The following is a 128,913-nucleotide window of genomic DNA, read 5'->3' on the forward strand; positions in this document are numbered from 1 at the left end:
CCAAATTCTCAATGTCTCCAACAACTGTGCTTCTTACTTTGCTGCCGAGAATATGAAACACTTGGACAGCCAATGGCATGATGGTTTCTGTTAGGTTTTTTTTTTTTTCACACCCTTCTTTCCCAGCTTGTCTTTTCTTGTCTAGTCTTTTCTTTTCTAAACAAGTCTAATTCAGTCTTCACATTTCAGCTTCCCCATCCTCCAGTCTTTTTTATTCTTTCCTTCTAGGCAGCCTGCCTTTCAGCTAGGAGAAAGAGGGGTTAATAAAGCCATGATTAAGCTGTAAAAGGCTGACATTTCGATATCAACTATGAATCAACAGCTAAAGCATTAGTGGAAATTATTTTTCAATTTTCATCTCTAACATGGGCACCCTCTGCTGCAGCTCTTCTTTCTTATATTCCACTTTTTCAAGGAGCAAGGGAACAAATTGTAGGTTTTGTCACTACAGCCATGGTCTTCCCTATCAGATGCTCGCCTTCCAAGTCTCCATGATAAAAATCCAGAATCTTTTTGCCCTGAAAAACTAAAGGTGGGGTTATTAAACACAGTGGAGTGGCTTATCTCGGGAGCGTTTTAGCCTGGCTCACAGGCAGCCAACGGAGGCACAAGCCAAACTAGACAGAGAGAGACGGAGGAGAGAGGCGGCACAGAGACCCCATTAGTGATTCCCCTGCCGCGGTCTGAGTGGCAGCTGGGAACAAGGCACTAACTGTTTGCCCGTTGCCCATTCTTGTGTTATTGGGTAAAATAAAAGTTCTTTTCTCTGAGAATCTTTGTACAATAAAACAACTCTCAGTCATTCGCGAGTCAGGGGAGAGGAGAAAAGGGCCTCAGTGTAAAGTGCTGCAAACTGGCACATTGTTTCCAGTCATTTTCTCACTATTCACATATAAGGGGAAAGAAGGGGGGGGGGGGGGAGAAAGGGCAGAGGGATGAGAAAGGAGGGGGAGGGAGAAGGGGCGACTCAGGGTATCTTTTGACAGAAATGTCAGATGCGTGGGGCTGCTGGGGGAGGAGAGGGTGAAGTGTGTGTCTAAGGAGGGCAAGCTTCGCCTCAAAGTCTCCAGCTGAACTGGCCACACGCTTTCCCCAGCTCTGACTCTTTGCCCATCCCCGGTTTCTCTCCGTGGCTAAGATGGCATAGAAACCAGCTTCTCTGAGACCCAGAGGTCGAAGTGATCCAAATGCTGCTCTGCAGAGAAAGGAAAAGATGGGCACTTCTCTCCCTCCCCTTGCTGCATTTCTCATGGTTTTCCTAATAACAGACACACTTAGCAATTTAATTAGCCGAAACTCTACAGAGCTGAAGGTCTGACTCCTGCACATGACATCTTATATTTCCAGGGATCAACAGCATAATAAATAGCCAGACAAAGATTTTTAATGAAATCTTTTATTCAAGAGTCTCACATGAACTTGGCTCATATTACGCGTTTCCACAATAATAATAATTAAAAAACAAAAGAGCCACGTGACACTAGTTAAAGCACAAAGTAGGGCACAGCAGCTCCCTAAACCACAACAGAATAACTTCTCTACCACCTGGATGAATGAGCTTCTAGAAACCCTGACCACAGCTCCTCTGCTCAGAAGCTACCTGCTGAGCTTGGGAGAAAAGCATTTCCTCCAGCAAAAATTCAGGACCTTTAAAATCGTTGTGAACTGATAACACAAGTGAAGACAGGATTAGTGGCACTACAGCAAAGGTTTTGTTATATCCTTCAAGGTTCATCTAAAGTAGGAACGACAAAATCGTCCTAAAAAGGACAAGAAAAGTGTGAATCTGAAAGTAAGGGGAACTTAGAGGAGTTATGAAGAAGTGGTAGGTAAGAGTAAGGCATGCCACCAGGAGACATGGAAAATTATAGCACGCTGTTAGCTTGATGAGTAACTTAGTCTCATGCCATGGTCTGGGTGCAGACCCAGTCTGAACAGAAAGGCTGCTGGATTTCCTGAACATGCCTACACCAAGCCACCCCTAAGACATGGTCCATGGGTTGGTACCAATGGGAGGCTGCAACTCCCCCAAACCTCTCACTCAGAAATCCCATATATGATTATACACATCATGAAGTCCTCAGTGAATGTCCCTTGTTACGAGTCTCACTGTGTAACTTAAGTTACTGTAAGATTTTAATTCAGTAGAGGGAGCTGTGGGTGAGAGTGATGCAGTTCCAGCCCAGGGAAGATTGATTGTGTTCATTCAGCCCCCACAGCCTGAAAATGCTCCCTATTTATTTTATTCAAGTTCTTGTTACAACACATCCCTGAGTTGCTAAGTCATTTTTTTCCACTAGCAAAAGTCCTTTCCTTTTCCCTGCTCAGCTATGTGATACAATCAATCCCAAGAGCACTCTGGTATTTCACTCTATTTTTGCCCCCCAGTGCCTAATCTGTTTCATGATGGCTACGTGTATTACACCAGAGAGAGTTCAATATTTTACAGAGCTCATATAGGTTTGGCTGCCACTTGTTTTATATTTAAATAAGGAACTGAGCTGGATCAGATACGTACCCAGCTTTGGGATAGCCAGGACCCATGATGTGAGCAATTCAATCTGGGTTCCCTCTAATGCTATTGGCAAGCTTCTTTGCTTGGTAAAGTGGTCTTGAAAACAACATATACAGTGATATTGTGTCATGATTACAATGATTTCATAGCTTCATGGCCACCAGTTAAGCCATACTTAATGCTAGAGAAATAGGTTTATCAATTGAACTGTCATCCAGTAAAAATAAAAATTATTGGCCAGAGACTAAAGGATAAAGTAAGTTCAAGTATTGGAACAGAAGTTTGTGAGCCAAAACTGATCCAGCAGAAGCTATAACTACATTTGCACATAAGCTAGTAAATTATGTATTCGTCCACTCAGTAAGCATATAAAACCTCAGCCCACTCAGCAAGAGAAGAGTGTTTTGCAACAAGACGGGTGCCGTTTCCATCAAAGCAGTGGAGGAGCCCCTGTCTTTCCACCTTCCCATGGTATCTGAAAGGTTTCTTTGAGCACAACCTGCAAATTGTATTAGGCAAGGGCTGGCCTCTCCAGACTCTCTCAGCAAAATTGAAGTAGGTTTCTCCTCATGGGCTCTTATCTTTTGAACGTAACCAGTTTTCTGAATTCAAAATCGGGCTGACTAAATAATGCTGTCATTAATAAGCTTCACAAAACTTTTGCAACAACTGAACTAAACAAGAAAATAAAAAATGGCATGGGAGCAACAGTCTATATGCACTACTTTTCCACGAGCTTCCATTTGTCCCTTACTCTTGCTTTACATGTAGTCTATCAAGGCTGAAAGCTCTGCAAAGAATGAACCATGTCTTTATATTTGTAATTAACAAATGCAATCCATGCTGACGTCTATCCCCATTACTCAGCAACACTAATGCACTAACTTGCTCCATGAGTTCAGTTGTGTCCTTACACAAGACAGTGATAACAGTTTTCAACAGAAAATTGCAGATTAATGGTACATGAAGTAAGGACATCCTATCAGCTCACATCTGATACTACTTTTTGTCATGTTCAAATTTGGAAAAACCCATGAAGTCAGTTTTACACTGAAATTCCTTGGTAAGATTCCTGTGCTGTTCCTGATCTCTACTTGAATTCGAAATGAGGGCTGTAGCACTGGAAGCAGTGGTGGAGAGAGTTTCACATTCCAGCCCTGTGGCTGAAGGTGGATCTACTTTCCTATAGAAGAGTAGAAGAAAGCTCAGACACAGGTTTGGAAAGTTTCAAAGAGAGAGAGTTGCCTGTGGAGCAGAAACACTCACTTGAGAGTTCACCTCTGTTTAGTGTCAGATGAAAATGACCCATTTTGTGGTACTTCACAGCACATTTGAAACTGCTTTGTTGCATTAGCCCAGTCAGCAACCTCTTGCCTATACGAACTATGAGAAACCTTTATGTTCGTCAGCACTGGATTTAAATATAGTGAGCAAAGCAGGCAGGAGTCAAACATTCACAGGGACTTATTGAGTCTAATTTTGTGCCATTAAAATTATCACCACTGTCAATACTATTATTACTATTACTATTATTATTATTATTGTTACTGTTATTATTATGTGTTGCTCTACCATGACGTCAAAAGACTTTAAAACAAGATAAACATGAAATGTGAAAAACACTTCGACATCAGCATGCAGCTATTAGAAAAGTCTGTAAAAAGTTATGGCCCTGTTAATGCAATGTTGTGTGAAAATTTTCTTAAGACCATTTGCCTTGCAAGATATCACAATGAGCACACAGGAGTTTCAAAAAGATGAAGGGATGGAGAATGAAGAAAAAAAAAGTGCCCATTGAACTAAGAAAAAAAAAAATCAAAGATTTTCCAGTATTAAATTTGCATCTGGCTCATACATCTATTCAGCTGTGTACCAGCATGACCTGTAGTTATTCTTTTTTTATAATTATTACTCAAGGATTTGCTTTATTTAAACCTATACAAACCTCTCCTTTCCCCTGGGAGTTCTGGGTCTAGAGCCAATGAAAGCCAGGGGTGTCAAGTCTTTTGTTAGGAGCTCCTGAATGTTGAACCTGCCCCTGTTGCTGATTCACTAACTGATTTGGAAACCATTCTTCCACCTTCCTTATGAATAACCACCCTTACCCAGCAAAACTAGCGGCTGTATCCTTATTAATCCCTTTACTTAATGCAGCAAGTACATTTTATGGAGGTAGAGGTGACATACAATTTGTAGTGATTTTTTTCTCCTTGCTGTCCCATCTTCCATCTAGTTAAAAATCAAAGGCCACAGAAAAAATAGGAAGGAAATAACAAATTCACCTTTTAAGTGTGAATTGCAGCAGTTTTCCACAGGCCTTTGGATTCTAGCACAACTTCATGATTTCAGAGGCTTATAAATGGCAGTAGAAATTTAAACTTAAAATAGATCATAAAAATGAAACTGGAGAGCTTGCTATGCTATTCTGACTTTGGAAAATATGCTATATGGCAGAACCTTCCGGCTCAAACATCTTTTAGAAGTCACAGTCAGAGCCATGACTGAGGTACAAAAATGTGCTGGTGCTGTCTTGAGCAGAAAGTTGAGAAGTCTGCATCTGTACCAATGAAACTATACATCTATAAGCAATATAAGCTATATATATACACAATACTATAAAAGCTATAACAATATTTTATGCTATAAATAAATTTGTATTAGTTATTGTATTTATATAAAAATAATATTTGTGATTGTGATCATTGCATTTTCAAAGTGGTTCAAGTCTGGCTTTTTGTGGGTCTCCAGGAAGTTTTGCAAATGAGTTCCATATCATCTGAACTATTCTTTATACTCCAGCTTCAACTTTCAAATTACTTTCGTGAATATCACTACAAATGCAAGCATGCCCATGGTCTTTCCTCTAAATATGACCTCTGGGCCCCAAAGGACTGAACTTAGTTAAGAATCATTTATCTGAAAAGCAGTCTTTGTAGGATTATCCTATCTTTAAACAAAAGCAAGTATACACAAACACACATCCATACAGATCCCCAAATCTCTGAATAAACTCATAACTCTTTGTGTACAGTGTTACTTGGAAGAGCTATAGGGCTGCATAATTACCCCAACTCCAGCATCAGGCAGGGAAAGTTAGTGACATGTTGAGTGAAATGCTACACTGTGTTAATAACGGTTTTGAAAGAAATCAGAAAAGTTAATCATGTGTGGACACAGGGTTAAGAAGCAATGTAACAGACTATTAAGTTTAATATAGATATGTGATATAAGCATATGCAGACAGCCATTAGCATAAATTCATGTTACAGAAGAGCAGTGCAGCATACCGCGCAGTGGATTTATAGCATACGTGGTGTGCAGGGCGGGCACCAGAATGAGGGAGAAATGGGTCAACAAATTCATAGACAGGTCTTGAGTCAGATTGGCAGAACCAGGGCAAATACAACCAGGCTGCTTTTCAGTGGTGATGTCTCAGAGTGACTATCTATCATATAACAGTCAAATTGCTTGGCTGCTGTTTTCTGTGGGTTTGAGCATGAAGACGTCAAAGTCTGGAGTGCACACAAGGTCCTTTGCTTTGCATTCTTACTAGGTGATGAGGACAGCGCTGCAGATCAATTTCTGCTCCCTGTTTCTGTAATGGAAATGCTGACAAATTCTGCAAAAGCAAAAAGTTTGATGCTGCTCACCAAGAATAAGAATTGCAGAAGCTTCTTTACATTTGTCTCATTTACCTGATTTCAGGATCCCTCATTCATAGTGTTGATTTTGCCTATTAACTAACAGAGCTGAGTGAAGAATCTGTAACATGTTCTGTGAATTTGCCTCCTTTTTCTTTTCACAGAATGTCAAAATTATTCATTACACAAATTCACTGAAGAATTCCCCCAGTTTGCTAACTGCCTGCCTTGCTATTTGACATCATCTAAATATATGTGGTTAAAACTGGCTCCTGCTAACTATTCTTACTTGTAATAATTGATTGCAAGCACATTTCCAGAAGATGACTAAAAAATTAGTTCAAAATAATTTACAGTTAGATTGCCCACAATGAATTGTGTCATATCCTAAAAGAAAACAAGATGGAATAACGGGAACTCCTGAAGTTTGTTTATAACAACCAGCATTTTCCCTCCTCATCTCATGGTTAGTGCAACGAAGAGTAATTGGTAAGAGGCTACAACTGGACTTTTGACAACATTTATAGCATGTATAAATTGCACAGAACCACTTGTCCTTCATAATCCCAGAAAGAGCTTTTATACTTGAGATGCTTCCTGCATTGTGTGTTCCTCCTAGCAATAAAAGCCCACAGCAAAATAGTGGTAGGGCCTGATTCAATTTAATAGTGGTCTCCTCACAATACCTACAACTGTTTAATGTTATGAATCCTCAGAGCTATGCTACTTTTTCATCAACAAAAGAAAGGGTTACAACCTTCCCCATGTACAATGTTTTTATTGTATTTTGCCTTTGGGAATTTCCAGCCCAGCCTAATCTCTAATTGCGTGAGGGAGAAAGTCTCCCATCAGCTCAAAGGATCATTGATATTCAGGTGAGATTCAAGCTGTTTTCCAAAGTTTGATCATTCCTTCATCTTCAAGGACTGTTTGGCATCTTGTCACTCACATGTGAAAAAGGACACAGACTGTCCTTTGTGAACTTCAGGGTGGGTCCAAATTTTGCTCAATGTATTTGCAAAAATCACCAGATTTTACGTATGTTAGCTGACCTTTAACTTGGAGCAATCTGCAGCTTGCTAATTATTATTTCAATGAATTAATTAAGACAATTTTTGTCCCTCCCATAACCCTGGTGCCAAAGACCAAACCCATCGAAATTATTGGTAGCGTATCTTATTGGGAGTGCTCCAGAGACAAATCTACAATGAGAACAGGTGTAAATTTAGTGCTGAAGCACGACCCTCAGTTCTGAAACACAAGTCTTTGGCTGGAAGAAAGCGGATTTCATGGATGCAAAGTTGTCTAACGATTTTGTGACATCTGGCCTTTCCTGCATACGAGGTTATTCTGGATTCTAATGAACTCCTGGGTTCTGCATCACATATGCTTTCTGAATGCTGGTTTTACTACTGCAATTAAAAGGAAGAAGATGGAGAAAAGCTGTGTGACTGAAAGGACACCAATTGGTGGACTAACCAAGCAGACTTCTGCTGACTGTGTACTGATTGCCAAAGAGCAGTTTGGAGCCAGCCTTCTTTGGGGATGGAAAAGCATTGGCTGGGACGACTCTTGGAACCACTGCTGAGCCACTGGTTCTATATCATACGCTCAAGATGATAGCAGCAAAAAAACCTTACACTGGCATATTGACATACTAGTCTAACACAGAGAAGAAAAGGGTTTCTCATTTTTGGGGGGAAGGAGAGGAGAAAGAAGGGAATGATAGACATTCTCAGCCATTTGTGCCAGATATCTTGAAAAATAAGGAGAAAAGAATGGCTGAGAGAAAATGCAGCCTCTACACTGGAATCAAATGCAGGATATGCACAGATTGATTTATATTGTGCAGATACTTTATAGATATTTTATGGCAGAATTTTAGTTATGATATTCAGAATTTAGCATTTCCGTGCTATGACCCTACTATTCCATGCTGGACATCTCCATTCGCCTCTACCACACAAATCAATATATCAGTAAGAAAAGAAGGTAGATTACAGAACAAGGAAGATTTCCAAAGAAGCCCAAATGCAGGTTTCATAAGAAGAGAGCACCAGTATTGTATTTGCCTTTCAGTGGCTGAAGAGCTCAGCTAACTGCTCTGTATTCCCAGCCTAGCTCCTTCTTCCCCACCTTAAATAAAGCCCTCCCATCATGCTTATTAACATTCCAATTCATCAAAGCAATTGTTAAAAAAAAAAAAAAAAAAAAAAAAAAGGAAAGAGAAAGAAACAAGTTATTTCAGCGCTGGCGGAAATTATTCTAACATTACATTTCAATAAAATACCCCCTCCCCCGGTCCTCTGTGTATAAGCAATCAATGGGTTAAGTTTAGATCACTAACGTATGTTCCGTGACCCCAGAATGCTTCATCAAATGTACTCATTACCAACTGAGCAAGTGAATGAGTAGTTGTGAGCCGCAGTTTAAGCGCTGATGGGATTGTGTGTGAGCCCCAACGTGGCCGAGGTATTTAAATTTTGATTTTTGTAATGGGCTTTGACATGTTTCATTTCCTCCGAGGGAGCACTCAAGACCTCTGAAAGTAAATGTTGCTAAAAAGTCATCAAGGCAGAATATTAAAATGCCATCAAATGAAAATTTCACTAATGCAATCCGGCTAGGCCTTCAGGTACCCGAGCGAAAAGGGGAGTGTCAAAGGTCCCGCTTCTTTTAGTGAAACATTATTTGTTCCTCTTCACTGACTGTTTCTCCAAAATAAATTATTTAAAGTCTTATTTCTTTTTTCTCCTGGGCCCTTTAAAGTTCAACTACGCTGAGAGGAGATGTGGGGAGGGGTGCCGGGGGAAGGAGGTGTCATATGTAGAAATTTAACAAATGCTGTGCATGCATCACGCGCCTGTGAAGATTGGTTTACGCTTGCTGGATGTCTGCAGCCTTGATACGGGCAGGGGACAGGCACTGACACGCTCTGGTACAGGGCTTCAGACAAGTGTAGGGGCAGAGACCCACACGCGTCACTGTAGGATCACAGCTCAAGGACAGGGTTCAGCCTAGAAGATATTAAGCACATTCCCTAGGAAATGGGAGGGCTCGGGGGGCTGGCGAGCTTACCCAGCACCTTACAAGGTTCCTCTCCTCCCTTGGAGACAAGAGGACTGTTGTAAATTTTTCGGACCCATTCCCCATTGAAATGGTAAAGCAAGAAGCATTCAGGGAAGAGTAATGAGGTGGTAGGAAAGCAATGTGGTGGTGGGTGTAGGGATCTTTCTTTTCAGTGGAAGGCAGGGAAAAGGCAAAAGGGCATTGTGTTCGGGATAAAAGAACTGGAGACTCTGGTTTCACTTCCACTCATTTATGCCTGTGTAAATCTGCAACTCTCTTGCTGTTCCTCCCGACTTACAACACTGGGCAAAACTTAAGCCCCTTGTTCCCAGGACTCTGGAAGCAAATCAGGAAAAAAAAAAACAAAAAACAAAAACCAAACCCCACAGCCACTTTATTTAAGAAGCGTCATGCAACTGAGCTTCATTCAAACTTTACGAGAAGGATGGAACAGAGGCACCCTGACCTTGTGCAGAATCCCTTCCCGGGTGACTCCACCAAGGATATTCAAACAATGAACTCAACCAGTGGAACAGTGAAGAGGAGAACTGCACCATCAGGCCAAACACTGATTGACTGAGTATAGGCAGGAGGCTTGCTACGGTCAAACTTCATAAAGCTGATTAACACATCTCTGCCCTGATACACATACCACAAAGAAGGCGGCAAGCAGAAACTGTCGGGGGACAAGCAACTGTTAAAAGACGGTTGCAAAACAAGGGTTTCCAAATGATTCATAACTACCCTTTGTAACCCTCTTACTGATGTTTGCTTCCAGTGAAGGGAGCGAGCGGGGGGATTTTTCCCTCTCTCAGACATCTGTGTATCACTCTTGACTTGATGCAAATTCTGTGCAATGTAGTTAATAAAAGCAAGTGAAAAGAAATCTGAAGCAATCTCCCCAGAGGCTCCCCAAGTCCTGGAAAAAAAAAAATCCCCTCTGCACACCCACAAAGTAAGCAATCTCATTTCAAAACCCATTCTACCAGTTCCTGACATTGTCTGATTTCACATTAGCACAACGGATGGAAATGGCATTCAAGCTAATTATCTACAGGAGACTGAGCAAGAGGTTTAGGTGAGCTCCAAAAATTAAATAGGAAAAAGAAAAGAAAAAAAAAATACCACAAAGAAAACACTCCCCCAGAAGGCCCTGTAAAATCCTTTCAAAATAATTCAGGCTGGTTTAGACAGAAAGCAGCATGTATGTTTTTTGGGGAAATGCCCTGAAAACTAAGCTCTGCCTGGGTGCACAAGGAAAGGACCAGGCTCTTTGTCACCAGGGGAGTGCTGGAGTTTACAAAGCATACAGAAATGCTTCCGACTTTTGGGGGGGGATTTTGCAAACACCTGATTTGTGAGCCATCTGCCAAAGTTGTGGCTCAGATGCATTTCATCTCAATTGGGATTAGGGTGAGTGATCCAAAAATGTGCGTCTCAATCTAAATGTTGCGGGTCATGTCCCACGACATTGGTACCTTGTCTCTGCTGGTATTCAGTATGCAAATGGGATGCAGCACGAAGTGATCCAACAGCAAGATGTGATAGGGAGGCAAAAGATAGGACAGTGTGTCAGCAAAAGAGGGAAAAGTAGCAAGCTGCAAAAGAATGGAAACAAGAGACCGGGGCAAAGCTGTTACAAGAAATAGAAGGGTGCAGCACTGTATGCTTGAGAGATGGAAAAGCTGTTGGGAGAGTGCGGTCAGAAAATGATACAGAGGCTGGAGACGACAGCATCCCAACCTATGTAGGACGTGGGGGATAGGAACCTAAAGTCAACGGGAATATTTCGGTGTACTCTGAAAAGAAAACAGACCTCCGATTAGGAGAAAAGGGGTTATTTGCAATTAATGCTACTTCTTTTTCTACTTGCAAGGGGGTTTGTTTGCTTGTTAACAGAGTTTCAGTTAATCTTGAAAACCTAGGATTGTATTAAAACAAACAAAAATAGTTCCCCTTGGTGTACTTGAAGTTGCTTAGAACCCAATGTTTTCTTTCAGCTCACTTCTAATTTCAATATATCTTGACATTTAAATTAAGAGCTCAAGATCTGATAGACAAAACCAAAGACTTTAAGAATAACAGAAATTACAGAAAGGACAAAACTCAATTTCTTCACGCTCAGCAGTCATTTTGAGCAATAGTTACAGCTAGATGAACGTTTTGGTTGTAAAAGCTTCTTTCAAAATGCATTTTTGGTTTAAGAGCAAAGAAAAAGGAAAGTCAAACTAAACCAAATTGTTTCTTTTGAAGAAGTCTAAGAAAAGCTGAAATGTTTTGTTAATTTTCTTTTTCAACTTGAATTGCTCTGTTCTCAGAACACTTTAAGTTGATTAAAATTAAAAGTTCGTAAGAATAAAATATTTCAGTGTGGATTGTTTTTTTCTTCAACTCACTGAGGCATTGAAAACTAACAAAGGCTCTTTTTCAGCTGGACTCTAAACAGTCTATTTAAAAAAAAATCACAAACAAGCTGAAAAATCAATTATTCACACAAATCTGGTATTGACCCTCTCTATAAAGTACTCAGCCATCCAGTTCTGCCCACAAATTCATATATAAGTCACAGTGAAACCAAAGGAAACTGTGAATATGAAACTGGCTGTTACTAGACTGTTTAGCAAATCTTACAAGAAAACACATCCTCAAAAAATCTAGCAAAGAAAACATGGGGATTAGCAAAAGAAGCTACATTTTCATTGGTTTTGGAAACTGAATATTTGAAACTTCTGAAGATTTCCTCATCAGTGAACAAGAAACCACAAATTTACTTCTGCTTCACAGATAACTCTTCTTTATGGTTTGTATTTTAAGATTAGATTGAGGGACTGAGGGCCTCTGTTGCCTGGTGATTTCTGTTGTGATTTTAACATGCCCGGAAAAAGACAGGGAGTCATTTGGAACTGCTATAGGATGGGGAAGCATTGGAATGGCACAGGCAGCCTGCAGGTGAATTTTAACCTTGCTGATCTAAGCAGACATTTGACCTTTGCTAAAGCCTGGTAGTGTCTGTCTTCATAGTTTCAGTGTCACGCTGCATTCACAAGGCTGATGGCAGAAGAGCAACGAGGGATGCTTAAACTCCATCCATTTGTATACTGCCCTTTTGTTTCTGTGCTTTAAACTCCACATATACTTGGAAGTATTTTGAATCTGAAACAGTTGGAAACCATTTGGAATTTTACAGAGAATCTCTGTTTCAAAATCAATCAGGACTATTTTTGTTTGGTTTTGGTTCTTTGGGTTTTTTTTGGTTTTGGTTTTGGGTTTTTGGGGGGCTGGTGGTGTTGTTTTCTCATTGTGAGCTTGTTGCTGCACAGCAAGTGGTATGGAAAAGAAGCAAACCCCCTAGAAACACCATTTTGGGAAAGACTTTCAGTTGTCAAGGGGAGCATTTGACAAAATTCTATAGCACAAATCCTCTGGCCCTGTTTTATCTAACTTGGCACGATGAAGATATGATGCTTGCAGAAAGTACTGTGTTTACTTTAGTTTCTCTTCCAAAACCTCAATCAATATTGCAGCCTCACCGTCTCCTTTTATAATTGGCAATTACAACCTGAATGCCTTGACACCCAAGTATTTTCATGTGTGTTGTTCTCTATTCCCTGCACAGGCAGCTTAAAGCAGGCAGAAGCGTATCCGCATTAAGGAAGGGAGGCATCAGTCCGGTTTAGCCACTGCCTGCCTGCTTGAACTTCCCCCACATTTTTTGCCTTTCTTTGACCTTTGTGTATCTAACTGGGAAAGAGCTTTTGAAAGAAAGAAGTACTGTTTGTTAGGGAAGGTTCCTAGACAGCAACCACAACATAGGGGTTAATAAAGCCTTCAAAATTTTCCATCAGGACTTTTGACTCAAAGCTCGGGAAGGTGAAAGTGCAGTATTTTTCTCTGGTTCTCTGAATTTCATGGTGTAGACTTACTGCAGCATTATGTGCACCCATTCAGTTTGGGAAGCTACTTCTGACTGACAGTTCCTCCAAGGCCCACATGAAACAACATGATTGCCTCAAAAATTAACCTTTAGAGTTTCTTTTGAATAACCTGCCTCCTCCACTCAATATCTGAGATCTGCTTAGGTGGGTTCTGGAAAGGACATTAGCCAGGAAGCACTAACAATGCACTTTAATTTTCTTCTGGACCAACTTGCTGCTGATACACTCGCAATCTGTTTCTTAGAAAAGTGTTTTCTGATAAATGCTATTTTAAAAGTTAGTGTCCTTTTCAGGAGAAGGATGAAGACAATTAGTTCTGGCTAATAATGAGAAAAGGACTCAACAAACTATTTGTACAAATGAAATTTTATGGTGAACTCAGGTTTCCCTAGGTAAAGAGCTTCCTCACATTCATCCTGCAAAAGCATTCTCCTTTCAAAGGCAAAACAAGACTGCAGCTGTTGCAAACCTTCAGGTTTTGTAAAAGGGAAATCCCATATACATTACATGGACCCACAGTTTTTAGAAGCTCCCTGGCATATATAATCTTTCTTTGGGGGGGTGGGGGGGGAGGCGGGGAAGATACAGAAGTTTGAGACATTTGGGAAAGGTGAATAAACCCATGGTTAAATGTCTAGCAGCAGTGAAAACAGCAGAAGCCAAAATAAGACAAAATTTGGATCTAACCTGTTAAGTAAATGGTACTGCTTTGCTGTATGAATAAGCAGTTTATGAGCCCTTTACCTGCAAACAGTATATAAAATAGATACATGAGTTTATACAAACGTCACAAAAATAAAAAGGGACAGTGAAATCCTTTCTTAAAATCACAAATGAAAACCATCAGGGCCCTTTAGCATTGGGAGAAGATGAGTCAGAGAGAAGATGAGTAAAAGAGTTTTACAAAATAATGAACACCATAGAGAAGTTAAATCATGGATTGATTTCTCACTCTTCCTATAACACAAGAACAATGAAATTCATTTAAATCTGAGAAAATAAACATTTTCCTTGGTGTTGCTTTTGATAGTTTTTAACCCAGTGACTTACTAACTACGAGATTCAGTACCACAAAGTCTCTTTGGAGTCAAAAGTAAGATTGAAAAAGCCATTTGACATTTATTCTGATAATGATAAAAACTACTGTTCATTTTGAACAGCTCTAACGTACTTTTTCCAAGGGGCTGGGGTAAACCCTCGGGCCTCCTGGCAGAAGTCTAAACTAATTATTTAGGGTCAGGAAGAAAGTTCTTCTCCTGGCAGGTCATCCCAGAGTTGCCCACTAGAGGGTCTCCAGGGTGTTCCTTGAAGGCATCTGGTCTTGGTCATCATTAATAGCAGAGAGGCCTTATCCAGGATAATCATTCCCTTTTCCCCATGTATCGCTATATTCCCACATGTGAGCCCTTTGCAAATGTCTGTATTTCACAGAACAGTCTTTAGCTGGGGAGCTTTCCCACAGCAGAAGGGGAAGCCTGTCTGTCCTTCTGTCGGATTTTACCTACCCAGTCCTAGGGGCTCGGATCAGAACAAAGAGCTGGGGGGGAGTGAGGGGAAGGCAGAAGCCAGGAGTAACAATCCTGCATCCCTTTGCAGAAATTTTAATGGTATATGTGTGGAAAAGTAATAAACGGGACATAGCCCATTAGGCAAGAACAAATTTTCTTCCCATAATTTTATCTTTGTTTAATTGAATATTTAATTAGTATAAATATGAAACTAATTTTTTTATGTGTTCAGTACATTTAGCAAGAAGTGTTGATCCCAGTCTGCATCTTGAGAGGCATTTATGCAGACACGGACAGCAGCCATGCCCTTCTTGTCCCCTTCTGTGTGCTAATAGAAGTGAGCGGGTCATTTGGCATTAGCAAAGGAGTAACTTAGCATTTGCACTGAGCTGAATCTTGCCAGACTGTGTGCATATTGGAGCCAGTAGACAGCGGCTCCTTTCACGTTGATGAATGGCTTTTTTCAAGCGTTCTGCTCCCTAGTTATGAGAAGGGTGACCCGGTCAGGAGACGACTTTATGAAGCTATAAAAAATGTATGTCACTTCGGACTCTCTAATGTCACAGAAAAAAAAGGGAGAGAGAGGGAGAGAGAGAGAGGGAGGGGAAAAAAATCCTGTGCACAAAAAAATAGCAGGGTAATAAGCCTGTTTTCAATGCTCTAAATAGCTTTCTGTCTACAGCCCCTGTGTACCCCTGTGAGCTGGGGCTGCTGCTTGCTTCAACAAAGCAGCGAGGGTTTTGTGTGTGTTTAAAAAGGTTGATTCTCTTTGCCTCCCTATCACAGTAAATGCTTATCATGATGACAACAAGGCATTGGGAACGCAGGTCTGGTGGCTGTTACGTCGGCTGCTGCAAAAAAGCTATAATGCACTTTAAAAAAACCTGTAATCCACTCAAGGTGGCTCTGACTTTTAAGTATGCAGAACAGCTCAAGAGAAAGGCACCATAAAAGCAAAGTAGCTTTGAAAGGGCCCTTTCATCTAATATTTTATAAAATATTTTCTCTGTGTCACAAAGAATAAAAAGTAAAGGGTTGCCAGGTATGTTTGCCCCCATGCCTTTGGTTAATACTCTGGAGTTTAAAGATACTGCCGTGTAGATTTTAACAGACGGCCCTCTGTAGATCCATAATTTAGCATTCATTGAATTTTCCCATTTCTTTTTAGGCTTTGATATGCATATTTCATTGCATTAGATGCTTTCCCCCTCCCTCATGCCCCCCCTCCACCCACCTCCCAGAGATGTAGCACATTTTATAACTGATGTTAAAATGTTAATTTGCACAAGGTAAGTGGCCTGGAGGATTGAGGGCAGAGGCCTCTTCTTTATTAGGATTTCAATTAGTCACGGGCCAAGTCGGGAACGCCCAAGTTCTGGGTTTGAACACCGCCCTTGCCAAAGCTGAGATGCAAAAGCTCCTGAACTCCTAGACCCAACCACTGGTCTGCTTTCCTGTTTTTTCTGGTGGTATTTCCAGTTCTCACCCCACCCGGCACTGGAACAACTTGCATCACGATAGAAACAAGACGAGCTGCGAGTCGAGTGCCAGGCTCAGATAAATCACGGACATGTCTTTGTAGAAACTTGGAAACCTCTGTGGCTTTTTTGACAAGCAAAAATTGTTCTGGGAAGAACACAAATCAGCAGGATTCAATAACAGCAACGTGCAAGTCAGAGTAAAATGGGCGGAGACTGCACAGAGATGTAACTTGCACCTTTCTGGTATTCTATGGGGGCACAAAATGGATGTAGCTTTAATTCATTTAGAAGTCCCTGGAGACTGAACTGAGTCCTAATGAAAGTTCCCATTGAAGTTAATGGACCTGATTCTTTTCTCATTGCAGGGAGTAATTCCAATTAAGTCAATAGAGTTACACTAGCATAAAACTGGTGTATGTGAGAGGACTAGCAGGTCTTGGGAGAGTTGAGCCTCCTAATGCCAGGACTAAAATTGGACCCTGAAAATTCCAATCACTCTTGCATCAAAATAAATTCAGCGTAATTGCATCAAAACACATCCAGCAAGCAGTGGCCTAAATTCTGCAGGATTCTTCCTCGGTCATAATTGTGTAATTCCACCCTCTTCCTCATGGAAGCAAGACTGGGGTTTTGCTTTCAGTGGTTGAAGTACAGAAGGAAATACAAGTCTGGAGAAGGGAACATTTTTACTTTGGTTATTACTTATTATTTCATTGTTCTTCACTCTAACCAGCATATACTTAAATCAATAGCAAAGCTCTTGCTTCTTTCTCACTGAAGAAGACAGACCTTAAACGCTAAAGCAAATGGAAATCAAAAGGAAAGCGTAGTCCACAAGCTTTCTATCTATGGAAATGCATTATAAAGTACAGGACAGAGGAGGAGCTTACCCTGACATCCTTAAGACTGTGTAACAACCTGTGACAGTACTGGTTGTCACCACCGCAGCATCCTTCCTTAAATCCAGTGGCATACCTCATACCATGGAAGAAACAACCCCCATCACCTAGCATTAAAACAGTGGCCCCCTTCTCCTGGGTGGGCTCAAGAGCAGATGACCCTTACCCACCAGTGTATAAGGTGGAGACAGTGCAGCAAATCCCAAGATAGCTATTTAAAGCCACAGTCTTTTTTTTCTTCCATGCTTTTGTCCTCTGAAAGCGTTGAAGCTTGGTAATGCATAAAATATATATTTTTGCAAGAAAAAATTTCCCTCCATTTAAGAATTTATTAACAATTTACATAATTGCTTAAGTAATCTGCGTAATTGACAGAAAGTTTAATTTGACCCTAGTTCAAATGCAACACTTATGGTTTTAAATTGAAATGGGTATAATTCATTTATGAGAGTAATTAAGCCATAGTGTCTAACAAATACAATGTATGCTGCCTGAGGCCTTCAAGGCCAGAACATACTATTAGGATGTTTTATTTAAATATGTCAAATCTGTTCATCTCCAAAGCCGCCTGCGTTAAAATATATCAAATGTCTTACTTGACCTTTAAGGTGCCCTACTGAAAACAGGGCATTAAAAAAAAAATAAAAAATCACAGGCTTTTCTGCATGCCTAAGGAAACACAGGAGTGGTGGAAAGGAGACCAAGGGAGGAGTGCTCTGAATGAGATTATCACACCTACTAGCAGCTATGCAGCTTTAAGGGACCGGTTTTGCCTGCCTTAAGTGAAATCCACTGCTGCGCGCAATGCCAGCACAAGGCTATTTACAAGCACGAAGCCGCACAAACAGAACTTAGGTGGTGCATAAGTCTTTATGCTGGCTCTCTGCAGAGACAACTGAGCGATCCCTGGAAATCCCTTGATTGCTCTGAGACCATCTGGGTTCTTCTAACGTGAGCCAAGATCATAAAATCATGGAATCACAGAATGGTTTGGTTAAAAGAGACCCTAAAGCTCACCTTGTTCCAACCCCCCGCCCCAGGCAGGGACACCTCCCGCTGGCCCAGGCTGCTCCCAGCCCCATCCAGCCTGGCGCTGAGCACTGCCAGGGACGGGGCACCCACAGCTGCTCTGGGCAGCCTGTGCCAGCGCCTCGCCGCCCTCAGAAAAGAATTTCCTCCTGATATCTAACCTAAACCTGCCCTCTTTCAGCTCAGCACCATCCCCCTTGTCCTGTCACTACATGCTGTTCTAAAAAGCCCCTTCTGAGCTCTCTTGCAGGCCCCTTGAGTTTCTGGAAGGTCTCCCCAGAGTCTTCTCTTCTGCAGGCTGAACAACTCCAGATCTCTCGGCCTGTCTTCATAGGAGAAGTGCTCCAGCCCCCTGATAATCGTCATGGCCCTCCTCTGGACTTGCTCCAATAAGTCCACGTCCTCTATGCAAACACACATAGCATGGGGTCCCGGAGTTGAACACAGTACTCCAGGTGGTGTCTCATGAGAGTGGAGAAGAGGGGGAGAATGACCTCCCTTGCCCTGCTGGCCACGCTTTTTTTTGATACAGCCCAAGGTACAGTTGGCTTTCTGGGCTGCAAGTGCACATTGCCTTTCTCCTCAGGGCCGCTCTCAATCCATTCTCTGCCCAGCCTGTATTTGTGCTTGAGATTGCCCCCATCCACAGGCAGGACCTTGCACTTGGCCTTGTTGAACTTCATGAGGTTACCATGGTTCCAGCTCTCAAGCCTGTCAAGGTCCCTCTGGATGGCATTCCTTTCTTCCAGCATGTCGACCACACTTACTGAGGGTGCACTCAATCCCACTGTTACCAACAAAGATGTTAAAAGTGCTGGTCCCAATACCGACCCCAGAGGAACACCACTCATCACTGGTTTCCACTTGGATATCGAGCTGTTGACTGCAATGATCCAGCCAATTCCTTATTCACCAAGTGGTCTATCCATCAAATCCATGTCTCTCCAGTTTAGAGATGAGGATGTCATGCAGTACAGTGTCAAATGTTTTGTGCAAGTCCAGGGAGATGGTGTCAGTCACTCTTCCCTTCACCACCCATGCTGTAACCCTGTCATAGAAAGCCACCAGATTTGTCAGGCACAATTTGCCCTTAGTGAAGCCATGCTGGCTGTCACCAATTGCCTCTCCATTTTCCATTTGCCTTAACATCTCCATGTGCCTTAGCATCTCCAAGACAGAGGTGGCAACACCCAAATGCTATAGTTAGACAGTGATCTTTTCCCAGATTGCCCTCCTTGAGGATGGCTACTCAAAGTTACAGCTGTCCTTTAAGGACAGATTAATTAATCCTTACTCAGTTTGACCAATGTTTTCCTTCACTTTATTCGTGTTGAAATTCTAGATGCCACTCAAGGTCCTAGACTGACAGTGTTTGCCTTTCGCTGTACTTGGATATATGGAAGTATATGAGGTCTAATCAGCTGTAATAATTTTGTCTTTAAAGTTGGTAAATAAAAGTCTGACTAAAGATGCTTCTGAAAAGCAGGTCCTAGATCTGTGGATGTGTAGTGTAGTGTGTTTTTAACAAAGGCCATCCTTTTTCTTAGGGCTGTGGTCAGAAGAGTTAAGATTTATCTTGAGAAGGAAAAGTGCTGAAGATCTGTTCAGCAGGAAGAAGAGTTTTTATTTTTGTTTTTGAATTTTTTGGTTTTGCCATGTTACTACACTGAGATCCCCTTGAGGGCCTGTAATTTCCCAGGGTTTAGGTGTCAAGCTGAACCCACACCCGATTTCATCTGGTTGTCCACAGTGGACAACTTGGCTGACTCATCCTCCACATACAGTTCCAGACTTGCTGGAGTATAACAAAGCCTCAGCTCCTCAGACATTTCAATGAGTTAAGTTACTAGTCAGATATTAAAAGGCTGATCATTCTTTCTTGACTGAACATCCAGTATCATCAGGTAGAAAAATTCATGGCTATGTGGTACATGCTATAACTTCTGATCTTTCCTCTGCAGTCAAAAGAAATGGAGTATGAAAGAGGACTTTGCCTTTTTTTTTGTCCTCAAGAGGCATGTTCCTAGTGTATTTCAAGGCAGACCTACTCACTTTTCTAATTAAGATATGATGTGATATACATGGGAGAGAGAGATGAGATGCAGGATGAATGTATGCCAAGTAGCAATCTCAATTACCAGTCATATAGATTAAAACCATCTGATATTAAGGAATTTATTAAATGCCTTCCATAAGCTACAAGAGTGTGCAGAAGAGCCGTTTTGCCCACTCTTGTGGTTGTGTCGCTAGTTTTGTGATGGATGGCATTTTTATTCAAAGTAGCAGCCTCAGAGAATGAAGAGCATGAAAAAAATTCAGCTTACATTAAAAAAAAAACACAGCAGAGATGATCAAATCACAACAGTTCAACAAGTTACCATGAGTCAGCTAAGCTGCAGTAACCATCCCTGGGCATGTTTTTATCTGAAAGCAAATGCTACCTTATACAGCATTACTCAGCCTGCCATTAAAGAGGGCAAAGTGAAGTGTATTATTTTGCATATGCCGCAGGCAGAAGAGTGCACTTGCAGGAATTTGCTGCAGCCCAGCTGGTACATGGTAAGTCACTACAGCTCCCTGGTAGCAGGTAGGAAACACGCACTTTTAACTTGTTTGCAGGCATGATGTGTAATCAGAAAACACCACCCTAATCAATCTTAAATAAGTAAGACCCATGCATGGAAGCCCATGCTGATTGACTGAATGATTGATTTTTTAATTTAGATCAAGAACTAATCAGCTAGTTATCTTTTCCCACCCCTAAAATGCAATTCATGGTTTCAGAATGATTTTCTGGGAAATGAATATTAGGAAAAGAAAGAAGAAACGGCCCGTTAGCTGATGAGCCTGAATGACCATGCATTGTTCCAAAATGTTGGGAGTTTTACAGTCCTTGTTGACAGAGCCAAAGAAGTGCTTACAAGGACCTTAGAGAGCAGAAGTGAGATCCAGATTTCAGAGAAAAAAATAAAAATCAAAACCTCTTAAAACGCTTGTTACGTCATTGGATTCTCTTCAACTGCAATGGGTTAAGAATGTCAAAGCCAGTATCTTGTAAGAAAGAGAGTACATTGTGGGTTTAGGAAAATTTAAAGGTCAGAAAGGGGCTGTTTCTGGTACTATGTTTGTAAAAAGTGAGAGGGGCTATTAAATCTTTCTGTCAAAAACAGATCTACAGGCTTTTGCTAGTGTTGAGTCCCACCTGGGAGGAGAATTTCCCCCTGGCTGGGAACTCTACGTGACATTTCGATGGAGCACCCTGGGAGTGGGGAAGGGAAAGAAACGAGGCAGGAGGGTGAGGGTCCCAGGGCAGTTCCTAGGGGATTCCCATCACAACCACTTGGTCAGCTTGGTGAGACTGCTCGGAAAGTCTACAAGGCAAACGGAACTCAGCATAAAAATTAGGCCATTGCGCACATCTCTCTGAAAATCTTTGATTCCAGAACATCTGCCCAGAATCAAGCACCACCAGTGAATTACTGATCATCATTACTGATCTAATAATAATCTCATAAATAATACATCGCCCTCAGCTTCAGGCAGCCAAGTCGGCAGCATGAAGTACTACTAACCCCGAAGGCACAGATTTCTTCTGAAGGGCCTCAGCTGAGCTTGTACCATCAGTTAAAAGTGCATGGGTTTCACAGCACTTAATTGCCTGATTTGCAGTTTCCAGGTAGACATCTAGATAGTAGTTAGACATTAGGTAGCAGAAAACTCTTATATCTGTAGTAGATAGGCTATTTCTAGAATAAAAAAAAGAATTTGATATGTGACACAGAAAATATCGTATATAATTATTATATAGAAAACCAAATATTTTGGGGGGTTTAATCCAACAAAACCAGGAATAATTTCCTATAGTATAAAGGTTTAACAAAGTCTTTTCTTTTTTTTTTTTTTTTTTTTTTTTTTGGTAAACCTGTAGTTCTAGTTTGGTAAGAGAAGGTCTGTGATTAAATCAGTCAATCAATTGCTCATTGTTCAGTTCATTTCTTTCTGAACTTTGTTGACTAAATTCAGCAATCCATGTTTACCATTTTAGTCTATGTGGAATCACTGTGGGGAGCAAATCAGTGTGTGAACTTGTAGTCTGTTGCCATACATTATTAACTCTCCATCCTGCCATTCCTAGTCCATGCTTAGCATAGCTTTATCAGGATAAAGCTCCAGTATAAACTGAGTGGCTAAACAGACATCAGCAAGTTAGACCCAGCATGTTAGAGTCTTGTTCCTGATGTGGCTTTGCTTGTCCCCTGGAGCAGGACCCCATGTGAACACGGGCTGGACCCTCTCCACCAATTCACCAAGAAGTACTGCAGCTCTCTTCAGGAGTATCCTGGCAGAATCCACCTTGCTTTTCAGTCTTCCAGTTCAAACAAGGTGGAGATAAGTTTCAGATACTTACCCAGACCAGACTGACACATTCCTGAAATATCTTTAAGGTGTAAGTAATTCCTGCCGTGGTTAAAACCTGAATGAAGGACTTCAAACCAAAAGCTTAAAAACATTGTGAATGAAGCAAACTTTAACTATATTTAAAAAGCCAACTAAATTTAACGTCTGAGAAGTAGATTCTCCTGCCCCCCTTTCCATAGTCATCACTCCAGAAGAAATGCACTGAAGTCAGTGAGGGTACCAAGGGGCAGATGCTGTATGATAGGAAAGGCAGTGGACAAACTGAGGGGGAAGAGAGGAGGACTAGGTCCTAGAAAAACTAGGCTATCAGACTAAAGTAAAATGTCAGGAACAAATCCCACAAGCTGAAGTTTTGCTTAGTTTATTTTTTCTCTTCCATTCCATTTTTATATCGTATTCACCGCTCAAGCCCTGACACATTATTGTGTATTCCCACAAATAATTGTAAGGGCAGCTGACATCACTTAGACATCAAAATACCTGATAGGGCATTTAAATGTGCAAGTGACCTTAAATACACCCACTGAGAGTACAGAAATGGAAAGAGGGCTTTAAAGTCTGGCCTCTAGAGTTTAAGCACAGGTGATTCTGTATCATTTCATTTGAAGTGGCTCTAGCTGGGCTTGGAATTTGCATCCCTGCACCATCAGAATGGCCTGGAGTTTCTTAATTACCAAACAAATGGAGAGTAGCTGCTTGATTTTGACAGCTCCTTTGTGTATCATTCTTCACAGAACATGAATGATTAATGGAATTTTCCCAACACAGTCAAAGTTGTTTACTGATGGAATTAAAGCTGAAATTGGCAGTGCTCTTTAGGGAGGACTTTTTCTATAATGTCACCAGACCTGCCAAGCTCTCCTAAAAAATAGGAACAATTAGTGATGGGCCAGAAGGATTCTGGGTATTAAAAGGTTCGGTTCTCTCCAATGAAAGTGAAAAGGGGGGTGGATGGGTGAAAACCAACAAGAATAAATAAAAATAATAAAAAAAACCCTTAAAGCCTGTTATTATTTTCTTCAGGGAGTAATATCTGTGGACCCAAGTTCTGTGCTTGAATTAAAAGGGGAAAAAATTAAATTTCAGTGTTTGAAGATATGAAATACATAGAAACAGCCAGCTAAAGGAAGCCAATGTTCAATTCTTTCTGTTTCAGTACTTCTCACAGGACAAACAAACATGAAAACTACTTGGCCTCAGTGAGTGTAGGCTTCACATTGTCAACACACTTTATGTGTACGAGTCACACTTGTGACGCAGCTAACTAGCAAGGGGTTGAAGAAGAGCACAGAAACTGCACAACCAGAATGGCTGTGTTTAGAAGATGCCATTTGTGGCTTTGTTACCATTTTGAGCATCAGAAATGCCTGGAGAAACAGCAATCTGATACAGAAAACAACTGGAGGACGTGAGATATTTTGTGTGTCTTGTCTTGTAGGGAAGATTACAGGGCTTCTAGATGGCCCAAGGAGCTGTTGTCACTGGAAACGTACTAGTACAGACTCTGGGGACAGGAATGTGCAGGTGAAGGAGATGGAGAAGAGGTTGGTGGTCCTGGCATGTAATAAGAGCATGAAAGGAAGCCGACTGCAATGCGTCAGCAGACATACGATCTAAATCATCTGGAATTATTCTGAACATATTCATAAGTATTGTTTTTCCCCTGCATTTTCATCATTTGCCTTCTTGTTCCCTTACATTGCCAGATTCCACAGGCAGAAAAATTTGTGGGAGTAATATCCTCCCATCAGCAGTGGTTCATCTGGGACACACTTAGGAAGTTCATAATAAAGGCAAGCCCTACAGAGCGTGCTCAATGTTTAAAGTGTTTTATGAACAACTTCACACCAACCCCAGGAGATAGTTAGATAAGCATGTGATTTATTTTTATTCCCATTTTCCAGATGGAGAAAAAATGGTGAAGTGACCTTCTAAAGGCCGCAGAAGGAGTTGAAACTGAGATGAGATCAAGGAGCTCCTGACTACCCTGCCTATGGGGAAAACATCAGATTGTTCTGCATCTCTCTTCTGCACCTATTGCACTGACAAAGGCCTTTCACCACATTCACGTGACCATGTCTACAAGATGGATTTTTATGACTGTAGTGGAATCTGGTAGATGGCCAGGAGATTCTGGTTTTTAGTTATCCCCTATCATACTTGTCTGATGGGCTTCTTTCTCTCCTGCCTCTGAGCATTTTTCAATAAACAGGCAAAATTATCCATGAGCAAGGCTGCAAGGGACAGCACAGAGCCAGCAAAGTCATATGCCTCCCATGCTTGTATAGTTAGCAGCAAGTATATATAACACAGCCCTACCCTTCCTCTTCTAAGGAAAGTGGCTCACCACCAGGTAGGTGATCAGCTGCCAAAGGAGATTAATCTCCCCTTTTAGCATGTGTTTTGGGGTTGGAAGGGATATCAGTTGCTTTAGAATGTTTTTAACATCATCTAAAGCATAGCCAAGGGATATAATCGCACCCTTGGGAGAACAAAGTTACAATACATAGATAAGTACCTCTAATCCACAGCAGCAGAATTATCTATTGATAACTGCACCTCCCCTTTACCTGTCCTACCGATCCAGAGCTTGGTTAATAAACCCAAATGAATTCAGCATGCCATGACACAGTAAAGAACATGTGTTGGGGGTGTCAGGGTGGGGGAAGGTTAACCATTCTCTTTTGGTTTGTTTGTTTGTTTGTTTTTTCTTTTAATGCAAAACCCAACTGTCTTGGTGATCTCCAGATATGCACAAATACTGATGCCAGATATTCACTTGCACAGACAAAAGTAATACAAGTACAAAAGGAAAGGCTGGGGTGGAGGAAGGGGAAATGGCTGGGGCCAAGAACTGGGAGCCAATTCTTGCTGTGATGTACTCAGTGCCTTTGTGATCCTGGACAAGCCTCTTAGATTAAATTTAATTTAATAGCTAGGGCTGGATCCAATGACTGATGCTAATTAGAAAGTAAAAGGCCCTTTCACCTTCCGCTACTAAATTTGCACCTGAAGTTAGTTATCCATAGTTAATTCTGTACTATTGCATCCTAAAGTCAGGCTGCAGGACTGATGAAACTCTGTAGTTTCTATTGTCCTCGGTAGCAACTTTGCTCTACACCACCCTCACAAATTTATAAGGAAGTATATAATTTTGCACTTTTTTTTAAGAAATGGCAAAGTGCAGTGTAAGTCAGTGTTGGAAGCATATACTGAAAAATCTGGGCTGACTTTCCATAAGCGCAGATGGTAGATGGTGAGTGGTGTGCCTGTCTGGTCACACTTGCAATGGAGCTACTCAGAGTTACGGAAATGTGAAAAGTTCACATGGCACAGCAAGCTGGTACAGATCCAAACCATGTATGTACCATACACCCGTTTGGGTTTTGCCATTCCCTCACTGGGAATTAAAATCTGAGAATGAATGCTTGTTCCATGTTTGAAAAACATCTGTAGAAGACACAAACTTTTAAAACAAAACAAAACAAAACACCAAGCAAACAAAAAAACCCACCCCAGCTTATATGTTAATCTATCATATTTTCCAAGCAACTGGTCTCTTGAGAAACCTCCAAACAAATAGTCAGAAGTGAGTGGTGGGGAAAGGAAAGATATATATGAATTCTTTCGAGAAAGGTACGTCTTGGAGCTACCTTGTCCTTCTACCAGAATGTAGCCTTCATGTTCTTTCTTGATGCTGGAAAGGGTGGGGTAGCAGTTTAAGAATAAATCAGTTGACCTGCAAAGGTGTGGACCCTACTTGAAGAAATCAAAATTCCTTTAAAGAATGGTCTGTTCAGCTATTGCAAATGGCCTTGGAGTTCAAGCACTTCTACAATATTCATCTGATCATGAGGCTGCCTGGTCCTGCACTATTTTAAACTGTCCAGAGGCAGTTAACCATTCACTACAGTAAAAAAAAAAAAAATAAAAAAAATAAAAATCGATTGATCACGTGCCCAGGCAATACTTACAATGGACTGTACTTATTTTGGCTAAATATGTATGGGGATTTTTTTTTTTTAAATGACCTGGAGGGAATGAACAATTAGCAAGAGAGTTAAAAAAACAACCACAACACTCAGGTTTAATGGAGCCACTGCAAAAAAAAATCCAAATAATTTGATCCCTAACAAAGGAGAGCCTGTCAGGTTGGTAACCCAGAACTGAGGTAAGGTTTCATATAACAATACTGCTCGACTTGGTGTTCATTTCCAACGCATAGTGGTAAAAGTAAAGTTCAACCTAACAGCAGCTGTCAAATACCTTTGGCTAATCCCCCCATAGCCGCTTTGGTACAATTTTGGTGGTGTAATACACGGTATCGCTCGACCCCAACAAGGCCACTGCACTGTTAGCACTTTGCTCTTGGGAGGCACATGAGTGGGCTGGAGCAGTTACAAACTTCCCCTTAGGTATTTAGGAGAAAGACCTGCTCACGCTCCTGACTACGTCTCTGCTGTACTTTGTGCCACGGTAGTGCTGAAATGTGTTTCTTTCCAAATCATTAAAGCCTGGCATTTCAGAGCAGGGCTCCAGGGAAAATGTCCCTGGCTTTCTGTGCCTTCCCTCCCGTATTTCAAAAAATAGATGCTAAGCTTCAGTGCACCTTCCTGCTGGATTTTGAAAGAACTCAGCATTTTACAGGCTTCAGGATATTATAAATATTGGCGCTTTTTTCCCCCCTGATTGTTTTTTTTGTTTGTTTGGTTGGTTTTTTTTCTAACTGCATGCTGTTCAGGCTTTTTTGTTGCTTGGATTGTGCAATGTTCTGTGTGTAGCGGGATGGAAAGATCTGGATTAGCAAATCTCACATCCTAGCAAACCCCAAGCACAGACCCCTCCATGGGAAAAGTGTTGCCTAATGATTACAGCAGCCTATTGGGGCATTTCTCACCACCCACCTTGGACTTCTATTTTGTTTTATTCTTACCTAAATACCGCATGTGGTAATGCCTTCCCTGTGAAGCAAACATACTTGGTGCCCAATAAAACTTTTGATATTTTGGTGTCCCTTTGCCTGTAGGCAAAAGGTGGCTTGGTATGTTGCCCAAGCTGACCAGAAGCAACAGGGCAACATTAGCCTGATATGAAATAATTAATGAGTAAAGAAAAAAATTCAATAATAATTCTGAACCCAGTGTTGTGCCTGGCAGGTACACAGTGTCTGGTCATCCTAGAGGTAGGCAGGCAAATTTCAGGAAGACCATGTTGTTACAGGAGCATAAACTGTGTTGCCATTCTGGGCTTTTTTTACTATAAATTCTACTGAGCTCCACCTTCTCTTCCTTCATCATTTGTACCTGCACAGTCTTCCTCTTAACCCATCTCTGAATAATTCCTCTTGAATCCCCTTTAATGAGACCATCCACATATTCTGAATTCTGGATGGGAAATGAACAGTAGGCAGGGATAAGAAATGTCCTCTTCCATTACAGCACAAACAATGTCCTGAGTCTATGCCACCTTTCAGAGGGAAATGCAGATAAAGCTGATGGATATGGCCAACAGTCTCTGCATGTCTAGACAATCTGCATAGTTCTTCTTATCAAAACAGGCAAATCGGAGACACTTGAAGCAAAAGGCTTTGAGGGAAGCTGCTAGTCCCTTTCAGTAGCTCTTCAAGTCTCACCTTAACCTTAGCCACCATCTCTTTGGATACTTCTTTGGATTTGAAACCTTAATTAACGGAAACTTTCAAGATTACACTTGTCATGGAGGACACCCTGTACGGGCAAAGCACCAGAGGGTGAAGTGTTTCCTAACTCTGTTTCAGAGCAATTTATCTGGAAATCACTGGCAGCCACTTTTTCAGCTATGAGCAGGTTTATTTTACACCCCAGAACAACTAATATTATTTAGTTTTGGAGTTGTGTTTGCTATTTAACTCTACGTACTTCTCCATTTCTTTAGTGTTCTTACACCAAAGGAATAACAATAATAATAATTAATAATAACAAAACAACAAAAATGGTTGTAATAACAATAATGAAAATCCAATGTCTTTTTTCTTTAAGGTCCAACACAGTTCCACTTGACTGGCTATAACAGACTCAACTCCTTTGAAAGTAATGGAATTACACTGCCAGCACAGTTCACTGGTCTGCTTCATTTTGGAAAATTCATCTCTTTTAATGTCTCAGCCATACTGAAGCTCAGCATCAGTTGCTAACCTGCAGGAGCTCAACATTGCAACCCAGCAGTCCCAAATCTCAGCTACACCCTAAAAGGACACAATACTCAAACTGGCATAATGTGACCAGGGATCTGGTCTGGACTGTGTGATCTGATGCTTTCATTGGAAGTACAGTGGGAGGTGATAAAAGTAAAAGCAATTTTTTATAATAAAATAAATTATTTTTAATAATAAGAATAATAATAAATTACCAATTTTTGCTTTGAAGTGATTCACAAGCATAGTCAACATGATGATATTTAAAAGACTGTCTTACTCTTGGGGAGATGTTCTGACATAGCAAGAGTCTCAGGACTTCACAGTAATTTTGCAAAGTTCACCCGTGAAGCAGTGATTTCTTTGACTGAAATTCAACCAAGATTCAGAAACCCTCCTGCTTAAGTTTGGCTCTTGTCCTTGTTTCAGCTGGGATACAGTTAATTTTCTTCCTAGTAGCTGGTACAGTGCTGTCTTTCAGATTCAGTATAAGAATAATGCTGACAATACACTGATGTTGTAGTTGTTGCTAAGTAGTGCTTACTTTAAGTCAAGGACCCCAGTTTTCCATGCTGTGCCAGTGAGGGGGGGCGCAAGGAGCTGGGAGGGAGCAGAGCCAGGACAGCTGACCTGAACTAGTCAAAGGGATATTCCATACCATTGAACATCGTGCTGAGTATGTAAACTGGGGGAAGTTGGCTGGGAGGTGCTGATCACTGCTGGGGGACTGGGGGGCATCAGTCAGCAGGTGGTGAGCAATTGTAGCAATTGTATTGTGTGTCATTTGTCTTTCTTGGGTTTTATTTCTCTCCTTGTCATCTCCTTTTTCATTACAAGTATTATAATATTATTATGCCTATATTATATTTTATTTAAATGATCACTCTGTTCTTATCTCAACCCATGGATTTTTCCTTTTTTCCAGTTCTCCTCTCCATCCCACTTAAGGGGTGTGTGTGGTGTGTGGGGGTGGGGTGGAGGGGGTGGGTAAGTGAGCAGCTGTGTGGTTTAACCCAGTTGGGGTTAAACCAAAAGAGCTCTTTTCACCATGGCACAGCCTGCTTGGTAATACCTGGGAACCACCGACTTATGTTATAAAAATTCCTCCACGTGAATGGCACTTAAGAGCCACTCTTAAGCTGAATGGGATGGGTGCATGTTCAGAGCAAACTACTCCCAAAAAATCCTGGGCCACTGACTTCTTATGGGAGGTGCTGCTGTTACCAAAGCCCTTGGACTGTTTCATATAGTTTTGGTGGGCAACGTCCACCTTTATCCTCATCTCAGAGTTGTAGCAGCTCACAAGTCCTCAGATCTGGGATGATTTATTGATGGATTGAATGGACAGGATTGTTCCTGCTTGCATTGATCTTACGCACTTGCAGAAAACAGAAGGACCCTGTGAAGCCAAGTATTCCGCCTTCCTGTATCAGAGTCTGGCTATTTATGTGACAAAGTGCACAACTAGATACCAGCAAATGTTGATAACATTATCATACTCACTGGAAATAGCCCATCATCTGTACCTGCTGATAAACACCAATATTTTCACCTGCAAAATGCACTAAAAATTGACAGCCAGACTTTACAAGTACAAACTCTAGCGCCTCTCCACACACACAAGCAGCAGATGATTTCAAAAGCATTTGAATTTTTAACAGGGACACAGCACTAACACCAATTCCCCAGGCACAGAGGACCGAGAAATTCATCAGGCAGGCAGCTAGCTGGGGACTTTCCCCTGTCACGTCTAACACAATGTGCATGCGCTGGGAAAGGAGTCATATTTAGCACACTACAATTTACCTGCATGATTAACCATCGACGCTGTTTTTGGATGTCTAATCAGATTATATTGGGTTTATGTACAATTTCCTATGTACAATTTATGTACAATTTCCTAAGCAGGCCGACTGATAGATTGATCAAGGGTAGATGGGATCTGACAGCAGAATATTATGGCAGAATTCTTCCGGTGATGGATGAGCCCACCTTGACACAAACTCCAAAGCTTCGCCTCTTAGTAATAAATCTCAGCATGAAGTCATCTGTCTCTGACCTGAAGCTCGAAATCAACGACTCAGGATACTGAAGTTTCATCGTCTTTATGAACATTTAAGTTGGCTCAATAGCATAAATACACACCTCCCGCATTCAATCTCTTTAATAGTGGCAGGCCTTATAATGTTGTTTTTATTTTTTTGTGTGTTTTGTTTTATAAAATGTAGCGACTCATAACTGATTTTCTCACCAGCCAAGGAGATTGCTGTTAATAGATTACATTCTGCATGATGCTTAATGAGCCATGATTGGGAAAGGAGATGGGAAATGGCACTTTGGATTGATTTAGCAAGGATTCAGTGGAGGCAATGCCACGACTCCACAAATAGCAGTAGGTTTTACATGGTGTCATAGAATTATACAACAGGCACCTCAGGTAAAATCTTCAAAATGCCTTGCTGGTTTGGAAACTTAACCTGCACTATCAAAAGCTAGTTAAAGTCAGATTCTGAAAAATACGGCTAGTTATCCAGAGGGCTTTTCCAAAACAACAGTGTGAGTAACTTTCAGTAGGAGATGACTGTATAGGTTTAAAACCCAAAATTAAACTTTCCCCCGAGCCCACCTGAAAAATCCCCTGCATACACTGGAACTCTAAAATTGAAATATCTGACTCCTTGCTTGTAAACTACATTGTGCACAGAATATATAATGGCACAATATGGAGTTCACACCAGCCAGAATTAATAATCTCATTTGCCTGCGACTTAATCCAAGGCCATTGATGACACTGTAGCCCTATTTCTTCATGGGATTTAACCACCTAATTTTTATCAATTTCAGCAAGAGGTCAAGGTTTAGTTCTTTCTGAGAATCCAGGTGCCCGGTCCTCAGATCATGTTTACATGTACTCATAATGTGAAAACGTGAGGTTGTGTAATAAAGTCCTCTATGCTCTCTGTGCTTGGTAGACATCCTGGGTACCCACAACAGCTCACAGAATTAATTGAGTAATGCTTTCAGGTGACCTGCTGCAGACATCTTCATCTGACAGAGCCAGGAAATGGGGTAGCTAATGGACCGTTCTGGAGTATTGTAAGATCACAGCAATCCCATATTTAAGGAGGTTAATACAATACTAATTGGGGCTTGGGTGAAGGGTTCATAAGACAGATGAACCCACCTGAATTTTGAGAGTTTGAACAGCTAGATTCTTAACCCATATTCACTGCTGCTTTGAGTGGTTTTGCTCTTTAACTAAGAAGGAAAAGGAATATCAGGAGGTTGCTGTAATTGCCAGCTTTTTCTGACTAACCTTCTTGACTGCATCTTCTGGGTTCATGATGGCTGATAACATACCAATGTCACGGCCAATGAGAAAAATCAACTTGTAGGACCAAATTCACCTCCTGACTGACTCTGGTAGACCTAACTGCGCTCTGAGATTTTATTTCTGCTAATATCAAAGTCCAGAAACTGACAGAGCTGTATTATTGTCAACCCCCGTAGTGATGCTGGGAATGTAGGAATAACAGTTAAGTTAGGCCTGCGTGAATAATTCATAGGGAATAATTTATTTGACAAATTGACCTCCCTTTTTTTTTTTCCTCCTCTGTTCATGGCCCTGTCCACAATCAGCCTCTGATTTTCTCTCCTCCGTTGTTACTCAAATTGAAAATATCTGCTGAATAATTTCTGAGGATAATTCTTGTTCTGCAAATTTGTCCCTGAGCTGTTCGCTGTGAACATTTGGTATCTGAAATCCCAGTGCTATCTAGACACACAGATCTCATGGTGTTATTCCTGTTCTTTGCATAAAGAGGACATACATTAAAACCAGTGGTTTTTCCGCTCTGGTTGTTGGTAGTTACAAATCTTTTAATGTAGTGCTAAGCTCTGCAAGGTGTGTATTTGATCATAACATTCAGTTTTGATTCATGCGAGATAAATAATAGGTATAATGAAAGGAAACAATACTTTTCTTCAAGGGTTTCCTTATAAACCTGCAGGAGCCTCCCAGTCAAATCCACCAGCTGCCCAACAAGAGCTCAAGAAAGTGAAGAGGAACTAATTCAAGTTTTAAAAGCAAATACTTAGGTGCTGCCATATCACTGTCCACCAGGGTCCCATAAGTGGGAACCCTCCTGACCCAGAGCCTGCCCCCTAAATACAGAGGGACAACAGGCGGAGGGGATATAGCACAATCTGCAGGACACATACAAGGCAAGACAAGCAGCCCTGGCCACCTTCCCCAGCTCCCACCACCCCAGTCAGGAGGGCCACAGAAGCACTTTCCCCCCACCTTTACAGCTGCCATCCTGGTTTCTGCAGGCTTTGGTGCTGAGCAGCTCCCCAATTCCCTTTGCAGCACAATCATTTGTTTACTCTCTCCGCTCATTATGTTCTGCACTCACGTAAGGCGACTACGAGACTGCACATTGACTTTCAGAGTCAGGGGGAAAAAAAAGGGAGCAAGACAGAGTTAAAAGTTTCAGCCATAAAAGCTTTTGACACATCTTTCTGTCTCTTTCCGTCCATGTAATCAATCTTCTAAGTTTCCAGGAGCAGCTGAGATTTTTAAAAACAGCTGTAATCTGTGGTCATTGATGGTGGAGGAGATTGTTTGCCAAACTATTACCATAACTGTCAACTGAAATCAGAAAAATAATCTCATTGTGCTGGACAGATGCCTTTCCTGCATTATTGATATAGTCACTCCAGAGTAATAGAGAAATATAAAGCATTGTTCTATTTACAAAAGGAGATTGGCCAAGTCCTTGAGAGTGAGCAGGAGGGACAGGCACTTAAAGGAAGTGAGATATAGTCAACTCAGTAAAAGTTATGTGTCAGGGTCATGTGGCCTCCATAGTCAGCAGTAGAATCTCAGTTTTCAATAGCTTTTCTTCTCCTTTCTCACTTTCAGATTTAGCTCCAGAGCTTAATCTCTGACTAAATGAGCTTTCCAGGGTTTAAATGCAGCACCATGGAATTTACCCAGCTTTTTCCCCTTTCCAGTTCCCCTCTGGCTGCCAGCACAACCACCCCAAATGCATCTCTGGGACCACCACATTTCCAGAATATGCAAAAACATTGCACCTTCACAGTGCTGCTCTTTGTAGTGAGGATGAATCAGCTCAGCATTGCCCATTATAATACAATACAAGAGAAATTTGTTTCCTTGCCATCAAGATATCCCAGAAAGCACTTTGTAAAGCAATGTACTAAATATGAGCATTGCAGCAAATCTTTAGGCAGATGGAGCAGCCAGCCTGCATTTAGCCATAGCGCCCACAGAGTCTTTTGCTGTTACAAATGTTTGTATATAGAGAGGGGCCCAATTTTGCATTGGAATCTGCTACAGTGAACCGATAACCCCAAGCTCCCCATTTATAGCACAAACGAATAAATATCTGTATAGTCAGAGGACTGGAGGTGGGATTGGAGCTTCTATTTTCATTTGAACACCATGCAGGGGTCAGGCACAGTGAAAGTCCCGTGATCAGCTGAGGACAGGCTCTGGGAGATACGTGCTCTCCTGTCCTTTTTTTTTTTTTTTTTTTTAAGTTTTTTTACTTTTAAAATTACCTCACATTTCATTGCAGGGAAAAGTTTCTCTTCTCAGCAGCGTTTTGAAAAAACAAAATTGGAATTTTTTTTTTTTTTGAAGTAGGAATTATCTATAGAAGTAGCCCTCCATTTAACATGAAAAGAGAAATTAGCTTTTAGAAAATTACAGCAGTTTTTAGCTTATTCTTGTTCAAAAGCAGATATATGAGCTGCTAGCCTCATTTTGGTAGCAACAAAAGTACTGTTAGGCAGCTTAATGTTTTGAGGCAACACATGGCTTTTTTCTTTCTTTCTTGCAACAAAAACATACAGATGCAATCTTTGTCTCAGTAGAAAAAAGATGGAAATAAAATCACTTCATCAAATTTGGTGTAATAAGAATCATTGTCATGCCATAAAAATAATTTAAATAACAAGAAGATTGCTTTTACCCCAGTTTTAGTGAAATGCCTGTGAAAGAACATCTCTAGTGAAGCAAATGGATCCTCTGGTCTGAAGTGTGAAATTCAGCAGTACATGAAAAAAGCAGGGCTAACAGAAGGGCAAATTCTTCCTGGGTGACCACCAGGCAATCAATAGCTTGGACCCATCACGCTGACTGTAAAACACTTGTAGCTCTCAAATAAGGACAAATTATTGTGAGGAAAATGCCTGACTGCCTTCATGCAGAAGGACAAACAATCTGTGGTCAGGAAATTAATGCATAAAGTGTCCTTGACGTCGCATGCGTCTTGACACGCACTCTTCTGCTCTAAAGTTATTATACCCTGGTTACCAAGATGTTCTGAATCCATTAGCGCATGTTGTGGACAAGAGGTTTGACCCAACCCCTTGCCACATTACACCACTAACTCACACCTACCCCAGCACGCGTAAGTGCACACACGCGTCCACGTGAACACAAGCAGATACCAAGCCCAGTAGCGTTTTTAATTGAAAAGCATAAATTTGGCCTGCTAACTCTATTAACGATTTGTTTTAATTAGGAACCCAGCTGCTTCCTGAGATTTTGCAGTCTGGGGTTTAGAACTTTAGCTGTACTGAAAATGAGTCTCAAGTGAGTTGCTTCAAGTGTTTCAGCTCAGCATTTTTTCAGACTTGTTGGAAGGAGATGTTTTGAAAAGTTTCCACAGTGTGCTTGTCACCCCTCCTCTCAGTCCTTGGATGATACCAACTAAGAGAAGGTAAAACTAGACCTCTTTATACCCAAGTGCTTCTTAAATCCAGGTGAAGGTTAACTACACTCTATAAGGAGAAGCAAAGTTCACTACCCATCTTAAATGTAGTTTTCAGAAAGGCTCAAATGGGACCAAATTAAAAGATGTTTCTGCTGCCCCAAACCACCTCTTTCCTAGTGCAGGGTACAGCTTGTTAATCAAACTTCCCAGTAAATAACGGCACCACTATTTTCTTTAATTGAGTACCAGGATGAAACCTGTCAGATTTGAGAACCCTGTACAGCGTCTTAAGGAAGCCAGGCAAGAAGTGTTGCCTTTTCTTGGAACATTTATTTTATCACGTCACACACTAATGAACTTCTGGGCACTTGGGCACTCACTCCTGCTCGGTTTGAATTGCCACTACCAGCTGGAGGAGAAGCACAAGTTTTTGGCTGATCCTTTAGTGGTCCTGTGACAATTTGCAAAGACTTTTCAAGCCAGCGGTCACAACACTTTGCCAGCTTCTCCTTTTCTTCCCGGGGGTGGGAGCCTGTGCCAAGCAGGGACTTGTTTTTGCGCTTGTAGATGAAGCTCAGTAGGAAAGTGGAGAGGACTTGTCACTTGTGCATTTGCAACTTTAGAAGGCATCAGTCTTTCCCTAAAATTAACTTAAGTTAATTTTGTCAGTTAACTGACAAAAACACGCGCTACGTCAATGACAGTGCACGGTCACTAAAAGCAAGGCATTCTTTCAAGGAGCCAGGCAGAACCCACACAGCTAAAGCTTCTTCGAATACTATTTCATTTCTTATTAATGTTTTACTGATCATGTGTCTGCTCTTCCTCCATGATCCAGCCAATATCTTAACATTCACTGTCCAGGTGGAAATGGCAATCATGAGCTTGAACAAGCTACATATATGTCATCTTCCACCGTCACTGTTTTCTCTTGGCTTTTCTGCCTTCTCTCTGGTTTTGCCCTCCTTCATATGAAGCTATCTTTTATAGTGCTGTCGTGGTTTAACCCCGGCTGGCAACCAAGCACCACGGAACCAGGACAAATGCTCTTTGATTGTTTCCCCCAACACCCCTCAACCAACACCAGTTCCAGAGGCAGGTACCCACATAGTTATGTAAGACTCCAGCCCATGGAAAAGTTCTTAGAGAAGGAAGGAAAACAAAGCAAAATGAGATAGCAATGCATGTCATCAGGACACAGGAGCACTGGTTTCAACCATGTTCATCGTTCCTCATAGATCGATGCTGGTTTTGCTCCTATTTCGATAGTCAGGATGAATTCTCAGTATCCTCTGAGTGGAGAGGAATTAGCTGTCTGATGGCCTTTTTCCATCCAAGATGTGAAAGCTGGCATAGGTTATCTTTTCCTTCAGCTTTGCTTCAGCTCCTCAGGAAAACTTTTTAAACAGCTCAACTCTTGACCGCATCAGTTTATTTTCTCAATCAAACTTTGATGCGCTGATAATAAACATATCAGCAAAAGTCTTGGACATGTTCACTAATAATAAACAGAAAACTAAGTTCTCACCAGAGTTGGTCAGAAAGTGGGAATTGTTTTCTACCAAAAAAAATATTGTTGATAAATTATGAAAACCAGACTTGAAATATTTGCATATGTACTCTCTACATTTTGTCAAACAAAGGAGAATTCCAGCCCCCTCCGACAGAGAGGAGACCTCTCAAAGAAGATCCCTTGTATAACAAGTTCATGCAGACCAAAAGCAGGCGACCCTTGGACTTTGCGGACTTTGACCAGATCTATAGACACAGATTTAAGGTCTCTCAGTCCCATTTTTTTCAGGATTGTTTGATGCTTTGTTTTTTCCTCTGCATCTGAGGTCAAGGTAATGCATGAAATTCAGACTGCGTTAGAGGTCTGTAGTCTGTATACAGAAAAATGAAAGCTTGAAAACTAAACATTAAATGAGAAAACCAGAAGTAATGCCTCTCCTCTAGCTAGCTTTATTATTATACAACCTTATTATATTCAAACAAATTTTATGCTTTTGGGTGGAAGGGTATGCTTTATGAGTTTTATATACTTCAGTATATACTTTTGTATAAATCTGAATTGTGTATTTCTTTTTAAGGTACAACTTCATTTTCCCAAGTCCATCCTAAAGTTTTCAAAAAATATAGATCTTTTCAATTTTTATTTGGCATTTCAAATTCTTCATCAAGTAACAGGAAAACAATCCAGCAAAGATGTTATTATCTCCTCTTATTTTTTAACTGTTAAATCTTTAAACCATAGCTTATTTTGAAGATGGTAAGACAGCAAAACAAGGAATGACTTGACCAGCTCTAAGTAATCTGGAGCAACCCCAGTGAAGCTTTGAGTGACATGTTGTCTCTTTAGACTCCAAATTCTAGCCTTTTCTTCCCAGGCCAGTCCTAATTACCTGGGTGATGCAAGCTCTCCCTTATTGGGGCACTGAATAGTTTTCTTAGCTCTGCTGTGCAACATCCCAGTTGCTCAGTTCTGCAGTTGTGGCTGGGGAAACCGTACACCTGAGAAGTCTGCTCTACAGCAATTTTGTAACCGGACTGGGGAATACTGGGGGGTTGGAAGAGGCACCGAGTTAGGTCTTGGATTCCAACAGAAACAAAGCTCTCCGACTTACAATACTGAGAAGTGAATTTAAAGCCTGCACATCTCTTCTTGTGCAGGGAGGGAAAGGGCTTGTACAGAGCAAGTTTTCACATGCACCACTAGCGAGGAGTTTCCTAGTGATTTGGGGCTGGCTGAGAGCTCCTTTGCATAGCCATAAACCCATACCCATGAGTGGCTAACTTATAAAAACTGCTGATCTGAGAGTGCTTGGAGGGAGTGCCCTCCTCACATTATTTATTCCTGTGCAACTGAATGATTCCCTCCTGCTACACTCCTCTTTCCCCTGCTTCCCCAAAGGGCTGCTCAGCCACCTTAAGTCTTTTCTGGCTTGTTTACTAAGTCTTCGGTTTGCTCACTCAGGATTAAGGACCCTCAACTTAGGTATGATCCTCCACCGCACGCTTTGGTTCCAGGGTTGACTCATAAGTAGAAGAGTCCTTAAGCCTCAACAAGCAGATTGAAAACTCAGTAAACAAGCTGAAGAAGAAAAACTCAAGAAGTCCAAGGCTCCAGTCACACAGGCATGAAAAGTACTTTATATAATATATATTTAAAAAGAGGTTTTTGGTGATTTTGTGAAGATTGATAGGATGTTCTTTGTATTTTTTTTTTTTTAATTTTATTTTATTCTTACCCTGCCACAACCCTTGCCAGTCAAAGCTCAGGTTGTTGTTTACCCATTTGTCCAAACTTAGCTAAATAATCCTCCCAGTTAAATACTGAGCAATTACTATGCAAAATTGCTTGTTTTTCTCAAAAAGAATAAATGCCAAGGAAATTAAAGTAAATTCTTTTTAAAAATGTTTTTCTGCAACCTAGCAATATAAATGTTCTGGAGGTATACTGGATATAAACTTACATAATCTGGGTATATTTAAAAGTTTCCATGGAAACCACGTCTTTGTCAAAAGAACAACATTGCTCTGGGCTATTTGTAACCCACACCTAGCAGTGTCCAGCTCACGTATGGGACCACGAGGTGACTCTGATGCCAGCAGAGGAATGTTTTTGTCTGTTTTCAGTTTCTTAGCCAGAGCAGAAGGTGCAAAGTAACATCCCTTCATTATCCATACATAGAGACAATAACAGTGAAACAATTCAGGTAATCTGACCCTTGGAAACATCCAAATACCAGCCCACCTGCCTTCCTTCTCAGTGACCCTTCTGGTGACACTAAGCGTTTCTGTAAGAGGGAATGAGCACACAAGGTCTCAGCTCTCCTTAAGCAAGGGTATCTGTTCTGCATGACACAGGTTTTCCCTCCAGAATAAGCTGCTCTTCTAATAAATGCTGTTTTGACAGCAGCGTTGCAGCTTGCCAGGAGCTGCTCCCAATGCAATGTGCCTGTCTGTGCATCTGCAAAGGCGTCTGCAAAGTTGCAGCCCTAATTCACACACCATTCCTCGTCCCCTCCTTTACCCATTTTTTCAAGACAAAACAGGAGCGGGAAAGGAGAGAAAAAAGCCCAGTCTGACCTTTCTCCCACCTCCGGAAACACTACAGTTTACAGCTCCTCTAAACTGTAGCTGGGTTTCTAGCTGACAGCAGCTGGGAGTCAACAGCAGCCCATCTTATCCACTTCAGAAATGAGCCCTGGCTGATTGGACAAATATTTCCTATTTACCAGCTTCTCCCCCCTTCTGGATAATTCTAGGGTTAATCCACCGCACCACCTCCTCAGCCCAGCCCCATGATATTGACACTTAAGAAACACAGAGCTGTTTATATTTCATTGGAGAGCTCATACTATCAATTTTCACATTAGTGAGTCCAGCTATTGCTCTCTTCTATCGGGATCTATTGAGTGGTGGCAGTAGAGATATCCGCTGTAGTGAAGGAAAAAAAATACTTAGCTGTCTGATGAAATGTTTTAAATGCATAGGGTTCACCTTGGGGTTGGCTGCTGCTCAGATTTTATCCATTAATAACACACAGGGCTGCCACACTACTCTCCAGGGCTGATAGGAAAAATAGTACCACTTACAGATCCCCTGGTTTGCCTCAGGGAGAGTGCACCAAATGCAGCACATATCATACATTTCGGGGCTGAAATTTACTCCACAAAAAGAAAAAAAGCCCAAACATTTTTTATATTAAAAAGCAAAACCCAACCCTATTCCTGAAGCACAGACAAAGGGAAGTTGCCATGTAGGCCAGTAGTTGCAGACCTCGAGTGCTTTGCTTATGCTATGAAACGCCTCTGGGCAAAACAGGGGTAAGATTTCAGTGTAAAGGGCCTTTTTTAGCTCCCTGCCCTGCAGCTTGACATTTCACCCAGCAGGGAGAAGAATCTGAATCGCTACAAGGAGCCAAGTGCAAAAGAGGAGACTCTTGGTCAGCCATCGTCTTCCCAGAAGAAAAAAAAAAAAGAAAAAAAAAAAAAAAGAAAAAAAAAGGGGGTCTTATTTATATTTTCTTTTTTTCCTACCCTTGAAACAATTCACAGGAAAATGATCATCAGAATGAGAATTGTTAACTGATTAGATTATTGTCGGCATTTGGTACAAGAACACAGCCAAGAGCTCAAGGGTAAGTATTATTTTCATCTAGCGATGAGGCTAAGAAAGGATTCTGCACCCAATTCCCTGTACATTAATGATCTGAAGATATTTGGGTTGGGTTGCATTGTTTTTCCCTCTCTTTCAAAGTGAGCCACAGAGCTCTTTGCTGCCAGGAAGTGTTATTTAAGAATATGAGTTTCTTTTGTAAAGGGATGGGCATAATTAGATGTTAAGAGCTGATTATTGTATTGTTCTCCACAGAGATTTGCAAAAGGAACTGCATTTGAAGAAGGAAGGGAAAGTATGTATTGTGCTTGAAAAGTGAGAGGTATCTGGCTTAAATGTTCTTTGTCTCCATATCTGAAAACTTTTCACAAGAGATGAGAAGTAACCCAACCTTCCATTGCACAATTGCTGCAAGCAGCCCGTTGACCTCAGTACCTGCTGTGGGAAGCTGGCACTAGACTTCCCAGCCCAAAGACCAGAAAAATCTTCTCAAGTAGAAATCACTTGAATCAGAAAACCATGACTTTTTTTTTTTCCCCCAAACAAGCTGAACTTGTGCCTGCACACTGCTGTTTTCTGCTACTCCAGCCCCAGGGAGCTATCGTACATCATGCTTCCTCCCTTAAGAACTCAAAGCAGCAAGATGTTTCTGTCATGCAACTCTCAGAGAAACCTTTGTAAGCAATAAACCCTTCTGAGTGGGCAAGGACCCATCTAGCACATCCAAACTCTGCAAGACACTTCACATAGGACATACTACAGGCATTTACCCATGTTGTACCCAGAAGAGACCTGAGCTGCAGGTAGATATCTACTAAGAAGATATATGCTCATCCAGTTGCCATCCCCCCAAAAATGTTAAAAATCAAGCTGACAAACCTCTTGTTGTTCATCTGGAGGCTCCTGACACCATCTCTGGAGGCTGCTAGCACCGTCTCTAGCAGATTGGCCAGGGAAACAGACAACACAAACCTTCAGCTGCTGCTGACCTCCACTTGATTTTCATCAGTTGCAGCTGTAAGGGGATGCTCAGCTGGTTTGAGCATTCACTTTATTTACAAAGTGAGAAGGGCTGCAGCCTTGCTTAACACCTCCTGGAGCCACAGAGGCATTACCTCTTCCAAGCTGCCTCTTCTTCCTTCTTAAATCTTTGTTATGTATCATGTAGGAGATGGAGTTCATCTAAAATATAACTTAAAGCTCAAGTTCCTACCAAAAAAACCCATTATGCTTTAAAGGCAGCCTGATGATCTGGCCACCCACCAGAACCTCAGCCCTGTGCTGGCCTGTTTTACCTTTACTTATGGAGTCTCTATAAATTGCGATAAGCTGGGAAATGCTGTGGTTTATAAACAACTGGACTCCTTTCTAGCAGTTCCCAAGAAATTTGTCCTTTCTTTCTAGGAAAGAAAATTGAGAACCTAGCACCAGGCATTATAGCCTGCTCACTGTATCCTCCAAGGTTCCTCAAGGTATCACATTATTAAAGTCTTTAAGGGCAATTTTAGAGCTCATATAGCTCATTTTTTTCTACTATTCCTATCAGAAGTTTGCCCTAAAACCTCATAGATACCAAGCTAAAAAAAATTAATCCTCAGAATATAGGATTGTATAAAAGAGAAACAATGCCTCAGTCTTCTCACTTTATTTTCTGTTTCTACATATAAACCATATTCCATAGCACCTAAATATCTGCATCTAAACTAAATATATAAGCACAAAGAGGAAAGGTATAAGAGGACCTCAGCCAAAACGATTCTCACAGCCCAGAGTCACCCTTTTCAGCCCTTTCCCCTGCCCCTTTTTTAAACATCTGACCCCAGCTTCACCTGGAGAAAAGAAAAAAAAATCATTAAAATAATGAACTCCTTACACACAAGAAACAAATCAGTTTCATATTTTATCATACTTTGTCAAAATTGGACTTCTTCATGACCAGGTAAGTTCTTAGAGCCACAGACTGAGCCGAAGCCACCCCTGATTTGGAGACAGGTGTCACAGTCCTTTCCTTAATCTGCAGTAACAGCCTTTAGCTGTATCACAATTAACACACTCCATGTGACAAACTGTAACGAACGTGCCTGTTCTCCCTGGACCTGCTTCCAGTCTGAGGTGAGAACTAATGAATTGTCGGGGCCACAGGAGGAAGGCAAGGACGTGGAAGCAGAGGGGAAAGAATACGAGTACAAAGATCTGCATGTAGAGGACAAATCTCCTCTCGCTCTCCCAGGTTATGCAGACGCTTTGTAAGGAATTGGCAACCGAGCCGCCTCTTTCCTTGCCATCACTCTGTTTAGTTAGGACCGAACCCAAATGCAGTTTGTACGGGAGTTTGTTTGAACACATCCCTTCGATTTATTGTTGTGGTTTTGGTTCTTCTTCTTTTTTTTTTTTTCTTTTTTTTTTTTTCCCTTTCCTTCTATGCATCTTCATCCTTCATGGTTGATTTAGATTATGATGTAAACTAACCGAACATGACACAGCTGCTCTCTTCAATAACTAAGGAGATGCCGGCTGCCACTCACCCCTGTGCTTTGGTGATTCACAGCAGGGCCTGTTTGGCTTATGGGGGCCCCCTTTTTTGGCATCTGTCTATACCATCCTCATGCAGTTTGCTGAAACAAAACCAATGATGTTAGCAGCATATGGGCAGCCAGAATAGGGGTCATTTACCTTATTTGCCAACAAAGTAAAGGACAAGGCCCAGTGGAACAGCAATACGTTGAGAAGAGCTGGCAGCACAGCAGCAGAAGAGGAAACCGCAGGCAGGAAGGATCTCAGGAGTCACCTCTGCCCATACGGCCCTTTCCCGTGAAACGTGTGGCTTCTGAGGCTCATACGGACTGCTCGATTCCAAGTTCCGCGGGTTTTGATCAGCTGAGCCGCCTCTGCCAAACCGAACCTCTCTGGTGGAGGTGGACACGCCGCCTCGGATCCAAAGGCTGGCTCCAAACCTTGCTGAAAGCTGAGAAAGATTTTGTTGACAATCAAATTCATGTAACAGCTAACAGAAAATAAATCATTTCCATCTGCATGCGCTTGGACTAGTAAAGGCTTGGTCTGAAACTGGAGAAGCCAAAAAGCTGTCAGGGATCTGATCTAATTGTATATCTAACCTGACCAGAAGTAAAAATAATTGGAAACCTCTCAAGTAGATTGTTCTTCTTAACTTACCAGGACAAGCCACACACCAGCAGCTTGCACAATCTGACTTCTGCAAACAAAAGCAGTCTTGATAATTTTGGAGAGGACACCAAGCATTCAAACTTCCAGATTAGCTTTCTCTGTTCACTGCCAGAACAAAAAAAACAACCACTAGGCACTTTTTTCTTCTGAGTCGTACCTCTAGGCATAAGGCTACAGCACAGGGCATGTTTTAACGTATAGGCTGTGCTGAAACAGAGAGCTTGATGAGGGTGGTTAATGGAGAAAAATAGCTCTAAATAGAATGATGTCTGCGGAAACCAGGGATGACAAATCTACTGTGATATGAAAACATATGTTTATGGCATTGTGAATTTAAAAGGTGCCCCACATAGTAGACATAGTTCAAGCATTTATTATGACTCAGATTCCTGAAAAATGTCCCCCTATTTGTTGGCAATTTTTGCTGCAAAATTAAACCCACTTGTATGTGTACTCATAATATGCAAATATTCTCCAAAATTACTACCTCTCCTTCTATATCCATATCAGTGCTTATCTAAGTTTCCACCCTCTTTTCAAAGTATCGTGTCTAGCATCTGAGAAATGATATATTTTTATAAAACCCTTAATTTAGGGAGTTCACTATTTGCTAAAATTGTCTGGGAATTATAGACTCAGCGAGTGTTATTTCTACTTGATAATTTTACCAAAATATTTTGATTTTAAAAATTATTTTACTTTCTTGTGTGATTCTTACAATGTTAAAAATGTAACTTTATATCTTGTTCAACTTTATCTAAATATAAGATCCTAAGAAATTATAATCAGACTTTTGAGTGTGCTTTCAGTTGTATCAGGAATACACATTAAAATGCATTGTCTTCCCGGAAAATGTGTGTTTTAATCTATGACTATGTGGCTGTACTTCTTGATTGAGTAAAATGTTTAACAAATACCTTGAGTGTTTAAAAAAAAGCAAGCAGAATTGTATCTATAGGAAAAGTAAAAATGCTGTAAATAAGTAAATAAGGGAGTTGGCTTTTTTTTTTTTTACTTACAGTTCAAAGCTCCACTTTCTAACTTAGATGCATAAAGATTTTCTTTTTTTTTCTTTTCTTTTTTTTTTTTTTTTGTCAGCTTCAGTGCAGAGAAACATTAAAATTCATCTCACCCCAAACCTTTGTCGGGAAAAAAAGATGTTAAATATCAGCAAATGGATCTGATAAGCTGCAGACTATTTCTGCTGTCAGAGAATGACTGTAGGACAAAAACACATGTTCAGGATTTGACATCCCTTGGCATCTTGTAAATAGCCTGCATGAATCCACACCTAAAAACTGCCAACACAAGCAAAATTGTGCCCAAGTTTCTTGTAAGTTAAGCAAGCAAAGCAGAGACATGAAACGTGGTTGGATTGAATATAGAAACCTAAAGACCCCCAAAACTGACCTTGAGATCATTTTAGTGAAAGATCTTCTCTGCACTTTTGCAGCGCCAGCCTGATTTTCTCTTTATAAAGAGCTCTGCATTCGTGTGTGTGTGTGTGTATGTGTGAGTGTGCAGGACTGTATAATAAACACTTTATTAGGGAAAAACCCCAACAACTTTCCATAGAAGGAGGATAAGAAAAAAGAACTGCTGAGTAATACAAAATAGACCCTTCCGTTTTTTTAAAGGTTTCATTCCTTAGAAGAAATGTGAAGTAATCCCTTGGCCTGGATTTCTAACACTTCAACGCCACCCCCTCATTGAAAGAAAAAACTTTTTGAGTGATTTGTGATTCAAAGGCGATCTCTTCACTGCCTGGATGGCAGATTTTTTTTCTCCTGTTTCTGTTAAAAAAAAAAAAAAAAAAAAAAAAAAAAGGTACAAAGAAGGGATATATAGAAAGAGGAGGAGGCAGCATCACTGTTTGTGCCACAGACACAGGAAGAGATTACTTCCTTTTTTTTCCCCAGTCCCTCTTTTTTTGTCAATTTCTAGATGCTTTACAGACATCATGGTCTTCCTTCCTTGGATTCAGGTTTGCCCACTGCCAGCAGTAGTATATCAAAGCCTCTGGAGCCAGCTGAGCAAACTGCTTTTTTCTGGAAGCCTGGGGATTGTCTCAGTATTTGAGGGATGGACATTTTGGGGTCTATCACAGCATTAGAGATGGCATCTACAGGAAACGAAATCCACACTGTGGTGTGAAACGTCACAGCCACGCTTATCCGAGTCACCTAACTAGGAGCACTTTCTAAACTTTCCCTAGATTAATTGAATTTTCAGGTCTCCTTTACAGAGGATCTCTGTTGCCCATGCTGGCTTTAGTCCAGAGTTCAGGACCAAAAAGGACCAGGAGGCTGGTCCCACCATCAGTGGTGCGAACATACATGGACGCCAGGCTTCTTCCAACCTGAGAAGTAAAAAGGGGAAAAGAGATGGGGTTTGTGCAGCTGAGGAAGGTTACTGAGCAGTCAGTGCTATGTGCCAGGACGCGGTCAGGCTGGGATCAGGATGGTGATTCTCTCCAAAGGACGTGGAACAGTTGGCAGCATGCCTCTTCCCCTCCTCTTCCTCTGAAGCACCCCTGGAGTCAGGATGCTGGCTTCAATGACTCAGTAGACTGCTTGGCTGTGGCAGAACTTGTATTTCTGGAGAGAATCAATATAAACACTTTCTTTTGCCTTTCCTACATATTTTTTTTTCCCTTTACCCATTGTAGTGCCTCTTATTTTGCTGTCTGCCGTCTGTCCCCAGCGCCAAAGGAAATTGTGATCCATAATTCCCGGTGCTGCCCAGCCTGCTATAAAACTGCTCAGTGTGAAACGTAATATGCAAAAAAATTTTTTTTTTTTTTTTTTTTTTTTTTTTTCTCTTTGGTAGGCTCTGGAAAAGGCCTGTTTCCTGGCAGGAGAAAAAGCCAGCCTTGGCTTCAAGCAGCCACTGACAATTCCCAGCATATGGTAAGAGAGGGAGCTTCCGCCTACCCCATCAGGTAAGTGCCATCTTCCTTACTACAGCAATGATCGATGTCACGCTTGGAGAGCGCTGGCTACTGGGAGAGGAGCCAAGCGGCCAACTGGCCGTTACAAGGGAACAGGTCAGGGTGGACAAGGCCTCTGGGTGAGGAAGGCATGCTAGCACAAGCATGCAACCAGGAAATGCGGTGTCTTAATGCACCGTCATGTGCTTTGGGTTTTTGGCTGCACAAATGAGTTTGAAAGGCTTATTTTGCTTACACTAACACTTGGGTTTAAAGTGCTTCTGAAAGGTGAATCGGAGCTTTTCCACATATGCCTCTCACCATATAGAGCGTTGCTTGTGTGCCATTGCCTCTCTGCTTTCCTTTTTAATCTCTTTTTATTTTCTCTTCCAGTGTCTCTTCATGCTGTTTTTAAAATGAACTTTTTCTCTTTGGCTAAAAGAAGACTTGATCCCACATCCTTTCCGTCTCTGCTCATTGACTCCCTGTTATTTTGGAGCAGTCCACCACAGAGGCAAGCACCCAGGCAGTTTCCTTACAGTAGCCCCAGCTTTGCTCTGCTTAGTCCTGGGGAATTATTTGGCCCCAGTCTGACCTCAGGACCTCCTTCCCCAAGGCCATCTTGCACGGTGCTCTGCGGTATCACATGGGGGTTTGGAAACTTCAGAGCTGCTGGTCAAGGACTGCATGTGTCTGCAGTGTGGCTGGGAGGGGGACAAGGTCCTGTGCCATCATCCCACCCTCCCCAGAGGGTCCATGGGACAGGGGACATGGCAAAGAGCAGGCCCTGGTCCCCTTGGAATTTCCATGAGATGGGCTCTGTCTCTGCCTCTGTGAGGCAGGTCTGCTCCCCAAGCTCCCAGTGCAGATAAGCACCTTCAAAGCCCCATCGAGCCATTAAGACCAGGTCCTCAGCTGTAAATCAAAGCAGCTCCATAACACTTTTTTTCCTCTCACCTAGGCCCTGACCTAGAGGGACCACATCTAGTGGAAGGAGGGTAATTCATTCTCCATGCTCACTCAATCCATAGACCCTCGGCCAAGGATGCTGGTTATTGCTAACCGGGGTGCTGTTTTTTATCATACTGGCAGGGCTAAGAGAGCCTTAACTCATTTCACATAGAGCTCTGAACAGCCATTGCCTGGTGGAAAGTTTTGGTGAGGACCAAACTGAGCTGTTCTCCATTTATTCTAATGAGGACTGTGCACTTTGCAGCTCATTCTCCAACACAGAAATAAACTGTCAGTGGCTTCTCTTCTGGCACAGATTGATCTAATACAACTGCCTCAACGCACTCTGCTTGTGCAGACGGTTCCAGTGCACATTACTGTCATTTCTGATGCCCTAAAAGCTGCTGCCTTCTTCCTCCCATGCTCTTAAATGCCTTAAATGCTCTTAAAAAGTGTGGTGACACTTTTACGGGTGATGGGGCAAGGGTCACAAGCTGAATCTTTGCATGCCAAGAAATGCAAACAACAGATTCCCATCTCTAAAAGGGAAGTAGGATCTTATTTGCTTTGTCAGTAGGTTCCTTCTGTGTGCCTCAATTATAGATAAACAAAAAGAGAGGCACAACTTGTCTTAAATGAAATTCAAATTTTTCTGATTGCCATAGTAATAGCATAAAGGATAGCCCAAGCAACCACATCTCTGTCTGCCATATGAATTCAAGCTGCAGTAGGAAGTGTAATATAGGGGGTTACTGTCTAGAATCCATTGCAAAACGCTGAGCCGAGCCATAGGTTTGCCAGTCAATGCCTGTGTACCAGCAGTGACAAAAACTACTACAGGGTGGTAAGTGAGGAGTAAAGCCATGCCCATAAACTTTATTCACCTAAACTACAGGGTAGCAATGGGTGTTGGGTATGACTGTATATAGCTGACCAGCAAAAAACTTCAAATGCACCTTATTTACAAGTGCCTGCATTTGTGATGAACTGATTTTGTGCCCCTGTGTTTGAGATACATGGATGTTCATCCTACACAAGTATTTTAACATGTTGATCAAAACCCAGAATATTAATCTCAAAGGAAATGCTTTGGTTTGGCCACTGCTTTAATCCCAAAATTCTGTGTAAAATGTATGTTTTAGAAAGGCTAACGTATGATATTAACTTTTTCTTTTCAGAATTTTTTAAACTGAGTTTCAATTTTTAAGTATAAGGTCTTTAATTTTTATATTATTTGATTGATTTATCCTATTCTATAATACACAAGTCAAAATGTTCTACAGCATGACAAGCGGCATATACTTTGATGCAGAAAAATAGAAAAGCTACTACAAAGATGCTAAATAACCCTTTTGGTTGTGAAGTAAACTGAATAAATATTTCCAGATTTACATTTTTAATGTACTGCTAATACTATTGGCATAACATGAAACATTTACTATTAAACTGAAAAAAACAGGGTCAGTATTTAAAACAAACAAATTCCATCCCATCATGTTTCTACAGAAAATGTCCACTTAGCCTAATTAACTACAGCTCCTGAGCATCGGCGAATGGATTTTCACATTTAACAGGTTCTGTGGAGTTCAGCGAGAATGATTGTTTCTTTTGAATACTCGTACTTAAAGAATATTGCTGCCCATCATACGGTATTCATTACTTCTTGGTTTTGAAGGTCTGTCATCCACACAGGGAACAGGAATGATTCCATATGACTTAGGTGACAAAATATAAAACATAAAAAATTAATAGCTAACAGCTGTCGGGACTTTTCCTGCTGAAAACAGTTTCCTTCAAGTTAATATTTCCTCATGCTCCTAATTTTCCAAAAATGGCAATCCAGATGTTCCAGCTGCACAGTGCAGGTATCTCCAATGCATCAGCATCTATGGAGAGATTACCAAAAAGCTTCTCTGCTTTTCTCTTCTTCTTCCCCTATTCTTTTATTTTCTTTCTCTCTCTCTTTTTTTTTCTTTTTTTTTTTTTTTTTCTTTTCTTCAGCAAGAGTAAAACTTGAGCACGACCAGGTGTTTTCACTTCAGAGGCTCCAATGGCAACAACAACTCCAGTGCTTGGAAGCTAACAAATTTGTTGTGTCACAATTGATAATCAACTCTAGTAAAAGAATGTCCAAATCAATTGAGCTTTAGCAAGGGCAAACTGACTGGACACAGCCAGGCTCCCAGCAAAAGTAGGCCAAGCTTGATAAATTTGCCCTTATTATAGCTATTGATGTTTAAATTTCTTCAGGGATGTTGTTACATGGGTGCCTAGTGGTGACAGAGGTACGATGACCTCCTTCGATCCTTAATCTACACCTGTTAGTTGGCTCCCTAGTTGCTTGTGAGTATACTCAAGCTTAAAGGTTAACAAAAGAAAAACAGGCCAAGTTTACGCGACTGCAGCAACGGATCAATGCAGAGTAAATAACCTTCTCTGTCTTATTTCCCCAAGCATTATTGATCCGAGTTCTTTGTTCTTTGTCATGTTTCTGTCTTCTAATCCCAAGGGACACTAAACGATCGGCTCATATTGGACATGTTAACTGGCACATTATGACAGCTACCATTTTGTCACTCAATGTGGTGCTATATATAAAGAACCCTCAGTTCAGAGGTTTCGGAGCTACTCTTTCTGAAACGAGCCTCAGATACCTGCTTTTTTCTTTTGCTTTCCTTTGTTCACTCACCCCTTCCCCTTAAGTATTTTATCTAGAGGTCTGCAATAACACTAAACTTTTATTATTATTATTATTATTATTATTATTATTATTATTATTATTATTAATAATAATAATAATAATTGTCACTCCTAAAATTCTCCCATCCTTAAAGATGGACAATAACCCAGCAGTTAAAAACAATAGACACTTTTGCAGCATTCAGTGCATGGCAGGAGTTTCAGGCAGCAGCAAATACTGGTATCAATTCCGACCTGTCGGGGCTTGTTGTTTTTTATTTAGGAACAGGAGCCCTTTCCTTTCATTATCAAGGTTACATTTAAAGGATATTGTGCTTCCCTAAGTGTTCTCAGCGGATTTCTATGGGATATTACAGATATCACTCTATCCATACTGAGCCCCAGCTCCATCCTTCAGCTGTGTGGATGCTCCAAGTGCCTTAACGGCTCTATAAACTTGCAGATTTGTGGTGGAAGTCTGTGTTCACTGGGAGACTATTGGATTTCTAACAAAATTAATTGGATTTGCTTCCTTATGAATGCTCCCTCTACATGCCTATCTCCGAATAAAGACTTGCCAATAATAACTCCCAGAATTATAAAAAAAAAAAAAGGGGGGGGGGGGGGGGGGGGAGGGGGAGTGAACTTGGAAGGCATGGCAACCTACTATTGCTTATTTAGCCTTCCTCACACTTTATCTAGGACACAGAAAAAGCCTATTCTGAAAGAAAAAGCTTTTCCCTCCTGTGCCAAAAAACTCCCAGCAAGGGATCCAATCACTGGAGTAAGTGTTGCATGCCTTTCTGTCACAGCGATGGAGAGTCCGTCGTCTGAATAGTATCATATAGATTTAAGACTCCAAAATTCATAAGGCATTTCTGGGTCTGTCTGGCGCTTAATCGACAGCATGATATAGATAGAGGGAGTAGGACTACATTTTAAAACCAAAGAGAATTGACAGTCAGAAGGTAAATTCCTGCCTGTTTCTCCATGTATAGCATTTCACTGTATTAGCCATCACTAATCACCGTGCAAATATACTCTGTCCAGTGGACAATAATAACATTATTACTTTCCTGCCACAGAATCTTATCTTCCTTTAAGTCACAGCTGAGTCAATCTGTTCTTTGAACAAGTATTTTTGTTAATGCAAAGGAATTCAGGGAAAAAAGTCGCTGTATATTTCAATTGAATTTCAAGTTCCTTCACATCTCCATAGCTGATAATTAAACCAACTGACCTGCTTCTGCATTGAAGCCTGCAGGAAATTAAGCAGATAATACTCTTTAGGTAGCTAGGCTTTTGGGGATAGTTTATTAAAAGAAAAGGAATGATCCCCCAACCAAACAAATAACATTGAACTATGAATCTCAGAGCAGCCTCATCACTTGGCTGTGGGGTTCTCCCCATTTTTTTCCACTAATAGAGTCTGGAGAAGCGTTAGCAGGAACTTTCAAAAAGAGAACCAAAAAGAGACATTTTAAGAATTTGTCCCACTTAGGCTTAGTCACTCAAGTCTAAAAACCAACTCAAATATTTATTTTTAAAGTAGAACTAGATTATTCCAATATCAGTCTTTCAAAGACGGCATGTTCCCACTTTTCCTTCTTTTTTTTTTTTCCCTTCTTCTTTCTTCTTTTTTTCACCACTAAAATATGCCAAAACCACAACGGGCACATAGCGTAGTGTGTAACTACAGAAACCTCTCACTCGATTTGAAATGGTTTTGTTTTCCTTTTTGATATGCAGAAAATGTATCTTTAGAAGACATTCTAATCTCCATAAAACATTTCTATTTTTTGGACTTGCTGAAAAACTGAAACATCCAGGGGTCGACCAAATTTAGCAGTTAGTTCATTCACTATTTTTCTTTCCAGCTGCAATTACGTTGGGGCAAAGATTGTGTATTTTAATGTGTTTACAGTATGCCTAAAATGTCATAATAAAACCTAATTATTAATAAAACTGACATGTAAATGTGGGAGATATTTTGTATGTGGGCGATATGTGTTATGTCAGTAGAATCTTTTGCTCCATGTTTCCAATCATCATGAGGGTCTTTTCTGTTATGGTCAGATATGAGAAGAGTTATGTCATTGTTATCCTGAAAGGGTTGGCTGTCTGCAGGATGGACACATACATACAGTCTACATATCCACAAGAAATTTAAGATTTGCTAGAATAAAGAATGTCGTCCCCTAAGTGAACTACACAACTATTTTCTTTCACAAGACTGGATTGCCCCTGTCCTGCAGGTGCCAAACAGCATCTCTGTTTTGCATTCATATAATACCATGAGGAGGATTTGAACTTCTATTTATTATGAAGCCAGTTCACCTCTACAGCTCAGTAGGACATTCTGCAAAGTGATCTCACTGATGTGGTGACATCACTTGTTTAAAAATAAGCCACGGTGGCATATATGTGATGGAAAATAACATTATTCAAAAAAAAAGTATATTTCAACTGTGCAAAGCTCTCAATGTGTTTGAAGTGTATATTTAAAGGAGACAGCTCAAACACTGTTGAGAGAGAAAAGTTATATTTCACTGTAATATTTTTATGTGGTTATAAAATACTATGCGCAAAACCCTCCCAAATGATGTCTTGTTTATTTATTAATTTCACTTTTTCAGCTGTCAGCAAAGAGATGCAGTTGAATTCCCTCAGATATGGAAGATGTTCAGCTCTCTTGATCCTGAGTTCAGTCTCCTTTCAGAGGACAGATCTCAGGTGAGGGACCACGTCTGCATCTCAATATTTAGAATTTCAGCTCTTTGCTCATTTCAGGTGCCAGACCTACCAAACTGATAGATGTAGGGGCAGGCTATTTAAAGCCTAACCTGATGAGCAGTTGAAGGCTGGCTTTTCTAAAGGTGTTTCAGTGGGAAGTTTTGTTTTGCTTTCTTTTGTTGTTTTGTCAGCCTGGCCTTTGTCCCTGGATAGTGCACTCTTATGCTCCCAATAGGGCACAGCAGCCAATTCTACAGCTTCATACCACTTGTGCTTTGATAGGAAAGTGGTAATATTCTCAGAATTCTTCAGGGAATAAGACTTTGCAGTCTGGATTCTCTCTGACAAAGGGACAAGTCTCACAAACTGCGAAAAGTCTCACAAAACAGGTTAGCCGTCTCGAGGCTAAATGGTCAATTAAGTAAAGACTGGGGGGGGAGGAGAGATGCTGGTTCTGGAATCATACAAGCAGGTTCAAAATGTATCCATTGTTGTGGTGGTTTGTTCTTGGTTTGTTTTGTTTTTTGTTTTTTGTTTTTTTTTTTTTAATTTCTTAAGAACAGGTGAGAGGATTCTTGCTTTCCTTCAGGAAGTGCTGGGGAGTTCAGCTGACCTGGAAAAGGCTGATTTCAGAGCTTCCAACTGGCAAGTGGGTCATTAGGTAAATGGCTGGAGAGACAGAGGTGTCAGAAACTTAAAACTTGTCAGGAAGGATACCTTGCTTCTTCCCTTTGGAGGCAACTGCCTTCAGTACTGTATAACATACTCCTGATTTTCCTGGTGGAAATGATGAGACATTGTCACACTCCTCAGCTGGGGTAAACTGGTGTTATTCCATCAAATTTCATAGACTTAGGGTAATTTACCCTAGCTGGAAAATTGATCGAGGGCCTGAGCTTCATATACTAAGAAATATACTTCTTTCTGCAGTGTGTATGCATGTGCATGCTCACGTACAGGTTGGCTGATTTGGGATCTTGGAGATTATTGTGACATTATTAGTAATATTCCTTCTTTTCCCTGTTTTTAGAAAAGACATTTCCATAAATAAAGCTTTTAGCCTGTTCAGCAGATTTACCTCCTGCCCTCCCGGGCACACCCTAACCTCTTCTAATAATACAAATGTTATCTTAGTCTAAAAAGTTATTCTTGTCCTTGATGTGTATTTTGTACTCCTGTCAAGGGCCAGAATGGAAAGAAATCAGGGGCAGTGTGAGGAAGGGTCAAACTGAGCATGAAAAGATTTCTTTGCCTTCATGTAATGTACAAGTCGGGATTGTCAGAACAAACAGCCCCCAACGAACCACATTATTCATAACACTTCACAGTTTTCCCATGGAAGCCGACAAATGTGCATTGCCTGAACATATTTTGTTAATTCATTGGGTTTTTGCTATGAATACAGCTGAATAATTTCAGAGCATTTTGTGACAGTAATGAGTAGTGCTTTGAAGCTTCCCAGGGATGCACATTACTACTGTTTTGCCTATATTATGGATGGGTAAACCGAGGCACAAAAGTGAAAGAACAGGTTAAGTGCAGCACAATAGAATTAAAAGAAGTCTTGACAATTTGAATTACTACCCCATATTCTAGCAAAACTCTGAAATCTCATATTGATCTGGTTCCTCATTTATCGAAAGATTGATATTTTGGGGAAGAATTATTAGGTTTAATTAAAATATGGCAAAGTATTTTTATATTGCTTAATGAAACTTTAGATGCTAGAAACCTTTGGACCATTTGTTTGATCTTCATATTTAAACATGATTTTAACAGCAACAGTTCACCCATGGCACTAAGAGACATCAGTTGCAGAAAAACACACTAATACGGACCAGAGCTGAATTAAACTGTGTTGATGGAGATAACCAGTTGCATATGTTTTTAGTTAGCAGTAGCCAAATCAGATAACCACCATACAGAAACACTGGGCCTGATGGATTTTTTTTTTTTATTTTTTTTTCCTGAGAAAAGACTGGATTGCAGCCTGAGTCTTGGTTACTACGTTCGTGCGTTCATATCCAGGAATCAGGAAAATGAAATTCTGGATAAAGTGAAAAGGTGACTGGAGAGGAAGGAAGAGCAAAGTATGTGAAGGGCAAAGACATAAACATCGGTGCTGTTCCCTTCGTGTTACTAGACAAGGACCTTCTATTGATTTCTCCAGGCGTGCTTGCACTTCCTTCCTTCAGTGACTAATGATACGCCCTTTGGGTTATGATGACACTGCATTTCATAGGCCTGCAGGTCGAATACCTGATGTATTCTCTGCCTGGCTCCTACTTTAAGTCATTGTCCTGCTTCAAGCCAGGCCCTTCTCAAACGTGAGGCAAATAAGAAAGGGAGATAATTTATGTCATGCATTCCAAGATGGGGAATAAAATGCAACTCTTCAAGTAGGTTCAAACATCCCTGGATATTGTCCGAAGCCTCATTTCCAGTCTGCAGCATAGCATCGAGCCTGGTGTCTTTAATGTTTTTCTCACAACAGTTTCCAGAACTCTGTTTCCTTCTGCAGGAGCCCCAAAGTGCATATGTGTTAGGCACACATTTCCTCGCCCACCTCTGCGTTGGAACACAGATTTGTTTTAACTTTGATTAACAATCCTCCACAAAAATTTAAAGAAAGAAGTGACTGATTCTTCTCTCACTTTCAGTAAATTAGGAATAATTCCCCTCTCCCTCCCACCCCTAGGCCACGGAGTTAACATAAATAATGTAAAACTGGTGAAGGTGACAGAAGAGTTAGGCTAAAAATGAAGAAACCTACTGCCTTCAACATGGAGAATATGGGGCGCAAATTATATCTTGGCCTATATAATTGCCAGGCAAAATGTGGGACAAGAACTCTTGGGGGCTCCCAGTCACTGGCAATATGAAGCATTCGTTATAAGTAGCCCATAATAGCTGCTCTGGCCAACCTCCTTCTCATGTTCAAGAAGTAAAAACAGCAGGAGATTTTCAAAAGCGTGAAGAAGAAGTAAGCATCCGACTTTCACTTACTTTTAACAAAAGTTGGTCCTATCTCAACCCTGTGTGCCTTTGAACATATCAACCTATATTTCACCAGCAAATTCACTTTTGCATAATGAACAAAGTTTCCCCAGTAATCACCTGCAAGACCAGTAACACCACCAGTGAGATTCAAAACAGTGTAATGTAACCTTGAAATTATTGATTTGACAAAAAGTGTTTTTCCTTCATATCCAACATCGTTTCTACCATCTGGGAAGAGTGATATTTTTATGAAGTCAGAGATCCCATCATTTAACATGCAATATTTAGGAGGCTGAACCGGGTGGCTAAATAGCTCATATTTGTAAAAAAATGTAGCTGTGAGGCTTTTTTCTTGAGTGTCTGATGATGTAAATGGGAACTACTGGTTCAGACTGAATTTACAGCACCGAGTTTGAATTTCCAGCCCCTCAAGAGACTACTGTGACTTAAGAAAACCTTAGAGGGCATAGAAATGCATTCCTAAAAGTCTAAAAAAACCACTGATATTAAGAAGCCCCCAGACTTCTTTCCCCAATTTCCTATTCTTACAGAACACTTAGTACTGAAAACAGTTTAAATGAGAGCAGACACTCTGTCCCTGTCTTACTTTCATTTGGTGCTGAATCCCCCCCCCCCCCCCCCCCCCCCCCCCCCGAGGAGATAACTATTTTTAGCTGTAGTCTGGGGAGCTGCCTTTGGTTCAATGGCAGGCTACAAACATTTCTTTCTTGGGCTGCATAGTAGTTATGCTGCAATTTTGCCAGGTGTTGATGGGAGAAGCTGATATTTAAAGATTTATCATGTTTAATTGTTGTTCTAGTCACTACTTAAGGTGGTGCATGTTCCTTCTCCTTTTCCCCATCTGCCGAAAACACATTGACCAAAGGACTGTTGGGTAAAAAAGACTGCAAACTAGGCATCAGGGTCCCACTTGTCAGCCTTGGCAGTGTTAAGAAGTATCTGTTTGGCTGGGCACCACAAATTTTGGTCTCAGGGCAGGTGGACTAACATGGATGGGGACAGAAAGGGAGCAGGGGAACTTTCCAGACACTATTCTGGATGCTGAACAGGAGATTACAGAGGCTGTTAAAGCAGAGCACCTGCCCATGTCAAACTCCGGTTGCATCCCAGGCACCGCTGGAATGAGCAAAGTTATTCCAAGTGGTGAGGAGTCATGGCCAGGCACTGTAGGCAATTGCCCAGGCTGTGTCCCCTCCTGCCAGGAAAGCCACATATTGCACTCTGGCTGGCAACAGCCAGATCAGGAGCTAGTGCTGCCGCTTCCAGGAAGGGGAAGGTGCCTGATGCCGAAAGTCTCAGGAGACAAGAAAATTTATAAACAGAAAAGGGCTTGTGTGTGTGTGTGTGTGTGTGTGCCTCCATGCAGCCAAATCTGATGAGAAAGCTATATTTCTTGAAATCTAATGAAAAAAGATGGGTAGGCAAAGACAGTATTCACACCAGTAATATGTGATCCTACCAAAACACTCTGACAGAGGCCAATAAAATGAAGACACACAAATCTGAAGGCAATTTCTTAATCCTGTTCCTGCAATTGTTTTTTTGGGGTTTTTTGTTGTTTTTTGGTTTTTTTTTTTTTCTGTTTTGTTCATTCTCCTTTTGCTGCCACCATTAGGAGGTGCTGGATGGATGCTTTAGAAGTGGTATTCCAGTGCAGAAATACATTGCGCCAGCTGATAGAGAAATACACTCACGCACAGGGAATTCCTGAGCCTACTGTTAGTTATAGAAATATTATTCAAGAGCCAAAATTATGTGATCCTTCTTGGAACAAAAAGACCATGAAAATCAGCAAGAATTTTCCTCCATTGAGTATCTGGAAATCTATGCCATCTCTTAATATCCAACAGACTTCTCGAGTATCTGGTGTGATTTTTTAAGTGAAACATATGATAGAAATGGAAAGCTTAATCAAGTTTTCTCAGCTTACTAATTATTCATTCTTTGTGTTTTAATTTCCGTGCTCTGCCTGACAATTGAATGTGGCAGAGACGTAAATCTGGGAGGTTTGTGTTGTTTTCCACTAGCTCTTAAAACACCTTTTTCTATATACACACGCAGATTAAAATAAGAAAGAAAAAGGATGTCAGCCATACGATAGCAATGAGGAATGGCTGGACAGAGGATAGGACTCTTCAAATTGAGTGTGTTTACTATCCCACGATTGATGAATTACCAGGGATTTTAATTGTAAAGCTCTGGCCGCTATTGCCACATTTCACAGGCTAGGATCAGCAGCTATTTCATCTATCTGTAATTTTATTTCTTTACCAAGTGCCGGATCATGAGAAACAATAACTGTCAGCAGTGTAAATTCCCACAGGACTTTGAAGATTTACTCTGACTAACTACAGATCCATCCAATATCTCTCAGGATCAGTCTCTACCTGTCCCAGCCTGAGATGTAATGTTGCTGTAGACTGTAACTGTTTACAGAAGTGGGAGCCTTCAATAGATCAGTGTATGAAATCATTCCTATTCCTCCACAGTAGTTTGTAAAGTTTCCAAAGAGCTTTCCAGGCTTTCTGGATGAAAACCACCACATAAATGCAAGATGCCATTATTATTTATTGTTTCAGTTTGACAGAAAGATGGAGGGTTTCATTTCAACTTTATATTTCCATCTCCTCTCCACTTTGCCTTTGTTTCATAACTTTCTGACATGCAGAATTTTCCTTTGTATTCCTTCCAAGCTGTTGAGGCAGAGAGGTTGGAAATGCTGCAGCTACAAATAAATGTTAAATTAGAGCAATTTTTAATTATTATTTGTGTTTTCATCACATAGGAGATTGTACTAAAGATCCCAAGCTTCAGTGTCCTGTATGTGAGACTAGCTGGTTCGGCATTTCCCCAAAAGTAGCAAGAAATCCATTTGTGTCCAATTCGGAAAGGCCTTTGCAAACAGCGAAGCTTCTTTCACAGCCCTGCATTCCTGCTTACCTTGGCCCTTAGAAATGCTATTTTATATTGCTTTGAAACATGTTTCTTTGCTATATTTTGTAGCAGTTAATTTTCTTTTCACACAGCTGTAATGAGAGGGAAATAATGGGAAACAACTTGCAGGAAGCTACCTGCTGTTAATTTGAGTGCCACGGATTTTAGCTACAGTTTGTATATATCTGAAAGGTGAGATATCCACCTCATTAATTCCTGTTACCCCTCTCCCAAATAAGTTTTTTTTCCTTTAATCCATCACATTGTATTGTGTGGTGGGAAACCCGTCTGGATAATTATGTTATGCAATATTATTTCTTTTTTAATATTTAATTTCGTAAGTTCTAGTGAGGGAGATGTTAGTTGCTTCTACCCTGAGCAACTTTGTTTACCATAAGAAAAAACTGCTGTTCATGTATGGCTATTCTGCTTGAGCCAGTCGGAGTTTTAATTCACAGTCATTTTAAAGAACCATTAGAAGAATGGTGGAGAGACTCAGTTTTCATCTCATTACCAGCTTTATTCAATCTAAAATCCCTCTGAGAGAGAGAGAGAGACTCCCTTATCTCTGAGTTGTGCAAACACAATGCTGCACACTGATACAAGATCTGTTGTGAACCGTGTGGAAAAAGTGGTAGTGAGCGGAATGCTAAGTACGCGAACCCAGCAGGTACAACAGGGCTGAAGATGATGGTTGAAGTCTATGTCTGTGTCCCAGATACTGAAGGAGAAGACAACTGCTTCTGCATAGAATTGAGAAGAGCATACCAGTAGTTTGATGGATAACTGCATTAATATAACTAATATCTTTAACACAGAAAAAAAAATGAAAAAAGGGGTGTGCTGTCTAACATGTTATAGAGCCATGTAATCTCCCAAATGCTGAACTACTGATGTAGATTTTTCTCGTTGTTTTAGTCATAATTGCTCCAGTGTCAAATGAGATTGTAATGAGAAGTAAAGTTGTTAGAGCAAGTTCACTGTTTTGGAACTTCCGTGAGATGGTGTCAAATAACAAGTTTTTCTCCCCATGTTTTTCCCACTTTTGCATCTGCCTCTTCATTTCCTGGTTTGGAGACTGACTCAGAAAAGAAGACATTAAGCATTAAAATTAGCTGAAAAATAAAGGGTGGAGATGTGAAAAATGTCAAGGACTTTGCATTCTATTTTTCATGAGCTTTCAAACTTTTCCAACATTTCTTAATAGTCTTGTTTAATACTAGTTGTTACAACTACTTTTAGAAGACATTTTGGAAGACGAGGCCTCGATATTACAAGCAAGAAGCCTAACGACTGAGGGCACAGACCAACTGAAAAATGATTCCAGATGTTCCAGATCCCTCTGATAAGGCAGGACCTGGTGTTTCATCAGGTTTTTTCTACCAACTGACAACAATATAGAGGCCAAGATTATGTAAGTGGTGGGCTAAACTTTTATGTGCATAATTGCAGGGATGAGAGTATTTTAGACCCATTTTGCAGCACATTGGTGTGCCAGTGTTTACACAGCATGTGCCTGGTTTGGGCTGTAAGGCCACTTTCCCTTCAAGCTTACACCGAGGTTGTTTCAACTGATGACCATTCATAGTTATTATACTTGTAAATCACAGCCCATACTCATCCTTGCAGATCAAAAAGGACTGGTCCACAGGAGATTACTCGTACCACCTGTCTTCTGTTCTTCTATGATCTACTCTATGGTCTGCAAAGTGCATTTAATGTTAGAATTGGCCTTTTCTGCCAAGGTATTACAGTTTCGCTTGACTACACCATGAGCCAGATAAGAGCTTCTGAGCTCTTGCACGGAGCAATGAGAAGTCTAACTCTTGCTTAGTTTTGAATACTTAAATGAAACACCTGAGTTCGGAGACCTGGCTGTAAGACAGAGGGACAGTGACAGGGAGGAAACCAGCTCTGAAGATCATTGTGGGAATTTCATTCATTTTCTGGATGTGTTTATCTCCCTCCATTAGCCCAGAGGACCCAGGGCTAGCAGATCCCCATGCACTCCAGCTCCCTGCTGCAGGTTACATTAAATGAATCCAGACCTCAGAACAGAAGTTTCAAGAAAGGACAAAAATAATTTAAAATAAAAAACATATACTAAGGCAGCAAAGAAATAAAGGGGGGTCGGGGGTGGGGGGAAAGAGTTATTTATCTCAGTATCTCTAGGATAAGAAGTGCAGCTGGCCGAGTGTTTCCATCCTCCAACTGCTCCCTCTGCTGCCTGCAAGACAGTTAGAGGGGAGCCAGGAAAGATGCGTGGTCCCTGTATGGCTGCCCAGGTGGGCTCTGCATCCCTCTTCCTCGCTCTGCTCTCAACATTAGAGATTCCGACAGTTACTAGATAAAGTTAAAGACTCATGTAGTGATCTTCACACTAATTGGACTGTAATGTATAGCCTCGGTCAAGCAAATCTCTCCCAGCACTCCTCTCCACAGACGGCAATCAAGCCATTTACAGAAGATGCATCGGCTGCTGGGACCCTGGAGTAACCTTAAACTGCGCTGGCCTTTTAGCAGAAAACACAATTAATTTTGATACTGAAGGGCAATTAGAACTGGGGTTAAAATAAAAAATCTTCTGAACAGAGAATGTCAAAGACTGGGAAGGAAACTATTTCCCTTGTACACAGTGTGTTGAAGGTCTGTAAGCACAGCAACTGTCAGCTCACGTTAATTCAGATCGCTTTGTAAATCCCCTGTTTCAACAGAAGAAATGTAAATTCAGATTAATGTGCAAACCCCTTTAATTCTGATTGCCTTTTTCTTTAGGTCTTTGCTGCCAGAATGAGCGCAGCTTCTTGTTCTTTCTGAGGAAACCTGCTTTACATCCCAGAATGTAGTGAAATGACCAAGTGCAATTTTTTTTGTTCTGTTTCATTTCCAAAAGAAAATGGTCTCTCAGCTGACACTCTGCAGATCACAACTCAGAGCAAATCATGTCAGCAACTCTGTAACTTCTAACAGCTTCTTTATAGCAGCGCAGAAGATGTTCACAGTAATACATGTCTACATGCACCTACATTCTCTGACATATAAGCAAAGCAGCCAAAATTTTGGCCTCACCTGTGCAAACTGCTTAGGTCTATGTCACTCTTCATAACTCAAGCACATGCATCAGATTTGTTGCTTGTGGGGTTTTTCATATTTTTCCCTGCAGAGCAATCAAGTGAGCACTCAGCTCAAGTCCTGGAGTGTCATTGGCACAACTCAAGCACCAGAAAAGTCCTGCGAGCACAGAAAGGTTGGCTATATTCACAGTGAAAATTTTTATTGCTCATTTTCTTTAAGGATTAAAGATAAAAAAATGAATACTCAGGAATCATATATGAAATCTTGATCAAGCAACATTTAATGGGCAAATATTTCAGTGGGATCAGCCGATAATTGTTAGTGAAGATATTTTGGGGGACAAACATTGAGTGAAAATGGTTGTTTTCTCAAACTGTACATGAATATTTGTCAGTGACACCTTAAGAAAATCTAGACAGCTTCAACTCAAGTAATCAGGAAAAAAAAACAAACAAAACACCAAACTTACCACCAATGTGTGAGAAAGCAATGAGAGGAGTTTTAAGGGGAGTTTTACCCCAAGATGGTACCCAGGAGGAAAGGTCAGCACAACTCTTGTATCTAACTCTCCAGAGTCTATTCCACCATGGCCAGTGACTCCCAGATTCTGACCTTTCCTGATGTAGGGCCCTTTTGTGAAAGCAAACCTAACCCTGCCAGTCTTGGAAAATGGGATTTAGCTGGCTCTCCAGGAGAGAAATGTATAAAGGAATGTCCAGGATAGCAGAGAGGGAGCTGTAAAGATGTTGCAGGCTTGTCCACAGATGAATTCACAGAAAATTGGGGCTGGGTGAGTGCTGTCCTCCTCCCTACGCTGCCAGTGACATCGCTACAGGCCCTGTCAGCAGATGAGACAATTTCAGTTGAAACAAGAGAAGAAGAGACGTTAGCTAGGGGCTTGCCTTCACAAATGTCTTCCTGTTTTGGTCCAGGACTGCTCATACCCCTGAGCCCTTTCCTGGGCTTGGTAGAGGACCTTCTTTTCTCCCTGACCTGCAGAGAGCTAACAGATGTCTGAGGCAAGGGGGTTCACCGTGACAGTCTTGGTGGGGTTTATTGCATTTTGGTTCAATTCATGCTGCTGTCAGTGGGTAACAGCCAGAGTCTGTTTATATGTGAATTAGCTTTTTAAGAGTTTGTCAGAGAGCCCAAAGCTCATGTCAGGTGTTTTCATGCAGCTTGAACAAATCTCAGTCTTTAATACCAAGGGAATGTTTTCAGGTATGCAGGCACATAGTGGCTGGGAAAGAGATGGGGGAGGGTGAGAAGGAGTCTTTATGTAGCTAGAAAAAATCAAGATGCTATTTCCCTCGATGCTATTGAAATGACTCATTTTTCTTTGTCTTTCCAGGTTCTCTTTTTCCATTTACAGGGCTCTCCAATCTGCAGTGAACTGTTTTTGCATCTGAGACTCAGGCAGCCATCCCACAAGCTGTACTTGGGAAACCACTAGCTGATGTTAGATTTACACAGTGGGCAGTTTTTATATATGTTTTTCTTAAAAGCAGCATCCTAGGGGAATCTTTCCATAGCAAAAATGGCACAAGAACCACTAGTGGCCAATAGAGCATCTGAGGAGTTCACAGGGTTAAATCTATTATTTTCAGGGATTGATTAAATCTCTGTTTTGTCAACCTGTTTAAGTTTCAGGGCTCCATTCCCACCAGGTACGACAAAGGGTAAGGAGCCCAGAGTAAACTCATTTGGGCCTTTTAAGTACAGCATGATTCATACTTGTGTGCAGCCTCTGTCATGGCTCGTGCACAGCCCACTGCCAGAATCCATGTCACCCTCTTAATCTTGTGCCAGAAGGGGCAGGTGGACAAGATAACTTAATAGCTCTTATTCGTTTGGAATTTCTCTGGTTATGGGGTAGGTCACCTTGTTCAGTGAGAGAGGGAAAGCATTTAAATCTTCAGCCCAAACTCAAGCTCCAATGTAAGCAAGTTTCACAGGGTCTAAACTTATATTTCTTCTCTTGTTATCTTGCAATTTCTTGAGGCATCCTTTTACATAAGAGTGATGCAAGGGCTCCAACAATAATGAAAACGGTAATAATTCACCATGTTCATACAACTGACATGAAAGTGAAAACTTTTACCAAGTGACCTGAGCGAGGGACAGGACCAGGTTCAGTCTCTGCAAAGCACGTGGCTGTATTTTGGAACCAGTCTTAACAGAGTTTCCCATGTCCACACAGATGAGGGGTAGGATTGCAAAGCACATCCCATCCAGCCCTGCAGTGTACTGATGTGCCAACCTGCATCAAACTGTGCAGTCAAGTTGCTCCTTTGTTGAGTTCATCCAGGTTGCAGTGATGTCTGACAATTGGCAAGGATAAGATCTTCCTGGGTACAGTATTTCATTTTCTAGAAGAACATGGAATTAGAAATGTGAGACTGGATGAGACAGAAAACAAGCATCTGCATTTGAACATAGCTAACATCAAACCCTATAAAAAGGTATCAACAAATTCTCTAACCAGCTGAATCTGAGGCCCTGCCATACTTCTGCCCTGCAGTTTTATACCCTGGAGCACGTGAGCATCCAAAAGACTATTTAGATGTTGTGTTGTTTTTTTTTTCCACAAACCTTCCTGTGGTGATACCTAGCTGTTCTAGTTGCTTGTACAGACATCATCCTGTAGTTACATGCCAAAATAGACAAAAAAAATGCAAAACACTCCCAGATTTTTGAAGCTCTAACTGAATCAATTTAGCTTGAAAAAAATTATAATCGTAAAAATATTGCCCCATAGGCATTTTTCACACACACAAAAATCACCATGTAGTTCTTTGCTGCAAAAAATTCAGAATTGTCACTTTTGCACAAACTTCATTAATAAACAATATTTCTGTCACAACTTTCATCCAAAGAAGGAAAATCACCTAAAAACTCTATTTAATTAACCTTTACAGCCCCCTTGTGAGCTTGGCATTATTATCTCCATTTCACAAATGGGCATATTGAAACACAATGAATTTAAGTGACTTCCTTACAAGTAAGACTACATAGCAGGTCAATGGCAGAGCTTGGAATAGATCCTAAATCTCTTGGGCCCCGGTCCCATGTTTTGAGTGCTACAAACCTTCTCTTCTTAAAATGGGTGAAGATTCAGATCATTATTTTTTATTTTATTGAACCTAAGCTGCTCACAACTGGGATAAAACTCTGAAAAGCATCTAAAAAAATGCTGTGCAATTTGAGCATCTAAAAGAGCGTCTAAGAAGGAGAAACAAGCTCTTTCATTTTGTTTAAGGGCTGTACACAAATGTCTCTGGTGGAAAATAAGGAGTCTTTAAGAATGATGTGTGACTTCTAGTGATGGAGCCTGGGTTAGCGAGGGTATTTATTTTTCCCTTCATTAAGAAACAACTTATCATTCCAGTAAAGGAGCTGTTAATGAGTTTGTTCACACTCGCTGAGAAATGACTGCAGGATACTCCTCAGAGAACTTACTCTGAATGCATACATAAACCAGCCGCAGCTCTAGGTACAACCAACAACCTGCAGAGAGGAAGGGCTTTTGGGGTTTTGCCTTTCCGTCTCTTTGCTTCTTTGCTTTTCCACCCCCTCTGGTTCAGTTCAACAGATCTGGGAGGAAACCGGCAGATTTGGATCACGCAGGTTGGGGTGTACATTCCTGAAATGCCAGTGGACTTGCGCAAGGGGCACAGTGTCAGCACGAAACTGCCGGTCGGGCGGCTGATGAGGAGCAGGGAAAGAGGATGTTCTCTGTTTCCAACCCACCCACGAAGCTAAGTTCTGCTGCCCAAATCATCAGAAGACGGAGATGCAGACTTCTCCATTGCACCCTGTGTTGTGGCCCCTCATCCGTGGCACGGGGTGGCTGCCCTCAGCAGCTGAAGCGCACCCGTCTCCACCCATGAGAAGGCCACTCAGGTCATGTCCTAACAGCACGTGTGGGGAAACATCCACCCTCTGACAGAGCAGGAGGGTGGCAGAGATGTTTTCTTCTGCATGTGCTTTCAGCGCAGACTCAGGCTGCTGGCTTGTGGCCAGTGCAGTCCTGTACTGGGCAAAGTTTGGGATTCCCCAGTGCTAGAAAACATTCTCCTGGCACCGTTTCAGACACTTACCCTTTTGACGTTACGGTTTTTGAATGTGGGTTAGCACATAATTAGACTGCGCAACGCTAAAGAGAATCACTGAGCAAACAAGGCAGCTTGCCCACCCTTTGGGAAGTTCAGAGATGATCCTCAGATTACTCCTCATGGCTTCAGACTGTTTCCAACAACACTGGATGTCTGTGTCTGGGCTATATATATGAGTGTATATATATAATATCTCCTCACCATCCACCTATTGTCCTCCCGTTCTTTTTGTCAGCTGTTTTGAGAAGTATTTCCGATTCAACGGCATGAATAATTGTTGGTGTTTCTTGTTTGTTTGAAAAAATATGGATAACAAATGGCAGCATTTGCTCTTCAGACTCCAATCCTACCCCGAGAAGACCCACCCTGACCTCCAAACTGAAATCAGTAACTTCACTCCTCTTCATTTCCTCATCCTGTGCCTAAAGCCAGGGGAAGCGGGTTGCAACCTTTTGCACATAATCTGACACACGGCACGCAGGGCCGGAAGGCAGAAAATCATTTCAACAAAAGGCCGGAGCTCTGGGTTAGGTAAATTCAGGAAGGAGAGGGATAGGAAACGGCAGTAATGTCGCCAATAGACTAAGAGGATCCTGGCACCAGACGGGGTGTGAAATATGAGGTTGTCCCTAATAAGGACTGAGTAAAAAAGTTCAGCTCACTTTGAAAAGTATGACACCAAAGGCATTTACAGAAACAGCTTTGGGGAGAAGGTAGGGAGACATTTTTTCTTCAGGGAAAGTAACCTCAAAAAACCCCCATCTTGTTTAATATCCAAAGGTAGGACAGCCAAGCAGGATGACCAGAGGACTCACCTTGTCACATACTTGATCCTAGGATGAGTTGCCCTACCTGCACCTCACCCTCTCAGCCTCTCAGGCCCTATGGCCACCTTGCTTAGCCCCAGATATATATTTAGCACACAGCTGTATGTACACGTGATGAGGTCTCACTAGAGTGTCTCATACTGACCAGATATATATCCATGTAACCACTGTTGCCTGCCACTGGAAGATCTCAAAGTTAACACACTTCTCCTTCAAACACCTTGTGAGGTACCGAAATGCTGCTCTCCCCCACATTACGAGAGCCACAAGAAGCCCATGGTCAGGAGGGAAGCCTCTGAGGAGCCAGAGCGCTGCTGGCCAGGTCCTGCAGTCCCTGTGCCATGCAACCCACAGGCACTGAGCAGAAGGAAGAAAGAAAAACTCTGGAGACATGGGAAAGGGCAGTCATCAGAAATGTCTCCCAGCTGCCTGTGAACAAACCCCTCGATCTGACCAGCCACTCACACCAGTAAGGTCTGCAGAAGGGGCCAGTGGCTTGCAGCTGAGCCAGCCTCTCCTGTCGTTCCTCCTGACGCTTCTTTCAGTTCGAGCTGGAAATAGCACAACAATATCCTTTACTAATGACTTTGGCAGCTCCTTGACTGAATCAGGAAGTTCAGAGGTAGACTGAAAGGAAGAAAAAAAAACCCCAAAACAACAACAAAACCGGGATCCAGACATCTTGCTGGGTTTTTTTCCAAGGCTTTAAAAATTACTTGATATGAGGTTGGTTTCTTTTCCCAGTAAAGGGTTAAAGTTCTCGCTTGCACAGAAGTAGGTGGATGTACTATTAAAGGCAATGACAGTTTTGTTATTAGCACCAATGAAAACAGGATCCAGCTTTTCATCACCCATCAAACTCCCAATAATCCCACAGATCCTGAGAGAATATAGGTTACTTCTGACTGTTACATGTTTTCCTACGTTGTCCTTGGACCCCATCTGCATCTTTTACCTGAATTAAAATGAACACTCCTTTCTTTATCCTCCCCCTGACTTCATTCCCACTGACCCTCTATTCAGCTGATCTCATTTAAGACTGAGCGTATTTTATTTCCCTTACGACTTTGTCTTCTGCAAGAAACTCCCAGTCTTTCCACCTCATGCCACATGTGACATTCTGTCCCCATCAAAAATCAGATCATTCCTTCAAAATAAGAACTGGCACCAGGTCAAAGTCCTGAAGATGAAAGGAAGGGTTAAGTTTACTTTCAATATTGGAGGAGGGTTCGGAAATAAATGTCGAGGTTAAAAAGTCCAGATGGTAATTCAACTGTATCCCTGCTATAAACATGATTTGATTTATGGGAACCACTAATGGTATCTCAGTTTAGATCTGGATGGCTTTGCTTTCTCTCATCTGTAGCTTGAAATTCATCAGATTTTTTTTTCACTCCCACCATGAATCTTTCACTACAAAGAGATACTCCTATCAAGAATTTGGGAGTTCTTTAAAACCCTGCAATTGATAAACGTTAACAATCCTAATCCATGCAAATTACTGCCTGATGCCTTTATTTATAATACCAGGCGGATGTGCTTATTCAAAGCAGTCTAAAAGAGCTTTGACAAGTTCAGTCTTACAGAACTGTATCTCCTATTGCTGTTTTCCCTCTCCTGTCCTTTGAGGATCAAATTGAATCAGTTTTCACTTTTTTTCTGACGTTGCGATTATTAGGTTTCTCAGTTTTGTCAGAAAAATCCATCAGAAATGTTTATCTCATGGGGCAAATAGCAATGGAACAGCATGTTTATCACTTCGAGGGCCATAATCTACAGGCAGCAATGGCCCCAATCCGGTTTGTTTTAAAACACAGAGACTGAAAAAGAAAAATGCCCATGTCTGAAATGTGTGATGGAGATGTGCAGAACTGCATTAGCCCTGACACCCATTTCTTTATGTCTCTATATTTCGGCTGTCAGTCATTACACATATGTTGCCTGAAGTTCTTACAGTTTACTACTTCTAGCCTCAAGAAAACAAAACAGTTGGCCTCAACTGTTAACGCCTGAAGAAAGGTAGCATTTCATGGTGGATTTCACACAAATCTGTGCCCCCAAAGTAGTTACGCTGAACTGCAGGCTCCTTTGGGAAGTCAAAGTCAGATTTAGGAAGTGGTGAGAGGAGTGCTTTTGAAACACTCATCATAGATGTTCTCTGTATGACCACATTTAGGCTTATGTCTGGGTATGCAGTCTATATTTAAGACACCTAAGTTGTAGATAAATGTCCATTTTTAGAGCTATCCAAACAAACAGAATAATAAGTAGATTAATGTTTACAAGACAGATTTTTCCCCCTTTATGCTCACCACGGAGAAATAACAGAGTACAGCAAAACAGTGAAAAATGAAGTGCTTTAGGAATACCCCAGCCTCATTTGTTGGGTCAATGCATAACAAAAGAGTAACCAGGTATTCAGGATCTGAGTTTTACAAGGATTTATAGATGCATTGATTGGCTTTTAATTGCTTGTGTCTCCAAAGACCTTCAATACACTTCCACCAAACCATCAACATTTCCTATAAACTCCTCAGGCTCTGAGAATATGGGAGTAAAAGAGAGAAAATAAACCATACAGGACAGACAGCAACAAATTCCCCTATTGTGTCCCATACAGGTACTAAATTCATGTGGTGTCTACAAGGGATAGTAGAAGAAAAAAGAATAGTGTAGGAAAAGGTAGGCAAGGCAAGGAAAGGAAAAGAATAGGAATAGATCAAGGACACACATTTCAGCCAAGTTATTCTTACAGAAACCTCTCCTTTACAGGTTGGAGAGAAACCAATACATAAACGGGAGTTTTCAGGCAATCCAAGCATGCTGCTTTTCAAGACCTGTAGTCAAATTCATATGGTGGTTCCCTGTAGAAGTCTGCTCTTGTCTCCAGCTGTGGCACTGATTTGCTGTGTGGTATTGAGTAAATCATCCAGTTTCATTATAGAGTTGGTCTGCACACAACCTCCCGCCAAAATAATAAAAGGTGAGAAGTCAAAATCAATTTCATTAAGCCGGTACAAGTCAATATTTGGATGCACTATGCTGGGAATGGAAGTGCCTTAAAGCTAGCACCTGAAGTGTAGTTTTAAATGGACAAAATAAAAGTCATCAAAATAAGAAAATTGATTTTGGGAAGTTAAATCAATGTGTGCGCCTGGTACAATTTACACACCTGGTTAAAATTTTGTAAGATATATGCTTACAATCACTAAGTATTGCTATTATTACATGAACGTTGCAAAAAACACTGGCTTTTGACTGAAGGTAAGTGCTAAGGTGTCTCGTCTAAGATTAACACAAGGGCCCTGTCTGCACTCAAAACTGTTCTGGTTTCATTTATTTGGTGCACAGCTCCATGTAGCTCTGTGTAGCACTCTTGTTTTAGTGTAGCTGGAAACTATTCTTCATTGACTTATACTGAACTGGAATAAGCCTGCTTGAACATGCCTTAGGACATTCATTGTGCTTTTGTACTGGTAGATCTAAACTGGTATCAAATTAACACTTTCATTTAAATCAGTGCAACTCTGTGTGTGATCACCAACGGAACCAATTCAGTGTGTGGTTTTTTTAAATGAGCATTTCAAATCTCTCCGGCTGCGATCAGAAGCATCTAAAGAAGCCATTATGATCAGTTCTGTCCATATCACCTATATTTTCCATGATACGTGCAGAGTATTTGCAGAAATAAATGGGAAGATGTTTTTCCCATATGTGCATGAACTCTGAACTCCAAGAGTTCAAGTGGGTTCAGTTGTTCTCCTCAAACTGTCATTCTAGTCCTAATTAGTACATGGTGCCGTGAGCAATTTAAATGGAATATATTAATAGAGGAGAATTCAGAGGAGGAAAAAAGACGCCCTCCCCCATACCCCTGCCTGCAAAAACTCTTAAATAAACAGGGGATTTCTTAAGGGTGCCTCACACCCTTCCCACCTCCCTCTTTCCCTTAACAATAAAGATTGAGGGTGGGAGACGGAGAAGGTCCGGATGCTGTCTGCCAGGGAGGGTTTCCCACAGGAGGAGATAGCTGTAGACTCCCACTGCTTCCAAGGAGCTGTGGGGGATGGGGGGATGCTGAAACTGAGCCATGATGGTTCAGGGAAGTGCTGTTTTATTTAAACCCTCAAATGGCTTGACATGCCCCTGGTACTTTCACTGCCTAATTATAAATGAAAGGAAAACGGCAAGAGAATCCCCTCCTGTTGACCATCTCCCACTTAACAAGGCAGCACATGTCGCAGTCTCTACCTTTTTAGCTCTGTCCTTGCTTTTATCCTTCTGCAATTTAATCCTAACTCAATTATATTATTACAGCGTGTCACTTTGAGTCACTTTCTCCCTTATTGGCATATGGCTCTTTTCAGTTTCACTGCTAATTCTTTTCCAGTGGACTTGTTTAAAACGTACTCATTTTCTGCTTAGACTCTGTGTTATTCACACATCACATTTCTGCAATGCGTGGCTAACTTCCTGGGGAGGAGAAGGGGAGCCGAGGATCTTCGCTCTCTGCATACATTTGCTCGAGTTTCCATACCGAATTGTCAAAACACAAACTAGATGGCAGGAAAGGTGAGCATCATGCCCCGTCTGTCAGAAATGTGGATAGGAGGCTGCCCTCCGCTGGGTCTATTCCAAAGCCCTGGGCTGGAGTGATGAGAAGAACTGGTGAATACTGAAAACTGTTTTCTATCAATATCTCTTGGTTTTTTCCCCTTCTCTTTTTTTTTTTTTTTTTTTTTTTTTTTTCTTTTTAACTTTCAAATGCATTCACTGAGGCATCTTGTGCCTTCTTTGACTTTCTTCCCTGTGTCAGCCAGTGCAGAGTCTCTTCCTAGCAAAATGGTCCTGCAGGTTCTGGTTTCCTGGGGAATATTCCGATTGCCCATCCATTTAAGTTGTCTTCAGTTTTGGATATGAGCTACTTGACTGATGACTAATCAAATGGATCACAGAAGTCAATACTAGGGGCATTTGTGTGTAAAGAAAGAAAAAAAAAAAGATAATTCTGTGACATTTCACAGGCAGGAAAGGAGGACTTTTTTGAAAATATATACAATTTTCTCTACTCTCAAGTAGTAAGAGAAGATGGTAGCAGCTGAGGCAACCACAATGCTGCCAAGTCCCAAACTTTGCTTTTCTAAAAAAAAAAAATAAATCTCTTTTTGGTTTTCCTAAAAGCTTGTTTCTTGTTTACACTTGGGAATGTGCTGTAATAGCTTCCTTTGGTATAAAATACTCCCATTTCCCTTCCACTCGTATGCACACTCTTATTCTGGATTGCCTTTTACCGACTGAGTTTGTAGATGGAATAAGCTAACTAAGGGGAAAGCTTGCTGGTAAACATCCAAATAGATAAGCCCAGAGAGGAATTTCCTGGTTTTGGAAAAAAAAAAAAAAAGGGGGGGGGGGAGAGAAAAAAATATTACAGCTTGGCCTCCCATCTTCCAAAACCTTGCTTACATATAGGCAAAGAAACACAAGTAACTAGCCAGGACAAAAGTCTGCAAAATCTCCTCACTGCAGAGGCAAAGACAAAATTAAGTCAGTTTGTCCAGAGACAGATACTCTCAAATAAGAAGAGCAAAACCTTCTGTTTCAAGGTGACCTACAGTTTGCCCAACATCTTTCTTGACTTCAGTAACTTCACTGAGGGAAGAGGCTACATCCCTTATTTTTCCACTTGTCTACACGTAGCTCTGGAAATGAGTGACTTGAATTCAAAGGTCAAGATCTGTTTTCACAGCCAAAATACATATCTCTACACTGACTTCTGCAGTTAGATATCTTGCACTCTTCAATGTTAAGATAAGGACCAGGTAGTCTGTTTACAAATTCACGTTGTTGTAGTGGAGTGGCTAGTACACATGATATGAAAAGACACAGAAAATTACAAATGGAGCTATGGTACTAATATCCATACAAGCAAAGCAAGTGTATCAGTTGGGGTTGATTTTATTTCTCTTTCCTGAGTCAAATCAAATGTAATCATTACAGCAACTCTGTGAATGACTACTTTTCATTTCAAGGTGCACTATAAAGATCACATGAAAAGATGCTCATGACTTCTGATAACAAGTTCTTCAGGCTCAGACAGTCAAATACAAAGCGTATGAGGACACAATTGTTCTCTTTATCCTTTAAGTGTTCCTTTCCTTCTCTTAATGCAGTTTTAACTTGGTGGCTACATTGCTTAGCACTGTAATGACTGCAGTTATAGCTAGCAGTTAAGATAACATGGTGTTATTATATCAAGAAATCATGTCCACTTCATAGCTGTCCTGAGTGTCCTCTGTTTTCAGACTTCATCTGGGATAAGAGACAGTAGTTCTCCATCCTCTTTAAGGCCACTGGGTCAGGTTGGACCTAACCATCATATCAATTTCCCTAAATCCCTCAGTCAACTTGCACGTCAGAGATAAAATCTAAAGTCTATTTATTCTACCTTCTCCAGCTGAGCTTCATGTAGAATAACTTTCTCTCCACAGTAGATTATACTCCATACATCATAAAACTTCCTTAGAAGTTATACTTACTGCTAGAAGCACAAGAGGGAAAAAAAAAACCCACAAAACTTGCTAGATTTGGGAAGCAAGGTAGAAGTGTAAATATAGGACAACTCTTTTGGGTTTTGTTTTGTTGTGTTTGTTTTTTGTTTTTGTTTTTCATTTTGTTTTTGTTTTTTAATAGAGGTGAAAATAATTAATTGATTTTTTTACACCAGACTACCTGTTGTATTATTCAACACATTTTGTGAAAAGCCTTCTTTGAATCAAATAGTTCTTAATGATTGCTGAGAAATAAATAGGAAAAACAACAGCCCTCGAAAGCCGTTTACGGAAAGAAAGCACAAAGAGGAGGTGAAACCTAAAAAAAGTTACATCTGAAATGAGTTTTGAAGGAACATATGTTCTCATGCAGCAGATTTTTCAACCTCATAGGAAATATGGTGCTGAAATGAGAATAGGTTGATGAAAGGATGGATTTGTTTTCTATGCAATTTCCTGTACATTTGCATGTGAGTATTTCCCTCCTTCCGTCTGTGAAAGTCTTTGACTTAATGCTTGTAGAGGTATGGGAGCCAGGACACCTACATTCCCTTTCCCAGTTTGGAAGGGATTCACATTCATACTGACAACTGTGTTTATCTTCCCGTGCCTCTGATGTTTGTGATAGGTACAATAATGACCAACCTTGCCTTAACCAGCCTGCAGTATGGCTCATCAGATGAGGATATTGTGATAAAATCCTTGAATTAATGCTAAGGGTGGTTATTATTTTGCAAGATGGGTAGCCCACAAAATGCCACTTTGCTATTTCTAGTGACTGGCATTTGTTTAGCAACACACAGCACAATTTAGAGGAGGCTTTCCAATTCCTACTGGATGGGATCAATTTGACAGAAGCATCAGTATCAGGAGATCCTCTGCTAGGAAAAGAACTATCGCTCTCCACTGTCTTTGCCATTTACAGGAAGGATTGGTGCCAGCAATTTGACTTTCATCAGCAATAAAACAGAGAAGGGAAAAAAAAAAAAAGTGTCGCAAATGATTCTATAATGTCCTTGAAATTAAATTAAAAATAGCCATCACTGCCAAAACTCAGAAAAGGACTTACAGCTTTTTTACATGCCTACTACAATGTGGATTTATGATTGCCGGAATACTGCTTACTGTATAACAAGTGTAGTATTAAGTGCCATATTGGACTACCATATGGCTACTAACCTCAGAGGTTGGTAGCAACTATCAGTGTAGAAATTAGTGTGCAGAATGAGCCTGAGGATAAAACCAGTTATCACTCAAGCATGCTATATAATTGGCTGTAGCAAGAAACTAAAAAATGTCTCGGAAACCAGATGGATTTGAAATGTTCCATTATTCATAAACACTTTTTTTTTTTTTTTTCTGCAGCAATACTTGCTCCTTTCCCAAATATTCTGTTGATAAAAAGAATAATTACTATGCAGAAGCAAAAAGTGAGGAGGATAAAAGTCCTTGCTGCTGGGGTGTGTGTGTGTGTGTGTGTGTGTGGCCTTTGTCTGCAATTTGGCTGGGGCAGCCCCCCCGTGCCCGCAGCCCCCACGTCAGGGGCAGCTGGGCTGTGCCACTTTTTGCGGGGACTGTAGCTGCTCTCTTCCTGCAGAGAGTGACAACGGTGCGGGAAGGAGGGTGGTGGTGTGGGTGCGCGTGGTGATGTTATTAGCAGCCCTTCACAGCTGTGGAAATTCATCCTCTACGCAGTGTTTCCCTCCTTTTGGATCACTCAGATGACAACCATTGTAATCTCCCTGACAGGAACTGCCTCCCTGGAGGACACAGCGTACCCCCACGCGCACATGCTCCCTTCCTCTCCCTCCTTTCCATCCCACTCCTCCCACCCCATGCATCTTCCCACTCCTTCCCCAGATGGACCCACAGGTGAAGCAGGGAAAGAAAAGAAAGACAATAACTATTAAAAAAGGGCACTTTTTTGTGGATGAAAAAGGGCGACGATCTTTGTATGTAATCTCAAGTGGGAGCAGAAAGTGGAACTAGGATATGCAGCAGAGGGACACTGTAAAATCCACCTAAGCTCAGCTCAGAGCTGGAGAGTCTTCATGGGGGATGAAGAGCAATCACTCCCCTTCCTGCCCCACAACCAGCCTCTTGCAAATGGCTTTTCCCCTCCAGAAGAAAGAAGGAGACAATCCAGCTCTTATTTGTATGAAATACAGGACACATAGGGGACCTCCTGTTCCCATTATGCAGTTATTTTTCAGTGGGTTTTTGACTGAATTCTAATAATCCAGCTATGCTTGGAAGGCCAATTCCAGCTGAAGTAAGCCAACAGATAGTTTCATCTAACAAAGCAGGCTCAGTGTAGTAGAAAAAAATATCTTGGTTTGGCCTTTCTCTGAGCTATACGCTAAGATCAAAGACTGAAAATAGGGATACTTTTAGGATTTGATTTATGGCACACATAGGTTTGTGGTAAGGAGGAAAATAAAGATTGTTGAAGGAATTCAAATTTATTTCCATTGGATCCTCAATAAAACTAAAAGTCTGAATGTTTTCCATGTTTGGGCTTTGGTTGGGTTTTTTTGTTATTGTTGTATGGAAAAATACACTCTGGTTCAAGTGAAAACTATTGAGAAAATGAAAATATTTTTTTTTATATATTTGAAAACTGTACAATCAAAGACATGATATAAAATGTAAAAGAAAAGTTTCAGAATCAACTACACTTTCAAATAAACTCCTAACTTCCAAATATTTTATTCTACAACAATGTTAAAAAAGAATATTACAACACTGTTAGACTTCTTACCCAAATCAGAACATCAGCAAAAACATTTCCTCTTCCAAAAGCATTCAATTGTAATAAAACTGCAAATAGCAATATATCTTTTTCCATGTGTTCAGGAAAGAAAGATGAAAACCCTCCCTATTCAGTGGTTTGTGCTTACTGGTCCATGGACCAAAGGACCACTGGTGTAACTGCTGCAGTAAAATGCAGTTACAAAGAGTTGACTCACTTTACACAATTGACCCTCTGTAGGCTGTTATCACATCAATGCTGAAATATATTTTGGGCTGAAAATAGCCATACCATATAGAATGCTTCACATGAAAATGATTGTACTGATAAATTTGTGGCTATGTAAAATGGAGTATCTGCAAGGGCTGACCAGACTTGGGAAGGGAGGAAACCCGCTCCAGGACGGTGATGATTGTAAGCGTTATAAGTTTTTAATGCTGCTGGTGCATACATCCTACCTTCAGATGGGTACACAAACCAAGAACAGTGAATGGCTGAAGGTTTTTCATAAAACTAATTTCTGGAGGTGTAATACCTCCATCAGGCAAAATTATGCTCAGAATCAAAACATGGATGTTCCCTTTGGCTCTATACTGGTTTTATACCCTAGCAAATAATTTGTTTTCTTTACTTCCATAAACAACAGTTTGGTATAACTCACCTGAAATGAACAGAGTTGTCTTGCACATCCCACTCACCCACTGCCGATATCTCATTGCCTTTTACTCCTAAAACTTGCTTATGATTTAGACTCATTGTTCATTAGAAGATCCAGGGAAAAATGTTGAAAGATTAACATCAAAATAATGAGGAAAGATATAATTCATGAGAGATTTGGACGATGAATGAATGGATGATAAATAGTAAGTTTATCTCAGTCCAGAGATGAAAGGGTGACTGGGCTGTACAATTCTGCTGTTACAAACTATGGGATGTCATGTGGCTGCGGAAGTTTATTGCTTGTTTATCCATGTAAATGCCTTGTCTGTTCACTGTCACTAAGTGTGTTTGGCCCAATAATACATAAAAAATGACTAAGAAACAGCTTACAGTGTTAGGCACTGTACAACCAAAGCAATATCTATCCATCTATTAAATCTGTAGATAGTATTTTAGACTGAAGTTATGGTGTTGCGCATACAGGACATTTATTTTATGCATTGCCAGCAATACCGCTGTAGCGTAAAACACTTATTTTATGGTGTACTGAGTTTGGTGGAAAGTTGCATGAATCTACTAATTCCAGGTCAGCAAGAGAGTTTAAAAGCTTCCATGATCAGACTGTATCTGACCTGAAATATGTTTTTATCAAGACAAGCTATCTAGAAAATTTAAAAGAGAAAGAAATGCGGTAAGGAAGCATCAGAAATTGTTGGGCAAAAGAGTGGGTTGGAATGAAACACCTATAACAGGCACAGTCCTCCTAGTTTCAAACATCTCACACGATGGTTTTCAAGCATAAAGGTGTCTCTAGCCCTGGCATGGAAGGGACCATCTTACTTTCAAAGGTACCACTAAGAAAATTAATTTCCTAGTATACTATTTCATTTTGCATTTCTCTCACCATTCACCTCTTTAAATAATTTTGTTCCCTGCAACCACTGTGGAAGACTATTAGCAGAAGTTTCCAAGAGAAGCAGCAGAGCTAAGGAATAGTATTGAGGGCAGCAAATTCTGGGCAATCTGTTGATTATCAAATATTAACTACCTGATCCATGAAATAAGCTGACATGATAATTGATTATCAAAACCAGAAGAGTAATTTTCTTGTTTACTCCTGAATGCTGAGAGATTTAATCTGGTGAAACCTGATGATGTTTAAAGAATGAGAATAAAGACAGAGGAAAATATCAGTAGGCAGGGATCTTCATCTCTGGATGTGATGTAGAGTGCCAATAACCGTAACAAATGTCTGAATCTGGCATCCCAAAATATGAACGTGTTCAAGAGAGAACAAGCCAAGCCAACCTCTGCGGTGCGTGAAGGTGAAGGCGATGCCTAGGAGGTGAGGGTGAACAGATGGGAGCGAGAGTGCTTAGAGTTTAAGCAATAACTCCGTTGTTTGGATCTACTCTTTTCCTCTTTTCTGGCTCTCCTGGAGCCCTTGCTCATGTGCTAGCACCGGCTGGCCTGTCACCTGAAATGTCACGGCTGCTGGCAAAGCCTACCCACTCTACCGTGGGTGTGCAACGTCAGGCAAACGCACACAGCAGTCTCTGCTGAAAAGTGAATAGCTCCCCAGGGCCACACAGCGTGTGCACGGGGCATGACCTGGCCATCCCTTCCACCCCTAGGAGGAGCGAGGAGAGGAGCTGTGGTCTGTGAGCTTTACTGCATGCTTCAGGTCCACTCTTCTGAAATACAGAGCCAAAGACATCAAGATTCCCTGTTTATGCCTTCATGGAGTGAGCAGATTAGAAGGGTCAACCTGAGATTTTGGCACTGGAAAAATGTGTTGATGTTAATGTCTTTTCAGGATAAGGCTTGGTGGTGGTATTTTTTTCCTCTCAGCAGACATCATAGAGCTGTGGGATAAAATACCTCATCATTCTGAAAATAATGCATCAAAACAGGGATATTAAAATGTTTGGTGCAAAACCCCACAGATACGTCTCAAAAATAGTCTCGCATTCTTGATCTCAAGGAAGGGACAAGTTAAGCCTGGTTGCCCTAAGATCAAAGAATCATAGGGATCAAATAGAGATCCCAAGGGCCCATCTCAAACAACGCATGCCTCGTGGCATGATGATTTTCAGGTGTATGTGCGTCCCGATGGATATTTGTGCAATCTGCATTAAAAACCTGATGTCCGATCAAATCCCTTATACTGGTCCATATGCACAAACGTTATTCCTTTCTCCCCTCAGCCCGGAGTTCACAATCTGTCATGATAGAAGGTTTCTTAAGCCTTTGGAAGTATGGCCAAACCGTCCCTTTAATATAATATTCATAACCTTATAGATTGCTGTGGAAAAAAAAAAAAAAAGGAAAAAAAAACACTGGATTTATGGCATAAAGAGGAGAAAAAAAGAAGGGAAAAAGAAAAAAAGCAAAAAAAAAAAAAAAAAAAAGAATGGCATTCGGAAAAAAAGGACAACCCTGTCAAAACATGACAGCTGATCCACTGCCTGTTTTATGCTATTCATAGAAAATGCCAAATTCTGCAAATAGTAACCACATGTACATCGGCTTCGCAGACTCAATGTTCTGCTGCAAAATGAGACGTTCTGTATTTTAGTGTGTCATCAAAGGCAGTGAAAATATCACTCCAGCCTCCTAGGCTTAACCCTCTGGTCTCTCAACTGTTAAAAGTTTAATTCGATGGCGGTGGGAGAGAACAGCAACACATCCAGCTTTGTGAGCGGTGTTAACGGAGCTGCCTAATGTATGCCAGTTGCACATAAAGTCAATTAACAAATCTGTTACCGCGCCATTTTTATTCATAGCCATGAGACCATTAAAGCGACAAGACTGCATCTGACGTTTATGATCTTGTTCGCATTGCCAGAGGAAGGGGGGGTGGGGGTGGAAACAACTTTGTGGCTCTGTAGCATGAGAGAAATAGCACCATTCAGAGACATAAGGGCTCTTGAGCAAATGCTGGAGCTTCTGAAGTCTTTTTCTCATCTCAGTCCCGTCCCCCATCCCCCCCTCCGCCTTTTTCCCCAGTCCCTCCTCCCCTTACCCCCTTGCTTATGCCTTTCAGGTTTCATTTCAATGCAGAAAGATTGGCTTTTTAGTTCAAAACTATAACGTAATTGTCCTTTTTTGTGGCTGGCTGATATTCCCTTTCACTAACATTTAAAAGAGTACTTATGCTGAATTGAATATGGGATGGGAACAACTCCTGGTGCTTTTGTGTGCAATGGGTATGGCTTTGCAAGGCAAGGCTTGAGCTTTGGTTGGCTGTGTCCTTCTCCAGGAATGCTTCCAAGATCTTCTAGTGACCACTAGCACTGAATAGGGTCTCCTGTTTAATCTTCTCCTCCTCAACAAACAGCCTTTGCAACAGCTACAGTAAATCTCTTTCGGTCTGGAAGAGCCAAACCTTGGGAGTTATACCATTTCTGCCTGGATTTTCCAATATTTCTCACCCTCTGCTGGCCTGTGTGCTCTTGTTCCACTATTTCTGAATGCCAGGAGTGTGACCGTGAGTAAGAGAAATTGTCAGTGGAGCACTGACACATGCTAGTGTCCCCACTTAGCTAAACTGTTTCCCAGAACACCTCTGATATAATCTATATTCCCTGCTAACAAAAGTAACCTCTGCATATGTCTTCTGAGTTTCACTTTGATCCCTTTTCAATGGTAGTAAAGAAAAGAAGATTTAGAAACTCTTGGGGCAAATTATTTGGCGGAAAATACTTAATTCATGAAGTGTCCTTCCTTAATACTCAGCCTCATTTTGGTAAGAATACAACTGATTGAAATAAGAACATTAATGGCCATATTACTGGTAGGTAAATGGTTAAGTAATGAGGCCAACAGGTTTTATGGCTGGATGAACTGATTATGATACAGAACTGATAAACTCTGAAATTATTTCTAGTGTGCAGACAGGAAGGTTGGAGGCCAGCTGTCTTGAGAATCTCAGATCACAATATTTGTCTGCTGCAGAGTGCCAAAATTCAGTGGCTGACATCCTGGCTCCATTAAAGTTGCTGGGTAAAACTCCAGCAGATGTTTTACCATTGACTTTACTTGGATCTGTTTCACCAAATAACTGCAGGGGCTGTGTGAGATGGCAGGATTCTCTCCAAGATTGTAACGGTGGGAGACATCCTTGTGAATGTTTCACAGCGCTGGACCTCAGGAGGAATTTGTCTCTTGGGGATGCTTGCTTGGGGAGAGACAGGAAAGAGTGTTATCAGGGAGAACTATTGCATTATGGTTTCTGAAAAATGACAAAGAATAAAGAAAGCATAAGGGAAAATCAGTTTCATGCTCAGCTAAGGCAAGGGAACTAGGATGGCCTAGGTGGCAAAGACTTATATGTTACATGAAATAATTTTCATGTGCAACAGCAAAGCCTTCCAGTCAGATCAGAACTGTGTTTGGTTTGAACCGCACTTTTTTTTGTTTGTTTGTTGGTTTGGTTTTTTTTGTTCAGAGAGCAATACAATCTGAAATCGTTGATAAAATTCCTTGAAGTCCACAGACAAAGCAGTAGCAACAGCAGCAGAATTTATAGCAGCTTATTATTAATTACTTTAGGCATCTATATTACAATAGATGGGAAGACACTTTTGCAAAAGACAGAGGGTGTGCAACTCCTCTCATCCACAGAGCTTTCACTTGACCCTTTTGAATCATTGCATCAAATGTGCTCCCATTTAACAACAGTTCAGCAAAGAAATGGATAAAATACTCACACCTATGGTCATGCATTGTTTTTTATTCTCTGAAGAAAATAATAGTGAAAAAAAAAATGCTGAAATATCAACAGTCTCACTTCTCCAATGCTTATTCTGGAGTGATATCCTCCAGTGGATCCCATTGAAGCCATTGGCCACTGATAGGGCTAAAGCTGCTTGTATGAAGTATTATTTTAGGGTGGTAAAGTGGATCCTAAGTGTCAGATTGAATGCTTCTTTTGTTGACGGAAATCCTTCTACTCATGCTGTGTGTCATAAAGGATAAACACATTATCCCACAGTGCCAAAGGGAGAACCCAGCCTTCAGCTGTCCACTCCTACCAGCTAGCTACTGGGATGATTTTCTCTCCCAGAGAGACTTAAGGTTGACTTTACTCATAAGACTTTAGAAACTTAAACCAAGTTCTTATGTTGTGAGTAACTAAATCCCTCTGAAAAGTACTTCTGAGGACCTAGACCTTAACATTTGTCAAGCTTTCCATGAATGCCCTATGGAAGATAATAACAAAATACCAGTGAAAGCTGAGAGAAGCAAGAAGGGAGCTGCAATTAATCTTGTTTTGCCACTGTCGCCATTAGAAGTGGAAATAGCTGCAAAGAACAGACTAAGAGTATTCTCCCCATCTTGTAAGAGCCTCACATCCCTCTGCCCGACTCACTGCTGCACTGTCCCACCGTGGGGGGAATGGGTGCTCTCAAAATCAGCCTCCAGCATCTGAGAGAGAATAAATCAGAGCCCAGAGAGAGTGGGGAGCCTATGCCAACATTCCTGCACAGAGAAATGGGCAGCAGGCGAGATCCTGCAGCTGGTGTACGCTGAGTACAGAACACCAAGGCCTTGAACTTTTTCCCACTCCTGGGTCTCTTCCTGCGCTCCCCCTCCCTTCTTGCCATCTTTCCCTTGAGCGCCTGGGAGAGGAAGCAAAATTTATACTGCTGTGCCCTTAAAATGCTGACTTTCCATGTTTACAGGGATTGTTTACACAGAAAATTAATCAGTTACGGTTTTAAATTTTAATTAAAGAATGCTTTCCACTGTTATTGCAAAACAGACAAAAGCCCATAAAATGTATATTTGACTGCCGTGCTGTGTTGTCTTTGGATCGGCAAGCAGACTTGAGATCAATCATGCATGGTATTTTTTGAACTTTTTTTTTTTCCCTAAACACAACACTCTTCACACAAGTTACACTATTTTTTCAAAAAATGCCCTTCAAAATAAAAGCCAGACGGCACAACAATATGGAATTCTCCTTCATGCCTTTCTTTTTAAGACCAAAAATGAAATCCTTACTCTCAAGCTGACCGTGGGATATTTTAGCCATTAAGAAACCACAAACAGAATCACAGCTTCCATAGTAAAGGCCTCAGACTTGCTTACTTCAAAGTCAATAGCAAAACTCCCACAAACTTTGATTCAAGTGTTTATTACATTCTGTTTGTTCCCACAGCTGCAGTTCCTGGTTTGAAAATAGTGTGGCTGTTTCTTCCCCCAGATCTCATGGCCATTAGCAGAGATTCAAGATCACATCAGGGTTAGCCATTCAACCCCTCTTCCCTAAAGTATTTATCCATGGTGTGTAGATGTCTCCCAAAGGCATATGGAAAAGCATGACTCTAAGAAACTGAATTTAGCCCAAAAATTTTACAGTCATGACAAAACACTAAAAGATTAGGTCTGCTGTGCTTGTGCCCTTGTAGCAGTATGGTCAAGTACTTTCTTTTCTCTTGAACAAAAGTAAATTCAGATGAATAGGTCAGCAATGCAAGTACAACTGACTTAGCTAAAAGTCTCTTGTTTCTCTAGCAATAGTTTATTGGTATAACTCAAAGAAAAAAAAATTCCTATCCCTTCTTCCCATTTATCCAAAGATCCATGAAAAGCTGAGAAAACCCTAGCAAAATGAAGTTTGACTACATAAACACAAATGTTTGTTAGTCCAAATTTCGACAGAGTCAAGTAGCCAGATGGAAATCACCAAGCTTTGAAAGCCACCATGCTACCCACTAGTCATGCTGGGGACCTGATTGTGTCACACAAGAGACTCCCTGTGACACAGACCTTTCCCGCACACTATGACACAATGAGAAGAGACTTTGCTAACTCCATGTGGAAGATGACGTACGTATTAGCATGGTATCTAATTTATTTCCAAAGATAAGAACACCCACAGGTCAGGCAGCGACATGAGCATCTGGACCACCAAATGTCAGGCAAAAGCTTCAGGTTGACTGTTGCGCACGACAGCAGTAGGAGAAAAGGAGAGAAAAAGCTCTTGATAGACAGTCCCAGGCAATCTAGGAAAAGCCAGCATGTTAAAAATAATCAGTTAAGGTAAATGGTCAGTAAGAAGCCTCTCTTTATACTGTGCCTGTGTCTGTGGCAGACATTACTTTGGGTTTCTTGAGTCTGTTCTGAGCAGTTCTGATGAAATGGAGGAAATAAAAGATTTTGCCCAGATGTTGTATCTGTTGCAACACAGGGGTGACAAACCATCAAGAAGTTTGACAATGTTCTAATACTGACAAGTAGGCAAACATCTATGAATATTTTATCTGACCTGTATCCAAATTATTTTAGCAGCTTTGGTCCATGAAACTACTCTGGAAACATTGCCAGAAAGATAACAAGTCATGGTATGAAGGTCACAGTGAGAACAGAACTTTGAAGGAAGGTGTTTGGACAAGAATAGAAACATCTGTTAGTAGAGATGTCCTAGAACGGTCACTGCAATGTATGGGGTATCAGCTTTCAGCTTGCAGCCTCTGAATGACAGATTCATAGAAGTTAACAGCAAAAAGACCATTGCAGCTCTGTCTTCTGCTAGCCTGCATACCACAGGTCATAAAATTTCTTTGAATTCTTTTCCTGCCTCAGGTCCAACAGCTGAGGTTAACCTTGGGTTATCATGGAAGGGAATGGGAGAGAGATTATTTTAATCTGAAAACTTCATTTAGTTATAAGCAATGAAAGCTATAATTGGAGTAAAAGTCATTATTCTACTTTAAAATTTAACTTCATTGCAAAAGCATATGTACATATACACTGTTATACCGTATCTCCACATATATATTTATCATGTTTCTGGTCTAAATTTGTCTAGCTTCACTCTCCAGCCCAAGTAGCAGTATTTGGTACTTGACAAAGTACTTACACCCACTCACTTTTGACTGAGATCAAGTCAATTCTTTATCTTGTCTTCAACAGCTCCTTGAGAGTATCTGTCTCAAAAATATTTTTCAATCCTTTCTTCATTCATGGGCTATTCTCTAAACCACCCCCATGCCCAATTTTTCAGCACCTTCTGGGTGCATCCATGATACTGTTCTTGTTCAGATGAGGAGAGTATTTTTGAAGGAATTCTCACAATCATCTTTACTTATGCTGCTTTAGTTCACACTATCAGCTACCTCAGATGGCCCAAACTGGACTCCTTTTCTGGATAAAACTAGGTGAGAAATGTGCTCCAACCCCAATGATCCCCAGCTGCTACGGGGACACCAGGTGCTCTGCGTTGTTTCACCGTACAGATCCTCTCTGATTGCTGTGAACTAGTTTTTAATGCAGACACAATCTCAGCTGTGGACGCCAAAATCTGGATGCGATATTTCAAGAGTGGCAGCACAAGTGCCAAAGCGAGAGCTATTATAAACATGCTTCTACTCTATACTCTTTAATCTAGATGTACATGAGTCTTTACAATCTTAACCAATGAAGGAGGCAATGCCACATGGGAAGAAAATATGTATATAAACAGCTCCCTGCTACCGAAAATTATATGGAGTACTGAGTTTGTATGAACAGAGACCTTCTGTTAGGCAATTTCAAGTGGGAAGTTCCTAAAATGGGAAATTACTATATCGTCTCCAAAGATCTTTTTTTCTTTTATTCTTTTCAAAATCTTCCGCTATTAAGCAGGCCCTGGTTTGTTGGAAAGGGAAAATATTTGCTCTTCAGTTGTGTTTTTATGAGCTCCTGTTACTGAAAAGTTGCCAATGAATTATTTGACTTCATGTGTAACGAAGTCACCTTTGGGATTCCAGGAGACCTAGGTTAACTTTCCTTGGAAATGTTTATTACTGGGCACTTACAGATATGTCTGATCCTCAATTAACACATGAAATATTGTCTGTTTCTTTTCTTAAATGTCTTCTAAGGCATTTCATGGACACATAAAATCTTCAGCTATTATTTTGAGGAGTACCCGTGATAGCAATTGAACTCACTCACTAAGTGCATTTTTGTGCTAATTAAATATTCCAAACTTCTATCAAGATTATTGTCACCTATTTAATGGTTCATTGAGTTTATGGGCCATGCAAGTCTCTCCTTTATATTTTCACCAGGATAGTTATAGCAACTATTCTAGTAATGACAAATTAGGGAACATGCAGAGGAGATGAAAGAACCTCGGTGCGGTGGGCCCAGGTTTTTTTCCTAACTTATGCCACTTTTATGATGTTGTAATGGCATTGACATTGATGGAATTATTCTTCATTTTCTCTGGTGTCAAGGAGTGATAACTAGACCTGCTTAGCTGATATTGAAATATGGTAAACATAGCACTCCATATATTTGACCATCTTGACCCTCTGACCGCTCTCCAAAAAAAACCCGCAAGAAGCTGTACTAAAGGTCCCATCTGTGAACAGATATTTGAATCAGGGAAGGTAAGATCAGAATAATATTGTCCTTCATCCTTTGGACTATTTACCCATCAGTCAATGGGAGAGGGCATTCTGCCAATTTGCAGTCAGAGAAGAGAGTAAGTGTAGTTCTGCAGGCAAAACTACGTTAAAAATGGAGTAGAACATTTAAGACGAGGTGTAAAAGTATCATTACTGAAGAAAGGCAGGGAATGGTTGTTTGGAAAGACTTCTAGAGAATTCGTGCATTCACTAGACATCTTTGAACCAAATTGAAAATAAACTGCAACTCAAGAGCTTTCTATAAATGAATTATTATTGGTTCAGTACCAACAGGGCTCTGTTCAGGTATCAGGAAAGTCTATTGGTGAAATGTTCTATAATAAACCCCTTATTTCTGATGTCTCTAGTTTTAAGTTAGTGAGAGCAAATGCAGTAATTCTGCTAATAGCAATGCAGTTTGATAAAATGAATAAGTAAAACGTTGTACTAATATTGTACCTCTCACCTCCAGGTGCAGGATTGAGAATTTTCAGAAGAGCCTACATGATTTAGGGTCAGAAATCTAATTGACTGACAAGCCCCTGCCTCACTTAAGGGCTAATGAATGTTGTATTGTGACTGTTTTTCTTAAAAAGTAACATCAAACTACTTTTTATTCATAATAAATTAACACATTTTAGAGACTTCTTAATATTTGCCTCCATAAAGCCATGATTTTTATCTGAACAGACCTGCAAGCACCTGTTGTAGCCTGTTTTGAAAATGAGGTCTTACAGCTTTCAGTTAATACCTCATAGAAATAGCAATGTGATTTCAGTGGCACTGATCTGATTTCTTCTAATGCAAGACACTCACGTTTTCTCTAAGTATCCCATGCATAATTCATATGGGGGCTCATATTTGATTATTTATAGACCTTTCTATGACACCCCCCCAGTGAATATTTGTACATCTCCAAGACAGCAGGGTGAAACTTTCTCCTGAAGAATATTTCCAGCTAAAGACTAAATGCAACATAAGTGGCATATAGGTTTCATGCTAGTACTCTGCACAGGAGAATATTTCTACCCTTAGCTCCCTCCTTCTTAAAGCAGAAGAACCAGTCCCCACAGTACATGCATGGAGCAGGTGAGACAGTATCCAAAAAGCCATGGGAAGAGCCAAGAAGGGAAACCAGCTCTTCCAGTTCTCCAGCTCGTCATGGCAGGACCTTGCTTTCCTCCATGATCAGATATACAATATCCTTCTGCCTCGTTAGCCAGTTCTCTGCAGCAGGAGCATAGAAAGGAGGACTGCAAAGACACTCATAGGATGTGTAACCCTCTCCCAGCCAGTACTAACTATGCCTCTGTCCTTCAGAAAGGGGTTTGTTCAGATGTTTCTGAAAAGCTTAGAAACTGCACAGCAATTTGTTCTAGTGTTTAAAATATCTTGATGATAATAAACTTCTTCCAACTTAATTCTTCTATACAGCAATTTGAGCCTGTTATTTCTTTTTCTAACCATAGTGAAAACAGAACGTTTTTATTCTTTATCTCCCTACAACTATTCTTATATATTGGAAGACCACATCTGGGCCATACTTAAGTCTCTTCTTTAGACTGAGTCATCCCAGTACCTTCAATCGATCTTTACTCCAAGATCCACCCAAAGACGATCATCTACTCAAAAGCGAAGAGCCATTCTCCATCAGATGGCAGAAAGAACACAGGCTTCATTGGATAGTTGAGTGCTCCTTGGAGCCATCTTTCCTAGACACTGCTTTTGCATTTCCCTCATCTTATGATCACAGAAGGGAGCAGCAGAAGTCTGTCTGTCTTGCAGCTTCATACAGGATCCATATGTCTGGTGTTCAGCATGCAGTCCTCTGTCTCTCCATCGAATGTCAGCTCTTCCCTGATCTCCCTGCCCTAAATGTCTTTCTTTCCTATCTTCCTGTGAGCCTTTTCCCTCCTGTGAGATTTTGTTGAAAGGTTTTAGAAGACAATACATATGATAAATGTATATGTGTGTGCATTTTTTTAAAGAGAAAGTCATAGCTACTGATAGAAATACTCTCAAAAGCCACAATATAGAGTGGTGGTGTGAGCCTGAGTTTTGTTCTCGTTCACAGGGATTTTATTCGCATATTTTACTGTCAGTTTCTTGACATTTTTGTCAGCTTGGATCCGGAGGCCATAGTTGCCGCCAGCAGGTCCTACCACATTTTTATTCTCTATTGTATTTTCAGGGAATAAATAAAAACAGAACAAGAGTGAAAGCAAGAGAGAGACATGGTGAGAAAGAGTCAGAGGTTACTGGAAGAACTGCTTCATGCATTTTTTTTCTATGCTAAAGGACATCCACCCGACAAAGACACCCAAACGACCACAGAGCATTTTGCACTGAGAAATTTCTTTCCTCTATTATGCAACGCAGAGTTCAGGCAAAGCAGTTAATATGTTTGCATGAGAAATCTCTCATTCCTTCTCACTCCTTGTCTGTCTTTTCCCTTCTTCTTCGTATTTATTTTTTTTCTATTTTCTTTTTCTTTCTTTCTTTTTTTTTTTTCTCTCTTATTTTCTTTTCTTTCCTGTGTGTTTCCGGGCTGCTGTGAGATTTTCCTCACAAAACATCTATTGTTTCCTAGTCACATCACCGCTGGCTGTAATCAACTCTGATTTCTTTCTTTCTTTTTATTTCTTGCTATAACCATGAGATTTACACATGTAACGAATAAACAAAATCTACTGTAAGGTTATAAACAAGTTGACTGTAGAAGTGTTTATTCCTCAAGGCTTTAGATGTTGTGAACAAAAAGGAAAAACAAAGATCTTCTCACTTATGAACTTATAAATTAAAGTATGATTCCCTATACTCAGTTTCTGTTCTATCAAATCTCCTAACCATAGTGTCTAGAATTGACACTGTTTGTATCTTTCCTGCATACAAGTCGTAGGAAGACACATTAGCAACAACTCAGGTGTGTCCAGGGTTTAATGTAGTCTCAGATAAGTGAAAATTTCTGTCTCTTTGGATGCCCACCATCCATACTGGTTTGACACTCCATACTGATCTTTGATGAGTCTCGTATAGCTTTAAGTCAGTGTTTTCACCACCAGCTTTTGCAAGGCTGATACAAACTTGCCTCCAGCCAGGTCAGCCTTCTTCTATGCCATCTTTACCCTTGTGCACTACCTCCGACAAGGAGGGGAAAACTAAAAAAAAACAACCAACAGCAACAACAAAAAAAACCAAACCAAAAAACATAAGGATAAGATATTCTATCTTTGTCTTCTTCCAGGATGCAATAGTGACAAGAATGTATGTCCCACCTTCAGTTGCCTTTGGATAAGGCTCCATGGTCTCAGCCTTATGTTTCAGACTTTCCAATAGTTGTGTCATCCACTCATCCACTAACAATTGCATTGACACCATCAATTTCTTGTCGCGTATGCAACTTGCAGCAGCCACAGTGGTGTTCAGTCTCTTATGGAGCAGACCAGATCTAAAAATGGTGGCAGAGAGGTTGAAAGGCTCTTTACTCATCAAGCTACTCAAGCAGGTGCTTTCTGAAGTAGGAAGAAAAAGTCAAGTATTAAAAGACAGTTGTGGAGTAAGTGCTGCATCTCTTACTTCAGACAAAGGGAGTTTTGTAGAGTCCCATCATCTACACAAGTGAATTGGGAATCGGATACTGAAGATGAAAAACAAAGAGATATCTGTCCTGTAGCTTGAGGCACTGATCAAAACACAGCGTAGGAGGGCAGCCGAGAGGTTAACCCTTCCTGTAGCCTTGAAACTGCTCTGAAAATGGCCTTTGTATGGCAGAGAATAAGCTTTACAAACCCCAAACTCGTAGGTCATTGTGGTAGTGAAAAGATGTCCACTGAAATGGGAAATGGATCATGTTTTTGTTTCTTGCACATGAAATTGTTTTCTGAGACTTTCAAATGACCTTCCCATAGATACTGAACTTTCCACCATTTACTAACATTCAAATATACAAACAGTTTCCCAAAGGGACTACAACACATGGCAAAATAGATTTCATCCATTAAACCCCTTCTCATTGAAACATTGAAAATGGAGCCAGAAACTGTGGGTGAATATCAGATACGTTTGAAACATGGTGAAGGTCTGAAAAACTTGTTATGAATTTTGGCTGAAATGTCACTCCCTCTTGTCATTTTCACTGCCTGAATAAAACAAACCCCTGTTCCTACTGATGTCAAAGCGAATGCTTCCTGATTGCATCAGAGATTTAGCCCTTCAATATATTGACATCAAAATGAAAACCAAGTCCTTCATCTGATGGGATTTAGACATCTCATTTAGTCAAATAACCAGTTACAGCTTCATATTAGAACAGTAATTAGATCAGACCCTACAAAACAGCTTCAGGATAGACTCAGAAGATTATCCAGTACATTAGCTTGGCTAAATCTAACTCCAATTCATAGGTCCAGATTCCATTCGGGTTTCAGCTGAGTGCCACACATTGCACAGTATCAGGCCTTGGAACTGGATGGCTGAGGTGGAGGAAAATTGACATGTCAGTGGGCTCAGAAGAGCTAAAAAGTCAAATTAAATTTTGAGAACCAGGGCAGGTCAACTTTCTTTTTTTATTGTTCAGTTGTAATTCTTTCTATAGATATTTTTCCTTCCGTTCTTTATTGCTTTTTCCTACATCAACAGAAAACTGTCTTCAAGGTAACTCCTAGGTCTTGCTTTGTAGCAACGCCCTTGTCTTGAAATCTGATCTTCTATGAAGGCATCGCCAGGCTTGCAAGTGCTAGAAAATAAGAAAATGAGCTCTGTATTTCCTTTTCCTGTTATTAAATACAGGTGCAAATCTCCATACGATACACAGAAAGACCCGTTAGATCATGGTGGTAGTCCCAGTGCCTGCACTTTGCCTCAAGGTCCTTGAAAATGTAAGTGTAGAGGAAAGTCCAGGTATGCATGTCTATGACAGCCTACTGGATGCACCTGTCCATTGTCACTGCCTTACCGAGGCACCACCTGTGCACCTTGGCACGCCTGCGTTTTTGGAGTCACAAAATGCTTAGGGCTCTCCGTCAGTGTATGATCAGCTGGCAGCTTTGGTGCAGATGGGGACAAGAGGGTACATTGTGCAGCCGGGTAATCTCTCCAGTATTTCACGTCAGTGCTGAACAATGTAATAAAAGTTTGCAGATGAAAATACTAAGCTGGCTGGAAGGCAATAATTCATGTTGGGTTTTATGACACTGGCCGTTTAAGAGCTGTTGGAGTGTTTGAAGCAGGAACACAGCCCTTATTCTAGCTAGGGTCCAGCTCCAGCACTACAACAGCAACGTTTTCCACACACAAGATGATTTTTGCCCAAGTCTGATAAATTGCCATCTCTGTCTGGGAGGGCTGTGTCTATCTTTGGAAGATAATGATGTGCAAAGGAAGATGCCTGGAGGAGTGATGTCACTCCTTTATATTGCGTGTGATTTCTGCCTACTACAAAAACTACTAGGAGAAAAAGTACACACATACATCAGTTTATGAAAGAGGGAATTCATAAGGAGCTGCATCTGGGATAGAGTAAAATCTATTCCCCGCTCAGTTAATAATAACAAGACCCAGAAGTCACAAGTGGGGAGGTCATAAAGGGGTTTATAAAAACACTTCATATGCAAGTAAAATGTGGTGCAACCCATTATGTAATATTATTTATATACATTTGTTTTAATTTCTTTACCATGTCTTTTGATTTGAATGATTTCCCTTTAAGTCAAGAGTTGTTTAAATGTGTAGTTCTCTGGCAAACACAGTGATAGGCAACCGTTTACCTGGCTTTGCTGGCCTGCGATGGCACAGGCATTTTATGCTTAGCACGTGTTCCAATTCTGCAAGCAAAAGCCCGTGGGATAGAACCTGTCTTGTATGTTTTTCTCCAGCTGGGTTTGGTGAACCAGTGTGGAACTCATCCTGGAGCCATCAGATCTCTTTCCTGTATATACCAGTATGGCCATAGAGTATCGAGGAGTGCTGAGTAATGCTGCTCATACGTTTCTGCCTTCTCCAGCACTGTGGACCATGTCAGTGAAAAGAAAGCCCAGGTCTGTTACAGGGTACAAATTTAACCCAAACATGCCCCATCTCTGTCGGTGAAACACAAGTAAACTGACCCCAAAAGAAGCTGACAGTATAGGGAAAGGGTTTGGTATCTGCTTGGACAGGGGTGTAGCAAACTTGACTGGCATATTGGGGGCTGCCGCCCCAAAAAATTACTTCGGATTTAGAAATAAAGTCATTACCTATGAATACAAGCTCAGAAGCAATCTCTTTATGACTGCTTCCTTTCTAAGAGCTCCAAACACGAAGACATTTATATAGTTGCAACATACAAAGCAAGCAATGTATTCAGAAAGACGGGAACCACATGGTGATGAGCATGTGATATGTAGGCACACACGTGGCACATATAGGAGCACAATTTGTTGTTGCTGTTGGGATTGCAACTATCTGTAGTGGAATACAAGCAAAACCGATAATTGAAATAATAAAGGGAAAAAAAGGCACTTTCCCACAAAAATCAGACACATGCCAGTGTACTTCCCTAACCTAACTGAGAGGAAAAGCCCTCTTGGCTAATTCATTGCAAAGCTAATGAAAACCAGAGAAGCGATTGAAACCAAAAAAGCTTTATGTTACAGGGAAAACAAAGCTTTCCAATGGAAATTATTCATTAAAAAGAACTGGTTCACTGAAATTAACAAAAAATATGTGAGAGAAACACCATACTGAATGTGTTTTTGGTGATAACAATCTTACATTTATATATAGCACATTTCAGCCAGATGGACTCCAAAGTGCTTCACAAGCTTTGGTGCTTGTACAAACGAAATGTAAAGAATCACTTTTATTCCCCGCCATTGAAATATATCTTTGCTGGATGAATCACTGCAACTGCATAAAAATACATTGTATCATGCAATAGTTTATTATATATGTAGGCAGACAAGTTGACAGAACTTAACTATCCAGATTTTTCCTTAACCTGGGCCAGCTACAAGGGTTAACACCCTCACCCTTGGGGAAAAAAATTACAACACATTATTAATGTCTAGAGTAGCCAGAGCTCATTTTCTCAAGACGGTGTTTTCCTAAGCAAAAGCAGAGAGGTTGTCTCATTAACTGCCCAGTGGGAAGAACACCTATTTCAGTCATCAATTACAGAGCAGCACTTTAGGCTTTCTGTAGGAATCTCCAAAATCACATCACATTTAACTTACAAGCCTGGATGCGGGTACCCATCAAAGCCATCCTGGCTGTAGCTGCAGTATGTTTTAGGGAAAACCACTCTTTGCTCTTGTCAAACTTCTTTGACAGCCCCGACACCTGAAGCACGGGGCGGTGTGGGGAGAAGCTTTCACACGGTGACCGGGAGCTCCATCTTGCAGATTTGCTTCCCCTCCCGTTACTTTATGAAAATGGATTGTCAGAGCAGCTGGTGAGACAGAAGTGTCTGCCTGTATCTCAGTGTGGCTGGTACTGTGATCCACCACCAGTACATGCTGAACCAGGCTCCAAGCAGGGAGGGGGAAGGGGGCAGTTTCATTTGCTGCCAAATCCCTTAAGCAGTTGCTTGTTTTGTCTCTCTGTCTGAGCAGATTTTTCTTTGCTTTTCTTCTTACTCCACCTGCAACATTTTCCCCCACTCTGTTTTCTCATAAAAGGGAGGGGTAGAGGGAGACATGCACACACTTATAGAGCGGTTTTATTTTTACTTAATTTTTTTTGTTGTTTTTTGGGTGCGGAAGATGCCTGCCAAGAGGGAGCCTGCAGTTACTGAGCTGAGCAGGAGGGCGGAGGGGTTGGCTGCTCTCAGAGGTTCTCGGCGCTCAGAGGCTGATTGGAAACACCATGCGTGACAATGCACAAAAAATACACTCGTCAGTTCGCCAAATTTCACAGTCCAACTTCAGTACCTCCAGAAGAGCTAGGAGTACATCCCTGCCAAGGAGCTTCTCACTCTTTAGCCTGCTATATTATTAGCAGTCATCTCCCATCCTCGGTATACACATAAGTGCTGCTCTGTATGTATCATCTGCCCAAGAGAAGGTCAAGCAGAGCTTGACCAAGGACCACTGGAGCCACTGAACCTTCTCCCACTGATCGAGCACCCCTAGATGGGCAGCACCATGCATGCCTTCTGCTCCCCAACCCAAAGCCACACAGGTGAACCTTAGCCTAAGACAGAAGTTCTCCTCTCTCTCTCTGCAAGCTCAATATTAACAAGAGCTGTGAGGATAATTTTCCTTCATTTGCATTGACAAAACAGGACTGGGGCATCACCGTGTTGATACAAACACAGCCATCGGAGCACATGTTGCCAGGAGCAAGTACTCAATGACTTCTGCTGACAAGGTTTATGGCAGAGAAACCGCCTGTGTTGGTATGCTGTTACAGGCTAACTGCCTGGTGCTATGTCAAATGGTAAAGTTAATAACCATGGTAATAAATGAGTAATGCAGGTGAACAGTGAAAACAAATAAAGAACTTTTCCCTCATTGACATGTAAACAAATTCATTGTTGTCAGTGTTTTCAGTGAAAAGAATTGCTTTCTATTGGGAAACAAACCCAGAAAGATTGAAAACTGCCAAAGCAGAGGAATTTTCGGCCAGAGCTATTACTTTTATATACTCACACACCTGTAGGCATGCACAGAACATGATACATTTTAAAGGAGAATTCCACATGGAGAAGTTATTATGAAATCATTTCCCAGTCAATCATCTTCCCTCCAAACTTGGAGACTCAGTTTATCTGATGTTCTGACTAGCAGATGAAAGCTTTTGGTCTTCCAGTGTTTCCAATGTATAATCCTTAACACTCCTAAAAGAAATCAATAGTGGTAAAAAAAGGCATGTGAAAAATAGAGAATTTTCCTGGTATAGAGAGAATTAATAAATTCACTTTACAAGATAAATGTGATGAAAAGAATAACACAGTGTTTCCAATCCATGAGGGTCTTGTACCAAATGAAATCATACAATGTAGGATGCACTGGCATGAAGAGTGCTGATTTTAACACTTCCATGAATTTTTGCAGATTTCTTCATCCATTTGCTAAGATCTACAGCTGGAAGGTGCAACCTGTTGGTCTGGTCTGAGCAGAAGGGTACATGTCATGAAGGTACATTTAGCTTTTTATACTCTAAACGTGTTGTATGGATGATAATTTTAATTTGAGGGAAGATCTCGCAAGGCAGCTGGAACATAAAGCTGGCTTTATGTCTTGTGTCTCCATGACTCATGAGCATCTTTCTGGTTAAGTTTATTTTGTTGGTTGTGCTGGTGAGAGAATGTGCTATAAATTTACAGCACCAAATTCAATCTGTTCAAAATGAATTTTTGGAATGGGCTTTACCTGAGCCACCAGGTATCTGCTTTCTTTTGATATGTCTGCACTGGAGGGTAAGTGCTCAATTACGTATTAGCTGTCTCCAAGGAACCCCTGTCTAAGCTCCCAAATACGTTTTCTGGTATCCGTTGTCTGCATGAATTTTATACATCTCCTTCTCTGGGACTTTATAAATCAGCCATAAAAGTTTGTGATGGGGTGGAACATAGTGATGTCCATAATCTCAGTCTGGAAAAATGGTTTATATAAAGTGTCATTAAAATGGATTTGGCTATTTTTTATTTTTATTTTTCAGCAGCAAGCAAAAACAGAAAGGGGGAAGGAAGAGAGAAAACATTCAGTGCTGGCTACATTTTTTTTTACTTCTATGATCAGTAAATGGAAAGGGAAAGCTTTGATTTCTTTAACTGTGCATGACTCTAGAAGAGAAAGGGGGGAGCTTAGCCCCTTTGGAAAGAGCTGAAGTGCTCATGTATTCATATTATTAATGGCTTTTGGTAATGATTTTACTGCACAAATTGTTATGAGACTGTTACAATGCAAATGGGATACCGGTGAGATTTTCTATCTGAAGACCCCAACCACAGACCACTGATATCACTGGAAATTCTCCTATTTAATAGATTTTGAATCACTGTGCTCACAACAATGCGGACTACTTATTACTTAGTGGTATTCATTTTGTACCAGGACTACAGAGTAGGTACTGATGTTGAAAAAGCCCTTTTTTCCCCCTGTAACAGTCTCCTCAAGAATTGCTGCCGAATGTCCTTGAAGACATAATAGCTTCATAAACCCAGGTATGATTTTTCACAGGTAGTTCACAGGGCTGTCAGTTCCTGTGCTTTTTAATTCATAGTTTGAGGAGTCTGCCTAAAAGCCCATGCACCGGGATGCATGTGATGACAGGAACCCCCCATAAAAGTCTCCAGACATTTCAGCGGAGGACAAAGGCTTGCAGGTATGACCTGGGGACATGCTGAAGGCTGGGGAAAAAAGAGAAAGAAAAAGCAGCAGGCAAATAAAAAGAATATATTGCATATATTGTGCTTTTTTTTTGGCTGGAAAAAGGAGTACCTGAGTAAACCGTACTCCAAATCATGGGGAATTTAGGGCAGCCACATGCTTAGACTATAGCTTAACTGTGTGCACACATGCGTTTTAGCCCAGGCTCGCAACCACCTTGCCTTTTTGCAAGGGACATCTGGGAATTTCCTTAGGGCCACTTGCACTATGTGTCTAATAGTCCAGCACTTGCAGTCCACTGGGCTGGGTGAAGGCATTAGCGCTGAGTTTCCTCTTGAGGCACATCTGAGGCAGTGCTTAAAATTCTCCAGAGCCTGACCTGCTGCAAAAAGCTGGAGCAGCTCACCCACCCCGCAGTCAGTCTCTGTAAAATCCCTGATTTAGCAACAGCTTTGTGAAAGCAGAGGAAGGAAGAAGACAGCTCTGTGGGTCACAAACTCTCTCAGCCCCATTTTTAACCAGATACAACAAACTTGCTTGCCCAAATGGAAGGTCTCGTTTGTATATGCTCACACCTAAGATCATGCATGGGTATTCCTGCACGCTGGCTGCGTGTGCATGCGCACAAGCATGTCTCATAGCACAGGGCAGGTGTGCATGGAGGTAGTCACTCCAGTGCTTGTGTCTGAATAGGGCTTGAAAGGGTTAAAGGCAATAACGTGCTTAGGAATGGCTTGTTTGCACTGCAAGGGCAGATATTTTTTTGTCAGCCCTGTGACCTGCAGGCACACACCTGGTCCCAGGGTCAAGTTACCACCAGGATCCCTGGCCCTGGGGTCAGGACCCGGCTGATGATAAGAGAGGGAGGCCCTCCATTGGCAAAAGCCATCGCTTAAAGAAACAGGAGAATATTAAGGAATATTAGATGTCACTCCTTCTTCCTTTAGGCTTCAGTTCCCTTCCTTTAATTATCACAAAAGGTAAATACTAAATATTCCAGGGAGTCACAGTCAGGGGAAACACCATGAGCTCACATTCATTATGGCCTTGCTGTGAATGTGCCAGGAAAAAGAAAGGAAAGTTGGTGGGCTGCCCTTATTAAACTTCACTTCGCTACTGTTAATTATGAACCTAGATTGAGACTGAACAGCTCTAGATTGAACATTTCAGTTCTCCCCTACTGCAGCATCATTTAAAAACTGTAAGAAAATGTCAGTGAGGAGAGACCATCTGTTTTCTGGGTGGAAGCCCACAGAAGAAAGAAAGAAAGAAAGAAAAAAGAAGAAACAATGCATGTATAAACCATCAGCTGACACTTATCTTTTGGGTAGCTGGCTTGTAGGGAGTTGGAGTGAATTTAGGCACAATTTATGCAAATAATAAATGATAGCTATGGACTATATGTATTTTTAACAATATTGTTTTACTTATTTCACATGCAGGTAAACCAGAGCACAGAAAAAAAATTAAATAGCTTGCTTGTAATCATCAAATAACCAGATATTGAATCCTGTTGCTCTTTCTTATGTTCTAACCACTAAACAAAACTGCCAGAGATGTCCCAGAGTGCTTAATAAATTGTGCCCAGGGGGTTATTTTCCTATGACTGAAATGCAGCTGGACTGAAAGGCTGCTGTCAGTCTGCACAGACTTAGCTCTGTAAAATGGGGTGTTGCCAAAGGAACTCATAGGGGAAATTTTCGGTACAGTTGGCAAGGTGTGATTACAGGCTCTGGATTAGTGCCAGGATCTAATGCAGACCTAACATCCTCCTTCCTGGAAAAAGAGTGGGCTCTTTAATCGCTCTTAGTTTTATGTTTCACCTGCAAGTAAATGTGTGGCACCAATGGGAGATGGAGGCAGCTACAGTGCAGTGAGCACCCTTAAATCTTCCTCAGCGCTGAAGCATTTCATACTGATCAGTATTAGCCGTTGACCTGATTTGTCAGCCTATCAAACAGGAGCCACGTTCCTGGAATTACCCTTCTCTCTTCATTCCCCGAAAATGGTTCACGGCAAGGATTAGTCCGTAACACATTGGTGCTCGAGTACCCTGGTGCAAATGGAGAACTCAACGCTAGGCATTGGACTTTGTCTCTAGGTATAACCTGGAGTGGATGGGTGGGTATTTTTTTCCTCTGTTTTTGGTCATTGGGTTTGTCTTGAGTAGCTGGGTTCAGAAAGTTCACCTTCTTAGAAGGCGTGAGATGTGATATCATCTAGTTAAAGCTGTCCACTTTGGAAAGACAGCGTGACTTTAAATCTCTCTTGGCCCCATGTAATAAATGCTATAGTTTAAGCAAGCAATGTCTTTCCATTAAAACTATAAACTTCACTAGAATAATTAAGACTGATTTAAAGTAAAATTAAGTTTGACATGTGGCAGGTGAAGCAGTGCTATTAATTCCAACTGCATATTTAGCAACAATAGACGAGAGAAAATGGGGGACATGGGTAAAAAGGGCAGAGCTGTAGGTCCTTTCAGGCTCTTGGTCAAGTTGAGGGTGGAGAATGAAGAATATTTCAACTCTTTGTGGGCTATATACTGTCATTTGCCTGGTAAGTACGAGAGAAGGGCTGGTGTCTATTCTCCTTAACAGCAATACAAAGCGGCTATTATCTGTAATGTACTGGATCCAAAGTAAAAGGGGGGGAAAGGGGAAATGAAGATTTAAAAAGATGTCCCTTCTCACACCTTCAGTCTTTTCATTTTTACCCTTTATTTATTGCCACTGTATTTTTTTCTAACTAATTCTATAACTTCTAAGCTGCCCATCTTTGGAGCTCTTGTGGAAGGGGCTTATCTAGTCCTTGCCATTCTTTGAGGGGACTCATTTTTCTGACTGTGGTTTTGGATGCAGGCGAAGATGACAGAATCTCTTCAAAACTGTCTGTAGTAATGAAACTGCATCCTAAGGACTACTCTAGGATCCACTTTCAGGCTGATTTCTGATTTCATATCACATTCCAGCTGAAGCCTAAACCTGAGTAAGACCAGCCTGATTGAGTGCCCGTATCTAGTAGAGACTAGTTTGGGTGTGAGCCTACATTGCATCCTCCATTGAGATTATCAAAAAGGTCTCGTTATTATAGTCATCAACCATCTCATTTCCTGCCAAGGAATATTGGCGTGAACTCTCTCCAGAGTCCATCAGTGCCCTTGATCCTAAGAAATTACTGTTGAGAAATAGAAATAATTATGTACTCCTCCTCCAACCCAGATGTGGTATCCACATCTTGACAGCTTTTCCTGTCCAGCATCAGCCAAGGGAGTGAAACACTAGTACCCAGGGAAGGATTTCCTTTTTTGAAATCAATAAATTCTAATTGCCAATCATGCAAATAAATATGCCTTGCTGGAGCAATGTTATAGTCCACCAGGACTAAACTGCATTAACTCATTGAGGAAACTTCATCCTCTGATTGCAGATTGAAGTGAATGAAAATGTCTTTTAGGGGACCCTGCCACCCTGGTTCTGATGATTGAACTCTGATTACATACATATTACTTTTACCATGCTTATTAATGACAAACATATCAACCTTTCTACCGGAAAGTGAACTAAAAATCCAATTTGAATAAAGAATTGCAAATGCCCTGTGTAAAAGACTGCACACAAAACAAACCAGATGTTTCAAGCTGCATAGAGAGAGCTTTACAGAGCAGCTGGGAGATTTTTTTTTTTTCCATCAGCCATTGGTAAAAGATATACATTGCCAGCACACAAACTGCTTCCATTTTTAATACTCATATAATTGGTTTGCTCCTGTAACCAATGCAATATTAAGTCAAAAGGGGGGGCAGTGAAGGAAAACAATGATATTGGTCAAAGTTTATAAAGGTCAGGGGGTTTGTGGATGGGGAGGAGAGTGGAGGAGGAGAGAGGTTATTTTTCCCCATAAAGCTTTCTTATTTACTGCAAGGTTGTGAAATTTGGAAAAAAATACTAATAAAATTTATTGCCAGGGGTTGTAAGAAGATCATACCTTGGTTCTATTTTCAGCTCCAAACAGATTATAGGACAATGGAGCATAAATGGAAATTAAAACAGATTTAGAACAGACGTTAGGAAGCACTTTTTCACATCGAGGATAATAAATGTGTGGAATGGCCTATCAGGCAAGGTTGTAAAGGCAAAGACACTGGGATCATTCACGCAACAACTTGGGAAATAGCGCACTAAAATGGAATGAGTCTGGATGGTGAGGCGGCCTCTGTTTAGATTCCTGCGATGCTTCAAGTCTGCACTTTCGTTTCTTTTCCGTCCCTTTTCAAATTATAATCTCATTTGTGATTTGTTATTGTTTCAGGCAGGTTTCTCAATTGCTCTTCCTGTGGAAAGGTGGAAGATTGCTTGTTATCCTTGAGCAGAAAGAGGATGCCTTGCCCGCTCTGAGAGTAGGTAGATCTATACCAGCTCACATGGCTGAAGGAGGACACACAAGCCTTTTCCCACCAGATCTGTCCTTCTTCATGAGGTTGACTTATGGCCATCCCAGTAGGAGAACTCATCCCTGCTCATGCTGTGTATTCTTGATTAATTTCAGGATACTCCAGGAACGCCTTCATCTAATGGAGAATTTCTGGTAAAGACATATGACCTCCAAGCACTTACATTGTTTCCAGCACTGCCTTTCTATGGCTTGTACAAGTGCCTCATTTCAAAGTGAATCCCCACATTGCCTCGCTATTCATGATCTCCACAAGAGTCACAGAGTAAAAGTGTGGATGTAGTGGGAAGGAGAAGAGAGGTATTATAATCCAGAGGCCAAACACTTAGTGAGCACCTTCCTGTTCCTCACTCATTGGGCCATCTATATCTGTACGTGGCATGCTTTCCAACCACACAAAACACAGTATCCAACACCAAACTTCACAGGGTTCACCTACCTAACTGTCCACCAAGCAAACCCTACCGCACCCAAAGACACTAGGAGTTTTATGCCACCAGGATGTCCTTGAACATCCCCAAAGGCTGAGACTGTCTCTCTGCCTTTCTTAAAAAGACCCAGGATTTGATCGAGTGACAACAGAGTTCAAAAGCTCTAAAGGACTCATCTAAGGCCATGATGGTGAAGTTCTTTTGAAGATTGTCTGTGTGCAGAGGTGAATTCTGGAGCTTAAAATTTGACCTGTACCTCCCCAAATTTACTTAACCTCATATCTTGTCATTTTACAGAAATCAGAGGACACATCTGGCATATTCTGCAATGCTCTGAATCTGGGCAATAAATAGGACTCCTAACATAAAAATATTTCTTAAATTAAAAATAATATTTTTATTATAATAAACAGTAATAAAATTATTAACCAGCATTCAGAGATTTCTGCAGAGATGCACCCAGGTAGCGTGGCCTCACAAGGCAGCACGAGGAACTTACCAAGTACGAAATGACAAACCAGTGAGTCTGTCCTTTATTGTGTGTATGTGCTGTAGCAGTACATTCTAGCCAAGGATTTCAGCATGTTTTAAAACATAAATTACCTTGACAAAGCTTCTCTGAAGGAGATAAAATTTACAGAAGAAGAAGGCCATAGCAAGAAAGACTGAGGGATTTGCCCAGGGTCACAGCACTGGTCAGTCAGTCAGTTGTGGAGCAATTATAGGAATCCTACTCTCCAGCCTATGCATTGAACATCCTCATCACAAACAATGTACAAAAAAAAAAAAATGCATTACTTCTCCACTGCATGCACGGCAATATAATCATATGTGTGATATTATTTTATTTATTTATGATAGGGTATAGCATGAATCTGACTGAAGAAATCACACCTCTACAGAAGAAATTAAAAAAAAATACATATTGGCAGCTTCTCATACTCAAGTAAGCAAGGATGCCACTAGAAATATATAAAGGTATGAGCTTCCAGTAATGAAGGCAATCAAAGGCATCTCAGCTGCCCTGGGAAGTACGACACCAACAAAGTTTATTCAAAGGCACAGAGTGTGTTCATAGGGGATTTATGACAACATTGGAATCAGAAACAATTGTATTGATCACACCAGAACCAGAGAAATTGTATTGTCACATTGATGACAGTTTTAAGAGAAATAAGCTGACTTACCTAATACCTGTATCTTGCTGGGAAAAGCTCTATCTAATAAATCAAATCTTAGTATACACATCTGTTGCCAGCTTGATCAATATAGCATTTACATGCATCAGTAAAAAATGCAAGGGTTTTAGTGTCAAAATAATAACTTTTTTTACATCCAGGACTACGATACCAGAAAGCAGCAAATCACAGTATGCCGTGTCACTACTATGTTGCAAGAGGTTACCTCAAGGGTGATCCCAGCAAACACTTTCCTCATAAGTTTCTCATCTTAGGTAACTTGGCAGAACCGTAACCGCTTCTATTCCAGTAGCCACCCTACAACATCCACAGAATTCATGGGGCTCACTAGCACGTGAGAGGTGCTCATGCCCAAACCTTTTTGATCTGAGGTGGCAGGAGGGGCATTCAAACCACCCAGCTACTGAACAGGGACCGCGCCTGATCGAAATGCACAGTCAGTTGTCAGCTTGTGTTGAAGGACCCGAGTGGCCAAAGCAAAGCGGGATGCTCAGGGCTGGTTACAAACCTGACTCCCTCATGCCATGGTGGCAACAGCACAGAATGTCCTTTTTTAAGAAAGCAGGCCTAAAAAATCCCACATGTGTTTCTTGTTTTCAACCCCCACCCCTTAAAGCCAGATCTATTTATTTTTTCAATAAAACCATCCCCTGGGTTTAATAGTAGCTATTCTAGAGTCTGAAGTTAGATTAATCACATCCCACTAGCAGCATTTTAGCCGAATGCAAGGGAGGCCTTTTTGCAGAGCATCTCTTGCACCGAGTGTAACTCCCCCTGTATCATTAGAGCTGGGGCCGGTGCCCCGTGTTTACGGCAGAGGAATGCCGATGAGGGGCTGGAAGTCCTCATTGTCAGCCTGCCACTGACTCTCCGCGTGACTTTGGAATTAAACACAATTTCCCCATGGCTCGCTGTGTCCCTTTTTGTCAAAGCTGAGCCACACTGACAGAGGGTGATGTGTGGGGGAGGTTTACACTACCACTGCAATTTCATGTGCTATCCGTATCCTGTGGACAAATAAATACATTCACTTCTAAGGACAGTCAGTCCGTGCCATCCATCATCACTATAGACACATAGAGGGGGAAAAATGGTTGTGAAATATGCCCAGAATTTGAGCTGGTTTTGATACCGGTGGATGAGATGCCATTTCTTGGTGCAAAAGAGCTGAATGAAAGGCTTGAAACTGTGTGTAATAATTATAAGACTAGCAAACAGGGTTTCTCTTTCAAGATCATCTACACATTTACTATGTTACCATTTCTAATTCATATTAATCAGAGGGTTCATGAACTCGTAACTGAGAGCCATTTGCAGCATAAATAACTTTATCTGGCTTCTAAAAATACACATATTAAATGTGAAACAATAGGGTTAAATATAAGCAATATGGGTAAGTAATTAACGTGCTGTTTCCACAGATTAATTTAATCTATACAGGTGGTAAGACAGTGCCCATCACTGCAGCAAGAAAGCACCGTTCACAATTTAGGAGACCAAAGAACAAAATGAAGCTTTGTAAACTGCATTTCTTTCTCTGCCTGGTAAGTAGTTATTAAAAAGAAATAACCTCCATATAATTACACTGCAATAGCATGGTAACTACAGCATATTTACAGTCACTCTCGAATAAGAGATAACGCACATACTTTTTCTCCCAGTGATTTGCCAAGTGGAAGCAAACTCCATTTGAATCCTGCTTTTGCAGCTCGGTGCAGTCTCTTTGCCCCGTTATTACACTGCTGCTAACAGTGGCCTCGGACTGTCAATATCTTCCCTGCCACGGTTTACACTGGTAGTTGTTATTATATCAGACCATGAAAATTGATGGTGATAACACACTCTCTAGGAAGGCTCTATACATGTCAGTTATTCAAAATATGTCTCGTTAAATAAATATTTACAAGACTTTTGTTATTTAGCTTATAAACTGTTTGGACTGAGGCAGCTTTTGAGCGGTTGAAGAGCGTTCCAAAGAGTTACTGCAGATTAATCCATGTAAACCACACCAGTGCGCTAAAAATTGCTATGGTGGTTCCTAACTGCCAAGTCTATATCCTTCCAGCCTAAGAAATTCAGGACATATTTTCCTTTGTAATAAAATCTCTCGATAAAAGCAATAAAAAAATACTAGTCCAGAACATGTGATTATCCTGGGGGGTGGGGGTGGGTGGAGGGGAATCATACCCATGGGATGACAGGGAAGTTGGCTTATTCTTGCAGCTGGGAGAATGGATAAGGGTTTGGATTATCTGAGCTACAGAAACAGGGGGAAGCTTTATACAGAAAAAGGGAAGGAGAAAGCTGTTTGGTTAGTAGTCTAGCTATCCAGTTAATAGCACAGTAATAATTCAACAATAATCCCTAAAGCAGGTTATATTTTGTACTGGAAAAAGCCAAAGGATACAGTCAACAAAACAAAAGTGTGTGTGAGGGGGAAAGGAGCTGGTCCTGCTTCTTAGCTTCAGACGTCTCTGCCTTTTCAAGACCCCCGGATCAGTGCTGTACAAGGATTTCGAAATAACCAAACTAATGAGGCTACATAAGGCAATAATGATGAGGCTCTGGGAGGGCAGACTCTTTTCACTGCTAAAGATTTCTTCTCAGCAAGCCAAGTTTCCTGGCGTAAAACCCAGAGAGCAGGGATGTTTTCCATGCACACAGGGTCAGGCTTGTGAGTATGTGTGTGCATGGCTCTAGGTTTCACACTGTGCCTCAAGCAAAGTCATCCAAGAAGCGGCAGCGCTGTACAGTGCCGGACGGCTCCGGCATGCATTTCCACGAGAGGGAGCAACTCACCAGCACAAAAACCCCCTTTTCCCAGACCAACCACCAAATTCACTTGGAGCTCTCAATTTACACAGCTGACAGCAACCTTGATTTTTATCAGTTCTACTAGATTTGAGAATCATATACCCATTACTGATTTTTCATGCCTAAAGTCACACTGGCTGCGTGTGTATTTATGCATATCAGGGGAGAGTTAAAATGGACATCACTCATTTAGAGAAGTGATCCCTTCAATAAGAAGGAAACATTCATGTTTCCAGCTTTGCAACAGCTGCTGGGCTAATTATTAGGATGCAAAAATGATGGATTTACCAAAGCAATCAACTGAAGGCTTATTCTGTTGGTGCCGAGTGGAGGGGGCCTCAGCGCTGTTGGGGAATTGAAGTGGGGAGGGAGGTAATTCCAGATTTGCCTGAAGTGTGCTACCCGTGGAAGGTACTGGCTGCTATTCAAGCTTCCTTTCCCTGCAGCCACCCCTTTTCCTCCCTAACAGGAGAGTCGGGAAGCAAAAACAGCTGTCAAAAAGGGTTCAATGTTATTGATAAGCCCTTTGTGTCAACTGAAGCCCCTCCACTGGCAAGTCCAAACAAAACAGCTCAAAATCTGCGTATCAGTGGAAAAACATGTCGGGCAGCATGTGGAATAAAGCAACAAGAAGTAAGTGCGAGTGTAACAGTCACAGTCGATTTTTACAAATGACTGTGCAATCCACAGAGGAAATCCCTGGAGGAACTCAAAGTTGTAGTCCTGATCCCTTCCCCTCCCCACGCCCCCTCCTCTCCCTGCCAGCAGCCACTGCAACTCCTCTCCCATTTACAGCTCAGCTCTGCCAGAGCTGGCTTTTCCCAGCTTTTCCTCTGTTTTTTCCGTCCTTACATTAGGAAAGATTTTTTGCTTTCTTCTTTCAGACCATTACACTTTAAGCAGGCACATTGAACTGCAGGAGAAAGGGAAGCAATTCCTTCCCCACTGCCTGTTCCCCATGTAGCGGGCACTGGACAGGCAGGATGCACACAGCTGGAATGAGGTTTGGTCCCAAGTTTAGATCCTCATCAAGAGTTTGGTTCCTTTTCCCAGCCTGATGGGCCCAGGTTTGGGAGTCACAGCTAAGGCCTGTACTGGATTCCAGAAACCTGGCTTCCATTTTCACCTCTGCGTTTTATTTCTTAGTAGAGAGATGATTACCTTGTTCCTTCTGTGGAGTTCTGTTGTCTTGCATCCAAGGTAGAAAAGGGCTGGTGTGGCACAGAACCAAACAAAAGCTGACCAAATTGGTGACGCCAGCTTCTTTGTTACAGGGAAAATGGGCCAGTTAATACTACCAGTGAGTCTGGACTTTATCTGTAGGACACGTCCAGCATAGATAGATTTGGTGCAGGCTTCTGCAAAGCAAATTTTTCTCCCCAGAATGACTGGAAGCTGTGCTGATTTAGAAAAGGTAACTTTGCTCTGCAAGTAATACTCATTTTTATATAATCTCACTTTGACCCAACCCATAGCCAATGCAAATGTCAAAATATGTAAGAAAGTGTATTAGAACATATGCTTCCTACTGGAAAGAAGGATAGCTCTGTTGTCCACCTAGAAAAACTGGAAATGTGAAACTCTTGTCCTGTTTTGCATATGACATTTTCTCAGATTGCTGCTTTTGGGAAAACAGAGTTCTGACGTTTAAACCAATAGTCAAACTATGTGTTAATTTGAAATTTATTTTGCATCCTTTGGACTTAATGGCTATCTTTCAGCATTCATAATCCAGGGCTGGAAAGTCCTAACAGGCATCTGGGGACAATCCCAGCCCTGTGTGCATGTCTGTGCATTAGGGGTCACAAGGCATGTCCAATACATTAAGACCATGACGGTTACAGCTCAGCTATGTAGGTTTGACTCCAGTTCAAGCTGCAACAGCAGCAGCTCTGGAAGTCTAGAGTTTAATCACTGGTGTGTCAGCCAGGATGGCAGACGTCACCTTGCCAGCAGTGGAAATCATGTGTCCTGTTATTCTGTCGCTTATTTTCATCCTTCTTTCAGCATTGCAGTATATGGCAGCACAATACGCTTGCAGTGGAACGCTGGCCTGTGGTAAGCAGACTGATGCAATCCGAACATATTGGACACCTTTTATCCCACACAGTGTCAAGTCCCAATGAGATTTCTCACGTGCAAAGTAATTTATGAATCTTCCTTGTTATTTTATGTATCAAGAAACATTCATAAGAGTCATGCTACTTTATGAGCTTAACTGGATTTTCCTAGCACAGGATCAGGATCTAAAATGAGGGCTGAAAATGTCTGGCCTTCAGCTTGTGTTGAGATGAAATGGCTCAACCAGGAAGCGATTCTGATGATAGTAATTCCTCTTCAAAAACTGAGACCTCCAAAGAAGGGCCAAAAGAAGAGGTCATGTATGTAGGTGAAACTCCTCTTGTTGCATGTTTCACAGTTATCCACACCAGACTGCTATAAGAAATTATGTTTGGCTCCTGTGTCATTGAAGTCATCCTGGTGGTTTTAGGGAGAAAAGAGTGTAATATATCTAAAATATATCAGTATATATCAGCTGAGGGTAATATATCTAAAAATTGTTGACTGTCAAAGAAATACAGCAATTCATTCTGTAAGTATGAGGAGTCAACTGCTGAAAAATTTGCAAAAAGCACAGCTCTGGTTTCCTCACCAGGAGGACATGTCCCCCACTGTCAGCAACTCTACAAGTTTCAGGGCAAGATCTATAATTTTCATTATGTCACCACTTGCCCTTATAGACCAATAAGCACAGTTTCTCCCTTTCACAGACTAGCATATGAGTTGTTCACAGCCACGGAGGAGGCCAATATTGGAGATGAGTCTCCAGCTTATGGACTAATCCTACCTTACTTAAGCACTTTCAGGTCTTAGAAGAGCCTCAGTGAAGCTCCTGTCATAGTTTCTTGATCCAATGTCTAACCTCCCAAATTAGATTTTCTACATTAAAGACCACAGGACTTCTTTTCTTCATAGGTGAAGCTGATTCTGTGTCAAAAGCAGCCACATCTCTTCCAAGAAAAAACAAAACCACTTAACTCTGCTTTATTTTATGAAATACGAATGTCATCCGGGAGAAGCCTGAGTTTACCCTCAGGAAGATGCCACCATCACAAATCTGACCAGACACCTGTGAGATGCTGATAAAGGGAAAGGATTCTTTTTGCTTTGTCTCACTCCACAGTTTCTACCTACTCCAAGCCCCAGCAGTGCCCTGCTCCCCACCCAAGCCTATAGCCATTAGTAACTAATAGTAAAACAGCTGCACAGGATAGGCTGATGATCCATCTCAGGAAAAGAATAGCCTTAAGAAAAGCCTAAAAGAAACTAGTGACATGCTAACCTATTTTCACGTGTGCACTTGCCCCATTTTTATAGTGTTTCCAGCTATCACTATCAGAGACAAGATACTGGGCACATGATCTTACTGGTAGAGCTCTACTTATACTATTAGGAATTTTACAGAGAAGTGGTGGCCTTATTTCTGCTCTAAACTAATTTTTTCAATCTTTAAAAATTCATCCAGACAAACAAATGCAATAGGAGATATTCTGGGCTATTTGTGGTGCCAAGCAAATAAAACCTTCTTTTTTTTTTCCCTTTCTCACTCTCTCTAGTGAAAAGTAGAACATGTTTTAGCTCTATATTGTACACTGGCTGTAAGTGCTATAACAGAGGTTTCTGAATTTGAAAATAAATGTGCTTACATCAATAACGATAATAATAACTCAAATGTGATGTTATCCAATAATGCTATCTAGCTCTGAAAGAACAAGACTGTGCATTCCCACATAAGCATAAATGAATGGTTGTGTGTATACAGCTACAGGTACCTGACACATTATTCAAGAAACATAATATGAACAAACTAATTCAAGAATTATATTCTGAAGTTCAGTTTGCACGTTTGTAGAGCATGATGTTTATGTGCACATGTCTACTTTGGAAAGGCTGATCTATAATGGCCAGTTTAGAAAAGAAAATGCAAAGTATGATCTTGTGTATATGGAAATATCTCAATTTTAATGTTTGAGGATGTTCCTGTTTAAAGAAGGGTAGAGTTAGGGGGGTGGGGGTGGGCTGAGGGGTGGGAGGAAGGCTAACCGAGTGTGCTGACAGCTGACATTACCTAAAGGTTGAAATTATTAAACCAACAAAGGAATGAGCAGTTAACGCAAAGGTTGGAATAATGTATTTAATGTAATTAATCTCCCCATGTCTTGATAGAGCCAGGGCAGGGGCCCTAAATCAATGTTATGTTTGAGGTGTGATGTAACAGAAAAGTACAGAAAGTTAAGGATGGAATGTCAGCCTTAACTTTAAACATCCTTTTATTTGTTAGACTGTATAACATAACACTAACCTTACTTAAACGTTGTATTTGGTGTGTTACATAAAACTGCAGTGTGTAAAAGGAGGTAACTGAGTAACATTCAATTAGCCACACAAAGACGACTTTCTTGCAGTCTTTTGAAAGGGCTTTTGGACAGGGCTTTGTTAAATACCAGAAGCAAGGATTCAAGATTGGTCTACCTGTATTAATTAATTCCCAGCACCCAGACCCCTCCACTGCCAACCCGATTAGATTTCAGATAAGCAACAGGTTTCCCTCTGCTTTCCTCGGTTGTGACTCGAAAACCTTACAAATTTCGCAGCTCATGGAAGCCGTTTGTAATAATGTTCAATACAGTTCCCTTTTAAAACAAGCTAGAAAGAAGAAAAGGACAGGTCCCAGCAGCCCTTTTCGCAGCATCATTTGCATATTGGGTTAGGCTATTTAATAGTCTCATTAGCACCATCTGTTGGGAACCCGCTAATAATGCAACCCAAAAGGTAATTCTCTTGAGATGTGAGAAATCCCAAGGACAGACCAGAGCACGAACAGGGTTTATTTTCAGGCCAGTTAGGATTCCAGGAGCACTGGTTTGACTGCCCTGTGGCCTTCCAGTTCCATCACTGGTTGCAACCAACAGAGCTCGGAGCACTGGTTCTGCTCTTCACCAGGTACCACGAAGCTGCCAGGGGACTTGGATCCACCAAACTTATGGCAAGTAGAAAACTGCTCAGTTCCTTGCAGGACCTGCCCAGCACTTCGAGACATGTTTTTTGGAAGAATACTCCCAGACCAGGAACATGTTAAATGAGGCCACCCAAGCCTCAAGACATGTAGCAGCTTTCCAAACCTGGTGGCTCACCACAGCAGATGTGTGAGTCTTTTCTGGAGCCACTGACTTCCACACACACAGCGCAGGTGTCAGCACATGGTTTAGCAAACTAAAAGGGTGAAAGAGCTGCGGATTTTTCAGCAAGTCAAACCAAAGCACCTCTTACAATAACAGCAAAGCATATAAGCTGGGAGACCTCTGAAAAGGTTGACATTGCCAAATTATTATGGGTGTCCAAATCAAATGCCACTGCTTGGTTTGTTTTTACAGTTGGCCAGCCTCAGGACTGACTGAGATTTAAATACCGAAGGCAAGTGGCTCCTCAGCCCAGTGGAACCAGACTTCACCTACCGACAGCCAAGGGAGCGGTGAGCATCCTTGGCAGAGGACACCCACATGTCTGGAATCGCAGCACAGTGCGTGGCTAACGGAGCCCATGGAGCTCACCGGGGGTGGGTTTGCTCTTCACCCTTCCACTTTCATCTCTCTTTGAATATATCCAACTGTTTGTCCTTCAGTATTAAGTTACATGGGACAATCGCTGAAAATATTTCACATTCATTCAGTACAGGTGGTTATACTATTAAATGGGAATTAATACAAATTAATATGAACCAGATGAATTCCTTCCTTTCGTTCTGGATTCTTTCCTTTCTAGCAAACCCTGTTCTCTACCCTCAAACCTCCTGGATTCCTATTATTTTTAGATATTGCACTAGTAGGTAAATTTGGAATCCAAACCTACCCCTGGAGCATTGATTTTTTTTGGATCAGTTTCATTTTTCACTAAATAATATACCAGCTCCATTTCTGCTTGCACAACCAGGCTGAGCTAAGGTGTGTCAAGAGTGGAAGCTTGAACTTCTGCTTCCAGTGCTAGATTTAAATATCGCATATTATTGCCTAATAAAAAAATGGGTTTTTTTCTCTTTTACTTTTTTTTTCTTTTTTTGGCAAAATGTTTAGTGGTTTCTAAATTAATCTGAGCATGATGTTCAGTTCCAGGGCCCATTGTTGACTTCTTTCCCAGCCTCTCTTTTTCTGGAATTCTCCTTTTTAGGCGAGAACAGCTGTGCTCTTATATCTCTGCAATGTGGCCGTGTTACAAAGGTGAATACTTTTGCATTTGTTCCATCACTTTCCATTTAATTCAAAACTAATTGCCGATACATTTTTGTAGGGCTTCTGGGGCTTAGAAGTTATGGGATGAGGTTAGCACAGTAGTTCTGTTTTGTTCATAAAAGAATGTAGAATGGACTTGTTTAAAAAGTTATCTAAATTACTCTCAGAAGGTTCAGTACAGGCTATTTAAGGCCTCCATCCTTTAATAGGATTCATTTGCATTATGGCAGGGACTAAATAGTTCTAATCTAGACTGCTGCCCCACTCTTCCTATCCCTTTGCAAAGGCATAAAAAAATACTTCCTGCCATACAGCTTTTTCAGGCTAAATATATGACAGAGGTAGAAGAAACAGACACAGAGGGGTGAAACAGCTGGTGCAGCAAGTTAATGGAAGACATTCCACTTTCTTGTTTATGTTTTCTGTGGATTAGCTTGTATCGGAGGAGAATTTTACATGCACAGTGGTACCTTTGTGCATGTTTTCTGGGAGGAGCAAGCGAGAAGGTACCATAGGTTTTTGCATTCTCTGCAATGGATGTACTCCTTCTCGGAGAAAGCTGTCTTGGTTGTCTAAAGACAGCAAGCAAATCCAAAAGTTCCCAGTGTTATTGCCAGTTGCGTGGCCCACAGTTGTTGTTTCTTCATATTCAAAGAAATGTGAAGCAAGGCAGACTTGCATGAGGAATGTCTGTCTATGTGAATACAGGTCCTTTCACCGAGTGGAAAAACTGAAAATACAGGGCAAATTCCACTTCAGGTCAAAATGATGGGAAAAAATGATTCAGAAAATTCTGAATCATCGATCAAAAGCATTTTGTGAAGGGAAAGGTGAGAGGAGGATAGATGGAAAAGGACTTATGAAAACCTTTCTTAATTTTTTTTCTCTCTCTCCCCATACATACATATGCATGTTTTTTCCCATAAGCATGGGGAAATGGACATATATTCAAATATTTAAAATCTAGATATATAAAATTAACATTTTAAATTCCCTCAATCCCATTTTTCATGGCCAATATAATTTATGAAATATGCCCTGCACTTGCTTTTAGCATTAGTGTCCTCGGACCTTAATTAGACATGCAGCTATTACCCACTGAAAAATCATTGCCCCACTTGATGTACACTGCAAATTCCAACCCAACTTCCACAGAAGAGGAAGGGTTCTGAAATAAATTTTTGTTCTCTTCATGGAACTAAACACATTTTTTTTTTTACATTTAGTATGCTTTACTGCTTAATAACATATTTATAAGAGCTCCCCTACCTGTCTCTTTCTGGAATTATAAAACACACGTACCCACCTGCAGTCTGCAATACTAGTATTTACAAGCTTATATAGGGGATTGCAATATTTTCCCTACAAGTTTGTTCTGTATTTTTCATTTCCAGCTGCTAATGGCTCATAGAAGGTAGAAGATCTAGAGGTAAAGGTGTGACTTAACCACATACTATAAAACAGTCCCCACTGTACTTTAATGTAAAGGAAATTCACTTTTCCCCAGGCAGTATCGTTTATTATATCTGCATATGCTCTAGAGCTCCAGTGACTCTGTTTAGGTGACACAGCAGAGTTAATGACACTGTTAGATGCTGCTGAAATCAAGTGCTGCATGTTACCTATCAATGTAATACACCCCTGCTGCAACCTTGGAATGTCTTTGAACAATTTGGTTTCTGCCCTTTTGTTTTTTCTTGGGTTTTGGAAGACTGTCCATTCAAACCAATTATTGGAGATTAAACCAGCAAAGAAAATGTATTGGACTGAATAAAGAGATCATGGAGAGTGAGGAACAGGCAGCTAGTTCCCCAGAAATGAAAGCTGATGGAATGGATTTCCCCATAGGAAGTTGTAAAATTTTATTCAACACTAAAATGGACAGCTCATTAGCAGAATACATTATAGGGATCTATCTACTCCATCAATATGGGACACACTAGCAGTCTTATTTCATATTTCTAGCATACTGAAGTTGATGAACTTCAGCAGAGAAATTTCATTGAAATTTTCATCGAAATCTCAGAAAAATATAACTAACCCTAAAAAAATTCTCGTGATGGCAGTTGCCAGAGGAACCATTTAAGGAAACTGGATTTGTCCTAGATAATTTAGCAGTCATTACTTTCCCGGAGATGTTTGTTAGGCAGAAAGCCAAGACAGGCTTTTTCATGTTCCAAGTCTAACTGGTAGCTCTGACCATTGCTCTTGTCCTGGTGAGTCCATCCATGAGAGACTTCAAAAATCTCCATTTCATTCTGACACAGAATAAGAAGTCTTTTTTTAATCACAAATGTAATTGCCTGAGAGGAAGATTGTCTCCATTACTGTTCTGTTTGGGAAATATTATCCTGAATAAAATGAGTAGAACTTAGTCTAGTACTATGAAAGAAAGCCTGCCTGAACTGTGTAATTTAAGGATATAAAATTTTCAGGAGAACCATTGCTAGACATTGAGGCAAAACATTTAAACACTTTAACTTAAGCATATTCTTTATATTCTTAGAATTAATGTGTCCCTTGAACATCAGAAGAATCTCATTAAAAGAACTTTCTCATTTAAAAACTCCTCCTAATTCCCATTACATGTTTAAGTGTGTATGTGTCTTTTAAATATGTATCTATATATACACACATATAAAGTGAAGTATAAGGACAAATACCAGCTGATAAAACAGCTACTGAAAGATAGAACGAACCTGTTGTGTTGCATATATAACAACAACAACAACAAAAAGACTGTGCTCTCATTTCTGCAGGTGTATATCCTGGTGAGCTCAGCTGACTTCCAGGAGGGCAGAGCTTCCTATTCTCTGGGTATTTTATGTGTGCTTGTTTCACTGGTCCTTCATAATTTGTATTAAAGCAGGTCATTATCACCTCCTTCTAATGCTTTGAAATGTTGACGTGTTTCACTTGATTTATGGTGTCTTGGGTTTTTTTGGGTTGTTTTTTTTTATGACTCAATAGTTTCTAGTTTACTAGGTGGTATTTTTTTAGCCCTTTTAGGATGATCATATTTTCACAATAATTTCTACTAAATTTTCCAGTTTCTTTGATCAGGTTTTCAGGTTTTATCTCTCATGTTAGAGAGTAGGATGTAGTAGACTCTACAGATATTTTTTTCTTTGGATACATATAGTATTTCTCTATGATTTAGTCCATCTGACTGTCCAACAAAATTCTGACCTTCTAAATACAGTCACACAGTCATAGGTTTTGTATATGTCATTGCAACATGCAGACATCAGTGATTTTTTTTTTTTTTTATGTTTTTTTTGGATCTATGATACTCTATAGCACTATGAAAATACTGTTTCCCCTCATATTTTTTTCCTATATTCTTTTTGGGTTTAATACTGAACCTTCTTAAAAGTTGGATTCAATATGTACTAAGTTTTTCTTTGGGTATACTTTTGTACATTAAAATCAATGCATTGCACCTTTTTCATCCACTTAAAAAGTCCAGTGCTTGCTGATAGCCTCAGGTCTATAAAAATGGAATGTCCTTTCTGATAAGGTTAATTAACAGCTCTGCTTGAGTGGCTTAATTGAGTATAAATTTCCTATTATTCTTACACAGCTCCAAAGGATTCAATTTCTTTTTCTTTTTTTCTGGGGGGAGCGTTGTCTTACATTTTTGTATTATTTTTTTTTCTTTTTCATTTTGTCCTTTCCAATTGGTTTGAAATCTGGCTTAAGGAACAGGGCAACAACTCCAGTTCTCTCCAGCATGGGTCCCACAGAACGGTTGCCCACTAACACCACACACGATAGATCTACATATTAGAGTTGGACTCCCAAATATCATGCAGTTGTGCCTGAGTGAAAAAATATACAATTTGACTCCTTTCAGTGGTGCCACATTCGGACCAACGCTAGACTGACAGACTTTATTCCTACTGTGACAATCACGGTCATAATGATAATTTCTACCAAGAGTGCTTGATGGGGCCTCAACCAGTAGATTTAAATGTCAGCTTGGCTCCTTCATATTCTTATGAAACTCAGCAGTTTTGCTTCTGAAAGTATTGCTCAAATCACTGGTTGATAGCATAACTGTGGGTTTCCATTCCTTTCTTTACCATTATCTATAGGCATCTTCTTTCTGGTTATTTACAGCTCTTCTGGGGTTTGAACAAGTTTTTGCCTGACAAGCTGTGGGTTCTTGTCTTAGTTGATACAATTTAAGATGGAGCCATATTAATATTTTGTGTTTATTTTGCATTCTTAGGACATAAAATCACTTTAGTTACTATGGTCTGTGATGGGACTGTTGTATGAAAGGCATTTGAGCAGGTTACAAGAACTGAATGACTCCTTGGAAATTGAAGCTTGTTCTCTTTGGGGACAGAAATACCTGTCCCCAAAGTCTATCACCAGGTTGTGTGAAGCAAAGACGCCTAAGAGTGTGGTCTTTAACTGGCTTAAATTTTTAGTTACCTTTCCAATGAGTTAAAGATATTTACCTTTCCTTTCAATGTTTTCCGTCTTTTCAACTGTTTCTTCTAAGGAAAAATGAAAACACTAATAACAAAGATAAATAGACTGTAGGAATCACTTGCTCCCCCTTTCCCTTCTCAAATCATACTTAAAGCCTGCAGATGTAGAAAGACAGATAACTAAGCGCCTCACTCAGGTTTGCTTCACATCCAAATACAGCAACCCAGCCACACACTGACCCAAAATTGGCCTTCAGGATGACTACCACCGTTTTGGATGGACATGACCTGAGATACAAAGATCCCACTACTTCTGCATGGCTGCTACTGCAAACAAACTTCAACATCCACCGTCCAAAGAGAAAGGAATGTCTGTATTCCACACAGTCTTGGAATAGCCCTCAAAATACTAACTTCACATAGCCAAGGGTTTTAAGTCCATCTTCTTGACTGTAGCTTTCTCAGCTTCCACTGATCCTTTTCAGCTCAGGCAACCCTACCAGGGTTACAAGGAAGCAAATAGTGGCTCAGCGAATTAACAACCAGGTTAACACTTCTAATTCTGAGCCATCCGTTTTCTATTTCCCCACAGTGTGCAGAAGCAAGCTAAAGTCTAAAGCAGGATCAGACATAGTCACTTCCCTAAAGCTGTTTCCTCCATGCATGTACTAGACTAAAGAAAAATGCACCCAACTGGTACAGAAGCAGTTTTTCTTCAGGGTTTCTTGGTGCAAATTATCAGGTACAAGAATTAAGCTGAAACGGTTTTCACATGTCACAGACTCAGAGATAAAAGCATATCCTTATCAATATGCACAGTTTGGGTGTATTTTATTTTTCATGATGTGGCAGTGTAAACAAAAAGCCCACAAACATGCACCAGTAATGTCAATTGGAACATTTGTATTCACTGATTTTCATAACTGACTTGCTTTCAGGAGGCATTTGTATTAATATTTGTTTGATGTTTAGCAAATCTCCCTCTCTGTTCTTCTGATGAAATATTAAATCTGGGTTCTTTTGAAGACATTTTAGCTGCAGCCTAGTATCTGGCGTTATTTGCAAGCACTCGCAGTCCAAAGCACAATGTATAGCTAATAGCAGTTCTAGTCTTGCTCCAGGAAAAAGGGCAGCAAAGCTCAGTGGGAGCAGGGCCTGCTTCTTACAGGGAAATATATTCAGCACATGTCCTCTGCTGCTTCCCTCAACTCTTCTTAAAAGATGCGAGTTATATTCTGCAAATTCACAGGGGCATTTAGCTCATGGGGGAATAGTTCCACTGCAAACATTCAAAATACTTGCTGTGTACTTAACATGTTTAACCCAAAGAATTTTACTAAAATTATCATCCGATCCTGAAGATACACCACTTTACACCAGGAACAGATCTAATATAGTTTCATTTAATTCATCTTCATTATATCAGGTCACACAAGTGGAGAGTCCCATACTGTGGAAAGAACCAGCACATAAAGTTTGAAGGAGTTCACTCACCACCACAAGCTACGGGAGCAATGAGAAAAGAAAAAAAGATGCAGAAAAAAGATTGAGTTGGTACATAAAATCAGCACAGACCTGGCATCAACCCTGACCTGGAGTAAAATCCACTGAGTACAACGTCCTAAAACTAGCCCAGAAACAATAACCATGACCCTAGGCAGCAGCAGAATTCATTGGTCACAGCATCCTAGCAAAGAGGTAACTGGATTTAGATCATGCCTCTGACCCAAACTTTCCAAATTAGTAACCATGGGGATTTAGTTTATTTTGCATTGCTGAGAATTTGCACTTCATTTTCTGAACAAAACTGTAGTTTAACCAGAGTCCCATCTTTAGCTTATTATAGAAAGAGAGTTGTGTAACTCAAAAGAGAAAATAAAGTTGAAAAGACAGACCAGAAAGGCTGGCCTGCAAACATTGACATTTTCCACTCCCGAGCAACAACTCGCAGTCCGGTGGTCTGGCTTCAGCTAAGTCAAATATTAAGCTACACTTGTTAGTTTACTGATTGGAGATTTGTTTCCTTAGCATCATTCTCACTCTCTCTCTTTTTTTTTTTAATTGTTGTTACTCTGCTTTGCCTGAAAGCTGCAGCATCTCACTGTTTATTATTCCCACTTCAGTCAAACCCTGTCCAAAATTAACACGTTGCGTTCTGCAGCTGTTTTCCAGATCCAGTTATACCAAAATGCAAGGAAATGTAAAATAAACCCATGGAAGCTCTTTCAATTAGCACAGAATTTGATCCTGCAAAAGAAATTAAGCAGATAGGCAGTTTTACACTGATGAGTAAGCCTAACCGAACATTTATGAAGTTAATCATCTGTTTAAAGTGACTGCAGGATCAGGTCCTAGGCGAAAATGAAAACGCTGCAGTAACAAGTGTATTTATGTTCTGTATTCCTTCTGGACTTTTATTAAGATCAAAGAGCTCTCTGAAAAGGAGAAAAGCAAATAGGTTGCAGATGAACGAACAAAAAAGTTTCTAAGCAATTACTGATTTAAAGCATCATTTTTCTTTAAAACTGCTAGCTTCATGGCTGGCACAAACAAATAACTGCATAAAACTCAACTCTTCCTCCTAATTCCTCAAAATTTGTAATAAAAATGAATCAGTAATTGAAAGTCAATGGGAGTTAGGCACCTTTTGTGCCTTTGAAAATCTCCCCCAAAGCCTTTTCATCTATGCCTTGCTGTTCTCTGCCTGGTTTTTATGAGGGTTTATTAAGAAGTAGCCATTTGAGACTCCAAACACAAAGCAAAAAAAGAAAAAAAAAGAAAATAAAAGGCAAAAGTCAATAAAACCAGAAAACTAGTTGGTCTGATCAGTGTCAAGTTACATTGTTTTCAACTTGAATTAACTGTAGCCATCAATAAAACTATAGAAATAGGGAAGTTGCTGTTATAAATTAATGATTATTTGCCGTGAGCTTTAACAGGGCTGTGTGCACCACATTTTATTGTGATGGTTTATTCTTATTTTGTACAACAGTAATTGGGTCTTAAACATGATAAAGCATCCTAAAGGCTGCATTGGTAGCAGAGCTGTCTGCAGCAGGTTTTTAACTTTAGTTAAAGAAGGTTAATCAAAGCTAATGAATCTATTTTATCCATTGCCACAAGTATATCAAAAAAATGTACCACCAGGTGAAGGAGCTGAAATATGAATTGTTCGACTGTGAACATACATTTTCAGCATGGTAATTCTGCCAGCCCCTTGTTATATATTGGATATCTTAATAGTTTGCTGCGTTTCTACATCTACCGCTGGCAGAGGAGGGGTGAAGGCTGACACTTGCAGAGAAATAGGGAGAGCTGTCTTGCAGCCTTCACCACTAGAATAGCAGTGAAGCCGTTTGATTTCCCATCCTCAGAGCAGCCTATATGACAGCTATAAGGAGCTCCGCAGTAGGTCGGACTCATTTGACCAGGCTTTCGTTACAAAGCCCACCGTCCGCAGCCGCACCCAGCCAGTGGTGCTGCGTGGTGATGGAAGGTGCCTCCACTCCAGCCGTGGTGCGCTCCCCCTCCCCAGCAAAACCTGTTCACCTTCTCCCCTCGCTCTCTTTCCTCTTCCTTTCCCTCTCCCCAGTCACATCTTAGCATTTCTTGTGGTTTTGCAAATCTGGGGATGGAGTGAGGAGGAAAAGGGCCAGGAGAGCAGGTTTGTGTACCTGTGTGTTTACACACATGGAGAGAGGGAAGATTTCTGTACTAGCCACTGTGCAAGAAAATTAATTATGGCAAGGCTGCTACCATTCCATCCTGACAAGACACCCTTCCTCTGTTAGTAGCCCCATCGATTTCACACATAAGCTAAGGCAACGAAGTCTGGCCCTTAGTGATGCTCAGTCAATGCAACGAGGGGAAGAATTTTCCCAGGCACCCTCCAGGCCATCTTTGCCAAGAGGCAAATGCTGCTGCTTGAATTTTGAAGCCACCAGCAAAGAAGGATAAGCCCGGTCCCAGATGACCCCTTGTTTCTCCTGAGTTTCTTTCTCAGAGTTAGGCTGGGGGAGAAGTACTGAGCACAGACACATGGACCCCAGTCTGTTGCAGAGGCATCAAGTGGTAGAAGCAGGGAATGTTCAACCTGGCCCTGTAATCCTGTAGTCTCTGCAACTGCAACTGCACGTTGCAATCTCTGCTTTTTTTGTTTTCCTCCTCTTTTTTTCCTTTGGATGAATTCTCACCTCAGACTGGGACAAGTGGTCAGAGCTGTTCAGCCAGGTCATGCGTGTTGGCTGTTGAGCTGATGGAGACTAATTAAAAGGGGGAAAAAAGATGCCTCCATTCTCATCTGCCCCCAACCAGTACGTTCCAAATTTCAATATTTGTGGGTGGGTGGGGGCAAAGTTAGAAAAGGGAGGCTGGTATAAAGGAAGGTGCAGCCCTCTGGAAACATAGCAGGGAAAAGTCCAAGGACAAATTGCAGCCTTGACTAGGGAGAGGTACGGCACAGGTTTTGGCACAACACTCCTCTGAGGAGCCCCCCTCACTTGACAGGCTACAGCACCTCATTTCCCCCCTGCTTGATTTAAGGGGGGGGGGGGGGGGGGGGGGAGAAGAAAAAAAAAAAAAGGAAAAAATAAACCCAAACTAGTTGCAAAATTCAGGGCCTGTTAGACTTCAGCTAATTAGAAAAAATGGGTTTCTTCCCCACTCCCTCCTGCTCCCCCTCTTCCCTTTCTTTCTTCTGCACCTTTTCTTTCAAACATTTAGTCTCAGGAGGGGGAATCCAGCCTCTTGGCTGGGCTGTTTTCAAAACACTCCTTTGAATGCTTCTCCCTAATTCACGTCTTTTGTTTTTCCGCTTTTGTGTTTGCCAGTTTGACCATATAACGTTATACATCTGGTGTATAGCTTGTTGGGGGCTTTCTTTCTCCCAGGGATCCTATGCATTCCCTATAGGACCCTCCTGGGCTTCCATTCGAGCTATCGTGTAACATAAAGGGGGCTAAAGCAGGGCCAAGGGGATGAAAGCAGGGAGGAGGGGAGCGAGGGGGGGACAGCCAGTGAAGAGTGCGCCCGACACACACACACACACACACACACACACACACACACACACACACACACACACAATAAAATAAGGCGGGGGGGGAAGGAATAAAAAGAGCTGAAAAGCATTCTTTTGCTCTTTCCTTTTCTTCTTGCGCTGTTTCGGCTGGACCCTGCATCAGGCAGGCACTGGCCCTCTGTGGGAAAGTGAGGCGGCCACAGAATAGATAACTCATTTGAATTCCAGCGACATATTCGTAAATAAAGCAAAAGTGGTGAAGGGGAGAGGGGCTGGAGCTCGGTGCTGTGGGGAGGGAGGGATGGGGAGTCGGGGACCGTGGCTGGTGAGACATTCGAGGCTACCCCAGGTTCCGCAGCTGGGACCCCCGTCCCATCCCCTCTCGTCCCCCGAGCCTGCAGAGCGGCAGCCCCGACTCAAGCGTGGCCTTTCCCCATCCCCTCCCGTTCTGCTGAGAAAACAGGAGTTGGCTGAGCAAGTTGGATTCTTGCTGGTTTTGGCGACATCCTTCATTGCGGCCGCTGCAGCTGCTGGTGTTTATTGTTGTGGTTGACGCTCCTCTTGGAGATGGCCTTGGTGGGGTGCGGGAGCGCGTCCAGCCCGCAGCCACCCTCCTCGCTGTACCAGCCCCTCCCCTTCCCTCCAGGGATGCCAAATGGGGGGCACTGCCCCCCTCCAGGCCCCCCAGACAGCTACTCTTCAGGTGTTCAACTGCTATCCCTGTGCCCATTTTAGAGATGAGGAAACTGAGGACTGAGTGAGGTTAAACAGCCCAGAAAAAGTCCCACCCCAGAGATGTTGTGCTGACTTTAAGTGACAGGGAGGGATTCCTCGCAGCTTACTGTCCATCTCTTCTTTTAAAAAAGGAAATAAAAAGAAAACAACAACCCCAAAGAGAAAAGATAAACTTTTGTACCAAAGAACTTAAAAACTGGAGTCCAGCTCAGCTTTCCTCTGTGTCCTCTTTAAACATTTGCCTTTGGTCCTGGTGGGAGGAGGGGTATATTGTGTTAAACTCTGAAGCGTATGCAGTTCTTATATAAGATTTATTTATTATATATGTATCAGATGGTCATGATTTATAGGGTATTTTAAAATTCAATTGCATACATAATTGCCTATAATAAATTTATAGGCAGCTGGACAGATGTAACCAGTCATACTGTAAACAATAATTATATATAAAAATATATACATGAACACCTGTAAATATGCATGTGTGCACATACACATATATAAAGCTAAAATATGGACAGAGCAGGTTTTTCTCATCTTCTGCATTGTAGCTGTTGTGACTCGTGCAAGAAGTTTAAACAGCATTTACTCTCCTGCATGTTGACCAGGCATACACAGGACGGAAGCATATGTTCTCCTTTACATCTGCACTGAGATTCCTCCAAAAAATCCCAATTAGACAATCAAGAATAACAGTTCTAAAAACATATGCAGTTCAAAATCCAAGTTTTTTCCATTTTCCTGCAAGGTTTTGGGTCGGGTTTTTTCCCTTTGCTTTTTAAATAATTTTAGACAATGCAGAAGTCACCCTGACATAAAGCGTACGTAAACTGCATGAAGACTGCATAGGTTACATAAACTACAGTGGGGACAGATTTCTGCCAAAATGAAGTCTGCTTCTTTCACATCACTGTGTGAAACCACAACACCACAAAATGGAAATTAGCTGAGTTTTACAGAGATTCCCCTAATCCGGCATCATTGATGTAAGGGTAGGATTTGGCCCCAAGTGAAAAATCTGATTTATTGAGTCATTGTGACTGAGAAACTTGCAAGCAACCGAAAAACATTTCCCTTTAGGGACCACAAACCCAGGACTCCTTTCTCCTTCCACCTACGCATTAGCTACAGTCTCAAAGACCCTTTTCCTTCCCTAAAATTTTGTGAGTATGCCAGACTAAATGCAGCCCATCCAAACAAGCCTCTGACTGCATCAGGAGAGGGCTCCCATCCAGCCTGCCTGGGCAGGGGCTGCAGCCCCTCTCTTGGGGACACAAGGATCCCCTTGGCAGGAGACCCACTGCCCTTCAACCACCTCTGCCTCCTCCAAATGTTTGCAGCTCTCAGGAGCAACGGCAGCAGGTGAGAACATGGTGGCTGCTTAGAAAAATAACGCTCTGCCAATTGAACAACACCCTTTAAAATTTCAGCTATTAACAAGTCTTTACAGAAACAGGAACTGCCAGTAACAAACTTGATTTCTAATGTCCCCTAGGTAATAATAACTCTCTAATTTGACTGTGTCCCAACTGGCCTTGTACAGCAGTTATTGCTTGAAGGGTTTGGAAGGGGTTTTTTTGTGTTGTTGCCTTTTTCTTCTTCTTCTTCTTCTTCTTCTTCTTTTTTAAGTTCTGTTTTGTTTTGTTTTCTAGCAGAAGAGTCTCATTTGAAATTTTGAAAAAGGAAAGGGGAGGGTGTGGAGGGCAGTGGGGGGGACACACATGTGGAAATTTAATGTGAGAGCTGCTTGTTGGAATGAAGATGTTGGGTTTGGCATGAAGATTGCAATCAGCTGGTTGCTTTGACAGTGCTTGAGCCTTTCAGTGACTAAGACAAGCCTGAAGGATTAGGATGTCAAGCCTGTCCTGTCATCTTTGGGGAGTGGGGGAATGGAAGGAGCTGCCTTTTTTGGTTGTGTCTTCACAAGGCCCAGAGGACAGAATCCTCACTGGTTAATTAAGGCAAACCTTGGCCTGTCACTGATCAACAAGGTCCTGCTTTTTAAGACAAGCAATACAGCAGGGCTCCACGGCTAATCACCCTGCCCAAGTATGAATTTATCTCAAAAGGCTTTCATGTGCAGCCCCCCGCGCCCGCCGAACGGATGGCTGCACACTTTGGGAAAGCCAGGGGCCTTCTCCCAGGCAGCTGTCAGGCAACGCGAAAGGACCTGCAATGAGCTGATTTAAGCAAACCATATTTGAAAGGCTAAAGGTAACGCAAGGCGTGCATTTCTCTGGCATTGTTGGAGCTGCCAGGAAATATTGGTGCCTATCAAGCAAAAGTTCTACTGGCAAAAAGAAGATGTGGCTTTTGTGTGTGTGCCTTTGCATCCACCTCTGTTTAAGTATGTTGTGTTCCAAAGTGCCAGGTAAAGCCTAATCAGCTAATGACAACGGGATCCTCATGCTCCGGTTGTGTTTTGAGATGCCCTGATGCATCAGGAATTTGAGAACTAAGAAGTGCCGGTAACACCAGATGTAAATATCATTGACCAGGCTTATTTGTATGGAAAAAAAAAAATAAAATAAAATTGGTCATGCCTGCTGCAAACTGCCTGTAAGGGAATTCCAGAGCAGAGCCTGCAACCCTTGCTCACAAACAACTGCCACCTGCTCATATCGCTGGGACTTGGCCAGTGTGACTGGTGGGAACGAGCTACGGCTTGATTTAAATCCCCAGAGGCAAGAGCACTTCTGTGCATGGCTCAGAGTGGACATCTCCAGTGCCCTGGCCACTGCAAGAGGCAAGCACAGGTGTCCCAGCGGAAAGGAGTTGTCCCTCTGCCTCAGCCGTGTCCCTGTGCTTGTCACAGATTTTGTCGTTATCCGGAGAGCTTGGTCAAATGCTGTGAGCAAGCCAAAGTTGGCTCAGCTGTAGCTCACGAACTTTCAGTGGCTAATATTCACATGATGTGTCTGCACAATCGGACACTGAATCGTTTCCATTTCCCAAATGAATGACCTTTAGCATTCCAGCTTTGTCAGGAGGATATAACACAACTTCCCAGAGAACAGGCTCACATGCAAAAAGCTGTTCCTGAGTGGGAACACAAATACTGGGACAAGAGTGAACTTTACATAAACACTGAGATCAAAACTTTGCTGGTCTGAACAACCAGGAAGAAGACAACAGGAGTAGAAAATGAGATTCACTAGAGTAATTTATATGAATATTCAGTGAGCCTTCCCACATACATATTTCTTCCAGTTTCCTTCATAGTAAATTTAATATCTAAATATTCCAGTGCTTCCAATTCTTAAAATAGCTCCTAAAGTCCCGGCTCCTGGAAGCATGTGATTACATGGAAAATTAGCTTCAATTTAAAAAAAATAATAAAAAATATAAATTAACCTTATAAATTCAGGGAAAACACAGAAACATGGTTTCTGAGATTAATGTAGACTACAAGAATCTCCGCACCTTCAGCCTTTTAAAAATAATGTAATATTCAAAACTTTACTCCTCAAGTGTAACAACGTAGCTCAGAAGGTGGCATCATGTAACATATGGAAATTTTTGCATCATATTTATTCTAAGGCTTTAATTTGACAGCAGAAAGACCACTGTAGTATGTCTCACCTTTGATTGTACTGGGAGAAAAAACAACAAGAACCCTTTCTCGCCCTTCCTATCTCTTCTTGTTACCATTGCAGTAGTTAGTGCTCTCTAACGCAGTCTGCCTGAAGTAATCCCTAGAAACAATCAAAGATGGCAGTGGTATTTTTTTTGCAAATCTTTCTGTTAACATTATATCAAATATATCTTTTCTTCAGTTTCTGTTGCCCTTATTTCTATATTCTAGATCTCGTTGTGTCAGAAAAAAAGAAAGCAAAATTTGTAGCCTCGCAACAAATGAGGTGAACTACAGAAGCCTCCTGTTCAGAGACGGAAATCGCTTCCAGTTAAACAAAGAAATTTAGGGTCTTCTGCTTTTCATGAAAATTCCATACATATGGCCTTTGAAATTTGTCACTGAAGACTGTTTAGCTCTACAGTAAAATTCAGCACTTTATAGCATTTTAGCTGTAAGACTCTTGTGTTCGGGGTTTTTGTTTTTTTTTTTTTTTTTTTTTTCTCTCTCCTGGTTTTTTTTTTGGCCTGCAGCCCAATGTGAATGTCTGATCACTAGCACAATAGTTAAACATCTGAGTCGTTTTGAAGTGCCTTCAACATCTCAGTGATGTGATAGGGTGTTTTTTTTTCCCATCAACTAGGCAATTTATGGAAGAAAATTCAGCCTCCTCCCAGTGGTGGCCAGGAAAGTGTGGCAGGAGCTGCCTGGCCCTGGCCTAACAGCTCACTTGCTGCCACTTCACTGCAAAGGTTGTGCCTGGAGGTACCTGTCTCTGCAACCGTTCCTGGTCATTGCAGAGTTTGAAAGTTTGTGGTGGTTTTAAATTTTTGTTTGTTTGCTTGTTTTCTCACGGCATTTTTTTTTCTTTTTGGAAACCAAAGGGAAAAAAATAATCCATAAACCAAATTAGAATGTAAAATGTCAATAAAGAGGAAAAAGGCTTAAGCCACAACACTCTGACCAGGTTGTGTTGAGACCTTCTGCCCCAGCGTAGCAGATGGCTTCTGACTATAACCATTCACATGTGGATTTTCAGATGGTGAAGGGCTCAGGGGCACAAGAATCCATCCTGCATGCCAGTTTAGTCCACAAATATTTCTGCTGCAAGTGGGTGACAGGCAGTGGCATGTTTCCTTGGGACTGCATAACCTCTGAAATCAGATAGAGATCAGATGCATTTCAGGCAGTAAATGACAGAACCACCCTGAAATCACAAATCGCCCAAGCACTGAGAAGCAAACCTTCAGCAGAATGAGACAGGCAAGGGCTTGCACAAAGGCCCCTTGCTTTTGGGTGGGTGTCCTGACTCCTGGCAACTTGCTCACCTCCAGTCTCAACTCTCCTTCACTGTTTGCTCGTTAAAAACCTCCAAAAGACTCATGATTCTTCCCAGCCCAGAACAGGAAAACGTTGAAATCGCTAACATTTTCACGGGCTGAGAAAGATGTTTCCCATTGAACTCCACCCAGATGTGCAGCCCTTTGCTCTGCGGGGCTGACTAAGGCTCAGTGAAGCCACTAGGAAGTTTCCCACCGGCTGTAAATGGCTTTGCCCTCCCCAAAATGTGGCACCATTTTTAGTTATTATCGGCTGCATCCTTTTGTAATTATCTTTGTGAGAGGCGTAACCTATACCCCAGAGGGCTCTTCGCAGGACGGAAAAGCCAGTCATTCCTCAAGCAGCAGGACCTAATGAAGCCTTGCCTCAGGGACATTCCATCTGATTCTCTGATGTCTAATAAAGGTTGCGCTCATAAGACAGCCCTCTCTTCCATTAACAGCACTTCTGTCCACTGCCTGGTGGCTTATTCTCACAATGGCTGTGGCAATACATTAGCTTGGAGGCCGCTACTCCTCTCTGCCAGATACAACTGGAGGTAGATAGATGTTTCGCAAATGATTGGAGAGGTTTAATGTAGAAAGGCAGCAAGGTATACACCCAACAAGTATGGCCGCAGAGATGCCCTTTCCTTAGGAAATGAAGCTAAACAAAGGGGAAGAAAGATTTTTCCCCTGAAGTTGCGGTCTGAATTCTTAATTCTGTTGGCCATCGACCAGCCTTTCAGCACCTACAAAAAGCTGACAGAAGGAGGGGTAAATGTCCCAAACTCCATCGTCTTTAGCCACTGGGTGAAATGTCCGACAGAAGGAGGGGTAAATGTCCCAAACTCCATCATCTTTAGCCACTGGGTGAAATGTCCCTGTCCCTTCACACTGGGAGAAAGGAATTACCGCTTCTGTCCTTGGTGAGGCAAGATTGAGGGGGGCAGAGTTGTCCCTGACTCTATGTCCTCATGCTGCAGGAGATGGAGCAGATGAAAAAGAGCCTCCTCTGGCTTGTAGGGTAGCACCAAACTTTTCTGCTCTGCAAAGTTCAGTCCTGCTGCTACCAGCTGGACCAGCTACCGTACTGCTTCGCTTTACAGATTGAAAACATGTTTGCAGGAAAGTCTGCAGTAAACACAAGGGCCATATACAGAGCATCAATCCCTTTCTCTTTCATTGTCATGGTGCTGATACTTGGAGGCAACTGGAGCTGGGTAAGGAGCACCTGCCTTGGTGTAAGAAGTTGTGAGGAAACACATGAAGTTTTCCTCAGGCTCACCTTTGATACCCAGTCTTCGCTATGCATCGGTCTAAGTCCTGCTAGTATGCATGGAAGACTGGTGGAGTAATTTTCCCTCTGGAATTTCTGTCTGGATTCAAGGCTTACTGGCTGCCATCAGCACTATGTGAAACTTTCTGTTTCCCTCATCTTTTTACATATGTAAAAACCCTGTTCCATATATATGTATACACACACAGAGATATATATATATACACACATATAGTCCAGATCCAAAGATAGGCTAGTAATAAATACAACTATATTTTTCAAAGAAGGCATTTTATATGCATATGTATAAATATATATATACACACATGTACATATATATACTTCAGATCAAAAAGGTATGGGCTGGTAATAAATACCGCTGTATTTTTCAAAGAAGGTATTTTAAATTGATTTGATTACAATAGAGCTGACACATACTGTGCAAAAAGAACAAGCATTGGGAAAATTCATTTACTGGCTATTATAAATGAATTTCCCCACCTGTTCTTCTTTTTGTGCAGTATGTGTCAGCTCTATGGTAATCAAATCAATTTAAAATACTATCTTTAAAAACATATATTGTACCTAAGACTTATATTCTCCATAAACCAAGAAAAAAACCCAAGCCTTAATCCGAGCTCTTCCTTCTTTGTCCAGATGTCTTTCAACCACTCTGTCTCACAAAACTACCTGACTGGTTTC

At 41.2% G+C, this 128,913-nt stretch overlaps 1 protein-coding gene across 3 annotated transcripts; it reads left to right on the top strand.

Moving 5' to 3' along the window:
* The first annotated feature begins 36,089 nt into the window (after nt 1–36,089).
* Nucleotides 36,090–121,354, top strand: LOC308067893 (uncharacterized protein). Of its 3 annotated transcripts, XM_080397502.1 has the most exons (4): nt 46,549–46,662; nt 52,917–53,013; nt 53,577–53,674; nt 54,991–121,354. In XM_080397502.1, exons 1-4 carry the CDS (start codon nt 46,628–46,630, stop codon nt 55,079–55,081), a joined length of 321 nt encoding a protein of 106 aa, XP_080253628.1. In that variant the 5' UTR covers nt 46,549–46,627; the 3' UTR covers nt 55,082–121,354. The 3 variants fall into 3 exon arrangements, 1 of the variants encoding a protein (XP_080253628.1); XR_013929780.1 differs by lacking the exon at nt 53,577–53,674 and having other exon boundaries at nt 36,090–46,662; XR_013929779.1 differs by lacking the exon at nt 53,577–53,674 and having other exon boundaries at nt 36,090–53,013.
* Nucleotides 121,355–128,913: the final 7,559 nt, after the last annotated feature.

This window comes from Falco punctatus, assembly GCF_963210335.1.
Source record: "Falco punctatus genome assembly, chromosome: 7".
Lineage (NCBI taxonomy): Eukaryota > Metazoa > Chordata > Aves > Falconiformes > Falconidae > Falco > Falco punctatus.

Coding starts and splice junctions, on each gene's coding strand:
- LOC308067893 (XM_080397502.1), top strand. CDS start 46,628: ATGGTAAGAGAGGGAGCTTCCGCCTACCCCATCAG. Junction 46,663..52,916: donor GCTTCCGCCTACCCCATCAG/GTAAGTGCCATC, acceptor TCACTTTTTCAG/CTGTCAGCAAAGAGATGCAG. Junction 53,675..54,990: donor ACTGGCAAGTGGGTCATTAG/GTAAATGGCTGG, acceptor TCCTGAGAAAAG/ACTGGATTGCAGCCTGAGTC.